Raw genomic sequence first — 131,057 nt, 5'->3', positions numbered from 1 at the left:
GGGAGTGGCATGCATGCAGAAAGGGGAGGGAGGGTGGGATTGGGAGGGGAGGAGGGAGGGGCTTATGGGGGGGGTACAAAATAAATAAAGTGTAATTAATAAAAAATTAAAAAAAAAACTAGTAGTTTTTAAAAATAATTTAAAAGCCAGGCATGGTGGTTCATGCCTATAATCCCAGCACTTAGGGAGGCAGAGGCAGGCAGGTCTCTGTGAGTTTGAAGCCAGCCGGGTCTACAAAGTGAGTCTATGACACCAAGGCTACACAGAGAAACTCTGTCTTGAAAAACATAATAATTTTAAAACTCACCATAGAGCTAAATGACAATTTTAAGTGTGGTATAATTTAACTAAATTTAGTTTACAGTCTCATGTAATATTTAGTAGATAGTCTCAGATAATATTAACCGTCTACTTCTGTACTTACAGAAATTTCTGTTCTTAACATTTTAAATCACTGTAAAACTCAAAGTAAAAAAAAGAACATCTACTGTATAATTTGATTTTTTTTTTTTTTTTTTTTTGAGACAGGGTTTTCTGTGTACGTAGCCCTGGCTGTTTTGGATTTTGTGTATAACCAGGCTGGCCTCGAACTCAGAGATCCGGCTGCCTCTGCCTCCCTGAGTGCTGGGATTAAAGGCTTGTGCCACCACCGATGGCTTGAGTTTTTTATGTTTTTTGTGGTTAAAGTGATCATTAGTTAAGGTGATCCAGTACTAAACTGTATGCTTATATATATCTTCTTAGCTAATATTAAAAATGTGGCAGTTACCAGTGGTTGAGTTTATAGGTGAGCAGAGATGTGTGTTTCAGGCTTCCTGCGCCTAGTGTCTTCTCTAGAACATTCTGGTTGTCTCAGGGCTCCCGAGAGCCAGCACTCTGCACTAGCTGCACCACATCTCATGATCACACAAGGTTTGTACATTCCTACTTGTTGGTTACTTTTCTTGGTGAGACAAAACTTCACTTAGCCCTGTCTGGCTGTCCTCAGTTCACTATGTAGCCCAGGCTGGCCTTGAACTCTTTATTCTTTTGCTTCTACCTCTTGAATACTGAGATCACAGGGTTGCACCAGCACTCTGTGCAGCACATGCAGCACATAGTAACAGGGTTTTTTTTTGTTTTGTTTTTGTTGTTGTTATTGTTTTGAGATCTGGTCTAGCCATGTAGCCCTGGCGATCCTGGAGCTCACCTCTGCATGCTGAGCAGTGGGATGAAAGGCGTGTGTCATCCCCACTTCAGGCCTCACAAATATGATGTCAGTCACTTCTCTTCACTGTCCTGTAAGAGTAGGAAACACATGCTCAGTGTCTTTGATGGCACATTTATTCATCTGTTCCGTTATTAAAAATACTTAAGTTGAATGCCTACTGTGTGCCCTAGAGGGCATAAAGGAGACAAAGACAGCCTCTCTCCAGACCCTGATGGCCACTCTAGCTGCTGGACACATGCGGAACAGAGCAGACCCTCTGGTCAGTGTGCTTTCCTGTACCATGCTGTCTTTATTTTTTATTTAGTGGCCTGAATCAAGAAGGTGGAATTTTTTTACTGCAATTTCTGGAAGGCTCCTACTGAAGGACGGACAGGAGGATGGAAATGAGCTTTGAAGCATCGTTATGTGGTCCCGCTGCAGCAATGTCTGCTGGGCACTGTGCTAGTGGCTGCCTGGGGCAGAAGTGGTGAATGTCACTGTTCACTCTGGTCACCAGTCACCTGCAGGAAGGACAGATAGCAGTTAGCCTTTGCCCTGAGGTGGGGTGAGGGGACCCTGTGGATCCATTTAGCCCAGCACTCCCTCTGCAGTGAGCACACCTGACTGACCTTCCCTCAGCAAGACCAGGTTCTTAGGTGTGTCTTGCTAGAATCTGGGTCTTTCTATTCTCACCAGGAAGAGAGGAGCTTTCCAGACCCTGTGTGCCAGAGAGACTGCAACTCGCTGTCTGTTTTATATGTGTATTCAGAATCAGAATCCTAAGGGCAGCCCGCAGTGATGAGCATTTGGGCAAAGGCAAGAGAAACAGCCCCGAAAGTAAATACAGGGGAGTGTGTGGTGGTGGGAACTGTTTGGCTGTGTTCTATATAATGGCTCCTAGCAGGAGCACACCACTGGGCTGCTCTCGCTGGGTGCTTCCTTCAGGAACAGAAGCACTGACAGATGCAGACAGGTGCCCAGGGGTGCCGAGCTTCAGGTTCCAACCCTGCCTCTGAGCTCTGGCTGTTCACTTCTCATTCTGCTGCTCTGTTCTGCCTTGGGCAGGTACTCTTGGAAAACCCGAAGGCCGCTCTACCTCTCCCACGTGGACAAGTCAGTCGCGTATAAGAGACGAGGTGAGTCTGATGGTTCTGTTGCAGGGCCAGGTGGCAGCACAGTTGGGAGAACCTCGCTTCTCCACATGCCACACTCTCCACTTGATGGGGGTGCTGCCGTGTATGGAACCTTCCAAAGGAGAAATCACACAGAAATCCATATTCTGGGACCTTGCTGTTTTTCATAGCAGAGCTCCAGTTCCCAGCAAACCTGAGACTCTCTGTTCTGTGACTGTGAGAGCTGTCAGGAGACTTGCACTGAGATTGTCCATGCTCTCTCTTTAAATCAATGTTCAGTAACTTCCTGAGGCCTAGTCTCACCTAATGCTACATGTTACAGCAGCTATGAATCTAGGTGGGTGTGAGTGTGCACACAGGAGACTGAGGGAGGAGGCTCCAGAGTTTGAGGCCTGATTGCTCACTTCCACCCCTTAAGGCTAAGAAACCAGCAGCCCATTCCTTTAGACTCCACGTTTTACTTGTGAATTGACATTTGCCTCTTCCCTCCATCTCCAGAAATGGTGGAAAATCTTCAAAAGCAATTTAGTGCCCTTATTGGTTCAACACCCATGGTTGAAAAGAAGGGCCCTTCGAGTTTTCAGTTCAACTGGACCGAAGAAGACACCGATAGCCCTTGTTTCCATGGACATAGCCTCCAGGGACTCCTGATAACAAAAGGCCAGTCCTTGATAACCAAGAACTCACTGTATTGGCTCAGTACCCAGAAGTTCTGCAAAAGGTATGCATGTTTTTAAAACTCCAGAAGCAAGAGGCATGCTGAAATCTATAGCTCAGCCTTTCTCTTCTTTTTTGAGGTTATAATATAATTACACCATTTCCCACCTCCCTTTCTTCCCTCCAAACCTTTCCATATACTCCTTCTTTCACTCTTTCAAATTCACTGTCTTGCCTTTTTCCATTAATTGTTGTTACATACATTGTTACATGTATGTGTATATATACAACAATGTATACACACAGAGATAGATATATGTACTTAAATACACCCTGCTCAGTCTGTATAATATTATTTGTATGTATGTGTTCAGGGCTGACCACTTGCTGGTGGACAACTAATTGGTGTGCTTTTTCCTGAGGAAGACTACTCTACCCCTCAATCTTGGCATTCCTAGTTGCCTTTAGTTCTCTGTGTAAGGCTGAGGTCTCTTCCCCATCTGCTTTGATATGTCTGTTGTCATTCTGTTTGGGTTTAGGCAGCCATATTTGTGAGATGTCATGTGTGTGGCTTCTGATGTTAGGAGACGCAGTCTCACAGCAGAGTCCTATCGCCTGCCTTGTAGTCTCTTCGCCCCTCCTCTGCTGTGTATACTGAGTCTCAGACGCAGAAGTGCTTTGGTGATGTGTCCTTTAGGACTGGACTCCACACCTCTGTGTTTTGATTGGTTGTGATTTTCTGTAAGCCTGCATCTGTTACAAAAAGAAGTTTCCTTGGTGAGGATGAGGACTTACCTGTGGACCCAAGGACAGGCATTTAAAGCATAATTAGGAATTATGCTTGTTTAATGAAGCAGTGACTCAGAATTTCGTTCTTTAAAATACAAACTCAGGGCTAGAGAGCTAGCTGAGAGGTTAAGAGCACCTGTTGTTCTTTCAAAGGACCCAGGCTCTGTTCAGCATCCACATGGTGGCTCACAAACACCTGTATCTCCAGTCCTAGGGGATCCCAGGCCCTCTTCTGATCTCCAAGGGTACTAGGTATACATGCAATACACATACATAAATGAATGCAAAGCGCTTATAAAATAAATCTGAAATAATAAAGTATTTGTATTAGCCCCTCAGGGAGTTAGGGCCACACATATTACATGGATCACGCTGCTCCAAGCAGCGTGTTTAAACCTGACTGTGGGCCAGATCAGCATTTCAGAAGTAGACATGGATACAGTATGAAGAGTTTTCATATAGTTAAGGAGCTTCAGCAGATTTCCCAAGTTTCCCTCTAACTCCTGGTGCTGTGTGGAGGCTAACTATCTACTGGGGAAGGGATTTGGGGGTAGACAATGGATGGGTGCCAGAGCTTCTAAATTACTGCTTAAGGATAACCTACCTTTCTCCTTCCCATTCTAGCTATTGTAAACATGTGACAACCTATGAAGAATCAAATTTTTCTCTGAGTTATCAGTTTATATTAAACAGTTTCTCCTTCTTACTGAGGATAAAGACCTCTACTCTCCATGAAGAAGTGAGCTTACTTGAAAAGAAACTTTTTGAAAAAAAATACAGTGAATCAAAAAAGAGCTCAGGATCCAAGAAAGTAAGAAGACACTAAGAAGGCAAAGAGACTTCCCCTGAAGGTGCTCTATAGCATAACGGCAGGTCTTAGTGCCATGCTCCAGGGAACTGTGTGAAGTACATTATTGTACGTGCATACATATTGACATGTGTCTTCATGTGCATTGTAAAACAGGTGAACTTTGAATTATTTTCATAACTTCTTTCCTCAGAAAATTAAAACTTGTATTTATTGGACTTTAAAGCTAAACTTTATATAACTTTATAAACTTTATGTAACTTTTTTATACTTTCTCTTTCCATTATGAGAACTAGCCATGTAATTCAGACTTAGAACTCAATGTGCAGCTCAGGCTAGCCTGGGACTGGCTATGGTAGCGCAGGCTGGTCTCAATGTATCTCCATCTTGAATCTGGGATTATAAGCATGCACCAGTATAACTGGCTTTGAATTTACTTCTTAGATTAGATTATTCCCCACTCTTTATAAAGTTAATCCGCGCTAGATCAAAGAGTTAAACAATATATGCATTCAAATACACATATGTGTAGGTATTTTGAGGAAACAGTATGGGTGTGTCCGTGACCCTGGGATGGGAAGACCTTCTAAGCACATCTCAAACCCAGAAGCCAGAAGAGAAGGTGAGCAGCACCACCACAATACACAGCAAACTGGCCAACATATCTTAGCATGTTGTGGGCAGAGGAACAGTTTATTATGTAGCAAAGGTGCTTGCAAAGCAATAGGTAAAAGACTAGGGAAATCCAGAGACTTAGCCAAGGAGACATGCAGTGCTGTTGCCACAGATTGGACTGGAAGGTGCTTTAAAGAAGTGTCACACCTAGTGAGGATATTGGAAAGGTGTGTGTTCCTATTCGGAGTTCATTTTCTCAGTGAACATGGAGAACTGCCATGTTCTGGTCACGACCTAGGCACCAGAGGTACACAGCATTGAACAACCTGTCTGCTTTAAGGGTCATATGATCTAGTTGGGAGCTGATAGTAATTCAGTGTGTCTTAAGAGAAATTAAATCAAGCAGGAAAAAGTAGGGTAACAGTGATAAGAAGAGATGCTCTACAAAGCACGACTGAGGAATACCTCCTAGGGAGGTGATATTTGAGCAGAGACCAACTTTCAAGAAGTACAGCAGAGGGAACAAGCTGTGTTACCTCAGGGAATCATTCATGACAGAGAGACCAAGCAGAAAAGCAGATTCAAGAATAGCCAGCTACTGGCAGTGTCTGGAGTGGAGGGTGGGAGGAGAGTACAGTAGATGGGACAGGAGAGGTGGGCACATCACTCAAAGCCATGGTAATGATTGGGCTTTTTATTTCAAATTTGTCACAGGAAGCTTTGGGGAGAGTGCCAGAGCCCACCGTCAGAGTCAAAACAGTTCCCAAGTGGGGAGTGAGGGTTGAAAGAAAATGAAAAATAACACATTACACGCAAGATCAGTTCGAGAGGGCTGCCAGGAGAAACTGTTGCACATGGTTTATTCCACAATTCCTTTTTATAGTCAGGGCAAAGCACCTCCATACAATGAAGGGGTTCATCAAGAAGTCAAACTTGTTTACCTCAACCACTTGTCTGTGTGACCCTCACACAAACAAAAGGAAGAGGATCTGGCAAAACACCCTGCCTATCCCTGTCTTCAGGTGAAGGCCAGGGCGAAAACATGTTTTTTTGCTGAGAGTGCTCCACAGGAAAGTATAAGGAAAAGCCTGAGGAAATGCTTTTTTATGTTTGCTGAGTTTCAGGTTTTGTCTTAGAAATCAGAAATTAATCTTGTCCTTTTTAAAGAAATGCTTTTTTGGCATCTCTGAGGTGATCCCATGGTCTCATATTACTAAGTTTATTTATTTTATTTATTTATTTTTTTGAGACAAGGTTTCTCTGTATAGCCTTGGCTGTCCTGGACTAGCTTTGTAGACCAGGCTGGCCTAGAACTCAGAGAGACCCACCTGCCTCTGCCTCCTGAGTGCAGAGGCACACATAGGGCTTTGTTTTAGTCAGTTAATGTAGTAGTTTACAGTGACTAAATTTCAAGGGTTGAACCAACCTTGCATTCCTAGGATACCCCTTACCTGGCCCTGATCCGCTATCTATTTTGTATATTAAGTTTGATTTTTGGAAAAAAAAATGGTTATTTTTTTAAATTTGTTTGAAACATTTTGATATGTAGCCTAGGACTACCCTAGGCAAGCTGGGATTAGAGACATATCTGATATGCTAAAATTTTGTTAATAAATCTGTTCTCTGTCTTCTGAGGGACATTCTGGAGTTTTCTTTTGTGTGTTCTTGGATTTCTTGAGATCTTATCATGTTTCCCATCACTCATGAGCAAAGAGTTCAGATTCCATTGGTTGGACTGTGGCAGTTCTGTTATGACCTAATCAATAGAAGTTAGATCCAAAATGGCCATGTGGCACAAACAGTGGAAGCACTGGCCCTTGTCACCTGACAGTCAAGTGCACTGACCCTTGGGCATAGGAACTCAGGGTCTGGAGCAGCTCGTGGCTGACCCAAAACCTGAGGAACTCAGCCTCAGAAATGTAAAGGCTTCGGAAGCTGATGCAACCTGCTATGCAGCAAAGACCCCAACTCTCCTGCACTTTAATCTCACCAATGAATTCTGACCTGGTGGCCATTTCAGTACACAAACACAACCGTGCCCACTGGGACAACTCGGATACTTCCTCTGCAGGAGCCACACACTGCCGCTGAAGTCCTCACACAGCCCAGTCTCTCCTAATGCACTCAAGGCACTGTCAGTGGGTGTTCAGTTGTTTGCTGCCCTTGTGGAGTGCCAGGTTGACCTGCAGACACCAATGGCCAAGAAGACTCAGCAAATGAAGCCTGTGTCTGGGCTCATTGGCCTTTTGCTCTTCTGGGGCAAGTGTTTCCTTCCGGAACAATCAGTGCATGCCTTATGAATCTCCGCAGGGAACTGGGTGGCTCTCAGTACTCCCAAGGGACTTTTAAAGCCAAACTACCACTCAGATATAATGACCTTTGTCACCACTGTTGTTCACATTAGTTGCATGAAGTGACTGAATATTACCTAAAGTAGAAAAGATAGCTTCTTAATTTAAAAATTCCCAGGATTGGACTGAGAATATGGCTTGGTGGGGGGCATGCCTGCCGCTCAAACATGAAGATTTGAGTTCAGATCCCGGGGACCCAGGTAAGAGGATGGAAGATGTGCTTAGTTTTTTGCTTGTTTTTTGTCGATATTCACACCAGAAGAAAAATCTTTCTGTAAAGGCCCCCATCTGTTGGAGCACTCTGTCCTCTCCCACCATGCTCAGTGCTTCTTTGGTGGCTTAGTTTTAATGTCCCCTGTTCTTTAGCCCACCTCCTGCAAATGCCTACTGAAGACCAGCAGTCTATGTCTCCTGGTGAAGAAAGGCCTAAGCTCCAGGGCAGCTGTTAGACCGTAAAAATAAAGGCAGCAAGACCTTTTAAAATCTTCAAAGCCTAGGCCTTAGCTGGGCAGACTCTCGAATAGCTCATCTAAGTTAACCTCTCCACCTTGCCTCATCCAGCCATGTGGCCAGCTATCCTCCCAGGCCCATAATCACATCTCTCTCCCTCAGTGTCTCCTGGCAAAATGGCCTTCTTTCCTCTTCCCGGAGTTCCTTTCTCCCTACCAGGAAGTCCCACCTTCCACTTACTGCCCAGCTAATTAGCCAATCAGATTTTTATTGACAGCTGCTACATTTATACAACACACAAGATATTCCTCTATAATTCCCTCTTTTAGTGCAATAAAAGGCTAAATATTATAACATATAATTATATATAATATATATAATAAACCACATACAATAAGAACAATTATGAAACAATCAGGAAAACAATATATAAAAGTTACATTCACAATGTTTAGCATATTTGTATTTGGCAACCTTGTAGAAAACATCATTTATCCTGTCTTAGTGAGTCTAGTTCTGAACCTAAATCAGTATAACTATCTAGTCTTCTATTCCATCAGAGACTTGAAAAGGAATAAAATTATCTGTAGGATGTGCAGGCAAGTAGTTTCCAAAATAAATAAAAATGACAGAGACAGTTTCGCTGCCTGTACAGTCACCCAATATCTCTCTATAATATTGGAGCATAATTTTCAGCCTTTTGGCCAGCATATCTGACAGACTTGTGAAGTAGAAACTATGAAGGACTTGCTTACCCTGTCTTGGCAGAGCTTGGTAGCCAACTTCCCAACATTCAAGTTTTGCCCATATTGGGCAGCATTCTGGCTGCACTTGAGTAGGGGCATTTCTTTGCCCGGTGGCTTTGCCACATTTGAAGCCATCATCTCCCAATGAAGAGTATTCAGTGCCATCATCTTCATTGAGGTAGGCTGGGGGTGCTGCCAGGAGCTGAAATGTCTCATTGTCAAAGAATCCTGAAAATAACAAAAATATCTCTACATGCCATACTCTGTAGGTCTCAGGTTTTTGAAGACCATCTACCTATCTATATTTGCATAGTGTTTAATTATTATTATCCATCTATAGTAAATCTAAATAGGCAAAAATTGTTTCTAGTTATTTACTATCTGTTAAATGTAAGATGTATACTTCTGTGATAATCTAGTAACTGACGAGACTGTAAGTTTGATTGACTATTAACTTACAATATTTAATTATCCTAAACAGTTTGTAATAGCAGTCTTGGGGATTTTCTTTGTTTTGTTTTTGTTATTGTTGTCTGGTTGGTTGGTTTTTTGATTTTCAAGACAGGGTTTCTGTGTTTAGCCTTTGCTGTCCTGGACTCACTTTGTAGACCAGGCTGGCCTTGAACTCATAGAGCTCCCCCTCCTCTTGCTTCCCTAAGTACTGGGATTAAAGTTGTACACCATCACTCCTGGTGTGTATTTTTAAAAGGATTATAAGTAAACCCTTCATGTATGAAATGAGTTACAAAAGGTCCAATACCGTATATAAGAGTAGGAACATCTAAACATATGTGTATCAAAACATCCTAAAATTTGTATCAATATATAATAATTTATACCAATGTGTCAAAATATTTGAGAATAACAAAGTTCAATAATTAAAGAACAGATTCAATAATCTGTCTTTTTCTCCCATTATTCCTATATGATTATATCTATATTCCCCCTTTTTCTTCTCAACCCACTTCTCTTTACCTAAGAAGGATAGAGAAAAGGAAAGACACAAATCCCTGAGTCTAAGTTCTTAATCCTTGTTTTTTTTTTTCCCTGATCAAAACTATTTAATAACCTGTGACTAACTCCCCTAAATGATGGCAAACATCCATAGCCCAACAGAATATCCAAATCCACCCCCCCCCAACCTAAGGGAATGGGCCATTGTTCTTCTTTGAGATTACTTCCTGCACATCTGGAGCATAGAATACATTTTGGGGGGCCAGAGAGAAATTGGGGAAAAAATAGTTAAGTAAGCTGGCAGTAATGTTCATCATCCAGTCTAAATGCTGATAAAATGTTGGCTTAAAGTCCTGTTGGGAACAGTCTGCGATTCTGACCCAGTTGGGATCAGCAGCTTTCTTTGAAGCTGTCCTGAAAGCAAGCTTTAAGGGCACAGTTGAAGCAGTCTGAGGCAGGACAATTTAGGATGCTGGAATATCTTGAGTCAGCATCTCAGCATCGTCCAGGATGCATTCTGTCAGGTCCGATCCAACATTACCAGTGTTTTTTTTTTTTTTTTTTTTTCCTGAAAACATGTAACTTCTCATAGGTAATACACGGTTGTAAAATAATAAATACATGAGATGTGCAAGAGGCACAGATAAATTAAGGATTTTTTTTTGTCTTTGTATGAGCATAAGAAAGACATCTGTCTTTCTTAAGCCAGTCTGGATTGTACACCAAATTGTAATACTAATTAATTTTATCTATGCCATATAAAAGAATGATCTTGAGGATTTTGTAATCAAGAATATTTATTGACTATGCATAGATCTGGCTGGGGACATTTAAATGTCCAGTCAGTCTCAGAGCTGTTCCCATGGGAGGGATCAGCAAATTATGTTACCTCTCCTGTTTGGTCTTCTTGATTCCTTTCTTCTTGTGTGTGGCCAAGATCTTCAGGGGTTCTCTTCTGTCAAATATGATCCTTATTACTTTGGGTAGAATCCAAAGCCCTTTTCTTTTTTTTCTTGTTATCATAAACAAAGCCTCTCTCCCAAAATGACATAGCCTCTGTCCTCCAGCTTGAAGGCATAAATATATACTGATTTAATTCAGCAGTCCCATTCTCATTCAGGTCTGCTTTATTTTGTCCTCTCTCAAAGAGGATGTATAATACCACCATTACCATTGAACATATAACCATTGTCATGTTAATAAATCAAAACAGAACTGTATGGAATCTAAATATCCTCCTTTATAGAGATATATATTTATTAATTTTATTGAGACAGGGTTTCTCTGTGTAGCCTGACTGTCCGGATTGGCTCAGTAGATTAGGCTGGCCTTGAACTCACAAGGAACCTATCTGTCTTTGTCTCCTAAGTATTTGGATCAAAGGCATGTGTTTATTTACATTTTTTCTTTTCCTACTTTCCTTGGAGTTTTAATTTCTATGTGCATATATCTATTTTTATTGAGACAGGGCTTCTCTGCGTGGTCTGGCTGTCTTGAATTTACTCTGTAGTAAACCTTTACTCTGTAGTGGCCTTGAACTCACAGGGAATCTATCTGTCCTTGTCTTTGTCTCAGTATTGGGATCAAAGGCATGTATTTGGTTACTTTTTAAATTGGATATACTTATCCTTCCATATTTCTTTTTTAGTTTTACATTCTTCTCTGTATTCAACTTTATTTAAGCTCCTTTCTATCCTAGTGCTCAAGCAAAGTTTTAAGTATATTGTGCCTATTTGGAGGTTTGGATCTTGGTTTCTACTTTCAATGCTTGGGCTATCTTTACCCTGCCCCTTCTTCCGCACAGAATGGGCAGTTCCGCCTTTAAAGATAGGAACTGTAGCTTTTGTGTTTGGGGACCTATCTTAGGCTGGCATGTATTTTCCCACCTGTGTTGCCTTTGTGCCCCTCCATGCCAGGAAGAACTGCCACCTGTGTCCCACGAGACCCTCACATGTATGGGGGCTGGCCGGCTGCCCAAAGGAGCGTGGCATCCAAAGCTCATGGTTAGCTTCAATAACTCTTGGCTGTGGGAGGCATATAGCTTGCATGTTTGTCTCCCAGCCTAACTCTGGGTCCTTGACTAACAGAATTTTTTTCCTAGGGGAAAAATGCCTTTTGGCACCCAGTTCTCCCATGGGAGCCCTGAACATGCCCCTTACATCCCTGTCATCCCAGGACCTCCCTGGACACCTCCCTGGTGCCTCATCCTATACCCCCCATTCCCGACTGCTCCCTTGCCCTTTCTTGGCACCTGAATGCTCCTGGCTTTCATTTACCCAGCACCTATAGCGCATCCTACTTGGCACATTAAGCATTGTCTGCTTGCATGTGTCTTCTTGTACAGGGTCGTTTCTTGAGGCCCCTTAGAGAACCCTGTAGCTGGTAGATGCTCCAACTAAAAGGGGACATCGCTGACAGCTCCTCACTGCATCAGTCACCGCAGGGCACTTTGCTGTTTAATGGACACTCGTCTGTGTCCTTTCAAGTACTGGTTTTGAATCACTGAGCTCTCTAAGAGAGGGGAGCCTGGGCGTTGCTTTCTTGGCCATCAAATAGCTGTCTCCTGCTTAGCATTCCAGGGCCTTGCTGTGAGAGCTGCTCAGCCTTTTGCCTGCTGTGACGTGGCAGCGCATTATTTCGTGCTCAGCCTCTTAACTACTGTGACGTGGCTCCCCTTTATTTTACAAGCGGGACTATTGAGACACCGAGTTCATTTATTGCTTGGGGTCAAACAGGAAGCCAGAGAATCAAGATCTGATCGCAGGCAGCCTGGCTCCAGAGTCTGTGGGCTCCATCCACTCACGGGGATACCTCTCTCACCTGGGGGGGTGTGAATGAAAACTCTGGCCTCCATCTAAAGAAATCCTCAGAATCTTGCCCACCTTGGCCCCCAACCCGGTCTCTCTCCTCCGAGGGGTCCCCTGCCCCCTTCTCACACCAGCCAGCGCCCTAGCCCTCCCTGCCTGTGGCACCAGTCTCCATCCTGCCCCGACACAGCCCCACAGTCTCACTACCAGCCACACACACTCTCACCACTCATCTAGGGGGATTGCAAAACCTCCCTTCTCTCCAGGTATTTATCATAACTCAGCCAGCAATTTTCCAAGAATAGATTTACTAGCACTCTGGGGCTCCAAAGCCTCTGATGGCTCCTTGCTGTCTAGAGGCCCAATGGCTTGTCACTGGACCAAGGCTCCTGTGCTGCTTTCCCCCTGCTCCCATACGTGCTCACTCAGCTCGGGCAAGCCATGACTTCTCATTCCCCCTGGCTCTTGCTGGGGCTAGAGTTGCTGTCAGGAATACCCTCCCTCAGAACACTTTCCCTCCCTGAAAACCCCGCCTAGAGGTCAGCTCCAGCCAGCCTTCCCCAGGAAGAGATCCTTCTCCCTAGAGCACACACTGTGGTCAGTGAATAAATGCCCTTTGTGCAGTGTACGGTTCTCTAGACAGAGCAACTGCACAGTGGAGCTGGGGGTCAGCTGCACGTACATGGGTCTAGTGCCACACACCAAAAAGGTCAGTTCAGCATGTTGGCCTCATGGCTCTGAGGGGCCAGAAGACTTTGGGACTTTGGGCTAGGAAACTCAAGACCTTGTATGAGAAAGAACTAGACTTCCTAAGAGTGCAGGCAGCATTCAAAAATGGGCATTCAAAAATTCTGCTCTGTGTGTGTGTGTGTGTGTGTGTGTGTGTGTGTGTGTGCATGCTTTTGTGTGTAATGCTAGTAATTCAAGCCAGGATCTCATGAATCTTAGGCAAGAGCTCTCCCACTGAGCTGTAGGTCTAGCTTTCTTTTTATTTTCTGCCTTAAAAAGAGTCTCCAAGGTTGCCTAGACTGGCCTTGAATTCCAGGTTAGCCTTGAACCTCTGATCCTCCCTCAGCTTCCAGGGTAGCTAGGATCACAGTCCTGTGCCAGCAGTTCTGCCCATCTTGTCTGCATCTTCACTTGAGCTGTTTGTAAGTATGTTCAGCTTACTGCAAACTCACTTAGCTGGGGATGCTACACGGTGTCAGAGATCATGTGCAGGACTCTCTGTTCCATACTCAGAAACATACACACACACACACACACACACACACACACACACACACACACACACACCACTCATTGCCTGGCCGTCCATTGGTTCCATGTTGCAGAGACGCCTCCCATCCGCTAACCCCACCATAGCTCAGAGGGGAATAAAGATGGAGCTATATGTGGCTTTGAGGAGGGTTTGGTTTGGTTTTAACGTATATGAGTGCTCTATCTGCATGTTAGAAGAGGGCATCAGATCCCATTATAGATGGTTATGAGCCACCATGTGGTTGCTGGGATTTGAACTCAGGACCTCTTGGAAGAGCAGACAGTGTTCTTAACCCCTGAGCCATTTCTCCAGCCCTCTTGAGGAGTTAAGAGGGTTAAAGGAAGGCTGAGATAGCTCAGTGATTAAGGTCAAGGGCTACTCTTCAGAGGACCTGGGTTCAATTCCTAGCACCCACATGGCAACTCACAACCATATGTAACTCCAGTTCTAGGGGGATCAGACACCCTCCCTCTTCTAGCCTCGATGGCACCAGTGATACACAGACATACATGCAAAAACATCAGCACACATGAAATGATAAAATGATTGGACATTTTCGAGAGGATTAAAGGATCGCTAAGCTCCCTGATCCCAAGCGGTAGGTAGGACTGCATGTGCTCAGACTTTGCCCAAACCAGGCACTGCCTGCTTCCAGAGAGCCACCACAGTTCCCCAAACAGCCGCCCGCTTCTCCTCACTGCTGCTTCTTGCAAAATGCCCTGGATTTTCCCTCTCCCTTCAGCCTGTAGCTCTTTATTCCAGTTAGCACCAACAAAAGTGACTCAGTATTCCAGACACTGGACTTGGCGGTTTCCTGGCTGAGAAAGAACATATAAAATTGAGAGCGAAAAATATGTGATTCTCAAGCAAAGGAAACTGTCAGCACAGGGAAACCTCTGTAAGAGCCGAGTCAGCGAAGCGTGAACTTTGAGCCGTGATCTGACCCTGGCTTGTTCCCCACCTTCAAATCGAGGTCGTCTCCCCTGTGAGCAGAGATGTATATGATGCCCCAACAATTTCAAATGTGTATTTTGGGGTTTTTTATTAATTAAATATGTATTTTGGGTTTGGTTTTTATTAATTTATTCTCTCATATATTATATCCAGACCACAGTTTCCCCTCCCTCCTCTCCTCCCAGTCCCTCCTCCTGTCCCCTCCCCATTCACTCTTCCTCTATTTCCCTTAGAAAGGGGCAGAGGCCTCCCAGGGCTGTCAACCAAACATGGCGTAGATATGTATTTTGTATCACACATCTGACCACTGGTCACCACTGGGACTGCTACTTCAAGAGTAAATGCGGCTGTGTGAGCCAGCAAGCATTGTTTGACCTCTTGGACCCCATCTGGGAGTTTTCTTCAAGTGGCACCTATTCTGCTGGCTACACCCACTCTGTGTTCGTCACAGGTGAGAGACTGCCCTGACATTAGGGCCTGTGCTTCTGAGCCTAGGGCTTTCTGGTAGTTATGTTGCAACCGCCGAGCCCTTGCTGGAATGATCAATCGACAATGAAGCCACAGCAGAAGAATGTGAGGTATCCTGGTTCTTGTAGATGCCAGAAGGCGGGTGACGCCCTATCCCACGGAGGCACCTCTGCCTCCATTCACAAACAGGAGCACAGCTGACTGCTTGTGGACTGGAGTGTGGATCAAGTCCCAGGTACCTGACAAGACTCACGCAAGCCCTGGCAGTGGCAGGCTGGATGGGGGGAGGGGGGAAGACCTTCAGCAAGCATGTTCACGACAGACAACTGCCGCATTTGAAAGCCGAACATAGGGATGACGAAAATGAGTGCAATCCTGAGAGTGACTCTCAAGGTTTGAGTCTCTGCTTGGGCCTCCACAAAATGCCATCCACAGAGCTAGATGCTGTCACTAGAACGCGCAAGCCACAGCTCTGCCACATTGAATGTGTCCACGCTGCTCTACAATGGGTTGATGTTTGGGCCATGGGGGAATCTTGGAATCTCAGGCAGAAATATCAAAACTTGTTAGAAAGTATGGGGCTGGGAGACAAGGTGCTGAAGGGAACATGCCACACTTCGAGACTCTGAAACTAATTATCTCCCTGCAGCAGCTTCTCCTTCTATGAGAGAAGGCTGCCTCAGAGAGCTTTAAGGAGCAGAGGCTCCTGGGTGTATCTGATCATGCCGGACACTCAATACTCCCCAAGGAGGACCAAGGTCATTACCACCCTGAATAACAGTCACCACTGATGCCAACATGCTTGACAGTTTTTTAAAATATGAGGTAGAATTGTTGCTAGGATAAGGAAACTTTGAGGAGGTTGTAATTGTATTCACTAAGCTCCTGTTAAATGCCCAGAACTCTATGGGACATCTGTGTTTTCTTTCTTTTTCTTTGAGAGGGTCTTACCGTACAGCTTGGACTAACATGGACTTCTTAAGCCTCCTGCCTCTTCTGCCTTTGGAAGTGATGGGATCACGGGTGTGTCACACTATGCCCAATTTGTGACATTTTTTTCCCCCAAAACTGGCAGAAGACTTTAATAATAACAGTGATTATGACTTGATTGCCCATGTTGGACTCGAAAGTTAAGCAGCTTCCTACATCCTGGGGCTGGAGGCAGTGGGGAGAATCAGCCTAGGTCGACGCCCACACCCTGTTCTCCAGAGTGGAAAGTCTTTCATCTCAGGCTGGCAAAGGTCTAAGTCGGTGAGCTGGGTGGGGCAGGCGGAGATCTGGCACAGAGGCTCTGCCATTATCATCGAGCCACTGGGGGTGTCCCCTCCTTACCGGCCTTTTGGGCAGGCCTAAAATCACCGAAGGCAGTGAGCCCCGCAAATGGCTGCTGGAGGCAATGAGGTGGCCTGCCTAAGGTCTAAGTGCCCAGTTCCTGCTCTTAGAATATTTATGTTGTTGGGATGCAGGAAGAGTTCTAGGGAAACTGAATGCCAGTCCTGGCCCTTTCTGGGCAAGTGTTCTATTACTGTGCGGCAGATCTTTAGAAAAGGCAGAAGCCATCTTTAAATGCCCATGTGCCACGCAATATAGGATTTTTGTTTGTTTGCTTGCTTTAAGACAGGGTTTCTCTGTGTAGCCTTGGCTATCCTGGACTCGCTGTGTAGATCAGGCTAGCCTTGAACTCACAGAGACCTACCTGCCTCTGCCTCCCCAAGTGCTGGGATTATAGGCCACCACACCCAGCTCGATGTGGGATTTAAGTTTAATTGTGTCGTTATTATTTTTTCAAAGCTGGTGTACACAGTAATCGGTGCCATTATGACATTTTCATATTTGAGCGTTATTCGACTTTCCTTCGGTTCCTGCTCTGCCTCTACTGTCCCCCTCTGGCTGGACCCCCTCCCTCTCCCAAACAGTCTCACTTCTGCTTTCATGTCACACAGTGTCCCACGAGTACACCCCACTGTGGGAAACTCTTGAGATACATCACTGCAATTAACTCCATGACACTCAAAACTGCTTCCCTCACTTTCCACGTGGAAACTGAGGGCTGTGAGGGTGTAGCTTACTCAGGGTTACTCTGCTGACCTACAGTTGGAATCCTGATCTCGCAAAGCCATGTGTGACCAAACTAATGAGAGGGCAGAGCAGCCCTAGTAAGGGACAGTGACCAGAGCCCCTGGGAGTAACTCCAGATGCACGGCAGGTTGGGCCTTTAAAGCCAGGGAAGATGCTAAAACTCAGCACTGTAATAGGGATATAGCGTGTTGGATGCTCTCAACTGGGCTGTCACTTAGGAAACACGTTGGGGAAGAAACTCCAACAGGTAGGGCGCTTCTGATGACAGCCACCGTTCTTGGAGCCATGGGACCACAGGAGCAGGGGGAACACAGTAAAGCCAGAGAGAAGTAACTGTGTGGAAAGCAGCCTCCCTAAGCCGGCAGGAGTACTGGGTGGCCAACCTTGACACATGTCTCCAGAGGCCGCTGCTACCACACTATCTGCACTGGGGTGGGGACGAGGGGCCGCCCCAAGAGTGCCCTACCCTGACACCCATCTCTTAGGACACAACATTCTTTTTAAAGCAGTGCCACTGACTGGTCATGGTGTGACATTTCCATACCCCAACCTACAAGCCTATGACAGGAGGATCATGAGTTTGAGGGGTACACAGTAGACCCTGTCTAAAAAACAAACAACAGCCAGGCAGTGCGACACTCACCTTTAATCAAAGCACTCAGGAGGCAGAGGCAGGCAGGATCTCTGAGTTTGAGGCCAGCCTGATCTATAAAGTGAGTTAAAAAAAAAAAAAAAAAGCAACAAACACATCCCACCCAAATCAAAGTGATAGAAATAAAGAAACAACAACAAAGGGACTGCAGCTCGGTGCTCTGCTACATGCCTGCACTCAGCTACTCAAAAGCCGGAGCGGGGAGATTGTCTGAGACCAGTCAGGACCATATATAATCAGATTCCAGTTCAGAAAAACAGCACAAACCAACAGCGCTGGCCCATTCTTAAGTTTAAGAAGGCCCTCCAAAAAGATAAGCCTCACTCATAACTAAAAAAATGTAGTTCAAAACAGTAAGATACTGTTTTTCATATCTGTCTCTGACAATGCCTGGTGTTGTCCCGGTCATAGCTTCGGCCAGTTTTGAGTGGCTACTTGTCTAAAGGGCACAGCTTTTGGGATTATGTTTATAAAGATCTGAAACATTCCACCCATGGTCTGGTGAGAGCTAGATCAACAGGTGAAGGTCCGTGTCGCACAGGCCTGAGAACCTGAGTTTCATGCCTGGAGCCCACATAAAGACGGAAGGAGAGAACTGACTCCTTAATGCCTTCCTCTGACTGCCATGCGAGTGCCTTGGCATGCACATGTGCCCCCACACATGCACCTCATGTGCACACATCTGCAATAGTGAAAATGTTAAGAGGCCTCTCAAAGGCTCGGCCCTGCAGGCTATCAGAGCAGACGCTGAGACTCATGGCCAACTGATGGGCAGAGTGCAGGGAATCTTATGAAAGAAGTGGGAACGAGTAAGATCTGGAGAAGACAGGAGCTCCACAAGGAGAGCAACAGAACCAAAATATCTAGGCACAGGGGTCTTTCCAGAGACTGATACTCCCACCAAGGATCATGCATGGAGGTAACCTAGAACCTCTGCACAGAGGTAGCCCATGGCAGTTCAGAGCCCAAGTGGGTTCCATAGTAATGGGAACAGGGACTGTCTCTGATATGAACTGATTGGCCTGCTCTTTGATCACCTCCCCCTGAGGGGAAGCAGCATTACCAGGTCACAGAGGAAGACAATGCAGCCACTCCTGAGGAGACCTGATAGACTAGGATCAGAAGGAAGGAGAGGAAGACCTCCCCTATCAGTGGACTTGGGTAGGGGCATGTGTGGAGAAGGGGGAAAGAAGGTGGGATTGGGAGGGGAGGAGGGAGGTAGCTACAGGGGGGATACAAAGTGAATAAAGTATAATTAATAAAAATTAAAAATAAATAAATAATATAAAATAATGATATCATAAAATTAAAAAAAATTAAATTCCAAGTGTGCATATCTTACACACACACACACACACACACTCTCCAACTCCAATTCTCGAAATCTATACTATGACTACATTTGGCCTTGTATGCAAAAATGTACCTGGAAGGATGTTTACTGTGAATGTTTATGATCGTGAAAAGCTAAGGGAAAAGTTACTGCTCACCACTAGCCTCTATCATACACCAGCTCAAAGAAATATAGATTTCAGTGCTCTGACATGGAAAATGTAAGAAGTGATAAGTCGTCCTAGGAAGAATCCTATACACTTGCAATTACATAGAAAAATCTGGGAACACACACAAAACAGTGACAGTTCTCTCGGGGAAGAGGAGCTGACAGATGGAGAAGCCCACTTGAACTCTAGCTCTTCCGTATTGCTTAAATTCATTTCTTCCCTTTCTTACTCATTTCTTGGTTTATTTTTCTTGAACTGTGAGCACATCTTGCCTTTTATAATTAAACTGCTCTCCCATTAAAGTCTAAATGAGGGCCCTTGAGATGGCTCAGCGGGTCTGGGAGCTTATCACCAGCCTGATTACCTGAGTCCCCGGAACCCACCTGCCGAGAGGAGGGAACCAACTCTCACAAGCTGTCCTTTCATATCCACACACACGCAGGGTCACGTACATACACACACAATACATAAGTGTGAAAAAGTGGAGCAAAATTAAAGACCTAATGCTAACAGCTCACAGATGTGAACTTGAATTTCAGAATGCATTAGAAACCATCCTATCTTGAAGTTTCCAAATAAGACCCATTTTTTTTTCAGTTTTTGTTTGTTTGTTTGTTTTGTTACAAGGTCTCATATAGTCCAGGCTGGCTTCAGACTCATTATACAGATGCAGACAACAGTCTCTACCTCCTGAGTGCTGGAACTACAATTTTGTGCCACCACACTTAAGGCCTAATATTTTTTTATTACTATATCTATAATCAAATACCGTGGTCCTTCCTGTGCTGTTTCTGCTTTACGCCTCCACCTGTCCTCATTGTTCCTGGTTATCTGGCACCTGCCACATATCAGACCCTGAACCCAATGGACCAATGCTCCTCAGTGTCTTCTATACCAGAGGGTTAAGCCAGAAGGGACCAGAATGTGGGGCCTCGGGTGCCTACAGAAAACTGTGCCATTCAGGACACCATCTCCAGCACCTTTTCCATGTACATGCCAGCGCTGGTGAGCCAGCCATGACAGAAGGACATACCCTCTCTGGGAAAGCTCGCTTAAGAGTCTCACACCTGGAAAACAGGGTATGGCGAGTCTGTTGGAACCGTGCCGCACGCACCGTGGAGAGCTCACCAGACCAAGGCTCGGGAATGCAGCTAGGGGAACAGAAGGACTCCTGAGTCTGAGTGAAGCTGCCTGCCAGTCTCCAGGGCGGCAGCTGGCCTAGAAAGGGTGTGTGCTATTGGAGTGACAAGGGATTGTGCTTTATGAAGGGCCACTCTGCCTGTCTGTGTGTGTGTGCATTTGTGCATGTGTGCACATATATGTGTGTGTATGTATATATATGGCCCCAGTGTTGCACCAGGGCTGAGCACAGAGGCTGGAAGCGGCTATGAGCATCATGTCTCTGGTTACTGTGCGGTGCGAGGGCCTTAGAGAACTGGGAAAACAGGGTGGAGAGACGGGCATTGGCCAACACAGGACAAAGGCACATTCCTCCTGGGTTCACTCACCTTCACGGCCCGTGCTTTCATTTTCCTCCTAGCGCAGCCTCCTTCTGCCCTGTCTCCGCTACTGGCTCTTCTCCCTCAGCGCCTTTGATGTCTGAGGCTCCAGGACCCAGGGAACATTGCATCCTATTTCTTCCTCCCTGCTTGCCTTCGGCCAGTTCAAGGCTTTGAATTCCAGCCTTAGGATGATCATGCCCAGAGATCACTTTTTGGTCCAGATTTCCCCCCTCGACTGCAGTGTACTGTCAGGTGGAAATAGACTTTAAAGTTAACACATCCTGAACAGGACCCTAGCCCATCCCTAAACCTCTATGTCTGCGCCTCACCACCATCTCAGGGGACAAGTCATATCCAGCTGCTCAGCTGAAAACACCTGGTTATTCTTAACAAGCATGACTTTTTTTTTTTTTTGCTTGTCAAGGTTTCTCTTTGGGGCTATTTCAACTTCTCCAGTCCTGGGCCTGTAAGCACAGCATCTGTCTGTGACACTCTTTAACATGCTCTTCGGTTCTCAGGAAACCCTGTTAGTTCTAACACAAACGCCTTGAGGATCCAAATGCGTCTCACTGCTCCATCACCCCAGGCCATGCTTCCGGCTGCTATTTTTCTTTTGCTTGTATTTTTGAAATCACCTCTTGCTGATTCAGTGGCCAGATTATTTTAAAACACGAGTGAGGTCTGTCTATGTCCTACCCCAAGCCCTCCAAAGCTTCCTCATTAAAGACCTTACAGAAACCTTCGGGGCTCTACAGTTTGCGCCAGTGCCCACTTACTCTCTGGCCACACTGCTCTCCCAGCTCTTCAGCGGACACGCTGATGCCCCCCTGTATCCCAGTCCATTGCTGTGCCTTTGCCCCTATGAAATACCTTGAATCCCATCCCCACCCCCACCATCTTTGCCTTTAAGCTGAGACTTCCACCCCACTTTCCCCATCCACCTGCAGACTTGCCCCCTCTCGGGACACGAAATGAGTCACGTGACTCCCAAACTAGGCTGCGCTGAGGAACCAGAACTTGGCCTGCCCCCTCCCTCCCTTCTCTCCCTTGTCCTCTGGGTCTAGGACCCTGTTTGCATTGTAGTAGACCTGGGGCTGAGGCTAACGAAGCAGACCCTTAGAAAAAAAGCCCCTTCAGGGGAAGGGTAGTATGGGAGGAAGTGGGGTGAAGCCAACCTGGAGCTGGCCGAAACGAGAGAGCACACAGGCAGCTAGGAGGTGAGAACGCTGAAGCCCGAATGGAGTCTGAGCTGTTGAAGAGCCAAGCAAGCCGAGAATCCGGTGGGGGCCTCTGGAGCTTGGGAAGGAGGCTCAGAGTGACCCAGTGCTCCTGACATTTGGCAGGCGCTCAATAAACAGGGACCTCTGGCTGGGGGAAAATGGGTTGTTAAGGGGCTGTGCAGATTTGCGACTGTCACACACGGCGGACACCGAGAGATGGACCAGCAGGAAAACTCCAAACCCGCACAGCGGCCAAGACAGAACGGAACCTTCCTTAGGTATCTCCCAGGCAAAGGCCATGGGGCCGGGGAAGTGACCGCGAGCGAGAACTGGAAGGTGAGACGCGCCCACGCGGGTGCGCGCCGAAGCCTCGCGGCGCCGGCGCCACTAGGGGCCGGCGCCGCCAGGGCCAACCGCGCGCAAACTCCCCAGCGCCGCCGAGCACCGCGTGGCCCCCACCCTCCCGCCCGGCCCTCAGGCTCCGCCCCATCCCTCAAGTCCACCAATCAGAAGGAGCTCCCCGCCTCCCAGCTCCCGAAGCCCCGCCTCGGGCCGGCGCGCCGCCAGCCAATGGGAGGCCGAGCCCAGCGCCCAGTGCGCGCAGCCCGCGCCGAGCCGGCTCAGAGCGAGAAAAGCGAACCCAACCCGTCGGGGCCGCCGCTCCGGACCCACCGCCTGCCGCCGCTCGCCGCCGCCTCCTCCCCCCCGGATCGGGTGTACTGTCCCAACCCGAAAGTCCAGTTCTGCGGCCCGGCAGCGGCGAGCGAGCGCGATGACACAGGAGTACGACAAGTGAGTGAGGCGCGGGCGCGAGTCCGGCCAGGGCCCGGGGGCCACCGCACCTGCCGCCGCGACGGCGCGGGCTCCGGGGGCCGCGAGGCCCGGCCGGGCGGGGCGGGGCGCGGGGGACGCTCGGCCCTCGGTCCGCTGTCCGAGCCCTCCGGGGCCCCGCGCCCGTGGATCGGTGGGGACGGCTGGACCCCGGGCCGCCTGCTGTCACCTGCCGAGCTGCCGGAGCAGGAGATCTAGGGGAAGGTTGAAGCGGCCGCTGCCCGCGCGCTTTCCTCGCCTCGGCGGCCGGGTGAGAAAGCTGCTGTGGGTGTTCTTGGGCCCTTGCATCACCGACGGTAATTACCGAAGACTTTTTTTTTTTTTTTTTTTCTTCGCTGTTCGGGAATATCAAGAGGAAGAAACTGCAAGCCCGGTGCTAAAGCTAAGGGAGTACTCTCGAATCGGGATTGCTTTTTGGAATTTTGGGGATTTCGGAAAGTGGCGAGGAAGGTTCAGTTGATGGTGTGAGATGGGATCGGACGGTGGCAGGACTTGGGGGCGGGGGCGGATAGTTCTCGATTTTACTGGCAACTTTTGTGTACATTATAAAGATGTCCTGGAAGAGCCCGTCTATCTCGGCTCAGTAAATCTGGAGCAGAGAACTAGCTTCGGAGTTAGTTGCTGAGGGTGATTTTCTCATGCCTTGTTATCTGAAGGAGCTGTGTGTGAAATCAGCAAGAGATTCATCCTGTCTTGTAGAAAGTGCAGTTCAGTTAGTGTTCGGCTCTCGTTTTGGAACGCTGACCCGTAACTCTTGAAGGTCTAAGGCTCATTTGAAAACACCCGTGAACCTCCCCGGGCTGGAACAACGCTTGCTGGTCTTGAAGAAGTGGGCTGCAATTGTTCTTGTGTTTATTTCTCTACTTACTGACGAGGCGAAAACGCCAGCGCTAACCTCTTGGCTTTAGGCATACTTTGAAAATATACAATGCCTTCAGGGTAATTGCGGACCTAAACCCACTTGGATAATATTTATTTTCTGACGCTTGTGCCAGTGTAGGATGTGAGAAGACGGGAAGCTTGAAAAACTAGCATCACAACTGTTGAATGAGCCAAGTGCTGTCAGAATCCTCTGGAAGTAGCTATTAGGCTATTAATAATAGCTCAGCAATGCGCTAGGGAATCTCACCAGAGTACCACCATTTCCCTATTGGCCTCAGGACCCAAAGGCTTGGAGGAATGGCATTTTGGGTATTTTCTCTCATTTGGTTAAAACTTGAGATTTGTAAAGATAAGTCTTCTTGGTTTTTAAATTTCAAAATGATAAGCTGCCTCCAGATGTTAACCCTTAGAATGGTCTTCATAGGCTCAAATTAAAAGATACGCACTCCGAAACAGCTCTGACTTCTCAGGGCAAATGAAATTGCTGGATTTTTTTTTTTTTTTTTCTTCTCGTTTTTTAAAATTTTTTTTTTTTTTTTTTTTTTTTTTTTTTCTTCTTTTTCTTTTTCTTTCTTCTTCTTCTTCTTCTAAATCCATATCTGTTTTTGAAGGATTTGGGTGACTGCCAAGCCCTAACCTTTGCTGATTACTTGAAAAGATAATCAGACTTTCTACACTCGCTCTTAGAAAAGGTAGGTCACCTCTAGGCCATCTGCATATTTCATTCGTGTGTTGCAATGAGAACTGAGCCTGGACGGCCATAATTCAGAGAAGTTCCAGACACCACCTCCTCCATTCTTTTTCTCCTCACACACAAAAAGTTACTGCTTCGTCTTGCTAAAGTCAACGTTCCATTTTCTCCTTCTATTGACTTATTAAATAATACCAGCTGAACAGTTGTTGAGACTGTTGACATTTCCAGTTTTTGGAATCGGTAGTGTTTGCTTTGAATCATTTAAATTAAATCTCCTATGAAGCGCCACTAAAATCACCATTGATTTTCTGGCTTTCCCCCGCAAACTGCGCTGTTAATGTGAAATAGTCTTTGCCTGGTGTGAAAAGCTAATGAAGATTTTATTTATTTGGGGGGAGGGAGCGTCGGGGATTCAGCCCAAGAAGCCCCTGGCCTCAGGCAGAGAAATCACATGCTCAGCACTGAGTTGTGCCACCAAATCCTGAAGCCTAAGTAAAGTTTTTTTAATATTTTGTTTTATGAGTTTGTGTTTGCACTCCGCTCCCCTCCTTGTGTACTCTCTCTCTCTCTCTCTCTCTCTCTGTCTTTCTCACACACACACATACACTCTCTGAGGTCCAAGGACAACTTGTGGCAAGGCCTTCCTTTCTCTCTTTTGACTATGGGGGTTTTGGAGATTTAACTCAGGTCCCTTTACTAGCTGAACCATCTCACCAGCCAAAGAAGAGTTTGCCCAGTGTGTGTGTGTGTGTGTGTGTGTGTGTGTGTGTGTATGTATAAAAGTCAGGACAACTTGCAGGAATCCATTCTCTCCTTCCTCTCTGTTGGTGGAAGGGAAGAAACCTACATCATCAGACTCATGAGCAAGTGCCTTTAGCCCTGAGCCATCTTCCCGGGGCCCATGGAAAGATTTTTTTTTTTAATCACATTTGTTCACTTTTTTTTTTTTTTTAAGGCTGGTTTTCATTCTGCGGCTTCGTTTGTTGTACGTTAAGTGTCTATCTCTAGGATGAGCAGTTCACTCCCATGCGAGATTATGCTTCTTTATTGATTTATAGTCCCCTTTGGCTACATTCCAGGCTCCTTCTGCTGGTAACAGTAGAGTCTTCTAACTTTCTCATTTACCCTGAAGGATTAGCGAAATGTCCCTTTCGCTCCCCCTCCCTCCTTCCTGCCCCTGTTTCTCGGAAGGAGCTGTTTTAAGTCATGGCATCGGTGGGGGGAGGAGGGAAGTCACATGTAGTAGCATGGTGAACCCTGTGTGTGCTTAGGAAGAGGGCACAGGCCTCTCAGGCCTCTGAAAAGTCTCTGTGCCTCGATGAATCCCCGTGTGTGCTGTTGTAAAAATACTTGAATAGCCCTGTGTCCTCTTGGGGTAGGTTTTGGACTTTGACAATCAGCATCACCTCAGTGTGTCTGACGAGGCTCCTTAGGTCTGCTCTGCCTTCTGAGCGTGTCTTTATTTTACTAAGGTCATTGACATAGCTAATGCCACGAGGTGACTCAGAATCTGCCATGAAAAAGCGTTTTGTAAACCAAATCTGAATTTTCTGGGCCTTTTTATTTATTTCAAAAATACCCGTAAGAGGAGTGTGGACATCATTTTATTTACTGAGTTCTCTTCAGGAATGCTATCAAAAGCTGTCGGTATTCAGTTCATTGTAGTGCAGCTCCAACCCAGTGCCTTGCCCATGCTAGGCAGTTGCTCTGCCACTGGGCTGCCTACCCCTGTAATTATATCCTGGCACAGGGCCATGTGTCCTATTTTATAGGAATGTCAAAGAACTGTTTGTTCAGTTTTATTTTGTTTTGGTTTTTTTGAACAGCTCATAGGCTGTCTTGCTGTAGGAAGTATGGGTTTAACTTTGAATTTCTTCCTCTGAAGCAAAAGGCCAGTGCTGGTTCTCCAGAATGAAGCTCTTTATCCGCAGCGGCGCTCCTACACGAGCGAGGACGAAGCCTGGAAGTCATTCCTGGAAAACCCTCTCACTGCGGCGACCAAAGCCATGATGAGCATCAACGGCGACGAAGACAGCGCAGCTGCCCTGGGCCTGCTCTACGACTACTACAAGGTAGGCCTCGGGCTCCTCACAGCCTCTCAGACCACACCTGATTCAGCAGCCTATAAAATAGTCATCTGCTGGTTGCCACTGAGGGACTATAAATACTCTAATAGGTACCTGGTTTTTCAAAGGTGGTTCAAAGCTGAGCATCTACAATCACAGAATCAAAGGCTGGTTTTTAAACAGCTGCTCTGGCCCTCGCCAAAGGAGACGCTGCTATAAAAAAAAAAAGGCAGTAGCCGTGTCTCCCCAAGTTGGAATGTTTTACCAAACTTGGTTCCTGGTGCCATGAAAAGGGGTTGTTGCTGCCTGAGCTGTGCTCTCGCCTTCTGGGTGGTCAGAGCGACTGCCTTTTCTGTAACCACTGATACAAAGCCTTGGGAGTCCATCGGGGGGCGGGGGGAGAAATGCACACTTTTCCAACTCTGGGACCTGGTTCTAAGATCAGAATACATTTTCTTGCCTGTTTCTAGACAGTTTGAATTAGCCTTAACTATTGTGTGTACTCTGTACGGGTTTTTACAGCATTCTGCCTCGTGGTCCCCAATGGAGCGCCAGTGATTGAGCTGCCACTCACTCACTCACTCACTGTCCACTGGACAGTGCCATTCACACAGGTCATATGGCCAGCCTGTGTGTCATCTTTGATTCCTAGTCCCAGCAGCTCAGATGCATTCAGTCAGGGCTTCAGCCCCAGTCCAGTTCCCTGCCACAGACTGCCCTCTTTGGTGCTGGGGAGTGGCTTGTGTTTGCTTTCTCCTTGGCGTTGACCAACAGCTGGCACTCAGGGATGGCTCCTTGTGTTCATTGGTTGTAGGTGTCAGTTGTTCTTAATAGCTAGCCATGCTTAAACATGGAGCCCTAATAAATCGGATGATACTTTCATCTTTTTAAAGAACGCCCTGTTTATTTTTAGTTCTGTGTTTGTATTCGGGGATTTACTGGCAAGTCTTTGCACGTGAGTGCAGGTGCCTGTAGAGACCAGAAGAGGGAGTTGGGTCCCCTGGAGCTGGAGTCACAGGTGGTTGTGAACTGCCTGATGTGAATGCTAGGCTCCAAACCCCAGTGCCAGGGCAGTGTGCAGGCTTAACCACTGAGCCATCCCTCAGGCCGCTTTATTTTGTTGCTAATGGCAAAGTATGAAAGAATCCTTTCACTGCAGAGCAGCCTGGTGTACACGTCTCAACAAGGTTTGTGTGCCTGTTTGGACCATGTCTCAGGTGGGTTAATGCCATAGTGTTCCCAGTGTCATTTGCCTGCTTTTCAGTTTGGGGGCAAAGAAAAGAGGAGTTAGGGGAAAAAAAATAGAATGGGGCTGGAGAGATGGTTCAGAGGGTAAGAGTACCAGCTGCTCTCCCAGAGAGCCTGAGTTCAGTTCCCAGCGATCACGTGGTACCTTATAGCCATCTGTAACTCCAGTTCCCGGCATCGGATGCCCTCTTCTGGCCCTGGGCACCATTCACGTGGTATAGAGACATAGGTACAGGCAAAGCATTCATACACGTAAAATACATACCTTAAAATTTTAAAGAAGAAAGAAATCCTTCCTCTCACAATGAAGTAAGTTTGTGATGCCCAAGTCTGTCTGGCAGCTGCCCTTGCCCACGGCAGTGGTGAGCAGGCTGTTAGCTCCTTTGGGGCAGATGGTGCCCAGCAGACAATCAGGAGAGCTGGCTCCTCCGGGGGGGGAAGCCCTCTCCCCTGGAGAAAGACTGAGCGCCTTTCATTGCTATTAACCCTCCAGGTTCCCAGGGAGCGCCGCTCATCAGTCGCAAAGCCAGAGGGGGAGCACCCGGAACCAGAGCACAGCAAAAGGTACGTCACGGCAGCTCCTGTAGAGGCAGGCACGCATGTACCCATGAAGAGGCAGGCTCTGCCAAGCAAAGCCAGGAAGGGCCTGGTGGCAGGGACGGTAGAGTGACCGTCACCTCAGATCCTGATTCACCTCTGGTACTCTAAGAAGTTATGTGTTTTTTGAGCTGCATTCCCTTTCCTAGAAAACAGGAACACCAACCTCTACCACTCCAGAGGGATGTTTGAGTAAAACCTCGTGTTTGCGCATCTTCATTGAGACCCTCTAGAGGGGGATGAGACAGGAGGAAGGGTCGGAAAAAACAAAACAAACAAACAAAAAAAAACCATGGTGTGTGGTGGCACAACAGCATCTGGGAGGCAGAAGCAGGACGCTCAGGAGCTCTAGCTAGCCTGGACTCTCCGTGAGAGCCGGTTTAGGCAGAGCAAGCCCTGACATACATCTTGGTGATGGAGCAGTTGCTAGGCAGGTTACTGGGGTGACTCCCAGATCTGCAAAAGTAAAAGTTAAGTACCAGTGACTCTTGAATTGTTGCCTGCGTAAAATTCAGCGAACTAATGTCGGAACTCCTCTTGAAGGCATCTTTAAAATATTTTAGGTTAAAACTTTTATAGATTAATTAAGACTCAACCTTAAGGCCGTGAAAGGTCTTTAAATGATTTGTTTTTACGCTTATTTATTTTATTTGTGTGCATGAACGTGTTTGTGGGTACCAAGTGAACATGCGGAGGTCAGAGGACAGCTTGCGGGAAGCTCCCTCTTGCCACTGTGTGGCTTCTGAGCATCAAACTCAACGTGTCAATCTTGGCAGCAAGCACCTTTACACACTGAACCATCTGCTAGCCCTAAGAACAGCTTTCAAATTGCCCCGTGTTTTATTAATAATAGAGAATAAAACAGCTGGGCATGGTAGCATAGACCTGTAATCCTAGGGAGTCTGAAGCAGGGGTTCAAAGCCAGCCCGGGCTGTGGAGCCAGATACTGTCTTGCAGTTGGGGGATAACAGAAATTGACTTAAGGAGTGAGTCACAATTCATAGTCTACACTCCTGACAACTATTTCATAAGGCAAATTAATTCATGTCTTATTTTATGTGCTTTTGATGGAGTGTCTTGAAGCAAACTCGCAATGTGCTTAGTTTTGCAGCCATGCCTAGTCTTTTGCTGACAAAGCCACGGGGAAAACCTTTGATTCTTCATCTCAAGTTGTCCTGGTTGTTGTCCTGGAGCTTCCATTTTTCTGCCTCAGCTTCCTGACATTTTCCTTAGGGCCAATCCTCAAGAGTGAATTTATAGTTCAGGGTTTGAATAGTTTCGCTGATCTTGAGTACAAAATTGCCTTTGTTCTGTGACATTTTCAATTTGTAAGATTTCAGGGGTCTTTAAAAACACATTTATGAGCTGGCCAGTGGTGGCACATGTCTTCATTTCCAGCACTTGGGAAGCAGAGGCAGGTGGATCTCTGTGACTTTGAGGCCAGCCTGGTGTACAGAGCAAATCCAGGACAGCCACGGCTGCATAGAGAAACCCAGTCTCAAAAAACCAAACCGAGCCAAACCAAAACAAAAAACAACCTCAGAACAAAACAACAACAAAGAACACATTCCTCTACATATATCCATGTGTATACACACGCACATCCACACATGTGTACACAGGCATACACAAAAATATTATTACGTATTTTTAAACTACACATTCTTATTACCCAAATATTAAACAGTTAATCTTGTATGACCTTTCTCTGAGAGAGTATGATGATGAGCTTTCCTTGGGGAAGCCGGAAGGCATAAGTGGTAGAAAGTGATGCTTGGTACTGCTTACCTGTGAGCACCTGTGTGCTGGACGCTGTTCCCTGAACTCCATCCTCGGTACCCACAAATCTCCCCGGGCAGAGGGAATCTCAGCTGAGGAACGATCCAGCAGATTGGCCTGTGGGCATGTCTCGGGCATCTTGTCAATTGCTGATTGGTGCAGGAGGCCCGGCCCAGTGGTGGGGCTGTCCAAAGGCAGGCAGACTTGGGCTATAAAAGAAAGGTAGCTGAGCCGTGCTCCTCCGCTCTCCTTGGGCTCCTGCCATGGCTTCCCTTGAGGCTGGATTGTGACCTGCAAGCCTTTCCTCCCCCAAGTTGCTTTTGGTCATAGTGTTTTATCACAGCAGCAGAGATGTAAGCCAGGACAAAGTGTTTTTACTTTTCACAGAGAGCAATGGAGTCCTGAGAGACAAAATAGCTTGCTCAAGCCGACACAAAATTTGAACCCAGGTGATCTCACTCCAGAATCTGTGGCTTTAATCCAACTGATCAGACTGTGCTTACAGCTTCAGGCTGACAGTGAAATATGAGGGTCTGCATTAGGGTTATTGGGAATAGCACGTGCTGGAGAGCTTTGGGTCCCAGCATTTCAGAGCAATTGTGCTTATGCATTTGGGTTTTGCTTGACTGGTGTCTTCACCAGGAATGGGCCCTTCCTCCATTTTCTGTTTAGTTGGCTTCTGTCAAGTCTTTTGCTACTGTGGGGAGCCTAGACCATCAGGGTGTGGGGTTGTCTGTGCTAGGTATGTATAAAGCTCTGGGTTCGAGCCCCAATACCTGCTCCTTCCAAATGTGTCAGCATCAAGGTTGGAACTACAGTGTCCTTTCCCCTTTCCTGAAGGAACAGCATTCCCAGTGTGACAGAGCAGCCCCTCATCTCTGCTGGAGAAAACAGGGTGCAAGTGTTGAAAAACGTGCCCTTCAACATCGTCCTCCCCCATGGCAACCAACTGGGCATTGACAAGAGAGGCCACCTGACAGCTCCCGATACCACAGTCACCGTCTCCATAGCCACCATGCCGACCCACTCCATCAAGACAGAAATCCAGCCGCACGGCTTTGCTGTGGGCATCCCTCCTGCAGTGTACCACTCTGAGCCCTCTGAACGCGTGGTGGTTTTTGACCGGAGCCTCAGCGCCGACCAGTTCAGCTCTGGCACTCAGCCTCCCAACGCTCAGCGGAGGACTCCAGACTCCACCTTCTCTGAGACCTTCAAGGAGGGCGTTCAGGAGGTACAAAAGACAAAAACATCTTCCTAAGACAGCGGCGTGTTTGTCTAAGTATTGGGTTCCACCTTTTCCTGGTTATGTAAGCTTGAAACTTAGCCCAGAATGAGTGGATCAGGAATAAAAGTTTTTTTCTTTTCTTTTCTTTTTTTTTTTTTTTTTTTTTTTTTAAGAGAAAGGCCTGTAGGTATAATTTGTAAGCTAAACCTACAAATCCAAAAATTATCATCAAGGGCTCATGGGTAATCTTACAAACAGCTGAGGTAACAATTATGGTTTCTGCTAAGAGATTTGCTGGGGGAGAGAGAGAGAAACGGAGCCCAGGCGTGATCTTCCACCGGCTGCAGCGCATTCTCATAGCATCTCTTCAGCTTTCACTCTGGACCCACGCAAGCTCCCGAGGCCAGCGTGGCAGCTCTGCCATTCTCGAGATCATTACGAACGTTTCTGCAGAGTTCTAGGGGTCTGATCATGCAAACCGCCATCGGGGAGAAGCCAGACACGCAGGGTGTTGGAGGCTGCTCCCTCCCCGGCCCCCGCAGCGTCTGTCAGGTGTAGAAACTGGCGCTCCCCATGTCCCCAGGAAAAGGGTGGCAGGCTTGCCCAGCCCTGGTGCAAATTTGACTCTTGGCCCTTGTATTTTGGCTGCAGATTCTCGACTCTGAACATGTGATGTTGGGAAAGATAAGGAAGGGAAAGAGAGGATCTCAGGACCAAGTGGAGTGTGTGTGCGGTTATTCACCTGACTGCTATGTAAAATTAGACCTTTACTTTTTATTTTATTCATTTCTTTATTTACTGGCTTCTGGAGACAGGGTTTCTCTGTGTAGTCCTGGCTGTTCTAGAACTCACTCTGTAGACCAGGCTGGCCTCCAACTCACAGAGATCACCTGCCTCTGCCTCCCGAGCACTGGGATTGAAGGCACCACCACCACCACCTGGCTGATATTTACCTTTTCTTTTTAACTTTTCTTAATTCATTTTTTAATAGATTTAGGATTCTTCCTTTGAAATGAGCCTCAAACGGGTTGTGGGTTGCCAGACACCACACCCTGTATCCATAGCAGACCTTGGTCATTAGTGACTAAGATGGTAGTTAAATGGCCGTGGCTCTCTATGTTGATATTTCAGGTTTTCTTCCCCTCGGACCTCAGTCTTCGGATGCCGGGCATGAACTCAGAGGACTATGTGTTTGACAGTGTTTCTGGGTAATAGTTGTCTTTTTTATTAAATGACTTTTGGGTTTTTGGCATCTGTGGTTGTTTCTCTTTTTGGTGTGTTTGTCCTGACAAACTGCGGTGGCTTTGGTGTGTGCTTTTGCCTTCCTCTGACTCTGCCAGCTGTGGCCTCATCTTGGGTAGGGGACTTTTGCTTCGGTGATTTGGGTTCCTCAGCTCCTGGTGTTGGTACTTTTTTCCTTCTCCGGCTTCCTTCTGTGGTGTTGTGGGATGGAATCTGAAAGGAGAAGTGGGGACTAAGGTAGATCACCAGTGTGTAGAGTTACAGTCTAGGGGTGAATCAAGTGGACAAAGGACTTTGTTATTCCTGTTAACCATAAAATAAATGTAGCTTTTTTTCTGACCTGAGAACTTGCTTTTAGCTTAGCAAAATTGTACCATTTTCTGGGAATAGGAACATTTTCTAAGTTTGTGAGAAGTATATAAACACCTCAAGATTTTTTTTTTTTAAGTCTAGGGTTTCAAAATTTTTTTTCACTTTATGTATTTAACTGCATCGTATTTTGCAGTCAAAAAACAAAAACAAAAAGCAAGGCCAGTGAAATGGCTCAGTGGATAATGACGCTTGTCACCAAGCGTGGTGACCCTAGTTCAGTCCCAGGAACCCACAATGTGGAAGTGGGAGCCCCTGGCCTCCACACACATTAAGTAAGTGAGTAAGCGTGAGGCCCTGGTTCTCTGGATGTGGGGGGGTTTAGACTTCCTTTACAAGCATGCCCCCACGGTTCAAGGAACACAAACTCATGTTAAGGAGCGGGATAAAGCTGGCAAGCTTTCTCAGTGACGTGTTAGATAGCAAATGTTTTAGGCCCCAGGGACTGGATAACCGCTCTGTGGCTTTGTGACTGCCTAGCTTCGCCATCATAACGAAAAGGGCATGCAGAGCAGGCTTAAACAAGTAATGTGACTATGTTCTAATAAACTTTATTTGAAACATAGGTGTAATTGGACAGCTTCCAGCCTGGGAAGGCTCTGAGTGGTTGTGTAGAGTAACAGGAAACACAGGCAGTCGTGGAGTACCTGTGTAGAGGCAGGTTGCAGGCAGAAGCGCCAGGAGAGTACCACCAGCTATGGCTGAATGCTGGCCTCTCGGCCCCTATTTGCAACCTTTGCTCCATAAATACCAGCTTGGCAGCCAGCCCCGGGAGGTTTCTTCCAGCACCTGCCCAGTTCCTGATATCGTTTGTAGCCCAGATGTCCAAATGTCTAACTGTTAACACGGCATCAAAGAGCTCCTGATGGGTATTTTGTATCTGAGAGTTTCTGGTCACCGAGCACTTGAGTTTAGGATACTCTTTCTCAAGTAAAGGGCGCCAAGTGCTGATTCTCACAGGACCTAGCCAACTGGATGTTTGTTGGTGGGCCACTGTCTCAACAGCCTCCCAACCTCCGCCCCCAAAATTACTTCAGGACTGAACGGAAGTGTACTGGAAGCTTCTGGAAGCCTGGCCCAGACCTGTTGTTTCTTTGTCCTGTAGGAACAACTTTGAGTATACCCTAGAAGCCTCCAAGTCGCTTCGGCAGAAGCAAGGGGACAGCACGATGACATACCTGAACAAAGGCCAGTTCTACCCCGTCACCTTAAAGGAAGTGAGCAGCAACGAAGGCATCCACCACCCCATCAGCAAAGTTCGAGTGAGTTCTGTACCTGGTTCTGCTCCCTGGGAAAGCCACTGTCAGGTGACCCTGGCTCCTAACACTTTCAGGTCTTTGTAACTCTGAGTAAAGGCCTAAAAGTGCCTAATCCTTTTTCAGGATTATTTTTACTTTTATTCCTGTGTCTCCGAGTGTTTGCACATATGTGCAGATGCCCCTGGAGGCCATTGGATCCCCTGGAACTGACGTTCTAAGCTGTTGTAAGAGGCCGGTTGTGGGTGCTGGGATTAGAACACAGGTCCTTTGGGGGAGCCGCAAGTGGGCCAGTATTGCTTTAAGCCTTGGCTGTATGATCTAATAATAAATGGCTTTCCCAGAGGCTGCTCACTGTTTGGGGTCCTTATGCTGCATTCTCATTCCCAGAGTGTGATCATGGTGGTGTTTGCCGAGGACAAAAGCAGGGAAGACCAGCTGCGACACTGGAAGTACTGGCACTCCCGGCAGCACACGGCCAAGCAGAGGTGCATTGACATTGGTGAGTGGCCCCGAGCCCACCTGCAGTTCTCAGAGGCTCCAGCCCCACCCCCCCCACCCCCCCACCCCCGCTTGCCAAATCCAGTTATTTCTGGCAATAATGAACTTCCTGCCGAAAGCATTTGAATTTTGATGCCAGCCACAGACGTGTTCCAGGCTGTGTCCTGTGGCTCCTGGAATCAGGGCTCTGTCCTCACTTCCTTCACCGGGCCTGTGGCCAGACAGAGATTTGCCATGTGCCTCTGAGGCCAGCACCGAAGTGTCCCACTTTCACCTACATTTCTTTTTATCCCCTTCTCTGCTGTTCTGGGAATGGAACCCAGACAGACACTCAACCACCGAGCCACACTACCCCCTCCACTCGGTCTGTACATTTTGGGAAGGGTAATGGCTTATTTAGGACATTACCTGGCTTTTTTTTTTTTTTTTTTTTTGAGATAATAATAAGGAGATTTCCAAATGTGCAAAAGGAAATCACTTCTAGCTGAGCTAGGTTGCTAATCTCCTTAGCCTGTGACAACCTAGTGATGGATGCCCAGGATACATCTCTTCAGTGCCTCTGTTCCCCTCCGGTCTCCAGTCCCACATAACACCATCATCCACACCACAGGCGGCAGTCCCTCTCAGGGCTCCTGGTTCTTTACCTTCTGAAATTCCAGGCACTCCTTTTTGTAAGAATAAGAAGAGCTGAATTTGTTGGGACAAGGTCTTTACATCTAGCTCAAGCTGGTCTCAGACTCATTATATAGCCCAGGCTGCCCTTGAATTCACAGCAGAATCTTCCTGCTTCAGCCTCCCAGTTTCTGAGATTGTAGGCATGTGCCTCCACACCCAGCTTAGAAGAACTGAGTTCTAGTTTTCCTTCCACAGATGGGACCTTAGGATCATTGCTTAAGCTTTTTAGACTTAAACTTCCTAATTTTGACCAATGATATGGAATTAACTATATCTAAGCTTGCCTGAATTAAAACAAATTTTTTTTCTGCAATTATCTTTTTCCTTCTTTATTGTGGAATTTCTTTCACCCCCCAAAAAGTGCTTCATTCAGTTGTCTAGAAGATAATGCAGAAAACTGAGTAGTCCATGGCCTGCTGCGATCTTACACTGTAACTCAGTCAGGACTTTCTTTTTCTCATCCGTCACCTCATGTAGCTGACTACAAGGAAAGCTTCAATACCATCAGCAACATTGAAGAGATTGCTTACAATGCCATTTCCTTCACCTGGGACATCAATGATGAAGCAAAGGTATGACATAACGTCCAGGGTGCGGCCCTTCCAGCTGTTTGAAAAGTGGGAGGAGCTTCATGGTTTCATAGCTGATCTGTCTGGCAGATCCGTCTTCCTTGTTTCCACCCTCCTCTAAAGCCGAATTCTTGCCACCCCTCAGCACAGAGCCCAGTGTGTGAAACCCCCAAGCTGAGCCGTCATACAGCAGTGCCTCCTGTCTGACCCCCAGTCCCACCCAGGCCCTCTCACTTGGCTTCACTTCCTCATCCGCAGAGTGACATTCACAGCTTCCCCTCCCTTCATTCACGGTGATGTAAGGATTAGTGCAACAGATGGTGCAACAGCCTCCCATCAGCCAGGTGGGGTTCCTGCAGGAAGGCTGAGTCCGAGTTATTGGTAATGCCTGTTTCCCGTCGATGACAGACAATAGTGTAAGATTCTTCTGCCTCATGCAGCGAGAAGGGCCTCATATTGAGTGGGTCACTTGGATGATTCTCTAGGACTTCTCAACCCCTTTAGGGACAAGTATGCATGTTCTTAAGTTATGTCTCCCTTCCCATAGTAGTCTCTCTGTCCTCTTCATTAACATTATTAGAGTTTTGCCAGGCATGGTGGCACACACCTTTGATTCCAGCACTTGGGAGGCAGAGACAGGTGGATCTCTGAGTTTGACCCCAGCCTGGTCTACAGAGCAAGTTCAGGACAGCTGGGAGTACACAGAGAAACCTTCTCTCATTTAAAACACACACATGCACACATATATGTATATATATTTGTGTGTATGGATTAGAATTCTGGCATCTAGTTACCTTAAAACTCAGAGAGAGCCCCAGAAAGTCTTGGATGGGTGTTGGGGTAAGATCCATCCTGAGATTTTGTTGCAAGATTAGTAACGCTTTTCTTCCAGGCTCCCCGTGCACATTCTGATCACCTTTCTGTCACCTTTCAGCCTCTTCTCTTTATTATTCTGTTTATTCAGCAAGAATTTTAGTCATTATTGAGAGTATAGCCCCTATAAAGCATGCCTGCTTCCCCTCAAAAAAAAGAACTTTTAGTAATTCATGGAACAAGATACTACATTAGGAGCTTAGAGTTATCAGGGCTTCAATTTCTAACGCTTAAAGTTTTTTAAAAAATCAAATAATGTGGTGGGCATAGCGGTGCATGCCTTTACTCCCAGCACTCAGTCTGCCTACCACGTGTTTTGTAAGGAGTATCGGGTAATCATTGAGGCTGACCATCCAGTATAGATTTGGAGAAACTTAGTAAAAATTGCCTGAAGTATGGAAGCAGTTGCCAGAAAAAGACAAAGTGATCTGGAAGCAAAAGGCTCATGCAAATAGCACAAACAGAAAAGAGCGGAAGCCACGACTATGAAAAGAAAAGCATCCGATGCGGAAGGGTCCATGAAAGTCAGAGCTCCTTCTGTGGGAATACTGTCACCCCAAAAGAAGTCCTACCCACCACAATGCTTTTGCTAGCCTCACCAGCCAGTGCAGGAGGCAGGCACAGGGGGGTCTCTATGAAGTCCAAGCCAGCCTCATCTACAAAGTGAGTTCTAGGCCAGCCAGAACTACATAGTGGGAACCTTTCTCAAAAAAGGAAGAAAGGAGGGAAGCAAGGAAGGAAGGAAAAAGAAATTAAATACTAAAGTTCTTGGGAGTCCTGTGAAGTTTCTTCTCCTGTCCGCTGTGCCATGGTGGTTGTATCTAAGGCAAATCACACACCCTTCCCCTAGAGGATCAGTCTGCAGGAAGCTCTCCTGCCAGCCTGCACCACTCCATGGAGATGTCAGCTGGCTGCTCCATTTAGGGCCGGGTACTGGGTTGTTTTAGAGGGGTTGCTGGGGAAAGCAAGCACGCTACCTCCTGTATGTTTGTCTCAGTTATCTGGAAATTTAAAACTGCAGTAGAAGTTAGTGTGTGGCTTCTAAGAAGCCTGTAAGAGGAGATAGCTGTACCCCCTGGGTCCTTCTGGGCTCAGGCTCCTGAGGTGCGTTTCCTGCTTCACACTGGGAAACTGTGGAGCAGCTGTGAAGTACTGAGTTCACTATTTTTATTTTTATTTTTCGAGACAGCATTTCTTTGTGTAGCCTTGGCTGTACTGGACTCACTTTGTAGACCAGGCTGGCCTCGAACTCACAGAGATCCGCCTGTGCCTGCCTCTGCCTCCCCAATGCTGGGATTCCAGGCATGCGCCATTGTGCACTGCTTGAGTTCTCTGTTTCAACTTCATGAGACACGTGCCAGTCCTTGGCTCAGTTTTTCTCTTTGTGTTTTTTTTTTTTTTTTTGTCTTTGTTTGTTTGTTTGTTTTCCACCTTTCCTACCACTGAAAAAGCAAAAGGCTGGTTGGGCCGGCTCTGCCGTCTGTTGGGTGTGGCCAGGATTAATAAGCACTTGTCAGAGCCTGGGAGATCTTGGCTGGAAAGGCCTGTGTATGGGCAGGGTGCTTTGTTTGCTTGATGTGTCACACTCGGGGGTGGGAGTAAGGAAGGCTGAGAAAACAGGGACAGCGGGCTGTGTGCTGAAGGCTGACAGGTACTTATGCCAGGGAGAAGCCTCCTGGAGGAGGCGAGTCTTCAGCCTGGGAGGCAGAGCTGGCTCCCTCCTCCAACCAGTTCGGAGTCTGCGCCAAAGCCCTCTCCTGCTCATAGGGCATGGTGTCCGTTTCTTAGGGAAGCTGCTCCCTTCTGAAGCTGATACCAGATGTCGGTTTCAAGCATGTGCTGGAATCCAGCAAGTAGATTCCTTGCTTCTCCCAGCCAAGTCCATGCTTCTGTTTTCATACTTAAAGTAATTAATGCCTCAAGGTAATTAGGGCAAGGAGAGCGTGCAGAGTCCTGTGGAGTGGGGGTGTTTTTGTTTATGTACTTATTTTATGAAAGTATCTCCTTCTTACGTGGCTCCCTTTCTTCTTCTCACTTAGGTATGTTCATTTTTAATTAATTAATTAATTGTTTTCTTGGTAGTGCTGAGGAGTAAACCTGGGGTTTTGTGCTTGCTAGGCAAGCGCTCTATGGGCGAGCTATACTGTAGCCGAGTGTATGTTGATTCCTGATTCTCTCCCACAAACATCCAGAAATCAGTTACTCTGATTTCTAATGGTAACACAAACTCTCTGGCATGCCAGCATGAGTGAAGCCAGAATTCTAGCCCAGTATCTTCCTGTGAGTCCTACCTGTACGTAGGCTCCTGCCTCTCGCTTTGATGTCACTGTTTTGAGAACATACAAAGGTAAATGATGAATGTCTTGTCTGGTGTGCCAACTTAGGAAAACACTGCTCCAGCCTGGACTCAGCTCATAGTGCACCTCTGCAGATGATGATCACAGGTTTGAGGAGGAACCTGCTGGAGCCATGGAAGCAATGAGGGGAAAGCCGGTTAAAGCAGTGGTCAGGTAGAAAGAGAAGTTACTTTGAAACTAGGGATGTCTGGGCGTGGTGGTGCGTGCCTTTTATTCCAGCACCTGGGAGGCTGAGACAGGCGAACCTCTGAGTTTGAAGCTGGTTTACATATCAAGTCCCAGGCCAGCTGCATCATGAAGAACACTTACTGGCGGCTGGGCATCCTTTAAAGACCAGAAGTCTATGGACGGTTTACAGTTCGGCCCTTGGCCTTCCATTAGGCATCGGCTCTGGTTCTTCCCAGACACTGCATAGCCAGGCTGGGCTATGGGTGTCAACTCAGCGGGAAGCAGCAGCACCTGCATCTGGACCTTCAGTGGTTGGCAAGGTGTTAAAGTGTAGGATTTGAAGGGCAGGATGTGAAGGCCCTCTCACCCGGAGAAGTGAGGGCAGGCGGTGAGGAGCAGGCATGCAACAAGATGGGTGCGTGCTCGGCTGCATGAACATCCCCTTGTGTAAGCAGGCTCCTTCCACCCTGCAGGAGCCAGGTGTCCTCCAGCTAGTGGCCGATGCTTCTAGCAGGGCTACTTGCAGACTCCTAACTCCAGGTCTGGGTTCCAGGCTGTACCGCCAGGACTGCAGCTCGTATGGATTGTGTGTTAGATGGCCTCTTGTGGAGTAGCCTAAGATGCTAAGATAGCATCACCGTGTGGAGGGAAAATATATGCCATATATGTGTCATTTTACACATGAAATGTAAATCAAAGAGGTCTCTCTTCTGCAATAGTCTAATAGGAAGGAAGAATTGTGGCTCTGCTGGAGCTCCTGGCCCAGAATCTGCTTTGGGTCATAAATCTTAAGGGTTTATAGCAGCAGTGAAATTTGGCTAATGAAAGGAAGGGGGAAAGCCTAAAGATCTAAAAATAAATAATGGGAAAGAAAAGTCACAGGGATAAGTAAGTTCTTTGGGTGACTGTCACCCAGGCTGTGCGGGGCTGGGGTGCCCTGCCTGTTCACACTCCACCCATCACTGTACACCACACAGCAGCACTTAGCAGTCTCGGGATCCTGTTTGCAGCTTGGTGACACCAAGCACCTCAGGCCACTAGACCTGAGCTGGGTAGCAAGTGCTCTGGGCTGGTTACTATTGTCCACCGCCCTTGTTACTGGTAGCACAGCATTGCAGACTCACTAACAGGAAGACTCACTGCTCTAGAAGAACACTACGGAATTTCAAACCAAAAAGCTGTTGCCCTGAAGTTCGGTGGTTCTAGACAGCACACCAAGGAAGGTCAGCTAGCAGCAGCTGGGGAGTGGCTCTGATTACAGCCAACTAGACAGAATGGCAAAGGAGGAAGATGGTGACAGTTCAAAGCACAGCTCAAGATCTCTTTGTTGTTTACTAGATATGATCTTTGTGAATATTAAACTATTTAAGGCTGTGATGAACTCCAGGGATACGAAATCCCCAACCATTATGTTTGTCTAGTGCTGATCTAAATTGTCGTCCTTAAAGGTAGATTGTTTTGTGGCTACATTCACATGTTGCACTCAGAAACTACCAGTGCCGAAGAGCTCCCTGTCAGGTGTGGGCCAAGCCCCTGGAGTGGATGGTACCAGGGCAATGCTTGCAGAGGGCCCGGTGTGCTTTGTGTGTTGTGCCTCCCTGGGCTTAAGCCTGCAAGGCCTCTGCTGTTCTCTGTGAGTTGCCCTCAGACCTCTAGAAGGAGGCTGTTCAGTCTCCGTGTGGGGCCAGGCTGCTCGCTGAACCATGGAAATGCATCTTTTTCTATGCCTTGATCCTGTCTGGGTGTGACAGCTCAGTTGCAACATACTTCATCTCTTTCTAGGTAGCTTCCTCCCGTTTCTTGCCTTCCATGCAGGGCCTTAGGCTGAGGGGATAGGGCAGGGCCAAGGACGGTCAGAGGCTCCTGTCCCTGGAAGAGCTGGAGGGCCAGCCAGACCAGCCTCTCTGGGAAGGTTGTTCTGGAACACAAGTGTTCTATCATGGAAAGGTTTGTGTGACAAAACAAAGAGGATTAAAACCATTTGACGCCTACCTTGAGGTCCTGTAAGCTTTACTGTGAAGGTTCTCGTGTTTAGGCAGAGTGGCATCTTCCCTTTTGTTTCCCTGTCTCAGCAAGAGCCAGTGGAGTTCCTGGGGCGGGTCCACTAAGGCTGGAGGCTGTAAAAGGGGTGTGGCCACCCTGGTAACTTGAACTTGGGATGTTTTGTGTATGCTTGTGCTTGTGGGATGCAGGGCTTTTGAACGTAATGGCAGTTTGTTGTTTTGTCTAAGCATAGTGTTTGGGATTCATTGTGAGAGGTTTTTTTTTTAATGTGTTTGGACTGAACACATTGCTTGCATTTAAAGGGATTCCATTCTAGTGAGGCATCCATGGGGGGGGGGTGCCACTAAAATAAGGCGGTGCCACGTTTGGTTGTATTAAGCTGGGACAGGTTTGGTTTGTTTCACAACTTATTTCCAGTGTGAATGAGAGGGTGGGAGGGAAGAAAGAAATGAGTCAAATATTGTGCTTGTAATTGCAATGAAAGGATGGGCCAGGAACTTAAAACTAAAGTGTATACTCACTGGGCTGCTTAAGTGGAGTCTGGAAACACTGTTACTTTTAAAACAAAGGCCATGAGCCAGCAAGATGGCTCATTGGGCAAATTGCTGCAGAACCTAACAGTTCAGCTCAGTCACCTGGATCGGCATGGTGGAAGGAGAGAATAGAGCCCCACAGCCTCCTCCTCCAGTGTCCACACATGTACTAAATAGCAAATATTCCTAAAATTGTATCAAAGACCTTATTTTCAAAGTCTAGGCAGACCATGAGGCTAACTAGATTGTACTGGATATCTACACACCGACACCTAGCCTTCCTCCCCTCCCCAGCAACACCCAAGGTAGCCACCTGCCTGATGTTTATTTGACTACAAGGGTTTTCTCTTGCAACGTCTAACAGTACCTATTTAGGGTTGAGGAGAGGGCTTGGTGGGGAAAGTGTATGAGGGCCTGAATTCACATCCCATGTACCCACAGCAAAAGCCTTGTGTGGCTGTGCATTCCTTTAACAAAGTATGGAGGACAGCAGAGATGGGAGGACTACCAGGGCTTGCTACTTGCTGGGCTAGCTCCAGGTTTGGGAGAGACCCTGTCTCAAAGGAATAAGACAGAGTGTTAGCAGGCGGAACACAATTCATCCTCCTGTGGCCTCCCTGGCTCACAGCAACACCCTCCCCCACACTGAGTAAATAAATAATAAAACACTGCAGTGGGGGAGTGGTGGCACACCCCTTTAATCCCAGCCAGGGCCTCTGAGTTTGAGGCCAGCCTGGTCTACGGAATGAGTTCCAGGACAGCCAGGGCTACACAGAGAAACCCTGTCTCAAAATCCAAAATAAATAAATAATAAAACGTTCATTAAAGGAAAACATTTAAAGTGTCCACCAAAGAGAGAGCCACGGGTCTTCATAGAGCGAGGGGTCTGAGAGCCAACCGGGGTTAGAAATACCTAGAGTGCTTCCTTGAGGCTGCTGCTCCCGCAAGGAAGACTCCTCTTTGAGGCGTCTCCAGAAGCCAGGGCTTTGGGGCTTTGCTGCAACGTTAGTCAAGGTGTGAGTCCTCTGCAGTGGACTCCGCTCTGCCCAGCTGTGAACTGAAACACACATGGCCGACTGTAGAACCCACAGGTAACAATAGTGAGCATTTATCCAGCACATGCCGAGGGCGAGGGCCGGCCCAAGGTGTCTCTGGCTGCCTCAGAGACACTTGGCATCTGAAAAAAGCCTGGCTTTGGGAGTGAAACCTGTATCCTGTGGAAGGAGTTTCAGGCACCCGTGTCTGTTTAGCCACCACTTGTGCTGTTGCTTGAATTAGGTGTTTTCTTTTGTTGGGGGTGGAGCGAATTTTTGCCCTCCCTTTGCCCTGCCAATCTCGGGAAACAATAAGCTCCTGTGTGGGGACTTCTCATTTGACAGCTCATCACCCTAACCCTCTTTCTCGGGTTCCTTCCTGGAAATCCCATCTGTGGCTTTCTCTGTCCTTTCAGTTAGCTTTACCACTCCTGTTCTGGTGTTTTTTTTGTTTGTTTGTTTGTTTGTTTTTTTTTAGGTTTGCTACTTTTAAACCAAAGAACAGCTGTGACTGATGGGATTGGGATAGAAATTTGGAGGCAGTGTGGGGCCTTGGAGTCAGGGGTTCTTATGAACCTTTCCCATGGGTCTTCCCGGCCGTCTATTAAAACAAACAAACAACAACAACAAAACAAAACTGAGGACTTGGCCCCTCTGTTAATCCACAGACTTTGTGTTTAACCCTCTAGCGCTTCTAGAGTTTTTGGTTGGCAGTCAGTCTCCTTCCTGACCCATGTGCTGGCTCACCTGCCGGCCGTGGGGATGGAATGTGGTCTGCGTTTGCCCTGAGTCACACCCCCATCCAGCTCTGCATACTTCCGAGCACACCTTCTGCTTTGGGACAGCAAGTGCCAAATGACTGCCGCTGCCAAGTGTTCTTAGGTTCAGCAGGTCTGGCCTGGGGAACATGGCAGAGGGAAGGGGAGCCTTTAGGAGGTCCGTCTAAATGTCTTCTCCTCCGTGCCTCCCTTGTCTCGGTGACTTTTCCCCTGGCTCTCTGCATGGCACAGAAACCGAGACGCTGTGTGGGCGGTGTGGGAAGCGGGCTGTGGCAACAGCCGGTGCTGACTAGGAGCTTGTTTCCCCTTCGGGGAACGCCCCTCCTGGCCGTGGGAAGACTGCGAGTCAGTACTTTTTCTCCTCCCACGACCCCGCCTGCCCCACCCCTTCCTGCCCAGTTCGGCTCTTTTCTTTTGATGGTCATTTGATAGTCTGAGAAGTAAGAGAAGTGCTCAGCTGCTCCTTGAAGCCCTGGGAGCAGTCGGCAGCTCTGTTCCGTCGCTTGATTTTGTGGTGACAGTGGCCTTGTAGTTGTAATGTAGTTCAGACCACGCAGTCGCCTCCCATCAGAGCAGGGAGCAGGTGTGACGCAACCCAGATTATCTGGCAGCATCAGTAGTGGAACTGGATGCTGCTGCGTGGCTGACTCAGTCTCGATACTGCCTCAGCCCCACACACTCATTAACTGCACGTGGAGTGGGCAGCTGGGGAGCTGAGAGAGAGGCGGTTCGCTTGGTTTTTTCTGCTCAGGGTTGGGGGGGAGGGGGGCTGTGTAAAGCCAAATAAATGTTCCCTGCTAATTAGACCTCTGCCAAGAACTGTATCTTGATTTCTAGTTTAAAATCGTACCCTATCATCTCTGATCCAGGTTCTTAACCTCACTGAAATGCACCAGAAAAAAAAAAAAATGGTGATTTTATTCTCTCTAATTAGTGCTATCGGGAATGAGGGGAAGTGTTGCCGATGTTTTGATTTCATCGTCGACCGTTTCTCCCTGGAAGGGCTGCTTAGAAAGATCTTACACTGATTTGGATGATTACATTTGAACTTATCCTACAGTTTCTGCTTTGCTTCTAGAAGATCGATTACATGCTAGGAAAAAGCTTATAGATATTATTGGTTATTTGACTAAGTTGAATTTTGATTAAAAAAAAAAAAAAGAGATTCCCAGACACCACTGGGACTATATCCAAGATGGTGGTCTCCATGCCTCCTAGAGCCACGGGCCATGAGCTAAGTCCTGTAACTTTGAGGACTTTGGCACAGACTAGCTGCTTGTTTTTGAAACTCAGAGACCTTTACCTTCGAGGCGGCTACCTTCCGCTAGTTGTCTGTTTTCTTCTGTCTAGATGTCCCTTTCCTCTCACTTTCCCACGTCTCCAATTTTCCATACATGCCTCTCCATGAGTGGCCAGAAATGGGGCACTTTGCCACAAGCTTTCTCTGTCTTTCTCCGTCAGCATCCTCTAACCCTGAGCCTCACAGCTGGGTCCTGTCTGTCTGTAGTGAAAAGATTAGGAGAGCCAGGGACCATGAGCAGTGTGCTGTCTGTGGAAAGGGCTGATGGCGAGAATCAGCGCTTACAGAGAACATCAAGCTGTTTTCAGTTACCATGGTGATCTTACCAAAGCACCTTCCCCACCTACTTTTCTTTCCTTTCCCCTCCATTGGAGCTTCTCTTGTGATGTGTATCAGGCAGTCAGAACTTTTTAACTGCATCCTAATGCATGGGTAATAAGTAAGCAAGGGAATCTCGGCTCTGAAACCAAGCCTTTCCCACAAGTCAGTCCACAGTGTAAGGGCAAAACACCATTGGTTCACCCCTGAACTTTTCTAGACAAGTATGACTCATTTCTGACATCCTTCTAGGAAATTCTACACACAGAATCAATACTATGCTACTAGTGCAAAAGAACTGTCTTGAGAGGCCACGTGGCCAAAAGCTGACTTCCCTAACTGTATGATCTGTAGCCAGCCATTTACCTGCAAAGTCCTGGAAGGGGACAGACGTGATTGGAGCAGGCAGCCTGGCTTGAAGCGATGGCATTCTCCAGACTACGATACTCATCGTTAGTAAAGCCAAAACTGTGCTCTTGGCTCCGTCATCGGCAAAGCTAAACAGCCGTGTTCTTAGGAGTTCCAGGGAAGATGAATTTTTCTGCCAGCGATTCATCACCTGCAGAATATTTTGGCAAAATGTGTTTGAGTTGGACTGCTCTCTTTACACTTCTTTGTACCCGTTGTGAATTTAGGTGGGAAAGAGGCAACTGAGTCAGGGAGCTGACATATGGGGCCCAGCATGCCCTAGCGGAGGGAGTAACGATGCTGGACTTGTGTTCTGCAACTCTAAGATCACACCGGAGACAAGGAGAGCTGCAGTCCTTACCCCATCTAACTGCACTGTGAAGCTACAGGCGATGGGGTAACGTGTCCTTACTTACCGCCCTACTTGGAGTTTCTATTGCTGTGATGAAACACCATGACCAAAAGCAAGTTGGGGAGGAAAGGGTTTATTTCACTTACAATTCCAAATTGTCCTTCCATCACTGAAGGAAGTCAGGACGGGACGGGATCCTGGAGGCAGGAGCTGATGCAGAGGCCGTGGAGGAGTGCTGCTTGCTGACTTGGTCCTCATGCCTTGCTCAGCCCGCTTTCTTATAGAACGCAGGACCATCAGCCCTGGGGTGGCCCCACCCACGATGGGCTGAGCCCTCCCGATCAATCACTAATTAAGAAAATGCCCAGGTGGCTCAGCAATTAAGAGCATTGGCTGCTCTTTTAGAGGACCCTGGTTCAGTTCCTAGCACCCACATGGCAGCTCACAAATGTCTGGTCTGTAACTCAAATTCCAGTGGTTCCGACTCTCTCACATAGACATATATGTATGCCAGTCACCAAATTACACAAAAATAAATACATTTAAAAAAACAAAAGAAGGGAAAATGCCCTACAGCCAGATCTTATGAAGAAATTGTCTCAATGGAGGTTCCCTTCTTTCAGATAACTTTAGCTTGTATCAAGTTGACATAAACCAGCCATCACAATTATGACGTAAGATCTAGGATTGAAAAGATGGTGCACTGGGTGACCTAATTCAAGTCTATTGCTGTTGATAAACACTCTGACCAAAAGCAGTGTGTGGAGGAAAGGGTATATTCACCTATAGGTTACAATCTATCATTGAGAGAAACCACAGCAGGAACCTGGAGGTAGGAACTGAGGCAGAGGCCACAGAGGAACTGTGGTTCCTGGCTTATTCCTTATTCCTCTGGCTTGTTCAGCTACCTTTCTTACCCCAGGCTCACCTGCCTAGGGATGGTGCCCCCCACAGTGGGCAGGGCCCTCCAACATCAGTCAGCAGTTAAGAAAATGGCCTCCCAGACATGTTCCCAGGCTTTCTAAAGGAGGCAATTCCTCAGCTGAGGTTCACTCTTCTGAGGTGTGTGTACGTTGGTATCAAACTGACAAAAACTGAGCAGCACAGCAGGTAAAGCATTGCTATGCAAGTGTGAGGAGCTGTATTCCATCCTCAGAGCCCCTGGAAAAGGTATATGCCATCAGGCTGGCAAGAGACGAGCTCTTCAAAGGCTGAGGTTCAAGCGGTCTGGGCAGAGAGCGCTATCCCTGTTCTGCCTGTGGCCCCACATCACTGCCTGCCCTGGGTCACTTCCATATGGCGCACATGGTGTCTCCAGGCACACCACGGTCTGGACCCTAAGCTTGCTCTCACAGTCTCCCTGTCCCCCTCAGGCATCACTGAGGAACCTGGTGTGACAGGGAGTGTGTTTGACTGTCTCTTTCTCCTTGAGAATTGGACCTCTTGGACCTCCCCCACCACCACCAAAAAAGAAAAGCAATCCAAATTGTCAAAGTATGATTTCACTCTGTACTGACATCCTGACTCCATCATTTGAGCACACTGCATCGTGAAAGCCCTAAGAAATTGGCTTTCACCTTCACAGCAAGCAGCCCTCTACCAAAAGCTCTCAGTGGGAAGAAAACCAACAGTCTCCTCTCTTTTGCTCCTGGGAGGTGGGTTGTTCCTGAGTGTTCTGCCTCCCTGTCCCTTTTGCTCTGCTTCCTTTGAGGATGGGCATGGAAGGAGCAGCCAGTTGTGTGAACAGTATCACGAGGCTGCCATGATGCTTCTGGGAGAATCCTTGCAGAGCGGTTCAGGATATGGGCGAATGCATGGGTGAACCCCCCTGAAAGGTCACTCCTCAGCTAGCATACATCCCTCACTTTCAAACTGCATTTTACAAGCCAGTTGAAGTATTCTGAGTGCGTGAATTCTCAGCCAGGAATGAGGAACTGTCCCAGAAAAATGGGCTGGATGTTTAAAAAGAATCTTGCAGAACATCTTTGGCCTGTTCGTTGTTGATTTTTGTGGTTAGGGTTTGCTTTTCTTTTTCCCCCCTTATAACCATTTTGGGTGGGAACTTTAGTTGCAATCTTTTAAGATTAATGTTTTGATTAGTTAAGTAACATCATACTTTTCCTCAAGATAAGTAGTAAGGAAGTGTAGAAACAGAAAACTCAGCATTGAAGGTTCCTCCCACGGTACAGGCCTGCCCAGCAAGGGGGCGTGTGTCAGTCAGCCTGTCTGCAGGCTTTCGGAGCAGTAGAATTGGAAGTGGTGCAGGCATGCACTCAAATGTGCGTGTACGCCTGTGTGCACTTCTGTGCAGCCACACCTGCCTGATGGGGGAGAGGCTGGGTGTGTAACCACCCATCTCACTCTTGCCCTTCTGAAAGCTTCTGTAGGAAACTTTGCAGTTTGTCCCATGATCCTATCGCAGAGGGAATTTGTCTGCTGGGGAGGAATGGTTGGAATGTTTGTTTTATACCGATTTGATTGCCTTGGCCCATTCTTATTCATTCGGGATGTAGCATCAATCGCTTTTTAGATTACTTTATGTCTGTGGGCGTCTTGCTACTTCCCTGAGTGCAGAGACAGCTGGGAGTTGGCCTTCTCCATGAGCACTCCTCCTGAGTGTAGCTGAGGACAGGCAGTGTGGCTCCAAGACCTAGTGATGACCTAGTCATCAAGGCCAGGCTGGACAGCCTGTGGAACTATGGAAGTGTTGAACTATGAAAACATACGCAAGGGCTGGGACTGTAGCCCAATGGTAGAACCCTTGCCTCTTGTACAGAAGGCTCTGGGTTCAAGTCCCATAAGAAGTAGCAACAACAACAACAAAAAGCCTTTGGGCAGTGATGGCCCACGCTTTTAATTCCAGCAGGAATTAAGGAGGCAGTAGGATGTCTAAGTTCTAGGACAGCCAGGGCTACACAGAGAAACCCCGTCTCAAAAACAACAAAACATGTGCATGTCCTGGGTGTCAGGAGCAGAGGTAACTGATATGTGATCTCAGAAGGTCGGATGTAGTGCAGTTCCGAGTCACAACTGGAGTCTTGGCCTGAGCACACGGGTTCTACAGAGAAAACGTCTTACCGATGTTGAGTACCTGAGGGTTGGTGTGACCTCGTTGACCAGCAAGATCTGCAGATAGTGAATATCCCTACTTGATAGGTCTGAGTCTGCAAAATACTTGTCAATTAAAAATGCACCTAGGAGGATCTGAAGCCTTCAAGGGTAAAGCATAATCTCATAGTTCTGGAGCTAAGGGAGACCTTTGGTGCACTGAAGCACGCCAGTGTGTAGGCCAGTCTCTTCACAGGTGTCATCCTGGTCCATCAGGTGAGTGCCAGGGAGCATCAGAAGGCACTTTTGATGTGGGGCTCACCCAAGCTCAGGTGTTCCGAATCCCAGCCACATGGCCTGCCCCAGAGGGTTTGGGGACATGAAGGATTCCAGCGTGGCCGCGGCCTGAGCAGTGTTGGAGAGATGAGCTCCCAGGGCTTTTGTGTGCAGTGGTTCCCCTGAAGTGCCTGTGAGGAGAAGGGAGGAAGCAAGAGATCTACATGTCTACCAAATTCCCAGGCCGCGTTGATTGAGGTTAAATCTTTTAAAGTGACAGCATTTATGGAAAGTAGACTGAAAATATATTTTTGTTTATTTATGTGTTTGTATGTGTGTGTGTGTGTATGCATGTGCAAATGTGTGTTCATTTGTGTGGAAGCCAGAGGTTGAGACTGGGTGTCTCCCTTAACCACTCTCTACCTTGTATTTTGAAACAGTCTCTCACTGACTCTGGACCCACCAAGTCTCCTGACTGGCTGAGGGTGGGCAGATCCTAAGGGCCCTCTTGTCTCTGTATTGTCAGCGCTGGGATTATCGTTCAGGTTGCCATGCCCAGGTTTTAGGTGTGTGCTGGGGATCAAACTCGGGTCTTCATGAGTGTCCCCAGGCTGCTATCTGCCTTACGCAGTCATTGTATCTGCGGTAACCACAGTAAGGTTTGGGGCTCATCTTCCTCACCCACTGTGGACAGGACATCACAGGGGTCTGGAGTTGGAAATGACCTGGAGAGCTTCTGCTTTGGCTGGTCATGTGACAGCAGGGTTACAGTGCTAGTTAAGGGTAGAGCTGAGGCCGAACTTGGTTGCTTTGATTTTCAGATGAAATCCAGCTCTGTTGAGTACCTTAACCCTGGCCAGCAAAAACCATGGGGGGTGGGGGAAGATGTTGCTGTTCTTGCTGGCCTTTGGTGAATGCCTAAACTAGCATGAGTACCACTTGGCTTAGCCCAGGATGCCCAGCATGGCCCAACATATTCCTCCATGATGCTGCTGCATGAGGCGTAGGAAGAGCTGTGCTGTCTTCTTTGGTGTCTTCAGGCCACTGTCCTTCATACCGTGTGTGTCTGTCTTCCACTTTGTCCTACTCACCGGTATGGCTGTGTGTCTATCTGATTGAGGAGGCAGTTTTTAAGTACTTAGTTAGGATGAGTCAGCCTTTTCCGATGACTTTGGAAGTCTGAGTTGTAAAGCATTTTCACAAATAGGAAACTGAGGCATTGAGTAAGATCGTGGAAGCGAGGCTGTGAGCAGGGCTCCCCCAAGGCTCTGCATTGAGGCTCAGCTCATCCTGGGCTCTGGCTCCTGCTTTCAACAGAGACTTGAGGCTGGGACTCAACTATGAAATCCTCTTGCCAGGGGAATGACACTTTGGGTCAGAGACTTCCTGGAACTGGTGAGCTAGAGTGTAACTTTCCCAGGCAGCCATTTGTGAGTAAGAATTGTGTCACATGGCCCAGGGTGACAGAAGTTTAGTTTTTTTCACCTGACTGGAAGGTGAAATGTACAGTGGTTTAGTAAATAACTTTTAATTGTTTACAAAGACTGTGTTTCTTTTAAACTTCTTTTTTCTTATTAGTTTTATTTTTCCTCTTCAGATTTACCACTTTTTTTTTTACATTTATTTTTATATGTTTGTGTGTGTGCATGTGCATGCACGAACATGAACATGCACATATGTCACGACATGCATGTGGAGGTCAGAGGTCAGGGAGTCAGTTCTTTCACCACGTGGATTCTGAGCCTTGACCCCAGGTCAACAGGCCTCATAGTGGGTCCCTTTCTTTACCTCCTAAACAGTCTCCTGTTCTATAGACTGTCTCCTATCTCTCATTCGAATGTTTATGGGTTAATATAAAATGTTCTTTTAAATATGTACAAGATGGCATCAAGTCAAAGCACAGATCTTTCTGTAAAGCAGTTCAGAAATCCCTTGAGCCATTTCCTGCTTGCCTATGTAGACTTAAGTCTTAGAAAAAGAAAGAAAGCGAGAGAGAGAAGGAAGAAAGCAGCAGGCAGGGCTGGGAAAGTGACTCAGTCAGTAAAGTGCTGACCTGAGTCTGGCTCCTGCACCCTTGGAAAAAGCTGGGCGTGATTATGTGCCTTGGTCATCCCAGCGCTGGGGAAGCAGAAACGAGGACAGGATGTCTGGGCTTCCCTGGCCATCCAGTCTAGCCTAATAGCTGAGCTCCAGGCCTGTAGGAGACTGGTCTTTAAGGTACTAGATGGTGTTTCAAAGGACAACACTGGAGGTTGTTCTCTGGCATGTGCAAACACACGTACACACGCGCAAAGTTTTTTGAAGTCAAGTAATTTTGTTTATTTACTGGAAATTATTAGAAAAATATTTAGAAGCAAGATACCACAGTGCCAGGGTATGAACAGTCTAGAGAGAGGGACACATCCGAGCACCCTCAGAAGGGTCCCCGACCAAAAGCTGTACCCTGTGGAAGTAAGCGTCACCAAGGTTGGAAAGCACTGAAATGGGCGCCTTCACTTCCCAGCTGGGACAGCCCTCCAGTGCACGGAGCTTTGAATGTGGAGGGACAGTGCCCTCTTCTGGGCACAGGGATAGGGATATAGAGTCTAAAGAGCCCAGTGTGGTCCCAAGCACAGAACAGGGCTGCCCAAGCCTGTGTGAAGAGACAGGTTTGTTTCTTTGTTTTTTGTTTGTGTTTTGTGGAGGACAGGATCCCAGAGGACCCTTGCAGACCTGGACAGGCAGAGGAGAGCTGTGGGGAGGACCTGACCAGATCAGTGTGGAAGCTGCCAGGGTCAGCAGTGAGGTGGGACTGACAGTGTCCAGGGACAGCGAGAAAGATCTGGGGAAGGCTGGTGATGGAACAAGACACGGGGTGATCTTCAAATGTTGGGCATGTCCCAGTCTTTCCTGGATGTCCGGTCTTTCCCCCCTTAGACAAAGTGGGTAACTCTCTAGCCTAGAACTTGCTCTTGGTTCCTGTGGTTGTAATTCTCTGGCTTTTCTTTCTTGTCCTCTTCTCTTCCATTCAGTGCCCTTGTAGCGCACACTCCCTATCCCATACCCATTTACAGCCCAACACCGAGCCTGCCTGTGTCTTAGTTCAGCCCAGCAGTGCTCCTCGGGGAACCTGCTCTTGACTCTTGGGCACTGGAGGGAATCCCAGTTGTCCAGCGTTAGCATCTTGCATCTCTGAAATTGCCCATTTTAGAAAAACTGATTCTAATACCATCCACCGTGTGGCACCCATAAAATAAATTCCAAAGCCAGCAGCCTGGGAAATCAAAAGCACCTGACCATGTTAGACAGATTAAAAGTCCAGAACCATAAAAGCAGGGGGTAAAGCATGCTCACGAACTGCACAGAACCCTACCAGCTTCGCTCAGTAAGTTTCTTGCACCACAATGATTGTGTGTTTCCAATTGCTTAAGCTTTTGAGAAAACTTGCTAGAAGATAAAGCCTCTGACTTCCTCTTTGAAAGGGAGAATCTGGGCTTCTCTGCCAGTTGACATGCCAGCTGTTCTGTGGTACCGACCCTGTTGGACCTAGTGACATAAAAATGTCCATGTGGGACACTGGCACTTCAGATGCTGGCGGCAGGTGTGACCTCAGTGCCTGTCCCTGCTCTCTGGAGTGTTCTGTGACTGTCTGGAGAATGCATGTCCACTGAGGCCTACTCAGTTGCTCTTTCCTCCCTTGTACGAAGGCTCCCCCAACCCAGCAAAATGTCTTCATGACTTCAGGTATGGTTCAGCTACATCTCTGTGGAGCCTCCTTCAGTGAGGAATGTGGCAGTGTTTTGTGACTGTTCGGTAGGCCAGCATAATAATTAAAGCCTGTGGAAAACTTCACCAAGTACAGTGGCTACCAAAGCATGTGCTAAATCCAAATTATATTTGAAGTATGAAAGGCCACCCAGAGAGTCTTGGACATCCCTGGAATTTTAAATTATTCCCCGAGGACTTGGCCCAATGTGATTCTGTGTCCAGACACCCACAGGAAATGGAAAGGAAGGTGTTTTCATATGAGGGGGCTGGATTGCAAGAAAACTCTGATGACATTTTATAGCCAAACTTTAGAAGAACTCAGCTTTTGTTTAAAGGGACCCAGACTACTACAGACGATCCTAAAAGGTGACAGCAAAGGTACAGGTGGTTCTAGATAGTGTGCAGAGCTGTCCCAGCAGCCAAGAGACATGTTATGCTGTCCCTGGCAGATGACATCAGCCATGACGACCACACTGCCCACTTGTCCTAGCCGATAGCCCAGAGCAACCCAGGGAATAAACAGAGCTTCTGTGAGCTCCCTCTTCCTGTCCACACCTATGTGCAGAACTGCTCTCTAGATGAGTCCTCTGCTACCTCTAAATGGCTTCTTTCATGAGAGTCTCCGGTGTCCACATGTCAGCATTTGCAAAGGCTGGGCTGGGCTGGCTGCTGGAGTTGGCGCTCATAGGTCCTTCTCTTCCTTCACAGGTCTTCATCTCCGTGAACTGCTTGAGCACAGATTTCTCCTCTCAGAAGGGTGTGAAGGGCTTGCCGCTCAACATTCAGATCGACACCTACAGCTACAACAACCGCAGCAACAAGCCAGTGCACCGGGCCTACTGCCAGATCAAGGTCTTCTGCGACAAGGTAAGAGCAGTGGGCTTAGGGCAGAACACCTGAGGTGGGCTGTCCTTCCAGAAGAACGCCCAGGCTTCCTGACACACAGGGATGCTGGCCTCTAATGGGCACTTAAAATTTTACGCTTGCTTGAAAAGAAGCATCATAGAAGGAACGGAAAATAGTAGAACTAAAAAGATGAGAAGATCTGGCACCGAGTTTTGTTGGTTGTGTGTGGTTCAGGATGGGGACCAGGTCCTGGGCTCAGATCAGTAACTGCTGCACTGACCACCCTCCACCTGACTCACCTCCCTTCAGCAGGCCAGCCCCAACATTTCACCAGTTTCTCTGCAGCAGCTGCTTCCTCCTGGGAAACATGGCCACTTTGGCCAGGTGCAGCGCCAAGCCTTCTCTGTCAAGTCACAGGCTCTGGTAGGGCTGTTGGACCACTGGAGGGCGCCTGGGACCTTCCAGTTCAGAGAGCTTTCTCAGCAGCCAGCCTGGGCGCATCTGTAGGCCAGGGTGGCCACCTGTAACAAATGATCTCAAACCCGGTGGTTGAACGCACCAGCCTTTTACTATCTGCCGGTAGCTCAGTCTTCCCGAGCTGACGCTGAAAGTGTGAGCAGGTCTGCGTTCCTCTCTAGACTGCCTCCTCTGCATCTTTAGAAGGCCTCCGGTTCTCCTGCCTCCTGCTCCCTCGTGATGACCACCTCCGGCTTCCACAGCTGACCCAGGATCATTTCCCCAGCTTCCAGCCAGTCAGTTAGCAGCCTTCCCTCCCCTTTCCGTGTAACCCGCTCCCTCCCGGGCCCCAGGGTCAGGTGCGGAGCTTACGGGTACACAGGTGCTTCCCGTGGGCTGTGCTTGGAAACAGTGAGTCACAGCTGCTGGGCACCAGTTCCTCTGACCTATGCCAGGCTTCCCTCATTCCTCTGTAGCCGGGACAAACCCTGATGATCCAGGTGTGTGGCTCCAGCACCTGAGAGGCCAAGAGATCGGGAGTGCTTGCACGCGCTCACACACATCTCAAACAAGGACAAAGCAAAAAAAAAAAAAAAAAAAAGCCCTAGGAGGAGCTACCAGCATGTTTGTGTTCTTTTAATAAGACTAGCAAAATCACAGTTTTTTTCAAACCTTTTTTCCCCACACCTGATGTTTCTGTTAAATCCTTCCTGGCTAATAATTTCCCTGGGCACTCTCAAGAGTGTATGCGTTCGTTGTCTGAGTGCCACACAACACAGGCTTATTTTTCACAAGGCCTCTGCAAGCTGGAGCTGCCTCAGCTCTTTGCCGCCCACCGGCACCCTGTCTCTGTGCTCTTTGAGGCTGACACACTCGTTATTTGGTGCATTTCGCTTGCCTTCTCCTGGCTCTCAGAACTCTCACTTTATGAGCCTGGTCTCCACTTGGGGTCAGAAACTAGAAGTGAGACACTTCAGAGTGCCCTTCGCCCCATCGACAGCGTGTTTCTTTCCTAAGGAGGTTGGGCTTTGTTGTCTCTTTGTTAGGAGCTGCTTAGCTCATAACGTCGTCTGACAAATGATAGTTTCTTTGGCCTTCTGGAGCAGTAACCACTGAGCACACTTTTAGAGAAAATGCAGCAAAGTTTGGATTTCTAACCCATGGAACTTGGGTGGCTGCTTTTTTTTATAAGCTCCCTGGCTCATCCTTTCAGTCTCTGAGACACTGTCATAGGCAGTTTGTACCCATTAGAGAGATGAGAATGACCTTGAACTCCTGATCCTCCTGTCTGTTTCTCCGAGGTCTCTGTGACACTCCATTGACACTCCCACAGAAGTCAGTCTCTTCATCAGATCGTAGTCATCCTAGCCACAACAGGCAGCAGGTTCTTCAGGATAATGTTTTGGGACAAGCCTTGGTGTGCCCAAGCACATTCTCAGCAAGTGATAATGAGAGAGAATCCGGAGAGCTTATAGCCAGAAGCCCCCACACCGTCCCAGGACTTCCTTTAACATCTGTGGTGTGTGTGAACTGGGGGTGAGTCCCTCAGCTGTTCAGCACGAGAAGAGCGCATTGCACCTTCAGCTCTCGTGCTGGTGCAAGATCCCGCTGCCAGCCCACAGCTGCTGCACGTCCGTGCTGGCACTGTGGACAAGACTGCAACCACCCCCGTGTGTCCCGAGCTTGAGAGCTCCCTGTCTCTGTCTTTTACCAAGAGGTGGGAGCAGTTAAGTCTGACGAGGCTCCATGTTCTTGAGTTCGCTGAGCGTCTGTGTGCTGTGGCTTTCACTGGGTTTGGAACACGTCTGGCTGTTGTTTCTTCGGACATGCCTGCTTCTTCCCCTCAGGTTCTCCAGTTGCACCTGTGAGGTGCTTTAAGTTTCGCCAATTGTCTGTGGTTACCATTGTTTGATTTTTTTTCTTACTTCATTTCAGATAGTTTCCATCACCCTAGGTCCACTGATCCATGGTCAGGTCTGATCCGCTGATCTGAACTCCATCCATTGGCGTTTTCAGCTCAGACATGGCAGTTTCCATGCCTGAAAGTCAAGGCTGGACCCCTTTTACGCCTTCCGTGCCTCTACCTAGCAAGCGATGGATTTGCTGCTGGTGGTGGTGCTGTTGTTGGTTGGTTTGGGTGCTTCCTCTTGTGGTCCTGGGCCCAAACATGGGGTCTCGTTCCTATTAGGCCATTGTGTCCCTCTGAGCCACACTCCAAGCCCAGCCAGGTGTAGTTTTTCCACGGTCTTTGGCATATGGTATAAAGTTACTGTGTCCGGGTTTCCCTCAGTGGTTTGATTTCCTTCCTGTTTGGGGACTGTCTGGCTACCTTGCTGGGAACGGGACCTTGGGTATTTTGCCTTGCTGGGGACTAGGCAATTTTTTATTTGGGACTCTTCTTCTTATTTGTCCTGAGACTTCATTAAGTTTCTTGGAAACAGTTTGCTTCGTTCAGATGTCAGCTAAGGATTTGATAGGTGACAGTCAAGCCACGCTCTGTCAGACTAATTACTCTGCACCACTGAGCAGGAGTTTCCTGGGTGTCAGCCCAGTGCCCCATGAGAGGAAAGTTTTTCCAGTTCAGTTGGTGGGAACAGACAGTATGTTTACCCTGGTTGCATTTGGGGGTGTTTCTCTGTCAGGGCTGTGTTCTCCCTGGTTTGGAATAACCTCTATGCGCCTGCGTACCTGAAAGCTGCCGAGCTCCTAGGTTGAGTGTTGGCTTGGTGCTTTGTTGTCGTCCTTCAGCTGGGATCCTGGAGGCACCGGGCCTGCAGCTAAGGGCCTGCCTGCCCTCTCCTGTTCTGCAGGGCCCTCAGAATCCTTGCTTCCTGAGATTAGCAAGGGTCTATCATTTCTGGGTAGAGCATAAGCCTTTATCTTGGCAGGAGCCGGAGTTCCTTGTTTTTCTTTCTGGATATGGCTGATAATACCGTTTGGTGAAGCTGCTTTTGGGGCAGAGGTGAGGTTAGGTTGTTGGAAGGCATGGGAGCACAGCTGTTTTGGATTGGGGGGGGATGTGTGGGGAGGCCAGGCTTTGATGTTGGAGACCTCCCTTTACTCACCTTCCCCCGTATATTTCGAGGCAGGGTCTCCTTTGAACTCAGATCGCCAATTTGGCAGCTCCAGCTAGCCAACTTTCTCCAGGATGCACTGTCCCTGTCTTCTGCTCTCCGGGGTCATAGGCAGGGCGGCAGTGCCCACCCAGAGCTGACATGGGTGTTGGGGACCTGAACTCTAGTCCTACCCTTGGGCTGCAAGCACTTGATCTTCCAAGCCATCTCTCCAGCCCGTACGTGGCGATTATAAGCAGGCTGCCCATCTACAGTGCAGTGTGTTAGCGCCTTCTAGCGTAGGCAGGAGGGTGTGCGTTCTCTTTTCAAACCCTTATCGTGTAAGGATGCCAAAGGTCAGGGAGAGCCTGCCACTTCCTCCCTCCTGACGGGAGTATAGTTAACAGAAACGTAAGCCAGCAGTTCCTGCCTCGCTGGGCAGCCGTAACGTCATCCACACCCCCAGAGACATTATCACTACACGAAGCAAAATGATTCAGTATTACATTCTAGTGTGTTGGAGGCTATCTCATTTCAGGTCATGGTTTTCTGAGTAAAGTTTTTGTGAATACTTTTGTGGGTTCAGTTGCATGACATTGCCGCCCTGCACTTGATACACATGGCACAAATAAGTCCTTTTACAGGATACAGAGCACAAAGAGCTCTCGTGACATCCTTGTTTTTGTGAGTGACATCTGATTGTGTCTGTCACCTATGGGCACTGTGGCTTTGGACAGATCCACTCCTCTGTGTGATAACATTGACCATACAGGGAAGAGCCATAGGGCCAGATTTTATCTTTTCTTTCATGGTCCTTCCCGATGAAATAGGGGGAAGGCACCCACAGCTTGGCGGGCAGTGTGGTGCGCTAGCAGGTGCCCTCAGCTTCACCTTTAACCTGGCCACATCTGTTAGGAAGAGATGGTTTCACTTTATTTGTGCTTAAAATAAATGTTGCCAGTGCTTGACTTCCTGTAGTTGGGATGCTGTTAGATCTGTTAATGGTAGAAGGGGGTTTCCGTGTCATTTCCAAACATGCTTACGATGTACCTGGGTGAGGGGAGGGGGCTTCTAAGAGGAAACCGATGTGGCAAGCCAGTTGCTGGTGCTCACTTCAGAGAGGAGAGAGCTGAGTAATTCCCGGCGGATCTGATCCACAGAGTCTTGTCTGCTTTGCCTTCAGGGAGCTGAACGGAAAATCAGGGACGAAGAACGAAAGCAAAGCAAGAGAAAAGGCAAGTGCACTGACCACAGTTCCCGGGGAATGCCTGGTGGTGGCCGTGTCCTGCCCGCCGCAGCCTGGACCCTGCAGAATACAGGCTGGACAGGGCGAGACTGACATGGCAAGTGCCTTGTGGCTCTGCGGCTGGACAGGGCCAGCGCCGAGGCCTTCACCTGCGGGTGAGGGCAGAGGCCTGCTCGCAGAGCTGCCGGCCAGTGTCATGGGCTAGTCCCTGCTCAGGCTGATTTGGATGCTGGTTCTAGCTCACTGTGTAGACCAGGCTGGCCTCCAAGTCATAGAGCTCGCCAGCCTCTGCCTCCCAAGTGCTGGGATTAAAGATGTGCATCACCACGTCTGACCAGCCCATAGCTATAATCTCTTGGTGGCTTCTGTTTTTTTTTTTTCTCCCCAGTTTCTGATGTTAAAGTGCAGCTGCTGCCCTCACACAAACGGACGGACATCACAGTGTTCAAGCCCTTCCTGGATCTTGACACTCAGCCTGTCCTCTTCATTCCTGACGTGCATTTTACCAACTTGCAGCGGGGTAGCCATGTAGGTAACCAGCCTGTGGGGGAAGCTGCAAGGCCTGGGGGAGGGGGGAACTTGGCATTTTCAGAGAGTCACACTGTAGTGGCCCTTGACCAATTAGTAAGCTCTCCGGAAGGTTCAGTCATGGTGATGTGATACCCATTCCAAAGACACAATGCAGAACCTTGTCACCTCAGTTCCACTTATATTCTTTCCTGTTGTAGCTCATTTAAAGGTATTGAGAATAGCACCACACTTGGAGTCCGAGTCTGTTGTCTTGTAAATTCAGTGTGGGTACCATCTGTGTCCAAAGGCTCCCTTGTAGTTCCCATTGCTGGATGTCATCAACATGTGCCCTACAGCCATGTCTTAGCAATTCGAGCTACATATTTTTTATTATCTATTTATTTATTTGTGTGTTTTTTCAAGACAGGGTTTCTCTGTGTAGACCTGGCTGGCTTGGAACTTACTGTGTAGACCAGGCTGGCCTCGAACTCAGAGATCTGCCCGTGTCTGCCGGTCTGCCTTCTGGGTGCCGGGATTAAAGGCGTGCTCTAGCACCACCTCCCGGCTAACTCATGCTAAATTTGAAAACTAGCGCTGCTTGCTTTGTGCTACAGGAGTTTAAAGAGAATGTGGCTTTTCTTTTTATACTGAGGTCAGGTAAATATCACAAAAGAAACCCAGCCATGCACTCACGGGACAGACTTGTGAGGACTAGTGCATTTTCAGAGGCGTTGCCAGCACTCTGATTCTAGTGAGCAGCCTCAGGGGGTGCTGGAGTCAGCAAGCTTTTTCTGTGGAGGGGCGAGTACCAGTGACTATTTCAGACTTGTCCGTCTGTGTCATCTCCCGTGGGCTCTTTCGCTTTGCTGTTCTGTTGCAGAAGTAGCCACACAGAGCGGGGGAATGAGTGGGGCACCATTTCACTAAATGCTTGTATCAGCCAACCTCCCACAGGTTTGGGCTCTGAGTCAGTAAAGCCAAAGAAAGCTATAAAAATCTAGGCATCAGAAGCTGTGGATTCAGGCTTATATCTCTCAGAAGAAGGGTCAGATTCAAGATTGTCTCCATTTTAGGACTGATTTGCTTATCGTCTGAGATATTTGAACATGTTTGGAAAGGAATCTGAATGTGCGTTTTGTGTGTTTGTTCTCAGGTGCTTTCCCTCCCCTCTGAAGAACTGGAAGGTGAAGGGTAAGGGTCCCGTCTTGTTTTTACTGTAATAAACTCATTTCATTTTGAAATCATCTCAGACTTACCAAAAACGTAGAGATACAGTACAAAGAACTTGTTTACCTCCGAGCTGTTTGAGCATACCAGGTGTGGGGGCACCTGCCATCTAGCACTTCCGAAACTGAGGCAGGAGGATGTGAATTTGAGGCCATCCTGGGCTAAACACAGTGACTTCTTAGCCACAGCGTCATGGCAAGACCCCTGTTTCCAATAAACGAATAAAGAGCCGACCCAGAGCCCACCACTGCTGAAATACCAGGTGCCTGTCTCCAATAAACGAGGAGACAGTACCCCACAGTGTGGAAGGGAGGAGCGCTCTGACTTGCTGCCTGTGCAGTCACCAAAAAATGCTGGTTCCCCGTAGGGGAGGCAGTGTGTAGAATCTGGGTTGGGGACCTTAGCTATCCCTCGGATATTAGCACTCCTCTCTGTAAATCGGCTGCCTACCCCTCGGGCTGTGTGGCCAGCAGTCCCCAGCTGTTAGGATATCCACAGCAGACCCAGCCTGGCTTGTCCTTCATGGTGGCTTTGGGGCTGAACGTGGAGCCTGCCTTGGTAACTACGTTTTCTCCTCACACACAAGTGTATGAGGTGGAGCGCCCAGCTGTCAGCACCACCCTTAGCCCTCTCTTCCTTCATCTCACTTTTGGTTTTGGCTTTCACGACAGGCCTGGACTCTGGCCCAGGCTAGCCTAGGACTCGCTGTTAGCTGAGCCTGGACTCTGGTTCATGAGCTCTTCCTGCCTTGGGCTTCTGAGTACTGGGACTGCAGGCACAGGCCGCATGCCTGGCCTTCTTGGTACTGTTTTTGCTTCGCCTCCTCTCTGACCCACTCCCAGCATGCATTTGTTGCCAGCTGTACCTTGTCGACAACTGGACCTGAGCCACTGGTTCCTTTTTTGGTGTTTCAGACAGGGCTTCTGCAGACACCTTCACCAAGTGCCTGTTGAGAGTGAGGAGCTAAGACGCAATGGTGCTTTCGAGCTTGTTCTGAAAAGTGCTTGCTGTCCTCCCTTCTGCTCATCTGTCCCTCCGCTCTCGCCTCACAGACCCTCCCCAGAATGCATGCTTTGCCAGCAGTGGCTCAGACCCGTGCACTTCCCTGTCATGCTCCTTGGCCACTCTCCCCTGCTATTTCCGTGGACACCACAGTATGTTAAGCCTTTAGAAGTTACACAGTGGCTGTCACTCAACCCCTCTAACGGGCCGTCCTACCTGTGGACCTGGAATTCCCGGCAGCATAGACCATGTGTGTTGGCCATAGCTGTCCACCTGACAAAGCTTGCAGAGATTCCCTCTGGCCTGTGACATAAAACCCACGATTCCTTAAAGCCGAACGGAGGAAGGAGGCAGCCTCCCTGCCTAGGCATGTCTTCTGTCGCAGGCTTTGTGTTAGTGGAAAGATGTTGGGCAATGGAGGCCGTCCAACATGCCATGTGGGTGGCCCGGGGCCTCCCATTAATGAGCCCTGCCCTGGTCCTCATCTGACTTGGACTACACAGAGAAGGAAAGGGATCTGAGTCTGAAGTGCAGCAACTGCTCTAAAAACACTCCTTCTGCTGATGCAGTTCATCGAGTCAAAGCGGCTGACTTGACTGTGCTTCGGCCCCCTCACAGGTCTGTCTTGAAAAGGGGGCCATTCGGCGCCGACGATGACTTCGTAGTTCCTCCACCTGCTAAGCTGGCTCGGACTGAGGAGCCCAAGAGAGGTGTGTTGGCTCCCGGTGATGAATGAGAATTCTAAGGCAGCAGTGAGCTCATGAACATGGCTTATCTGGCTTCACCCCTGTATGGTCACCCTTCAGGCCACCACGTCCCTGAGTATGGGGGGAGGCGGCATTCAGGGGAAGCTGCCCCTAGGTCCTGGGGCTCTCTCTGTGGTGGTGTGTCTTGCTGTGCCTCGTGGGACTGTGTGTGGCCGGCTTACCTGCAATCTGTTTTCATGTTTCGCTCATGTGGATTAACTTCTTCTCTCCCTGCAATCCACCCACAGTGCTGCTCTATGTCCGAAAGGAGTCAGAGGAAGTCTTCGATGCCCTGATGCTCAAGACCCCATCCTTGAAGGGCTTGATGGAAGCAGTAAGTAGGACCCCCCCCACACACACCCCAGTCTCTGTAAAAATGAAGGGAGCCTCACAGCATCCCCCTGAAGCATCTTACTAGACACCCGATTCCTCTGTCACACCAGAACCTTGACCTCTCTTCCCAGCCATGTTTGTGCATGCTCGTAGCACTGCCTGCATTTGACCTGCCTTGGCTATCCTCTCTTGACTGAGGGTCTGCCTTGTCCCTTGTGACCGGCCTGGAGTTGGTAGGTGGATGGCTCTGTCATATCTATTCAGCAGTATGCAGTGAATTTGTGATGGCCTAGGGGAGAGTTTAACTTTTATATTCTTGATTAAAAAAGAAAATTCTTGTAGCAAACCACTTACAAGCCAACAACAGTAAAGCTTTAAAAATGTAGCCCGTAAAATAATGGCTCAGTTGGACTTGGTAGCAACATGTGTAATCTCCAAAGTGCTGGGAGCTAGGGCAGAAACTGAAAGCTTGAGACAAGCCTGCCTCAGAACGAAACTTCCAGCTCCCAGGCTGCCTCTGCGCCCTGCTTGTCACTGCCAACCATGCCAGACCTTACCCAGAGCACATCTGAGAGGTGTGACCTGTGGCGACCACCAATCCCAGGAGCCGCTAGAGGGCTGCGCTCAGCCCAGCTCGTGTCCCCTTGGCATGTCAGTAGGAGAAGCATGGGAGGAAGGGTGCATGCAGACCCCCTCTCTGATTTGTCTCAGCTAGAATTCTAGCATCCGGGACATTTTCCAACTATAGGCCCTAAAAACGATGGATGTTTTAATCTCAAAGTGACACATAATTGAAATTGGACTAGAAATGTCCCCCAGTTCCCTTTGACAACTGTGGTGTGGTAAAAACCCACTTGACGATTCTTTTAAACGCCAAGAAAAACCAGGTTCTCACTGTGTAGTCCAGGCTAGTCTAGAACTCATCAGATAGCCAGTCTGGCCTCAGGCTCCCCAGTGCTGGGAGTTCACACTACCACACTCAGCGCTGTCCAGGGGCCATTGTAGGCACCGGAATAATGGTCCAATGCAAATGGAGTGGATTGCCCAGGCAGGAAGACAGGAGGAAATAAAACAAGCAGGAAACTCACAGGAAATCTTCAGATGCAGAAAGTGCGATGAAGGAGCATAAATCAAATGAGGTAATGGGTGCCAGTCCCTCCGGGCCTCCCTTCCTGCTTAGATCGGCCTCAGCTCAGTGCTGTTCCAGCATTAGCGTCCTGTGTGCTGGGCTTACAGGCGTGCCCAGCATTTTGGCGTCTGCGTTCCTAAAAGACAACACAGACTTTCAGTTTGTGCCTGTGTGACACGCCTGTACCTCTCAAGGATGAATGCATGCAGATTCTCAGAACAGTGCCATGAACTATGCAGAGTAGGCCTGGTGGGCACTGAGGCCCAAGTGGGCAAGGCTGGAGCAGGGCTGGCCCCCTGGGTGGAGCGGATGGGGAGAGCAAATGAAGGAGTCATCCTGGGGAACTAGAGCCACCCTGAACACAGGCCTCTCGATCGCCCTAGCTACGGATGTTTCCTTCAGTCAGATGGTTTGTTGACATCTGAATTAATTAGGGGAATCCCAGCTCCCAATCCCAGGACATAGTTTGGGTCTTGACATTCTCTTTGTGTAAGTGTCTTGTTAAAAACAGGAGCCTGAAAGGTGTGGCGGCACACACCTTTACTCCCGGGACTCAGGGAGGCAGAGGCGGGCAGATCTCTGTAAATTTGAGGCCAGCCTGCTCTACAGAGTGAGTTCTAGGCTAGCCAGGACTGTTACATAGAAGGAAGAGGGGGAGACTGAGACAGGAGAAACTTCAAGTTTGAGGCCAGTCTGTGCTTTTGTAAGACCTTGTGAGTTCCAGGCCAGTCAGGGCTGTGAGTTCCAGGAGAGCCAGGGCTGTTACACAGAGAAACCCTCCATCAAAGAACCAAGACCAAAAATCCAAAATACACACCCACACACACCCACACACACACCCACACACACACCCACACATACACACACACACACCCACACATACACACACACACACACACACACACACACACACACACACACACACACAAACCCCACTGGCTGCTCTTGAGGAGGACCTGGCTTTAGTTCATAGCACCCACATGATGGCACACAGCTGTCTGTAATTCCACTCCCAGGGAGCCAGTGCCCTCTTCTGACTTCCACAAGTATGTACCATGTACGCAAGTATGCAGAGAAAACGCTCATAAATTTAAAATTAATAAACACATACGTGCAGGTATACACATAAATAAAAATAATCTTCTTTTCAAAACAAGGTAAAGTGAAAAGATGAATATAATCATGTTTGTTTTATTCTCTCTTCTTTTAGATCTCAGACAAGTATGATGTCCCCCATGACAAGATTGGGAAAATATTTAAGAAGTGCAAAAAAGGGTGAGTAGTGACAGGTGATCTGTGTACCCCTGAAGGCTGCTACTTGTAGCACTGGTGTAGCGTGCTTTGCCGCTCATAGCACTGGCAGCACGCCAGAAGCAGCCATGAAAACTCGAGTGTTAGAGCTGGGGTCCTGCTTTCATTTATTGTGTGGAAGAAAGTGGAAGAGTGAGTCAGGGTCACCCTCTGTGGCCCAGGCTAACTCTGAACTCACGGCAGTGCCCCTGCCTCAGCCTCCCCAGGGCAGGGAGTGTAAGTGTGAAGCACCGTGCCTCATTTTCTTTCCCTTAGGAAATTATTTACTTAAACTTGATCTTCCTGACAGCCGAGGTGGCCCCCCTCTCCCGGGAGTGTGAGGGACCTGGCCGAGGATGTCAGGACCCTCCCGGCCCATCACCAGCCAGGCTACACGTCTCAGGCCTTTTTCTTCACATCTGTGAGATGGGTGTAGTGTTTTTAAGTGAGGCGTCTGAGGCTTGAGGAAGGAAGGGCCTCATCTGTGATCACATGGTTTTGGTGGTGTGGAGCTGTGACTCAAACCAGTTTTGACTGACCCCAGAGCCTTTTCCCTTTCTTCTTGAGCACCCTCCCCTGGGCTGTATTTTCAAGCTCTAGAAAATTGCTTGTTGACTAGAAATTAATTTTTAGTGTCTTATGTTTATTTACTTGTGTCTATGTGTATCGTTGTGTACCAATGCCATAGTGCACTTGTAGAGGTCAAAGGACGACTTTCAAGAGTCAGTTCTCTCCTACCACGTGGGTACCAAGGATGGGACACGGTCACCATGCTTGGCCGCAAGCACCTTTACCTACTGAGCCATATTTTGGGCCCTAGAAATTACTATTTTTAGTTCTGTTTTAGTTGAAGTGTTTGGATAAACAGTCCATAGTATGAGACTTTTTGTCTTATTTCTACACCAAACACTAGTTGAAATTTTCTAGATGACTCTAAAGGGAAGGGTTAAGCTTAGCTACTTCATTTAAACTTTGAGGGTAGCTTACCAGGAAAGGTAATGGTTAGGTGGCTGTGACTCCATGGAGATGGGTTCTTCTGATTCTGTCTAAGGTAGAATAACAGATAAGCTATGGGTACATACATACATACACTGGGTACCATTCAGTGAACATTCTAGGCCGGAAGTGATAAAACAGGCAGCGTTTCCTGTCTGCCACCTGCTTCCTTTACTCGGTTCCCCCTACCCAGTCCTCACTAGTCTTGCCAGAGGCACCCTGGGACATGCAGCATGGGAGGGTGTGAAAGGTGTCCCCACAAGTCACAGCCAGTCAGCGCCCAAGCAGACCAAGCCTAGCTCCACAGCCATCCCTGTAGGACGGCGGCGACCCGTGACCTGTCTTTGTCCAGGATCCTGGTGAACATGGACGACAACATTGTGAAGCACTACTCCAACGAAGACACCTTCCAGCTGCAGATCGAAGACGCCGGCGGGTCATACAAGCTCACCCTGACAGAGATCTAGGGTGGGGGCCGCTCAGCCCCCAGGCGTGGGAGTTCAGTGACAGTGCCCCGTAGGTCTTAGAGTTTGGCCCGCTGAGGAGCCCGGGCACCCACCCTGCAGACACCTTAAATATCAGGGAAGGAGAAGATGCCGCCTGTAACGGGCTGGGTTGGTGTTTTCCGTGTGATAGCAATCCATATGTTGTCGTTGTTTGAATATCTGATGTGCTTAGAAAGCGAGGCGTGAGGACTTTGTACCGGACGTAACAGACCGTGGAACCTTTGGGTTCTCTGCTGTATTACTTCTCAAAATCTGCCTGTGTCCGTGATGGCGGCAGGCTGCTGGCTGGAGAGAGATGGGAAGGCAGTAGCTTGTCTTTGAGAATTTTGTGTTCTTGCCGGACCTCAGTCTAAGCCAACTGCCTTGGGGAGTGGGCCCAGCCCTGAGCAATAAAGGGCTGAGCCCTCTCCCTCCAGCTCTCCTCCTCCAATGTTTACTAAACAGGGTGCATTACTGGAACCTTCCCTTGCGACTTCCTTGGACGTATGGACTGCCTTTCTTATGAAGAACTTAAGTGGGGACAGTGTGAAGTTAGTTCAGTGAAAGCTCCGTTGTATATAAGTGCAATATCTCTTTGAAGGTCTGCCTGTAAATGTGTACATATATGTCTGATAGAAATACATAATATATAAATATGGTATCTGTGTACAGAGAGAAGGCGGCCAGGAAGATCTACCTTGAAACCCCTCCCTGGAGAAGAGGTTAAGTTATTTTTGATAATGTGGGCCGAGCAGGTAGAATGTTGCTTTCCCCAACACAAGCGTTTCCTAGCATAGCAAAAAGCCATCGCATGTGGCGGAGCCATCCACTCCCGAGAACGCAGTCACCGTGTGGTGCCCGCACCACCGGTGGAGCTAACGGAAGACTGGCCTGCAGCTCCTGTGCAAGGTGTCAGCCAGCTGTGTCCACACAGAGTCACAGCTCCCCAGGAGCAGGCCAGCTGCGCCATGTTCCGTGTTTTGAGTCCCGTTGTCTCGGAGCCTCCAAGTGTCAGCGACTGTGTGTTTTAACTAGAAAGCCTTTGTGGATTTACATTACTGTGGCAGGGGAATGTTTTGTACACACTTAAATATTTAAAAAAAAAAAAAAAAAAAACCAAAACTCTACAATGTAATTTTATAATGAAGCCTGTAACAAATACAATTGCGGGTCTCTTTAGGTTCAGGGAGCTAGAATAGATCACTTGTATGAGCAGGACTGTTAGCGGTGTACTTAGGTAAAAATAGTCTAATGAAGTATGTGAACAAAATAGCTGGTTTTCTAAGATACGGGATACGGGTCGTATAACAATATTTTATATTTTGTTTTATGAAATCAATTTTACTTGTTTTAATTTTACCACCAAACATGTGTTTTCAGAGAAAGGTATTGAATTTTATATGTCTGTTTCACAAGCTGTTGGCTCCTGTTATTCAGTGTGACTCCTTTGCTCCCTCCTTTTAGCTTTGCCCTGACTAACCTGGAACTTGCTGTGGAGACCAGACTGGCTTCAAGCTCAGAGTTGTCTTCCCCAAGTGCAGGGATTAAAGGCCTGCACAACCATGCCCAGCACGCTTTTTAAGCTCAGGCTGACTTTGAACTCACCAACCACATGCCTTAGCATGGGGATTACATGCACACACCACCATGTGTAAAGGCCGCTCTTAGTGAACACGGTGCAGTCAATGAAGCCATCGTTCCCACCTTCATCCTTAGGTCAGAAGTCCAGCCTATGCCCACAGCCTGGGCTACTTGTGGCTCAGTGGCTCAGGTCCAGCTTGGCGAGCCAGACTTGATGGCACCTGCCCTGAGGGAGCCCTTCCTCCCAGCCCCCATTGCTGCCATCAGAACCGAGTGGCCTCCCTACCCAACACCAGTTACCTGGCAAACATTCAAGAAGCTTACAGTGGTAACTCTTCATACCTTTAGGCAACCCGGTCACTTTAGAGAGTAAAGCAGGAGGTTTTGCAGAATTTCTAAGCTCAGAAATGAGCCTCAGTAGGACTTGGACTCCGTGGCACAGGAGGCAAAAGCTGTCCAGTGAACAGATGGCTAGAGCAGTAGTACCTGAGAACATGGCTCAGGGAAAGGCAGTTCAAGGGAGCCCACAGATCCCAGGGGGCGGGCATCGCGGAGGAAGGCTGGGTGGGTCTCTGCGTGCGGAGAACTAGCTGTGCCTTGGGAGTGTTGAAAGGCTGTACCTTGCTCTTCCTTTCTGTGGCTCCATGTGCTCCGGGAAAGGAGGGTGTGACTGTCATCTCATGTTGGTGGCATTTGCATCCCACCTGGGGTCACCAACAGGGCAGGCAAGCTTTGATCCCTGACCTCTTCCTTCTGGGCGTCAAACCTGGTGCTCAGAGGGGTGCTCAGACTATGCTCGGGTCTCCTCTATCCTGATCCTGAACGCTAAACATGTGAGTCCCTGCGCCCAAACTCCTGTAGCTACTATCCCCTTCAAATCTCTGAACCGAATACCAAATAAATAAATCAATAAATCCAGTCAGCTACCAGATGAACATTACAGCTCTAGGAGAAGGTGACTAGAGATTTAAACACCCACCCCCAAGTCCTCCTCCAAGATAACCCCTGAGAAGGCTCTATGGGAGGAAGTTTCTGGAGTGGGCTATCCAGTGGGGCGAGGGCTAAAGATCCCAGTGACTCGGCCACCATGCCAGTAGCAATGAACACTGACGGAGGCTTGAAGCGTGACTAGGAATGTGTGCAGTCTCAGCACTGGACCTCAGGGAAGTGCTTCGAAACAGCTGTGGGCGACTGACCCCCACGGGAATATCGTGATAGTGGATAGTGCATCGCCACAAGCCAACAAGTAGAGCGATGTTCGTCTTAAGAGACAAAATGATGAGAGAAGCTGTGTTCTGGGATCCAGGGACCTGGTTCAGCTGCCACACGGACCCAGAGCTCTTAGGTTTGGGCTGGCAGGAGCTGTGTATCCCACAGCGGCAGAGCCACTGGCTGGACGTCAGACGCAGAGCCTCGTCCCGTGATTGACTTGCAGCCAAGCTGGATGTCTGTTACCAATGTAAGGAGCTTGCTTGGAGGACACGGGATGTGAGAATGTTACCTAAGCTAGAGAGGGGTGGCTTCCCCAAGCCCATGGCCTCCCCACCCACGGTGGTATCCCTCTGCCCTGAACAAAGCATTCAGTGGTGGGAATGGAGTTTGTAAATCAGCTCAGAGGCAGCCTTTTACTCCCCAGTGCTGCTGTAGCTACAGCTACTGTTGAGTGCTAAACGCTAAACAATGCTACAGAGCCATCTTCCATCACGGAAGGGACAGGTTTGACTCTTACTGGAATAAACACCGGATTTCCTTTACCTTCTCTGTATGGTTGATGCTCCTGCTTGGAGAGTGCCCTGCCCACCAGCACAGTAATCCACACGGCATTGCCTCTGACCAAAACACTCACCTCACAGCCAAAGATACCTTCCAGTGATCCCGTGCTCATAGAATTCTCAGGTCTCGACATGTTCCTTCCTGTCCCAAGGGTTATCTTAATAGGACTGTGGGCTGTCCCTTTGGTGACCCCATTACAAGGCCACCTAGTCCTTACTGGGCTAAGACAAAGTTCTCTAGAAAGCTGCATTCACTCCAGATCAGCATGGGGACAAGTGGTGAGGTTTCTGCTATATCCAGACTCCTCCCATCCAGGAGTCAAAGAATGAGGTGGCAATGGCAATAGCATCACTGTGACTGCTCCCCTTCCCCCCCCCCCCGAAAGCTGCTTTCTATCCAGTCGTGGTGGCACATGCCTGTGATCACAGGACTTGGGAGGTGGGAGGGTCAGGAGTTGGGCAGACTCAGTTATATGGCTAGACAAACCTGTGCTACAAGATCCTGTCTCAAAAAAGAACAAGGAGCTGGAGAGGTGGCTCAGCAGTCAGGAGTGTGTACGTCTCTTCCCAAGGACCCAAATTTGTAGCTTACAACCACTTGTAATTTCAGCTCCAAGGAATCCCTGGGCCCCTTCTGGCCTCTGCAGGTAATTGCACTCATATGCACAGACAGACAGGTACATAGAATTTTTTTTAATAAAATATTTTAAAAGAAAATGAAACAAATTTTTGTTTCTGTTTTTTTTTTTTTTTTTTTTTTTTTTTTTTGTTATTCTGTATCCTGTTGACCTGGGGGTCTCAGAGGCAAAACCAAGAGTGCTTCTACCAAGACACACAGGAGTCCATTGGGCTGGACAGGACAGCTGTCGCCCATCATCTGGGCCTCTCATGCCTGAGAGGAAAGATATGAAGTGGCCTGGGTTGATTGATCCAAATAACCGTGTGTCTTCGGGTTCCTATTACTGTGACGAAACACCGTAACCAAAACCAAGTTAGGGAGGAAAGGGTTTATTTGGCTCACACTTCCACAGCACTGTTCATTACTGAAGGAAGTCAGGACAGGAACTCCAGCAGGGCAGGGACCTGGAGGCAGGAGCTGAGGCAGGAGCTGATGCAGAAGCCGTGGAGGGGTGCTGCTTACTGGCTTGCTCTACATGACCTGCTCAGCCTTAAATGAGCGTGGCCTCGCTCACAATGGGCTGGGCTCCTCCCCATCAATCAGAAATTAAGAAGATGCCCTACAGCCTGATCTTACAGAGGCATTTTCTCCATTAAGGTTTCCTCCTTTCAGATACCTCTAGCTTGTGTGTCAAGTTGACCTAAGACTAGCCAGTGCACATGGAGAAACTGGACTGCTGTGCAGCAGACGGGAGAAGGGAGTGTGGGACACAGTGGGGTCCCTTAGGGAGCAGCTTAGTGGCATGTCCTGCGATTTTCAGTCAGTGAGTAACGGCAGCAGCTTGAGGTAGGCTGGACTGTGGACTAATGAGCCAGCTAGTTTTTCATCACTGTGATGAAAACACTTAGTTGCACAACTCCAGAATGAAGATTTGTTGTGAGTCACCTTTGAGGGTATGTAGTCTGCCGTGGTGCGGAGGGCGTGGCTGCAGGAGCTCGGTCCTTCTGGGAGGTTGTAGAAGCTGAGGAGGGAATGCTGCTGCTTGGCCGGCCTGTGGACGCAGCCACCCAGGGTCAGGGCAGCTCTTCCCCTCTCGGTTGATGCCCTTTGAAAATGTCCTCACAGACACATCGAGATTTGATTCACCTCACTAATGCCTTAGGTGTTCCTTCATCCAATCCAGGGGACAATCAAAACTAACCATTATAAAGGCCCAGACTCTTCAGGAGGGAAGGGGGACGCTAAAGTGTTGAGGGACGTGGCTCAGTCGGAGCAAATACAGAACACATAGAAGGTAGACTATAAATGCCAGCCACCACCTATAACCATCACAAAGTGAGGACCATGATAGTCACGATTCCTCAGTGTTATAAATACATCCGTCTATAGAGCTGTGTCTGATGCAAATCTCTTTGTTTTCTCTCCTTGCTTATTCCCTTACTATGTAATGTAAGATGTAGCGACTTTTGGCTGGGCTTACTGCCCATTGACCTTTCCTCACAGAGGCGTGGGGAGGTTGTGGGACCCTTCACCTGAGTGTCCAGCTGCTCTGCATCACATGGCCTCAGGAAGGAGATAGAGTACATAGTGTGCGGGGGGGGGGGGGGGGGGCCTAAGGGAGGCCTCACCTATGCAGCTATGGAAAAGCCGTTATCCCTGCTGAATGGAGGCTTTCAACTGTGCGAGGAACACCCTCGCTCCTGTAGATAACCCCTCACCAGCGCCCTGTGAGGAAGCCCAGTGAACTCAGAGGGAACTGCAGAGGACACATGTCTTCCTTTGTGATTGGTGGCCTTAGGAAGAGGAGTGGACATCTCCCCTGTGGAAGGACATTTTAGTGACGAGAAATTGTGGACGCACGCAGAGCTTGTCCACCTATCACTGATATCATCTATCTATCAAGTCTATCGTGGATTAGACCATCGGTTAAACACTGCTGCTTGTTCTGTTTCTCTGGAGCACTGGAAGTCACAGAGACCTCATTTCCAGATGAACGAGTCCACCTTCCTACTTCCTAGCCTAGGCAGTGCCTAGGGGTGACGCTACGCCTGAGGTGAGTGCTGGGCGTGCTCAGTCTACCTGGGGCTTGGCTCGGCTGTGAGGGTGGAAGCCCTGCTCCCCACCACCACCGCCCTCATCTGGCCTCCTGGAGCCTGGGGACCCCTCTTTTCTGGAGTGCCCCCCGCCAGCAGGCTAGAGTCTGGCCCGGCCTCACCCACCATGTCTGTGTTATTCCAGGGCATAGCAAGAGAGTATACTTTTTGCTCTCCTGGTGCAGCTGGAGAACATGGTGTGCCCGGCAGCCTGCACTGATGCTGTCACCGGGGCCCCGCACGGCTGCTCACGATAAGGCTAAGCAAACATCGTGCAGGCCACGGGAGCTGCAGCAGCAGCGGCAGAGCAGTGAGGAGAGGCAGAGGGCTGCCTCCCAGGAATTTTTGGGCTGGGCATAGGCTTCTTGGAGGGTGGGTTCTGGATGGTGAAGAGATGACAGCTATGTCTGTGGCAAGAATGACCCGTGGGGGTAGAGATGATAACCCTGCCCAGCCATGCTCTGTTTCTGGACTCTAAGGAAGGACTGATAATGGGCACAGGCTTCCTCCTCTGCCCTGGAGACTTCCTAGATAGAGGCTGCTGGTCCCAGGAACACCGATGTCCTCTGGAGTCACACAGGGTCCAGCCTGCACGGCCTGCAGGAGGTTTGCTCTATCAGATAGCCATGACATCAGGCCACTTCGAAACACTTTTTTAACAAAAGTCCCCCTGGGGAATACCAGGAGATCTTCAGGTTGGGTCAGGGAAAAGCAGCCTTGCATATGGGGTTTCTGGATAACCAACAAGTCAAGTAATAACTCTTCTCCCAAACTGAGGCTCTCTTGGACTTCTAGCCCATCCTTCCCGCTCTGGGAGCTAGCTGAGCCCTCGGGAGCTGAGGAAGACAGTGGACTGCTATACAGCCATAAAGGAAGGGACAATTTGCTGACAACACAAAGATTCAGACGGACTTCAAGTGTGCTGAGTTCAGTCAGGCCCAAAAGGAAGCATATTGAATAGTCCCGTTCACATAAAATTCTGGGAAATGCAAAACAATCCACTCTTACAGAAAGAGCTGTAGCTGCCTGGGACAGTTCATCCTGAATGGAAGCATAGTTTCAGGGTAAGACAAAACTCATTAAAATTGGCCAAATTGCACACCTTAATGAGAGCAGTTTTAGCACATAATCATGTAACTTCAGTTGCTCTACCTTTGTTAATTTTGGGGGTTGTTTTATTTTGCTTGAGACAGAGTCTCATTGTATAGCCCTGGCCCTCCTGGAAATCAGTGCAGAGCAGGCTGGCGTCCAACTCTCAGAGGTCCACCTGCCTCTGCCCCGCTGTGCTCGGTTTAACGGTGTGTGCCGCTATGCCTGCCAAGTCACACTGTTGAAAGTTGGATCTACTGCCTACTAACAACTGACTCCCCACCCTGCTCCACCACAGTACCCACATCCAGAGTCTACAAGATCCTAAGATTAGGGCCCCTCCCAGGTCCCAACCTCTATCTGCCTCCGGGCCTTCTTCCTGAAAAGTTGTCCTAGCCAGTGTTTTCCATCATAAATGCCTCTTTTTTTTCTCCTTGTATGACATTACCTACTCCCTCTCCACTCATCTGACACCTCAGAACGGGGGTCCAGGCCCAACCCTGTGCTCTCCTAAGATTTCATTCAGCATCCCTCTTGTACTAGAATATTCTATGTCACAGCAACATAGGAGGGCTGGGCTTTCTCTCCATAAAGCACTTTGGGAGATCCTGGCTTAAGCATCTGCCAACCCCAGAAAACTCAGCAAATGTGAAGACTACCAGTTACTGAGGACCTGGCATCTAGTGGTGTATCCTTGTGAGGGCACCTTGGCTTGGTGGGGGGCATTGGTGGTGTGAGGGGGCAGGAGGCCTCACGTTTTACTCTCTTTTCTGTTGCTGTGATTAAAAACAAAAACAAACAAATAAAAAACCCCACCCTGATTAAAAGCTACTTGGGAGTGGAAAGGTTTTATTTTGTCTTCAGATCACAGTCCCTCCCGGAGGGAAATTAAGGTAGAAACTCAAGCAGGAGGTTGACAGGATTAATACTGTTGCTGTCTCGCCCACAGGAACTTGCTTAGCTGGCTTCCTTGTACAGCCCAGGACCACTTGCAAAGGATGGTGCCACCCACAGTGGGCTGGGCCCTCCTCCATCGATTAATAAGCTATCACAGAACAACCTGATAAGAGTTATTAGGTTAAGATTCTCTTCTCAAATGACTCTAGGCTATGCTAAATTGACAACTGAAGCCAACTAGGATACCTTATAATTAGGTCACTAGCTGATCTCCCTGTGACCTGTTTCCTAGTTAGCATGGGGACACACCACTAGCGGCCCCTGGCCACAGCCTGTCTGGACAGACCCAGCTGGGCCCAAGGGATGGAGGAATGCTTTGTATCTTCCACCTGCATCTCTGAGAGCCTCTGCCTCCAGGTAGGGAGGACTGGAGCCTACCTGAAGTTCTGGGAGGCTGGACACCAGGCAGAACCCTGTCCATCTAGCCAGAGCCTCTTCTCCACCTCTCAGAACACAGCAGCAACCCCGAAATGTTCCCCACTAGCACAGTCAGGCCTGCAGCCTGGAGGAGCCCCATCCAGACAGGAAGAAAAAGGGGCCCTCCACATATGGGAGAGCCTGCCTGTCCAGTCCAGAGACTAGCTGGCCTGCTGAGCCTGGCTACAGCTTTCCCAGTGGCTGACGGCCAGACCAGGAGCAGGCCAGTGAGTGTCTGGCCCAACTGGCCAGTGCCTGCCTTACTCATCCTGGCCTTGGTGCACAGCTGGCAGACACATGACCTTCCTCCTACTCCCAGCTCCGGCCTCCAGATGATTCCAGGCCTCTGAAGTTTGGCAGACATCGCATGTTCCCGGCACAGAGGCCTACCACCCATTCCTGCCCCTGGCTCTGGGCTGGCAGGATGTACTGGAGAGCGGAGCAGAGCACAGTACAGCAAGCAGGGCCCACTTGCAGGACAAAAGAGACTTGTGGGGCTGGGCAGTGTCGGAGCCAGGCACAAGTCCTACCCCAAGTTCAACCCTAACATGCCTAGGCACCCTTGAAATGAGGAAAAAGCTTTGTCTGGTGTTATTGGCCAGGTCTCGGGCTAATGACACTATATCTGTGACTATATCTGTTGTCACTGCAAGACCTACCTGAGACTCTAGTCTTTGCTTTGGCACCAAAGCCACTGTCAACCCTGCCTCCATCAGCAAGGGCCTCTGGTGGGGACAGGAATGTGCCATTTCTCCCCTTAAAGAAGGTCATGGGTAGAAACCACTTTATACACAGCTGGGGGTGACTCTCTTGGTGACATATTTGCTCCACAAGCACAAGGGCCTCGATTGGGAGTCCTAAACCCCACAAAAAAGATGAATGCAGCTGTGCACACCTGTAGTCCCAATATTAGGAGGATGGAGACAGGAAGATTCCTAACACATGCTGAGCAGACAATCTAGTCAAATAGGTGAACCCCAGGTTCAGTGAGAGATCCCATCTCAAAAACAACAGCAGCAACACTGGGGAAATGGCTCAGCAGGTAAAGGCCCTGCTGTGCAAGCTTGGATACCTGAGCTCAAGCACAGAATCACGAAAAGGTGGAAGGAGAGAACCAACTCTTAAAATATTCCTCTGACCTACATACACACCGTTCCATGCACGCACACACGCATGCATAAACACGCGCACACACACACACACACACACACATACAATGTGAATCCTAATAAACTTTGCAAACATTTCAGAAATGAAATAGAGAGGGATTAAGGAAGATGCCTAGTTTCAGCCTCTGGCCTCTACACATGTGTACATATGAACATACTCCCACACTGAGAGAGGGAGATAGAAAACTAACTCTACCTCAATTGGAGCTGGCAGAAGCTTGTGGGATAGCATGGTGATACCATGGACATGGCATAACAGGACAATGGCATGGTGGTGGCACAGTGATACGATGAGGACAAGCTGGTGACAGGGCAAAAGAAGCCAGGAGTCACATCGTCACCGCCTCCCACCACCCCATTGCTCACAGGCATTTTTCCTGCTTCAGTTGAGGCAGATCTCAGCAAGCCACCCAGGAAGTGCTGTCCCAGGGGCTCCCCTCAGGCCTTCCTTACCTCCAGCTCCTGGCACCTGGGCTTTCCCAGGCTGGGGCCACCTGCCTGTCCCTCCTGAGAGGAGTTCCTTCCACCTTCCGGCCTACAAGGAGGGTTTGGGCTTGAGAAGTTACCATAGAAGGCTTCGGATCTAATACCTCGTTATACCCCTGGAGGAGGCGTCAAAGCTCAAGGGCTCGGGACAGTTCAAAGGACTTGCATTGCTAGAGGTACCCCATACATCCAAAGACACACGGGAGCAGGCTGCCTGGAATCTGCCCCTCCTGCTGGCCACGTGAGTCGTCACCCTACCTGTGAGCTACCTTTCTGCAGTTTGACTGCGGCACAGAGATCCAGCCTCAGGGGTTTGTGAGAAGATTGACTCAGTGTCTATTCCTAGCACCCGGAAGGTGGTCATGGGAAGGAGCAGTAGTTCAAGGTTGGCTTTACTAGGTAGTCAGGTCAAGGCCAGGCTGGGCTATATAGACCCTGTGTCAAAAGCCAAACATTGGGGCTCAGTTGGTAGAGTGATAGTCTAGCGTGCATGAGGCCCTGAGTTCCACCCCCAGACCTGCATAAACAGGGTGTGCCTGTTTTGTTAGCAGTAGGGAGGCAAAGGCAAGATTAGTCAGAAGTTCAAAGTCAGTCTGCATAGCTGGTTTGAGGACAGCATGGGATATATGAGACCCTGTCTCAAAACAAAACAAAACCCAAAATGTTAAATAAATCAATCTAATTCCAATAAATAAATGATTCTACTACATAGAATAAATAACACATCACAGCTTCATCCTGAGTTAATACACAAGTTAAATTTTGATGAGGAATTTATGCAATTTCAAAGTACCTTCCCAGTAAGTACTTACAATTTTATTTACATTATTTTAAAAAAGAAAAGAAAAGCGCTTTGCAGCAGAGGAAAACTGCCTAGCATAGCAGACGTGCCTGACACCAGGGACCAAAATAAGCATTGAGTCAAAAGAAAACCAAACTAAGAACCAGCAATGTCTGTGACACAGTCAGACCGAATTTCCCAGTCAGCGAAGCAATAAACTTTGTTAAAGGCAAAGAGTATATCCGAGACAGCTGAGCCTGAAGGTGATCCACCCTTGCCTTTCCTCTCATGGTGTAACTAACATTTATGGGATAAGGAAGCAGTGTGGTCTGAGGCTTAGGGAAAGGTGAAAGGGTGTTATCAGTGCTCTGTGCATGTGTGTCCTGACTAATTTTATGTCAACTTGACACAACCTAGAGTCATTGGAGAGGAGGAAGCCTCAACTGAGAAAAGGCCTCCGTAAGATCCAGGTGTAGGGCATTTTCTCAATTAGTGATTGGTCGGGGAGGGCCCAGCCCATGGTGGGTGGTGCCATCCCTGGGCTGGTGGTCCTGGGTTCTATAAGAAAGCAGGCTGAGCAAGCCATGAGGAGCAAGCCAGTAAGCAGCAGCCCTCCATGGCTTCTGCATCAGCTCCTGCCTCCAGGTTCCTGCTCTGTTTGAGCCCCTGCCCTGACTTCCTTCAGTGATGGACTATGATGTGGAAGTGTAAGCAAAATCTACTTTCCAATACCTGATAAGCTACTGTCAGATGGAAGGGGAGGACCTCCCCTAGCAGTGGACTTGGAAAGGGGCAGGGAGTGGATGATGGAGGGAGGGTGGGATTGGGAGGGAATGAGGGAGAGGGCTATGGCTGGGATACAAAGTAAATAACCTGTGATTAATATAAAAAAATAAAAATAAAATAAAAGAAAGAAAAAAATCTACTTTCCAGCTCTTGGAAAGTAACCTGGGCAACCATTGTCATCAACTATGTCACCCAGAGCAGAACTACTAGTGAGAGACCAATAATATATAAATAACTAGATGACCCCCCCCACCGCAATTAGTGATTGTTACAGCCAACTGAGGGGGGTTGGGGACTCAGAGAAGTAGAAAGCACAAAAGATCAGCTGACAGTGAGCGCTTAGATGCCTATCCTCTGTGGAGTCCTGAAGTCTGAGGTCCTCCTCCTGTGGTGGTTTACCTCATAACAATGGCTCTCATTCTGGCTGAGTCTGGCTGGTTTGTCAGTGGCCAGCCACTAACTTTGGGAAAGGACCACGAGGGACAGTGGATCTGAAGCACATTAGGGAATCCTGCCAGAAGAGCACAGGCAGAAAATGCCCAGAAACTACTGGCTGGGGGAACCTGCCCCCAGTTAGCGTTGTGGGGAGCCGCTCTTGCTGGCCCCTTCTGCAGCCTGCTCAAGGTACAGACAAGGTGCTGGTGTCTATCTGTTCAGCTGTGACGTGTGCACACACAATAGCTGTACCTGCAAGGAGCAAGGGTCTGGCCCCCAAAAGCCGTGGTATGGAAGACAGCTTCCAAGAGCTTCCTGGAACCAAGAGGAGAGGCTGAAGGAGGTTACAGATGACAGCAGATCCTTTGCTGCCCCCGGACTTTAACATGTGGTGAGGTTGGGTGGCAAGAGTATCCGAAAGGGTGAGAACTGAATGAGGAGGGGCCAGGTGGCCGTGGCCAGGGAGCTCTTTGACGGAGGAAGTGGGCACAGATCTGGGAGGAGAATATGGGAGAGGGTGATCCAGATGGGTCAGGAGGCCAAGAAGGTCACTCTGAAAGAGCCATTGACCACAGAGGCTGGTCCTGGCCACACAGGGCCACGGAGAAGAGGCAGGAGGCAGGGCACAAGAATTGAGACAAGACCAATTGAGGGTTAGAAAATGCAGTGATTGACCCAGTTTGGTGGCTGGTGGGATCCAGAGGAAGAAGGGGTCTGGGAAGAGCATTCAAGAATAACCCCTCATATTACAAAGAAAGGGAATTTGGTAATCAAGCAACCCCCTTGATCAGCAGCCCCTGATGACCATGGCGTCTCCCTCCTTCCTAGGCTCTGTCATTGGACACTGCCTTCCCTCTGCAGGGGCCTTTCATAAAGACTCAAAGGCTAGAGCTTCTGACTCCCAGGAAGATGCAAGAGCAAACATTTAGAGTCTCTCGGTTTGGCCAACTGTACCAAGGCCTTTGCTTTGGAGATAACACCATGCACACAGCAGTCATGTGAGGAGGCTCTCCTCTTACCCCTGCGGCTGGTGGGAGCTGAAAGAGGACCTGGACGGTTCAGGAGGGCCCCTACACACACAGGGTGGCATCTGAAGGGGGCAAGCCTGCAGAGGCCAGGAAGATCTGGGAAGCACCTGGGAAATCTGGGAACATGCAGTCTGGTCTGCAGAATGCACAAATGGTGTATGGGTGTGTGTCTGGTGTGGTAGGTTGCACCTCTTCTCTGTTTGGCACATGTTCGTGGAAGTGTTCCAGACAGAAGGGATTGCATGGGACAGGAGGAGGGGCCTGCCCCACCTCCTAGCCGAGGAGTCACACAAACAAGTTGGTTGTCATAAGGTTGCCCAGAGAAGTGATTCCACAGAGCGCAGAGCTGATCTGGGCTCAGCCTGAGTGCCAGAGAAGACTTCCAAGGAGTCCAAAACAGGCTGCAGGGTGCAAAGGAGTGTGTGTTGGAGGTGTCAGTATTCCAGAATTCATAATGAGCATACACAAAGTCCGGAAAGCAGGCTTCTGGGTATGGTCCTTGTGGGGCTGAGTCTGCAGCCTGATCATTGGCATATGTGATGTCCCAGTTAGGAAGCCACATAAAAGCCCAACTGAAGAGCTCTATGGGGACCCCTGGGTTCAGCCAGAAGAGGAAACAGGCTCATGTTCAGAAGCCTGGCCGGGTTATGGGACATTGCAAACGTCACAGATCTGTGACCTCTGAGAAGGAAGGTCTGTTGCACGTCAGCCTTCTGCCTGGAAGCAGACTGCACACGCTCTGAGACACACACAAGGGGGGAACACGGAGAAGCTGTAAGAAAACAGGATAAGGTTCAGGGCCACAGAAGGGGCTAGAATATGTGCGGAATTTTAAGAAGAGAGTGTTGAATAGATATGGTACCTCAGGAAGTTACACAGCATTTCTGAGTTTTGAGTAAATACCAGCCTGCACCTGTGGAGGGGGCAAATCCCCACAGCATGGCAGTGAGCTGTGGAACCTGGGAGCGGAGGGAGGGCCCAGCCCAGATTTGGAGAGTGTATTAGTTATTTTTCTCATGGCTATGACAAAATACTTGACAAAAACAACCTAACGCAAGAAGGGTTTATTTTAGCTCACAGCTTGGGGATCCAGTTATGCTGGTTAGTCTAACATTGACTTGACACGGACTGAAGTTAACTGAAAGGAGGAAAACTCAACTGAGACGCTGTCGCCAGAAAATCCAGCTGGACGGCATTTTCCTAATCAGTACTTGATGCGGGAGGGCCCAGCTAGATGATGGGAAGGTGTTCAAGACACATCTTTATTATAGGACACACCTGGGAATGGGGTCACACAATTCTGCAGGCCACCTGGAGAGAGCTGGTTCTACACACCCTAATACCCCACAAAATTGAGATCTGCCTTGTAGAGGAAGTCTTGGTTTCTTTAACAACTCCCTCAGGGAGGGATGGGACACTTGAAGGAAGGAGGCGGCTGCTGGTTCGTCCTGCTGCTGCATTTGCTGTTTGCTGGCTTGCTGGTTTGCTGGGCTGCTGGATATCCCGACTATGGAGATTGGGCTTGCCCCTAGGAACTAAGTCTAAAGAGGTCTACATGCCCTTTCTCCTTTGACCTTTTTCTCTCCTACCTAGTGTTGCAGGGAGGGGAGTGTTAGAAGGCAGATAGAGGTAAAAGGGTAGATAAAAATATACAAATAGGGTAGATAAAAAAATACACCTACACTGCTTTCTTTTTCCTTCCACAATAAATTGCTACACAGATAGCCTCTCATGACCACCCCTATGATCTCTCTCTCTCTCTCTTTCACACACACACACACCACCCTGGATGTATTTGAATGGAGTCCCTGTGTATTTATTTATTTAAGCGCTAGGAATTGAGCTCAGGGCTGGTGTGTAATGGGCAGGTGTTCTACCCCAAGCTCTGTCTCTAGCTCTCTTTATACTTTTTGCTTTGACACGGGATCTCAAAAAGTTGCCCAGACTGACCTCAAACATGGTGCTGTCTTGCTTCCACCTCCCTCACACTAGGATTTTCAGGGTTGAGGGGACAGAGACGCTGTCACTCTCAGCCTAAAGAAATACCTTGGACTTCTAGGGACCGTGACTCTGGTGTTTGTGGGTTATTGGGGTTTTTTTTTAACCTCTTAATTTTTTTTAATTTTTATTGTACATGTATGGGTAAGTGTCTTGCCTGCATGTCTGTGTACCACGTGTGTGCCTAATGCCTACAGAGGCCAGAAGGCGGCACCAGATTCCCTGGAACTGGAGTCACAGCTGGTTGTGAGCCACCAAGGGTACAAGGAATAAATAAAACCTGGGTCATATGGAAGCACAGCCAGTGCTCTTAAGCACTAAGCCATCTCTCCAGCCCTGGAGTTGTGGCTTTGACACTGGAAAGAATTTCCGGACTGGCCAGTTTATGTACAGCAGAGCTGGTGATTATGTTGAAGATAGGTTGAGGGCTAAGAGGAGGAGGAGCACTCATAAAGAAAGACACACCTAAGTGGAGCTTTGTGCTTCCTAGAGGACAACAGGGGAAAGCGAGGCATGGGAATAGGCTCCTTTAAGACGGAGTAGGAGAGGCTGCAACACACCCAAGTGTGGGTGCCGGCTTCTCGATGGAGAGGTACAACAACCGTCTCAGCATTAGCCATATGGACCTTTTCGGTTGCCCTCGGGTTACATCTCAAAGGTTGCTAGGACAGACACCCTTTCCCCCTCCCTTTGGATCAGAGAGATCTGTGAGGCTTCGTCTGCAGAGGGCTTGGATGGCATTATAATCTGATAAAAACAAAGCCAGGAGCCCCTAGGGTTGTGCAAGCCTGCAGGTCCTTTCCCTGAAAGGGAGGCTTTCTGTCGAGATTCCTAGAAGATGGCAGGTTTGCGGCTGGGAAGGGAGAAGGAGCTGAAGCAGCTGCCAGTTGTGCAGGAATTCTAGCGCAAGTGTCAAAAGCTTCAACTGTGTTCCAGAAGCCCTCTCCCTCTAACTGTCCCCAGTATCCTGCCTCAGGGTTCCAGCTGCAGGCAGGGCGCCCTGCCTGGCTCTTTCTTCACGCTGGTGGTTCTGTTGTTTGTTTCTGTGTGTGGTGGCTCTCATCTGAGTCTGCCATTGGGCTGTGGAGGTAAAGGAATGGCCTTGGAGTCAGAACAGGACAAGCCTGGGTTGGGGCTTCTCATAAGACACTTGTTCCCTTGGTGACAGCCTCACAGTAGTTAGGTTGAAGGGGACGATGCAGCGACAGCACCTTAAATGCCGCACACAGGCTCTTGTGAGTAGCTGAATGGAACCGAGATGCATGTCGGTGTCCAAATTCTCTTTGTAGATCTCATGGTTCAGAAGGGTGTTTTTTGTGTGTGTGACACATACACACAACACATGTGTCAGCCTTCTTAGCATGAGTGAACTACTGTGACACTAGACATTAAAATCTTGTTTCAAACATCCCCACATTTAAATTATTTTTTTTTTTACAAAACTGTCCCATCAATCACATCAACAATTTTTTGATGAGATCTAAGTCAGCACAATTAGTCATTAGGGAAATGCAAACTGATGTCCCAGTGAGAAGCATCTGCTCCAAGCACACCAGGACAGTCAAAAGGGAGCCACAGTGAAAGGCAGAGCCATTTAGAGTCCATTGCTACTGAGAAGCAAAATGATGGAACCTTTGAAAAACCAGCTTGCTGAATACAACCCAGCTCGACACAGGAAAGCGTTTAGATTGTGTGACTGCGTCCCTGGGAACATCTGTTGTGGCAAAGGGCAGATGGGTATCCAAGCCAAGAATGGAAAGAGCAGGGGACTGACTGCAAAGTGACCCAGGAAACATGACAAATGGGCCTTTACCCCATCCTCACTTGCTGGGACCTCCATTAAGGCTTCATGCGGTCCTCACCCTCACTTTCTCTCTTTTTAAAATGGAGTTTCATGTAACTCAGGTTTGCCTCAAACTCCCCGAACTCCTACTTCCCTAACCCCGTGGGTCCCAACCTTCCCAGTGCAGCGGCACTTTAACACACTTCCTCATGTTGTGGTGGTCCCCCGACCATAAAGTTACTTTGCTGCTGTTCCGTCACTGTAATTTTGCTGCTGTTGGGAGCTGTAATGTAAATACCGACCCACAGGTTGAAAGCCAGTACTCTAGCCTCTGCCTCCCACTCACCGGGATCACAGGTGTGTCACCCAGGACGCCCCAAGCCCTCTCTGTCTGCTCTTTCGTACTCCCCCAAGCCTCCTCACCCTACACATGGAAACACACCCCCTCTGCCTTCTTTTTCTGCTGTAATACTCAGCTCAAACAAGGCCAGAACATGGGGTTCTGACCCTAGGGCTTGGTAGTGGGGAGTGGTCTCCTGTCTGCCTCAGCACCTACACCTATCCTTATAGTTCCTCTGGTCAGGTCGCTGTGGACTGTCTCCAACCTAGACAATGCACTCTGGGAAGGCAGCCAACCAGAGTGTCCACAGATCCTAGGCCCAGCTTAGGCCTTCAGGAGGGCTACTGAAATGAATTGCTGATAACCTGGCCACTTCCCGCAGAGGTGGGGTCATTTAACTCTTCCGTGTTCTCTAGATGGAGAATGGGAATGACACACAAACAGGAGAATCTTAGGGATAAATGCCATGCCTAGTCAGGTCCACTAGGCCAGCTGGAGCCCCCCTGGAACCTTCTAGAGAGGCTGCCTGAAGCCACAGGAGCTGTTCTAGCCCTGTTTTTGCCACCCTAGAAAAGGAGCCTGAGAGAGGACAGGAGCCTGCCTCCCCAGGCCACCTCCTGGTTGCTAAGGTAACCAGGCTGGGTGTGTCCTCCCCAGGGGAAGTGGTGGCCACGGCCCACCCAGTAGGCCAGGAGGGGTTTTCCCAAGTAGAAGCAAGCTCCTCAGAGACATGTCCTGTGTAACCAACTGTCTCTCACCTGTCTCCACCCAGGAGAAAGCACCAGCCAAGGCACCCTGGTCCCTCCCTTCCTTCCCGAGACAGCTCTTTGTAAACCAGAGGCAGGGAGCCAGGCAGCTGGGAACCTGAACGGCCTCCAACCCCTGCTCTGAGACAGCTGAGTGGGGAAGTGCAGTAGAGTCTAGAAGGAACGCCAGGGTCTCCTCGGAGGACAGCATGCTCTGGGAGGTACCCTGAGACCACCCTAGCTGAGGTGGCCCGCCCTCCCAGAGTGTGAACTGAGTGGTGTCATTTCATACAGTGGGGTTCCTGACTGACTCTATCTCCCACCCCCGCCAAGGTCTCCATAGGTCCCCATGTGCCCAAATGCCTGACACATCCTCCCACATGTGTGCGACATCCAGCTGGCTCCTTCTCATTCCTAAAGCCTAAGCCACCCCTTCACTCCCCCACCCCACCCCAAACTGGTTTCAGCATAAGGGCAAGAATGGGTACAGCTAAGCAAAAAGTTAAAATAATAAAATAGTCCGTGGGTATTTCAGCAGCCTGTAAGTGCAGTGTTTATGAGGATATCATTTCAATTCTGAAGATAATTCAGCGAGGGGAGTCCCTGGGCAAACAGGATTCACAATGTCTATAAAAAGTAGGGGAGTCTATAAAGCAGGGTGGGGAGGGAGCAGTGGGTTTGGGCCCGGATAGGAGCCCTGGGACACAAAGAGTGGCCTGCAGCTGAATTCATATATTTTTAAGTATATTATATGTATGATTTAGAAAATTCTGAACCAAACCACATAAAATAGATCTGTGTGTGTCCTTATTCTAGGAATCACCCCTGGTGCCTTTTTAGATGCAATGGGGACATATCCTTCTAGTCTGCTACTCCCACATTTCCACCCCAAAGGCCTGGGGTGCTGACAGTGGTGAAGACAGATGCAGATGGTCAAGTCTTGTAGGGCTCCAAAGCTCCCCCCACAACCCCACGAGTTCACGGAGGGTGCCCTCAGAACTCTGGTGCCTCCCAATGCCAGAGCACACCCAGGGCCTGTGCTGCTGCTGCTGAAAAAGAGCCAAGCTAAGACATTGTCCTGGAGAAGAGGAATGTGGAGGGGACTCCCTCTCCTGGGCCCGTGGCCAGCCTTGGGCTGCCAACTCAGAAAGCCCAAGCACAATGTACTCGCCTTGTTTGCTGAGCTGGGGAACACGCTGGATGAGTCACAGTTTAAGACTTCAGAGGCACAGCTAGTGGCAGATCTGTGGGCCAGCTTTGCCGTCAGCACGGAGGGCCTTCCTTCCCAAGCCTGCTGGAATGGGCTGCTGGTAAAATACTTACCTCTTGTAATCCATGGGGCGTGTCTCTAGGACCCTCTGTAGACCCGAGTCCATGGATACTCAGATTTCTCTGTCAGAATGATAGAGCGTTGGCATAGAACCATACACAGTCTTTCATGTTCTTCAGATTGTCTCTAGATGGCTTATACTCCTAGTGGATTATGAATTCTGCGCTGGCTGGCTTTATGTCAACTTGACACAAATGAGTCATCTGAGAGTAGAGAACCTCAACTGAGAAAATGCCTCCATGAGATCCAGCTGTGGCATTTTCTTAATTATCGATTGATGGGGGAGGGTCCAGCCATGGAGGTGGTGCCATCCCTGGGCTGGTGGTCCTCAGCAGCACCCCTCCATGGCCTCTGCACCTGCCTTCAGACTCCTGCCCTGTTTGAGTTCCTGTTCCAACCTCCTTCAGTGATGAACTATGATGTGGAAGTGTAAGCCAAATAAACCCTTTCCTCCCCAACTTGCTTTTAGTCATGGTGTCTCATCATAGCAATAGTAACCCTAACTAGGACAAGGTTTGTGTGAATGATCGCCAACCATATTGTTTAGGGAACAAACGACTAGAGAAAAAAAAGCTCTGTGAGTGTTCATCATAGGCATCCTTTTTTTTTTTTTTTTTAGCTAAATGTTTTTTATCTGTGTTTGGTTCACTCTACACAGCATCTAGACCCCACAGATATAAAGGCCTGCCTGTAACATGCTTTGTGACTCGGCAAGTAAAGCAGGCAGGCAGTTCCCCTAACAGCCGGGGCGTCTGCTTTAGCCGATGTACCCGTTGGTATTCTGGGAATCTAAACTTCCCAACGGTCTTCCCGAGGCTGCCATGCAGGGCCCTGTGTGCCTGTGCAGCCTGCAGTTTCCTTTAAGCACCCGGTGCAGCCACATCCGTGAGTCCTTCAGCTCGCCATGCCTGTTCATTGGGACGAACTTGCCATGGAGCTTCTGTTCTTGCACTTTCACCTGCTCGTCCACGCATGCGCATGTTCCACACAGGTGTGCACTCATACACACATGGGCGCGCACACACAGCTATCTGGAGAACTTGTTCTGATTCACCTCTTGGCCGTGACCACTCTCCCACTCAACTCCATTCCCAGACCACTATCTTAAAAGCACCAACGCCTTTTAATGTAGCGGCAATTGCAGGCTTACTACAGAGCTGCAAGGACAGCGCGGAGTCTGCATTCCTCCACACAGCCCTGCCCCGATGCTGACACCTTATGAAGCCACACACGCTCAGCACCACAGAATCAAGCCGGCCCCAGATGTTGCCAGTTCTCCACTTTTGCTATTTCCAATTCCAGAGCCAGTGCAGGACCTGTCTCTTAGCAGGTCACCTTCCAGCTGAGAGGCTTTTCCAGTCCTTGTCCAGTTTCCTAGCCACGGCCCTTTGGGAGAGTCCTGATGATGCCTCTTGGAGCATCCCTCCTCTCGTTTTTGTGTGATAGTTCTCACGAGTGAGATTCTGCACATCACTTTGCTATGTTGACGCAGGTTGTCTCTGTGAGCGTAGCCCCCACCGCTTGAGAAAAACATCATCTGCTAGGGTTCTGCCTCTCCTGCCCATGCACTATGGGTCTGAAATATACTTCTGAGAAAGAAGACACAAGTCCTCTCCCTGACAAGGTCATCACTAAGAGTCGTATAGTGGCCTTCTCTCCCATTTCCTTATTTGTGTGCACTGACTCTCTTCCCTCCAAGGGGCAAAATTAACTCATTCCAGAGGACTGGTTCTGATAATCTGAGGAAAACAAAATTGTAGAGGTCATGTTCTTGATGTAAAACTGACATAATATTTGCTCCTCCCATCTCCTGCCAACACACACCCAGTGCTGTATTTGCACAGAAGCTGTGCGCTGCCTGTTGACTTAAAATCACTGTCTAGGGGCTGGAGAGATGGCTCAGCGGTCAAGAGCACTAACCGCTCTTCCAGAGGACCCAGGTTCAATTCCCAGCACCCACATGGCAGTTCACAACTGTGTAACTCCAAGATCTGATACCCATAAACATACATACAGGCAAAACACCAATGCATAAAAAATAAAAATAAATAACTTTTTAAAAAAAATCACTGTCTAGATGATTCACTATCCCTAATGGAATATAAGCGTTGTGTCAGTAACTGCCATACTGTTCTTCTTAGGGAATAATGACAAGAAAAGATTTGTACATGCTCCTTATCAACTCCATTTTTAAATATATATATTATATAATTTAATTTAATAGTATATATTTTTTGTGTTTTGACTACATGTATGCAGTGTCCAAAGAGGCCAGAATATGGTGTCAGACCCCCAGGAACTGGAGTTACAGATGGTTGTGAGCTACCCTGTGCATGCTGGGAATTGAACCTAGGTACCCTGGAAGAGCAGCCAGTGCTCTTAACAGCTGGGCCATCTTTCCACCCCCAAACTCATTTTTTGTGTGTGTATTTTGTCATCTGAGGTTGACTGAGTCCACAATGCAGGACACAGGTAACAGAACGGGACTCTCCCTGCCATTTCATCACACACGTCAAGTAAGATTACAGCAGTCTCTCTTCCTTGTCACGAGGAAGCAACTTTCTGGCTGCCTATCTGTCAGTACGTGGCAGACACCTCTGCCAAGTCTTTATTTATAAGCTTGGTTTCATTTAATCCCATGACATTCCCGTAAGTAGATTTGTTTACCATCTCCACTTAATAGGTGAGGAAACAGCCATGGGGAGGTCAAGCAACAAGGTCATGAGGGAACTGAGCCCTCTCTGACTCGCTCCTGATTCCAGCCCAGAAGCTGGCTGAACATCTGGGCTTCCATGGAACTAGCTAGATGTAAAGAAGCAGGCAGCAACCCACACATTGCTGCTCCTCAGGGTACCAGAGAGTTACACACGTGGTCCTGTGCCTCTCACCTTCCTGTCTAAGGTCTCCGCCGTCCTGCCATCTGGGAAGGAGGCTCATTCTGGCAATGACTCGAGGGCTCCCACCTCTTGAGTTCCTGCAGGGCAAAAGCCGAACAAAAGGGGTGTGTGTGTGTGTGTGTGTGTGTGTGTGTGTGTGTGTGTGTGTGTCATGATGAATGCTCCCAACCGTGAGTGCTGAGCCATCAAGGACAAGAAAACTCAGCCTCTCAGCAATCCATGCTGCCTAGACACGGGGTGACCCAGGATGACCCAGTGCAGATCTGTTAAGGACACAGAGCCTTGAAGGTATAGTGAAAGTACTCTAGCCAGTCTGTCCTCCTTGAGGAGTGATCCAAGTCCATAGCAGGCCCTCTCTGAGGTCTAGTCTCTTCATGAATTTGGAGGTGACAATCTTAGTGTAGGGTGGAGAGAGAGAGGTGGGACACGGTCATCAGAATAAATTAACCTCCACCTAGGGGAGAGGAGCAGAGTGGGCCTGTGCTGTATGGGGTAAGGAGCCTCATGAGGAAGGAAGAGAGGCTTCCTCAGGAGGCGTGATTGTCACTGTATGACAGGGAGTCTCCTGGTTCCAGGGAACCTGGCAGCAGAGCCTGCCTGCCTTCAGTGAGCTCTGAATTGGGGGTGGGGGATCCTTTGCCTTGGGCTGAGAACTGGCTGAATTTATTGAAGTGATTAAAATCATTTTATGCTGAGCCAGGAGGATGGCCAGCTTGTGGCCATCGCTTCTGAAGGCTGTGTGGCATAGGGGGACCAGAGCGACTGAACAGCACTCTCCAGGATATGGGACCAGAGACAGTCATCCTGACATATTTCCACTCAGGTCCCCACAGGGACGCACACAAAGGCAGCCTGTGCAACGCTTCTGTGCTGCCAAGGCCTGCAGTGCCCTTCCCGGCCTGCCCTGCTGCCCTGTTTGGGCCGGTGCCAGCACTGCACTGGGTCATTAGGGAAGCCTGTTTGGCAGCACACCTAATTGCAGCCTGTTGCCTGGGCAGGCAGGCCAGGCGGCCACAAGACACTTGGGTGGTGTCCCTTGCAGGTCAGGAGGTGGCTTATGCAGCTGCCCAAGGCCGAACAGCTTTTCAAGCCTTTTAACTGTTTGGGGGACAACAGCCTTGGGGATTATGTCCAAGAGGTGGCAGGGTGGTATGGGCGGAGAGGTGTGTAGCCGATGGGCTTACACTCATGACAACAGGGACCAGCTGTTTCTGCACCCTAGGTCTCCCTTTCTCCCTCTGCCCCCAGCCTGGGTTCTACCACATCACTGAATAGAGTCATGGGTTTCTTCCTAGGTTCACATTGATACATTGAGCTCACACTGTATTAGAAAGTCTCTTGCTGAGACTTGGAGAATGCCACAGACAAGTTGGCATGCCAGTAGTAGCAAAAATTAACGGCCATCCCCTGGGTGGCCCCGCCTGTCCCTTGACACCAGTTCAAATGAGCACCGTAGACAAACCTCCGAGCAGTTTCTCTCTGCTGCCCATTACCCTCATGGATGTATAGCTTGCTTATGGGTCAGTCTCTCCTGCCTGATGGTGAGGAACTCAGGGACGAAGTTTTACTTTCCACTGTCCCCAGATCCCTCTCCCTGCCATATGCCTGGTCCCTCAGAGAAGTCTCCAGAAGGCTGTATTTTTGGCTTTGGTTAACAAATGATGCAAGCTGAGACCATGTGGACCTATCACACAGACATAACCTGCTTCTCTCTGTGTGTGTTTCTGTGTCTGTCTGTCTCTCTCTTACTCTCTCTTCTTGGACTGAAGACAAATCTCCCAGGGAGGGCCCCCAGCCTGGAGACTCACAGACAACCTCTGCCAGAATGCAGCCACCTGCAGGCCAAGCTGTACAGCGGGTCCTCTGGCTGGCAGGAGCTACCCACCCCTCTGACCCTGGCTTCCATGCAGGTCAGGTGTTAGCAGCCCGAAGGTTGGGGAACAGAGTTGACTTTAGCGAGGAGGTGGTTCCCGGGGCCATCACGCATCAGCCTGTGATGGTGGTAGTGTTGCTTTAGTCCTCCGTTCCTCCGTGTCTTCACGTGTAACTTGTGGCTGAAATGCAGGGCAGCACATCGGTGTCTGCACAGTACTGACCTACTTCTGCTCTTTGAGGCGCATCGGTGACCTGAACCTCCTTTGCATTGGATACACCAGACAAGGCATCACTGTGATTTCTCTCTGGAGTCCACTAGACCTCAATTTCCCCATTTGCAAATAAGTGGGCAGACCTGGATAGTAAATGGGCCCTCTGTCTTCTCTCCCTCCAGGGAAGGAGCCAAGAGCCTGGGGTTCTTAGCAGGAAACAGTCACTCACCCCCAGGCAGTCACTGACTGGTAGCTGTGAACCACTGACAAGGTGTCCAGCCAACCAGAAAGCCAGCCATGAAATCAGCTCCCTTTGTGTCCTGGTCTTCCTTCTGCTTCTGGCCTGAGTTGCTCCACCCAAAGAGAAAGAGAATGGCAGGAAGTATGGGTGGGCCCAGGCCTGTCCCAATGGCCTCTCCTCTCTAGCTCTTGCCGGCTTCTACCTTATCTGGTAAGCAGGCGAGGGCAGGGAGAGCAATTGCTAATAACTGCTTTCTCCCATGTTGGTGTCATGGCTGGACTCTGGCCAAAGGCTAGACTATTTAATAACTATGGAGGCCCAGGCTGGGTGGGGTCAGACCTGGAGAGGGGTCACTGGGCAACTCAAGGGTGATCCCCTGGGGGTTCTTACCTCTCAGCAGCTGCCAGACCAAGGTCCCCCACGTTTGTAGTAGATGAGAGATAAGTCCTGGTAGATCCTCGGATCACTTGGATCACCACATCTGGAATGGGTCTCAGAGCGCACCTAAATCAAAGATTCCCAGGTTTGGCTTCTCTAACCACAAGATTTCAGAACAGAATTAGGAGCTGTCAGAACGGCTAATCTTTTCTTTCACAGGTCTGGATGTCGTGTGCCATTTGTGACTTTTAGATATCATATGCCATCTATCTGTGACTCCCATCTTGCCTCAGAAGATAGGGCATGTTAGTTAGAAAAAAAAAAAAGAAAAAATATACACTCAGAATAAATGATAATTTCTAATATATTTTATGTTTTGGTGCACTTTGTGCCACTGTAACACAATACCACAAGTGAGACAGTTTATAACGAGCCTGTAGTATTTGTTGACTTGTGGTCTTGAGTCTGGGTATATGAGATGGAGGGGTCACTGTCTGGTAATGTCCTTTTTGCCATGCCACCCATGACAAAAGGGCACAGAGAGAGCAGCAAAGAGAGCAAGATGGGATCAAATATGTCATGGTATAAGGAACTTACAGCTTTACCCCACTCTTGCAGGGTAGACCTCTTGTTGCTGAACCACTTTGTAAAGGTCCCGACTCCTAATCCCACAAAAGTTCAAACATATAAGCTTTGAGGGGCCTCTTCAAACCAAGAATATATATATATTTTTTTAATGAAAGTTCCATAGTATGGAAGGAAAAACTCAAACTCCGGCCTTGGTTTTATTTGTTCACAACAAAATCATGAACACTAACAATTTGACCATAGTTCAAGGCTAATTAGAAACCCAAGGCTAACGCCAGGTGGAGTTGCACACACTTTTAATCCCAGCACTTGGGAGGGAGGGGCAGGTGGGTCTCTATGAGTTCAAGGCCAGCCTGGTCTATATAGTGAGTTCTAGGACAGCCAGGACTACACAGTGAGACTCTGTTCTGAGGAAAAAAAAAGAAAGATACTCAAGGCTAATCCAACTCCAGTTCTCAGGCCAGCATGTGCTCAAAGACGAGAATGGCCAGGTGGTCCCAGCACTGTGACAGCAGGACAGGGAGACCAAGCTTATGGTGGCCCATTGAGTCCAGTTTGATTGTTTGAGCATCCTCCCTGGGTTCCCGGTGGAAGGGACAGCCAATCTGGCTAACTTTCCCTCTCCCTCTGTGGTTGGCTTCCAACCTTTTTCATCTCACCAAGTCTTTGCAGAAGATTAGGATGGTGGAGCACAGAAGAACGCCCTGATCTCTCGGTCACTAGCTCTTCTGTTCCTCCAGTCTTTGCTTACGGTATTCTTTGTCCCACAGCACTTGCCATGAAGCAGGCCCTTCCTCCTGCCCAGGACCACTCCCCCCACAGGCTGGTCATGTCCACATAATTTCCTTTGCTCTCTAGACCTCTTCCCTACACGTACACATGCTCAGTTTCTGTTCTATCAGTTCAAACTCCCTCCAACAATCACTGAAAATCAAGGTGGCTTTTCAATAATAGGGAAAACAGTTTGGGGTGGGAGAAACACCAAAGAAATACCATGGGCTTTCTAGGTTCTGTTTTTTTGTTTTTATTCCCCCCCATTAGCTTAATAAAAGTATGTGGGAAGAAATCCATTAAATAGCTGGGTGTGGATAACATATCTGTAATCCCAGTTCTCTGGAGGCAGAGGCAGGAGGATCTGCAAGCTTGAGGCCAACTTGGGCTGTAAGGGTACAAGGGAAAGAAAAGAAAAAAAAGGAGAGGAGAGAAGAGAGGACAATTTCAAGAAGGCATAGCATTGCTGAAATTACTAAGGATATGGGAAGCTAGATCCTAGGGTGATTACTCAGTCAGCAAATCCGCTATGCATAGGAGAACCTCAGTCCAGATCCCTAGAACCCAAGGCCCCTCAAACCCAAACAAATAAAAACTAAACATCAACAAAAAATCCAGGCCTGGCTGCTCATGCTTGTGATTCCAGTACTAACAAGGCAGAGATAGGGAATTCCTACTGTTCAATGGCCAGCAATTGGTGAGCTCCAAAGTTCAGTGAGACATTCTGTCTCAAAAAATAAGGTGTGGCATGGTGGCTGTAATCCCAGCTCTTGGGGAGACAGAGGCAGGTGGATCTCTGTGAGTTCTAGGTCAGCCTGGTCTATAAAGTGAGTCCAGGACAGCCAGGGCTACACAGAGAAACCCTGTGTCAATAAAACAACAGCAGCAACAACAAAAAGTGCAGAAAGACATCCCAGCACCAACTTTTACTGGCCTCCATACATTCAGACACCTATGTGTACACACATACACAGTGGGGAACTGGCTTTGCAGTGACCAGTAAAAGCACATGGTCATAACAGCATAATGTAGGGTGACTTGACAATATCCTTCTGGGTTAAATGCATGTAGACAGTCACGTGTGGTCAGGCACACTTGTAATTTCAATACAGCTACAGTCTGTCTCAGAAGAGTCAGGGAATCTTGGCTAAGTTTGAGGGTAGGGCAGGGGGATTGCCATGAGTTCAAAAATCAGCTTGGAGTATATAGCAAGTCCCTGTCTCCAAAAGAAAAGAAAAATGCATGCACATATAACAGGATTTTAATGGCAGTTTTATTTATAATAGCGCCAGACTGGAAACAATCCTAATGTGTACACTCCGGCAATAAGGATTTTTAGAGGAAAATAAACATGGGAACTGGGAAGATAGCTCAATCAGTAAAATTTTGCTGACCAGAACCCATATAAAAGTCCAGCACACACTTGTAGCCCCAGAACTAAGGAAGAGGCAGTTTCTTGGGGCTGGCTGGCCAGCCAACCTAATCTACTTGTCCAGCCTCAGGTCCCATTGAGAGAACTTGTCTCAAAAGACAGAGCAGATGGCACCTGAGGAACAGCATCCAAGGTGGACCTCAGGCTTCGAATGCCCTTAGAGGTCATAATAAGGATTGCTTGGTCAGAGGGTCAGGGGGTCAGGGAGGATGAAATGGTGACTTGAGGAAGCTCAGGGGGCTTCCAGGTTCTGGAAATAGTGTTTCTTGTTCTGGGTGTTGGTGGCACAGTGAGTTCATCCTGTGAAAACTCACTGAGCTTTGCATGATGTGTGCTTTCCTGTGATCATGCTATCACAGGAGAGTAAAATCCTTCAGTAAAATCCACAGAGAGGGGCAGGGAGAGAAAGGGAGGAGGGAGGACAGAAACCCTCAAAGCGGTTAGCCCAGCAGTTCTCATGCTGGTAACTGATCCTGTAGTTCTCTTTGCATGTGGGCAAACACTGAACCGGCAGGATGTACTGGGAAGTGTCCTGATTATTCAACCGTAAGTGTTAAACGATTCATACCACACCCTTAATGGAGTGTTATTTGGCCATTACCCATAACGGGGTTGATTTTTATGGACTGGTGTGCAATAACCTCTAAGACATAATGTGAAGTCAACAGGCAGATTCAGAAGATTCACAGTGTGCAATCCTGTATGCAGGGCAGCATGTGCTCATAGGCGGACTGCAGGCACATACAGGAGTCGGGCATTCTGGCCTGAGGGATTTTGCTCTCTCTAAAGCTGTTATCTATAGCTATATCCAGTCCTACCTGCTGGACCACACCATCTCTCAGCATTGGCTGACAAGGGTCTTATGATGTCATTCAGCTTATAAACATATCAGTAGTCTCTTGAGTATGAGTAAGATCAGTTTGGCAGCAAGGGAAGCCTGGTTGGCTATCTGGAAGATGGATACATGTGGGTAGATGTGGGGCTTAGGCCTGAAGAACCATGTCCCCAGGCACCTCTGCCATCCATGGGATGCAGTCTGAGAAAAGTTCCAAGTCCCAGGAGAGCCATTGCCTTCTATCCTGGAAGAATGAAGCAGGCAGACAGCAGGACTGGGTCAAGGTCACACTGCCAGAGAAGTGATTTGGATCCAGAGCCCCACGAACATGGGTTTGTACTGAGCAGTTGCCAGGGAGCCATAGAGCAGACTCAACCAAAGCAGAAAGAACTGCTTCTGTCAGGCAGGAGTAACATCTGGAAAGCATGGCCAATGACTTGACCTAACACCAGGGCCTAGGGTTCTAGGTGGAGACACAGGGGAGCAGGAAGGCAAAAGGGTGAGAGCAATGTGGGAAGCAATGGAGAAAGATGGGGGAGAGGGAGAGAGGGAGGGCTGGAGTCTGGTCCAGAAGAGTCAAGGATTCCTGGGTAAGTTTAAGCATCCAATTTTTTTATTTTATTTATTTTATTTTTTTTAGTATGGGCCTGGTACACTGTCCAGGTTTTGGACAATCCTTCCTGTAGAGAGAGAGAGATGACAGAGTGTCAGCCTGGAAGTAGAGAGATTTGCTGGAAAGTGTTGACAGTCATTCCAGAATGTCTGTGTAGTAATCTGGGCAAGGGGATGAACGACTGATGAGAACAGCTGGAGCGGTATTTTGGAAGACCCAGTGATGTCACTGGTGAAGAACAAGCAGAGAAAAGGAAGGAGCTGAAGGTGAGCCATTCGACTAGGTCAAGAGGCAGGATATCCAGGGGCAGGATATCCCTGCTTGCGTTGAGGACATCAAATTTGGGTAAACACAAGCTCACTCCCAAGGATGCTGGATGAGAGAGGGGTACCTGTGGGGTGCTCCGGCACATGAGCCAGCAGGATTGACAGGGCTGGTTTAATGTTGACTCATTACATCAACAGTTACCACATGCTGACATGGATAAATCGGCCAAGCTCCCGGTACCAGGAGAAGAGATGGACAGTACACAAGGAAACAGCGATGCTGCAGACCATGCAAAGACCATGGGAAGCTAAGGTGGAGTCAGCAGCGAGAGGGTGAGGTCAGTTTGAGTCCACAGGTGTGCTGGAAGAGGCTTCCCATGGGAGACTTGCCAGTAATGTCACAGGCTGCACCAAGGAAATAGCAAATGCTAAGCCCTGGAGACGGCAGTTGATGTGACAAGTGACCCAGGAAGTTTATATACAGAGGTGTGTGTGTGTGTGTGTGTGTGTGTGTGTGTGTGTGTGTGTCCGTGTGGAGACCACAGGTTAACCTCTGCTGTCATTCCTTAGGAGCCACCGCCCTCTTTGCTGCACTTGTTTTCGGCTGAGTATCTCATTGGATGTGGGGCTTGCTGACTGGCGGGTGAAGTCCAGTGTTCTGCCTGTCTGTTCGGCCCTGGCGCTGGGATTCCCAGTGTGCACCACCACGCCTTTTTATGCGGATTCGGGTCTTCATGTCTGCATGGAAAGCTCTTTACCAATAGAGCCACCTCCCCACTTCCTGTATAATGTTTCATTTGACTCACAGTTCTGTAGCCCAGGAGAACCTGTTCAGCTCACTATCTGATGGGGTGAGGGGTGGGGGATATTCTTCCTGCTGGATTATAACTCCATGGAGAGTGACAGTCAGAAAGAATGAGATTTTTTTTTTTTTTTTTGAGACAGGGTTTCTCTGTGTAGCTTCCGCTGTCCTGGACTAACTTTGTAGACCAGGCTGGCCTTGAACTCACAGTGATCCGCCTACCTCTGCCTCCCCCAGCGCTGGGACCACAGGCGTGCCTCACCGGACCTTAGTCCCTTTTTATTTTAAACCTGATAACCTTCCTTAATCCCAACCACCCTCCAAAGGCTCCCCTTCCAAATACTTTCAACATACAACTGGAGATTATTCCCCAACACATGAACTCTAGCAAGCATATGTGAGAACAAGCAAGAGCTGAGGAGCAGAGTCCCTGCAGGACTTCAGAAGTGGGGGTGGGGTGGGGTGCTCACTGCAAGGTTTAAAGATGCCTGGGACGCTGGATAGGGCGGGCGAGGCGGAGTCAGAAGGCCAACCGCCTGCACAAAGCGAAACAATTTCAACAAGTCGTGAGTGGAAGCCGAACTGTGTTAAACTCCCAAGTAGATAAACAAGTGAGTTCATCTTCCAACACTCTTACTGCTACTTTCAACAACCCCCCTCTAAAGAGAGGTCTCCTTAATCGCACTGTCAAGCCAGTGTGAGACTGTGAGGAACCGGGGCTGGTGTAAACCTTAGCAAAGGACACCTGCTCACCTGTCTGTCGAGCAGGCGGCAAAATGCCCGGCTCCTGTCCAGTCCTACCAGCTATGACCTTTCCCACACCTCCACCGGTATCTAGGCTCTGCAGCGAGGCCTCAGGGGACGAGTAGAGGGTTGTGCTTTCGCTGCACTGGGGAGGAGGGGGGAGACGCATGCGTGACTCCTGCTCTCCAGAGACCTGGAGTTGTGTAAGTGGGTAACCACACCGAGAGACCCAGGAAGAAAAAAGGCTACGCCGGCTTTGGGTCAGCTGTCACGTAGGCCTGAGGACTCCCCAGTGGGTGGCCTTTGTATGGCCACTGGCAAGGACGCGCTGGCCTCGTTTAGGTACAGGTCAGGTGGCTGGCTGCACGGCTGGTGCTGCTTTTGCAGCAAACTGCAGGCTGGAGTGGTAGAAGGGCAGCCCCAAGCTTCAGATCTGGCGCCACGCAGGAAAGGGCGGATGCAGGAACGGCCCTAAAGCAAGGCAGCCGCTTCCTGGGCAGAGGTGCGGTCCTAAGAGCCAGGGACGGCTTAAAAGAACCCAGAGCCGGCGTTAAGCCGTCCCTATGGGTCCCGGCCATCGGAGCGGCCCACCGCGTGCGGCCAGCGCCGGGCCGGCGAGCAGCCCTCGCGCGCGGAGAAGACCTCGCCGCAGCAGCCGGCCGCCGCGCCGCCGCCGGGACCTTTCCCCTACTTTCCAGGCCTCAGGCCCCGCCTCCAGCCCCGACCAAAACACGTGCCGCCTCCCGCCCCGCGGGATCACGCCGCAGCCAGGCTCCGATCACGCGGCCCCCAGCGGCGCCCATTGGCCCGCTTCTCGCCGGCAGGGCGCCGATTGGCTGGAGGCGGAGGGCACGCCCCCGGCAGGGAGCGGTGTATTTTGGTTTGCCCGCGCGCCCCGCCCCCGAGCCGCTCCCTCCGCGGCGCCCCGCCCCTCCCGCGCCTCGCGGGCCGCGCGGAGGCAGAGCCGCGCGGCAAGGAGGGCGGAGGTGCGCGCCGGCTGCAGCCGCTCGGGACGCCGCCGCCCGCCGCACACGTGCAGCCTCCGCCGCCCGCGGAGCTCCCGCCCTGCAGCTTTGTTGCCCGCAGGCCGCCCGGCGCCATGCACTCGCCGGGCTCCACCGGCCCGGGCGACGCGCGCGCGGTAAGTGACGGGACTGAGCGCCGGGCGAGGCGGGGGACACGGGAGGGACGGCGCCTCCTCGCTGCCGTGGATGCTGGGACTGGGCTGAGATCGGGCTCAGGCGCTGCGCGCCCCGGCCGGGTCTGGGTGGGGAGGGGGCGTGTTAGCGCGGCAGCCAGCCTTCAGCTTTGTCTCCGGTCCGCTTCGGCCCCGCCCGGCGAGGCTATTTCCAGCCATGACGTCACCCGAATCCAGAGGAGGACCGCTGTTGGGTGTGGACGCCGCTGGCGGGAACGCGGGGGGCGGGGCGGGGGCGGGGCCAAAGCAGGGGCGCGGCGCGAGGGGCGTGGTGAGAGCGGCTGTGGGTGGGGGGGCGGGGCCAAAGCTAGGGCGTGGGGACCTAGATGGGACCAAGGAGCACGGTGAAGGCACCCCGTGGTAGGGTGAGAGGGGGCAAGGGCGGAGCCAAAGCTAGAGGGCTGGGTGAGAGCCGCAGGTGGAAGTGTGGGGCGGGACCAGGGAGAAGGCTCGGCGAGAACTCAGAGTGGGGTCCGCGGAGGGGCGGGGCAGGGGCTGAGCCGAAGGGAGGGGGTGTGTTGAGAGCGTCTGGTGGGAGTGTAGGGGAGGGGCCGTGGGTGGAACCAAACCAAAGGTGTCTCGGGACGGGGAGCCTAGAGTACCTGGAGCCAGGTATGATGGAATGAGCAAGACCAAGGCAGGAGTTCATCTTGATGGGCGGGTGTGCACGAATGTGGTTCGAGGGGGTGTGGCGGCTAAGCTTGTGAGAGGTGGGGTCAAAGCACGAAGGGGCGTGGCAATGGGACCTGGCTGGAGTGTAGGGCTTGGGCTGGAGTCCAGGATTGGAGTCCAGGCGTCGAAAGGTGTAGGGCGCGGGGCAGCCGAACCTGACAGGCATGTCAGGAGCGAGGGAAGTGGCTCGTAGGTTTCTGGTGAGAACAGAGCAGTACATGGACTCTAGGGACCCTGTGCATCGTTTCTTAGTTTTGGGGACTGGACATTGCACTTGATGGATCAAATTACCCTGGCAGGCGGTCGTCCGGCTCCCTGTGGTGCCAGGTAAGGCCCCTTGCAAAGGTAACCCCTTCCCTGAAGGGGAATCTAGACAGGAAGTTTCTAAGCTCAGCAGATACGTGTGGAAACGTGTCTGTAGGGTTAAAGGTTCCCTTTTGGAAGGGATGGGTTGCAGCCCCTTCCTTCCTCTCTACTCCTGGTTGTAAAGGTGGTGTGGTGTGCAGGGCGAGATGCCTTTCCTCGCCCCATCTCCTACAAGTTTTCAGTAGTAACCGTGACTTCGTGTTCCTGAGTCTGCTGAGCAAACGGCAGCACTGTGGACTGTGCTTGCATGGAACCCAGGTTCAGCTTCTGGGAAATTACGCTTGGGGAAATGCTTCCTTCCTTAGGGACACTGCTGTACTTGCTTCCAATCTAGAAAATCTCGCCCGCCAACTGGCTGCTTAGCTTCATTGGCTGCTTTGTCTGTTTATCTTTCCTGTGACCTTTTCCTACTAGCTACTTTGGTGTAGACAGACAGAGTTGGTCTTAATCATTTACCCAAGAGAAGCTTCCACCTAGTAACCTGTTTTGTTTATTTTATAGGGGTGGGGCTTGAACTCAGGGTCATGCGTGAGCTAGTCAATCATTACATTGTTGATCGGTAGCCCAGCTTTGAAACCTTAAGGTTACGTTTTGTTTTGTTTTGTTTTGTTTTGTTTTGTTTTGTTTTGTTTTGTTTTGTTTGTGGAAACTGTTTTTCAACCAAGCCTTGTCTTCATGCTTGAAAGTAAAGTTGTGGTGAGAGTTCCATTCAGGTCGCTTTATTCCAAGACGGAATCTGCTGCTGTGTTAGGAGTGCTGCACAGGGCTGGAGAGATGGCCCAGAGGTTAAGAGCACTGGCTGTTCAATTCCCAGCAATCACATGGTGCCTTACAGCCATCTCTAGTGCCCTCTTCTGGCATGCAGGCATATATGCAGACAGAACACTGTATAAGTATAACAAATCTTACAAAAAATGATGCACACGTCTGTGTGGATCTGCATGCCTGCCAGGGAAGCATCCCTTTATTCTCCTGAGCGTTGTGTTGTGCTGCCCTTAGGCTGACATCATGGACATCTGTGAGTCGATCCTGGAGAGGAAACGGCACGACAGTGAAAGGTCCACATGCAGCATCCTGGAGCAGACAGACATTGAAGCTGTGGAGGCTCTTGTTTGTATGAGTTCTTGGGGCCAGAGATCCCAGATGAGACCCCTCACCCCCGTCTCTGATTCTGGTGATGTCACCACCTCTGTGCTTACGGACACAGCTGCGCCCGATCTACCAAAGGACTTCCATTCTTTTTCAACCCTGGTAAGAGGAGGTAGGGGAGAGAAGCATTTTGGGGACCTGCCTGGAATAGCTTAGGTTAAGATATGCCGAAGAACTCGGAAGGAGACTAATGGTGCTGGCCAGGAAGTTGCCTGCACTCCCTTTATGGATACTGAAGTGTAGACACTCATCTCTTCAGAGTGTTTTCTTTTCAGTGGTGGCAGATGGTCAGTGTCCATCGGCCAAAGCCTATAGGCAGTTGCAGAAAGGTGTGGTATGCCAGCCTTTCCTGGGGTCTCGAGGTAGTGGGGTCTCGAGTTGTCCCAGTGCAGGATGGAGATATGTGCAAAGCAGGGTAGCATCTGTTCCAATGTCAGGCAGCCGTAGCTTAGTGGAGACGTGTCGCCTCTGCCTTCCTGTGACAGCCAGCTGGTGTGATTTGGAGTTGATATATCAGTATTTTATTGTTAGACTTTAATTTAGAACACCAATGAAATTGCTTCTTGGGTTGGATAAGTCAGATTGTAGATTGTTAACAGTAGTAAAACTGAGATGTTACTGGCCTGGGCTAGGAACTTGCACTGAAGAAGGAAGGGTGTGGAAGGTAAAATAGGAGTGGCGTGGGTGGGAGTGAGGACTCGGGGGAAGATGGGCTGCCTCGTAGGAGCATCTCAGATCTTCAGGCTTGGACTTTTTGAGGTGGCTGAGGAAGTGTTGGGACCAGTACAGAGAGGCTTGGTTCAGGGGAACCACTGTTTTCTTAGTTTAAGAACCTGAAATTTCATGAAAAGCTTCCATTTTGAAGTATGAATTTGTTTTGTTTTTACAGTCCTACTAGTTAAATTGCAGTGCAATCAGATAATTTCTTTGAAGCTCCTTTGACCAAAATGACCTTTGACATGATGCTAATCTCTTTTTCCTTGAAGTGTATAACTCCTCCTCAGAGCCCAGAGCTCATGGAGCCATCAACAGGGACCCCTGTTCCTTCCCAAGTAACCAGTTCCAAAGGATGTGTGGTCGCCGCCCTCCCCCCATCTCCTACTGGGCCCCCTAGAGCACTGAGCAACAGGGAGCTACTGGAGCCAGCCTCAGGGTCATCCTGCAGGGCCGTGGTGACGAGTGTGATCCGGCACACTGGGGAGAGTCCTGGTACTTGCTTTCCAACAGCTTCAACCCAAGAACAGCAGCCATCAGGCGACAGAGAAGGGCAAGTGCCGTTGCTGGGCCACCGTGAAGAAGCTTTGCAGGACACACACTTGGCAGATGGTTTGCTCGTTACTAACCCGGTTTCCTGTCAGCCTTGCTTGCACAAGTCTGGAGGCCCGCTCCCCACCGACAAAGGCCAGCAAACAGAATGGCCCACAGCCATTCAGACCTGCTTACCAAAGAATTCTGAAAGTGACTGGACAAGGAAAACCACACCTCTGGTTTCAGTCCCTGTCTCCAGTCCCCCTGTCCTTTGCCAAATGATCCCTGTGGCTGGACAAAATGGCATGTTCTCGGCTTTTTTAAAGCCTCCTCCCCAGGTGCCTGCAGGGACTGTCAAGCCCATCCTACCCCAAGCTGCTTCAGTGCCCCAGCCTGTGTTCATGGGCCCATCTGTGCCTCAGGGAACTGTAATGCTGGTCTTGCCACAGAGCACCTTCCCGCAGCCTGCCACCTGCCCACCCAGTGTCATGGCCATCGGAAATACCAAGCTGTTGCCCCTTGCCCCTGCCCCAGTGTTCATTGCCTCCAGCCAGAACTGTGCCCCTCAGGTAGACTTTTCCCGAAGGAGGAACTATGTTTGCAATTTCCCAGGCTGCCGGAAGACCTACTTCAAAAGCTCCCACCTAAAGGCTCATCTTCGCACCCACACAGGTAAGTGGTAGGATGCCTGGTGGGAACACACCTTAGGGGAGGCAAGCCCCTGAGCTCCCTGTGGGCCTGCTGGAGGAGAGAATGGCGGCTTGTGATGGTTTCAGGTGCTCTGCTCGCTGCACTCAGCATTGTGTTCCCATTCAGTAAAAACATCAGTGTGGCTGGGAAGTCTGCTCACACCATCAAGGTGCACATTGTAACATGTTTTAAGAGAGTATAGGGTTTTTGTTTTTGAGGGGATCTAGTTCTTAGTTTAAGAAGTTACAGAAACCTTAATTTTTTAAACATTCTCTGGCGAGGGTATCTAACATGCACTTGAAATGGTCTGGTTTGACTGTGAGCTGAATTGCACCTTCTCAGTGGTTGTAGTTTTACACTCAGATAGCTTCATGAGCTGGTGGCTGCCATTCTGTCCAGCAGGGTCTGAGTGCCACCCAGCAGGGATCCCTTTGTTAGATCAGAGGAGCATTTCTCAGGTGCTCTGTGAGTGGGATGTGCTGTTTGGCATTTTATTTTAATGGTCCTGTGGTTTCGTAGTCTGCTTTGACTTTAGAGAATCACATATGTACATGTGTGGAGAGGTCTAGAGTAAAGTATGCTTCAGTAACTTTTTAAAAATGATTGATTGATTGATTGATTGATTGATTATACAATATTTTGTCTGCATGTACACCTTCATACCAGAAGAGGGCATCATATGTCGTTATAGATGGTTGTGAGCCACCATGTGGTTGCTGGGAATTGAACTCAGGACCCCTGGGAGAGCAGCCAGTGCTCTTAACTCAGAGCCATCTCACCAGCCTGCTTTGTAAACTCGTAGCCATGGAAGATGTTCCATGGTCCCATTACAATGTCTGAATTGTGGACTATGATGCAGGAAAGGGCTGGAGAGAGTCACTTCTGTGTTTTTTATTTCAAGATGGTGTTGATATAGGTTGACTTCTAATTAGCACGCTCTGGCCGTGGCAGACTCCACTTGCAGAGTGGCATGCATCCGGTATTCAGGCATTCCAGAAAGAATCATTTCTTCATACGCTGCAGCCGTGGTTGGCCTTAGGATGTGGACCTTACATCCGTCCTGTGAAGCACTTGTCTCCTTGTCAGAGTGAACACAGCCTCTTTTGTTCTCATCTGTTTCCACATCGACCTCAGCCCTTTCCCAACCTTTGCTATTGAGATCCTTTCAGGGCCTGCCCCAAATCCTCTTTGAAGCCCTGGGTCATTGTGCCTCTCCACCATTCCCTTTGTTTCTTCATTTCTGCTTTGTTTTTACATTTTTAGGATTTATTATTGTTGTTATTGTTTATTTATTTATTTATTATTTGTACAGTATTCTGCCTGCATGTGTGTCTCTAGGCCAGAAGAGGGCACCAGATCCCATTAGAGATGATTGTGAGCCACCATGTGGTTGCTGGGAATTGAACTCAGCACCTTTGGAAGAAGAGATTGTGCTCTTAATCTCTGAGCCGTCTTTCCAGGCCCTTGTTTTTGTTTTTTAAGACAGGGTTTTTTCGTGTAATCCTGGCCATCCTGGAACCTGATCTGTAGACCATGCTAGCCTCAAACTCAGAAATCACCCGCCTCTGCCTCCTGAGTGCTGGGATTAAAGGCTTGTGCCACCACACCCTGCTTATTTTTATTATTTTTAGAATTCTGTTTCTGTGTGTGGGTTTGTGCATGGAAGTGCAGGGCCTGTAGATTTGGCGCCCTGGAGTGGAGTTAGGGTGGTTGAAAGCCGCCACTGTGAGCACGGGGGTGCATGTAGGCTCGGATGTTCTTGAGATTGCTGAGCCTGTCCCCCCCCCCCCCGCTTTCCATACTTAGATGTGATCGAAACTGGATATAATTCCTGGTGTCACCCTTGCAAATGATGGTCAGCCACCTTTAGCTGTTGTTCTGGCGGCTGTGCTGGTTGAGAGGGGCACTGTGTTCTGTTCACGTGTTCTCAGGCTCTTTGGCATAGTAAATGCCCAATTTTTTGCTTGGTCTATCCAGGTGAACTTTAACCCAGAGCACAAATTGCAGATTTGGAGAGGTGACCGGGTCTCCATGTTTACTCAGTCTCACCTGGTAGAAAGGCTGACAGAACTACAAAACCTTCTCAGAGAAGTTAAGCTTACGCACGTGTTCTGAGGAGGCCACTGCTTTTGCCACTCACCAGCCTTCCACTGGAGTTCTCATAAGCACTGAAATCCAGGTGGGCTTACTTCAGATAAAGATTGTGTTTCAACTTCGTCTCCAACCTGAACAATACTTAAATGTGAAGAAGGCGAGGTGAACGGGTACTCCATTTTGGCTGAAAACAAGGAGTTTGTAAATTGTGTGCCAAGCGGCTGGCAGTTTCTGTGCAACTCCCGGGTGCAGCGATTGCTGCTGAGCTTAAGGGAGCAGGGGAAGGAAGGACAGCTGCGTGCGTCTGCTTTCGGTGTTCTGACGGTGTAAGATGGTGATAGAGTAGTTCCTCAGGCTCCAGGCTTTGGCGCTTCGAGTCTAAAAGCATGTGTTGCTCAGCGTCTGTAAGGGCCAGCCTGCTGAGTGCCCAGTGTGGGAGAGCATCATCCGGTGCAGTGGGGTTACTGTGCTTGAGAGCTTGTTTTTTAACAGAGCTGCTCCTGGGACCCTGCTGATCTCTGTTTCCAATGCTCAGGACCCACTCAGTGACCAAAGATCCTGCGACCTCTTAGAGTCAGTGCTCTATGACTTCAGGATTACATTTCCAAGGTGTGAAGTTGGGGCCCATAGTCAAACCACATTAGCCATCTTGTGCTAACTCTGACCTATGTGATGGTCAATATTGATTTTCAATTTGACAGGATCTAGAATCACCTAGAATTTATCCTCTGGGCCTTGAGGGAGAAAGCCTGTGAGGGATTATCTAAATCAGGTTAGTTAGAGTGGGAAGACCCACATTACCTGGGGGGTCTGGGCTGGGAGAAAAGCAAGCCAAGCACCAGCATTCATTTCCCTCTGCTCCTAGATGTGGCCAGCTGCCTCAGGCTCCTCCCACCACACTTTCCCTGCCATGGTGGACTTGTGCCCTCACACTGAGCCAGAATAAACTCTTCCTTAATTGCTTTTTGTCAGCACCATGGGAAGTAATTAATACAGCCTATTTGTCAGTGTCATAAGAAATATGGACATGAAATAATGATTCTAAGAAATCTTAAAACCCCTTTTTGGTGTGTGTGTAGTTTGGCCTGAGAGAGAAAGAATTATTTCTTTAAAGAATTTTTCTCCCACATCTGTGGATGGTGGTCAGTTGGTAGAGTACCTGCCTACCATGCATGAAGCTCAGGTTTGATCCCCAGAACCTCGTAAACTTAGGGAAGGTGATGCACATTTGTAATTACAGCATTTAAGAAGGAAAGTTAGGAAAATCAGAACTTCGGTGTCTTCCTTCCTGCTGCGTAGGGTCTTCATAAGACCATGTCTTAAAAATACTTCCTCCATTCCTAAAAACAAAACCCTATATTTCCAGACCTAAAAGGGATCTCTCAGTTTGCCAGCCAGTCCTGGCTACTAAGCAAGACCCTGTCAAGGAAACAAATATCCGGGGATGGTGGTGTATACCTTAAATCTTAGCACTTGGGAGGCAAAGGCAGGCAAATCTCTATGCATTTGAGGTCTGGTCTACATAGGGAGTTCCAGGCCTCCAGGGCTACATAGTGAGACCAAAGTCTTCTCTAAGTATAATAATAGATTTATCTTTATTTATTTTAAAATGCATCTTAAAAATCAGGGATAGCTGGATGCTATCCTATTAGAGGTAGTGCACACCTCTAATCCCAGCACTCTGGGAGGCAGAGGCAGGTGGATCTCTATGAGTTTGAGGCCAGTCTGGTCTACAAAGCAAGTCTAGGGCAGCCAGAGAAACCCTGTCTCAAAAAAACCAAAACCAAACAAAGAAAAAAAGCCAGAGATGGTGGCACATGCCTATAACTCCAGCACTTCAGTAGATTCCAAGTCCCAGACCAGCCTGGGCTGCATGATGAGTCCCCATCAGAAAAGCAACGTGAAGCACCATGCATGTGTGCAAGTTTAAAGTTCTGAGTGTGGGTGTTTTCTTTAATATGTTCTCCTAGGGGAGAAACCTTTTACCTGCAGCTGGGATGGCTGTGACAAAAAGTTCGCAAGGTCAGATGAACTGTCTCGCCACCGCAGAACACACACTGGAGAGAAGAAGTTTGCGTGTCCCGTGTGTGACCGGCGCTTCATGCGGAGTGACCACCTGACAAAGCATGCTCGTCGCCACATGACAGCCAAGAAGATCCCAGGCTGGCAGGCAGAGGTGGGCAAGCTGAGCAGCAGCGCCTTGGAGAGCCCTGGGAGCGCCCTGGAGCCCTTGCCAGCCTCGGGCTGACATCCTTCTGTGCTTCTTCAAAAGCCTCTTCAGGAATGAAACCCATGTGTTCCCCTCCAAAAAAACCACAAAAACAAACAAACATACACGGTCCCTGGGCTGTTGACACGGGGAGCTGGTTCTGATGGAAATGCGTTGATTTTACTTTTCTAGTTGGGACCCTGTTCGGTATCTCTTTGTAGTTTCGATCTCCTCTCAGTCTCTCTGTGTCTGTCTCTCCCTTTTCTAAGGAAATGGAAGAAAATTTGATCTAAATCACCAGCATTCAAACAAATATTTCTGCAATAAAGTTTACAAAGTCTGGATTTTTTTTTTATAGCCTTTCTATTCATGTTTTGTAGAAATGTGACAGGGTACTAATTTTTATACTTTTTTATGAAAATATTTATATTGTGCTCAAATTACCAATTTGTGGATAGACAATTTTACAGCCTTCTTTTTCATGTTTTTTAACAAAGTTTTGTAATGACCCTGCTTAAGAATAAGCCTGGCGGTTAGTCAGAAAAAATAAAATCACAAATTTGTTACCAGCCTTTTATAATGAATGTTTTAGATCAGAACTGGTTGAATAAAGAGCTCTTAAAGGGGAAAGGTAAACTTTGTAGCTAGCTTCTTTGTATCAGTTTGGGGAAAATTCTAGCCGTCAGTCCTCTAGCCCACAGAACTGAAGCTGTGGTTGGGTAGAACTGGTCACGCGAGTCTGATGTCTCTGCCTGGGCTGCTGGCCAGCCGAGCAGGCGCATAGGTGCCGTGCCCACAGTGTTGACTTCCGGGACGTCTGTCTGCCGAGAGCAGATGGCCCCGTGTCCTGTCTGTACTTAAGCACCAGTGCACGAAGGGTTGGAGGACCACATGGAGAAAAGAAAATCTCTGTATCTGGGTAAACTTCCCGCCAGGGCGCACTCAGGCGAAGCAAAGCGCGTGTGCACAGTTGGCTCTGGATGCCTTTCTTAATTACGGACAGAACACTGAGAAAGTCATGTTTCACGGAATGGCAGTGGATGCCACCGGAATGCCCTTCCATTCATTGTGTGTGAAGGAAACTATGTTGCTCAAACCAGAAGACTTGGGATGGGGATTTTAGACCCCAGGCACTGCTTTTACACCCTGTGAGCATGTGCCCTGCATATGTGGCCGCCTGTGTCCAGGTGACCACAAAAACTGGTTTTTAGTTAATTGTTGGGGAGTTCAGGCAACTCAGTAAGTGTGAGCACAAGGTATGTTGGGCAGCCTGAGACTATTTTTGTGTGGTATGTATTAGATTTTGTATTTGCCTTTTAACGATTGGCATTTAACTTTATTTAAATGATGGCAAGGTTGAGATATTAAATAGGTAAAATGAAGTTTCTGTGTTCAAGTCTTTGGAGCCTTATGTAACGTTTATGTGGTCCCACATTGTATGTTACCTAATAGCTGTTAAGCTGCCCTTGGTAGCTCCAGGTTCTGTGCGCATGTGTGTTTAGGAGTTGTCCGGACAGCTCTCCGGGCAGTTGCTGTTGTCCGTCGACACAGTGCAGCGCAGGGGAACTAACTGGACATAGCTCACGCGCAGCCCAGCAGCCCGGTCCTGCCCTCTACCTGTCCTCAGTCAGCATCCACACTGGCTACTGCAAGTGGTAAATGGCCTCTGGTTCTGTGTCTGTCTGCACTGTGACATGCAGAGTGATGTTCGTGTCCTGGTGTTCCTGTGGGTAACGGAAGGCCCTGGAGTGCTTGGCTGCTCATCACACAGAACTTCATCTCTGACCAGTGTCTTTCCAAATAACTGACGTGTTGAAATGCCGTTAGGCTTTCATTTCCTGATTAGATTTAGAAACCCCTTCTCTGAAAGAGCCCCCACCATCTGTTTACTGAAAGACTAAGTTGGAAAACAGTTCCTAGCTGAAGAGGACCCCTGAGCCCCAGAACCCCGCAACTGGCTGCTCCCTGGAGGGCCCTCTCCTCCCCCCGCGGTGTGGCCCTGCCCCCCCAGTGCACTTTATTGCTTGAGCAGTTCAGCTTGATTTGATTTTTTTTTTTTTTTACTTTGTTGAGCCCTTCAGTAGTTTTAGTAATGAAAATATAAATGTTTCCTACATATGTTTTCTGTAACAGACTTCGGCTTATTTAAATGAGTATGTGTAATGTAACTTTTCTCTGAATCATATAAAGCTCTTGGTTTGCAGACTGCACCTGTGTGCTGTATTGTGTAACTGTGTCCAGTGACTTGCTACACACAATCTTCTTGTGAGTCTGGAAGATTCATCATGTACTGGCCTAACTTGAACTCTTATTTTGAGCGGTCTAGTCGGTTTTAGGGGAAGCAGTATGGTGGCAAAGAAGTGAGCCCATAAGGATTGCCAAGTTGTAGCAGTTTCAACATTAAAATAGCAGCAGTCAGCTCCTCCGCTTTTGCCTGACGGACTGGTAGAGACTCGCATCTATCACCAGGGGTACCAACCGTCCACAGAGGGTCAGGACGAGATTCCCTGTGTGTCCTCCCTCCCCACTTCTTGGCTGGACTGTGCAATGCAGAACATTCGTCGTTCAGGGCTCCACAGTAACCTTGGGAGGCAGGAGACATGGGTGCCAAGGCCCTGGAGACTATGTGCTAGGGAGCAGGCTGAGGCCTCTCCTGTTGCTCCTGGGCTCTTGTAGACACAGACTGACCTTAGGTCATCTGGGTGTGAGTCCAGCAGCCACCCTTCCTAGTGAGCAGTCAAGACTTGCTCCATGCCTCTTGGACACATAACCCACCTCACCTCTCTTGTTTTACTCATCCAGGACCTGGCTGCACAGAGCCTGCATCTGTGTGGTATTAACTGAAAGAATCAACAGGGTTTTACTCTCCACACCCACCCAGATGCTCTCCTGGCAGCTGATGGAAAAGGGGCTGCCCTCCCTCCTTCCCTTGTTCCAAGTCTCCTTCACGAAGAGTTAGCATAACCTCTGGTGGGGGCGGTGCACTGAAAGGGTGGGATGCTCTGCTACCCCAGCTGGACTGCAGACTCTCCCAGGGCCAGAGCTGATGTCCAGGCTGCCACTGCTTCTCATGACCACACAGTGTCACTGTGGAGAGTTGAAACTGGCCTTGGGAAGTCAACCCAGTGCCCGTAGGACCACAAGCAACCACACACAGTTGCTTCTGGTTCTCGATGTGCAGTTTTAGGGCCCACCCTTCCAGTCTGCTGTGGAGCCTCATCCTGAGGTTCCACAAGCCATGGACCAACTACCTCTGGGGGCTCCAGTGCTTGTCTTTCCTAGGGCTCCACGCCCTCGAAAAGACAGTTCTTCCTTGCCAGCACTGCAAAGGGTTCCTCTGTGTAGCCCTGGCTGCCCTGGAATGCACTCTGTAGACCAGGCTAGGTTGAACTCAGAGATCTGCCTGCCTCTGCCTCCTCAGTGCTGGGATTCAGTCTGTTTGCTCTAAGGTCCAGGCCAAACCCCAAAAAAGGCCTAATTATGGAGCTTCCTTCCTATCAGAGTCTAATGTGTGATTTATAGGCCAGCAGGACGGCTCACTAGGTAAAGGCGCCCATCACCAAGCCTGGGGGACCAGTTTGCTTGCTAGAATCCACATGGTGGAAAGAGAACCAGCTCCTGCAAATTGTCCTCTGACTTCCGCATATGCACCACAGCATGAGCACCCATGTACTGCCCACGCAGATACACAATCACATGCGTGTGTGTGCACACAAAGTAAATTAAAATGTAATAAAATACTTCAAAATAAGATGTGGTTTATGCTCTTGATGCTCAGAATCACCCAAGAACACCTTCCTGACTGTGTCCAGTGACTAACTACACACAGTCTTCATACGACTCTGGAAGATTAGATTTAGGAACCCCTTCTGTGAAAGAGCCCCCACCATTCGTCTTCTGAAAGACAGAAGTCGGAAAACCGTTCCTATCTGAGCCCCAGGGAAAGAGAGGCAGGAGAGAGAGTGTATGTGGTGTGGGTGCATGCATGCCATGACGTCCATGCATGTGGGAGTCAGATGACAGCCTTCAGGAGTTGGTTCTTTCCCTCCTACCATTGGGCCCTAGGCATGGAACTCAAGTTGTCAGGCTTGGCGGCCGAGCCATCTCCTTGGCCCTGAAAGAAAAAATCATTACATTTTATTTCTCCCCAACTCTTTGTTTTTGGAACAGGGTTTCTCTGTGTAGCTCTGGCTATCCTGGAGCTTGCTCTGTAAATCAGAGATCCACCTGCCTCTGCCTCTAGAGTGCTGGGATTTAAAGGTGTGCACAACTACACAAAGCTCTGCCCAACTCTTGACAGGAGGAAAAATACTCAACAGCTGGCCTGGCTACTGCTGATAGACTCCTGGTCGCCAGATTACAACCCAGGGAGGAGGGAAACTCTGCCAGGAGGACAGTGACCTCTATTTATGAATCTCAGAACCTATCAGGGAGGGACTCCTAGACAAGGTCCTGGGCATCATTCCAGGAAATGAAGTAGCTCTGGGGTTTTGGAACATGAAAAAAGAGGATGCTAAGAACTTGTCCCAGGCAGTTTTGCCATCCATGCTGGTAGGAGTAGTCCATGCCAAGCTGGCCCAAAACCCCATGAGCAGAGGTCTGGGAGCTTCTCAAAGCTCCACTCCTGGGTCCACACAGCCTACCTGTGATTTCTGACCACAAGGGCTCAGGTTTCCTCAACCACAGCATTCACACATCTGGGGGAGATCTGCTGCAGAGCCAGTGGCCATCGGTACTTACTTAGACTTTCCCTCATGGGAACCAGGGTCAGCTCATGCTGTGGCTGGGCTTCGATCCCACACTGCTTAGAGCTGGGCACATGGCTGGGAAAACAACATGGATAGCCAACCACGAAGCGGCTGTGCAGTATGGGACATGGGTGGGAACCTTGCACCTGGGCGGTGCAGGAAGGGCTCCCATGGGCGGCAGTGGTACCCAGCCCCATCTCTTACAGGACCAGCCTCTCCAGAGCCTGACTTTCCCAGGACCACAGCTCACCAGTTGGCACACACTTGGTCTGTCGAGCCACTGCTCAGTAGGTTCTTTTCTGGAATTCAGGCCTTTTTTTTTTTAGATCTGAGAACAATGGCAGTGGCTTGCACTCATCTTCAAATTGATGAGCATTAACTACTGTGCAATTTTCTTTGTTTGTTTGTCTGTCTTAGCACCTTGATCTTATTAAGGGATTCCCAGGAAATGCACAGCTCCTGGCTTTCTTTTTATCCCCTATCTTTCTCTTAATCAGATGAATGTGCCTCTTCGAACACAACACATAAAGCTGTAAACATTTACACCATCAAATTCAAAGCCTCATCCATCCTTGGGTAAAAACATAATATTTTTAACCTCTTTTAAAATAAGCATTTGCAATATTTGTGTTATTAAAATAGAAACAGCTTTCATTTTCCTATATTAAAAGCAGTGCTTTGAGCTTCGGTGAGACAGTCGCCAGCTCGGGAGGTTTTGGCCCAGCGCTCAGCTGATTGGTAGACACCCCGTGGCTGTGGGCTCTGAAAGTAACACAAGTCTCCCAGCTGCGAACGCACAGGCACGTTTGTCGAGTCATACGAGTTCATGGAATCATTCGCAGGTGACAGCGAATGGATGTGGATGTGGGGATGGTCCCAGGGACCCTTCCTCCTTGGTTCCTGAGATTCTCCTGGTTGTGCTGTGAGGACTCGTGGGCTGTTCTCAGGTGAGGGAGGGTGCTGAGGGAGGCCTCTGTCTTGGTCGGGTGGCAGGGATGCAGCATAAGCTGAGACCTCTGACCTCAGCAAAAGCTGCCACCGTTTCCTCATTCCCTTTTCAGACACAGACTCTCACTACACAGGCCAGGCCTTAAGCTCTCGATAACCCTGCAGCATTGGCCTGAGGTTTGCTGAGGTGTAGGCTTGTGCCACTCAGAGATCCGTGAGCCCTTTCTGCCAGCTGTTCGGGTGCTTCCTGAGCAAGACCCAGGCCGTACAGGACCCTCACAGGCCTTCCCTCCTCCCCACAGGCTCTCTATATTTCCCAATTGGTTGACTGGGAACGTTTGAAATTTGGCATCATTATTGTGACTGCCTTTCACCCAAGCAGGGAGGAGGAAAAGAGGGTCATGGCGTCAGCCAGCCTGACTGCCTTCCACCTAAGCAGGGAGGAGGAAAAAAGGGTCATGGCGTCAAGCAGCCTGCCAGCCAAAAGGGAAACGAAAGCAGTTGCCATGAAACCCTGTCCAGATGTGGGCTCGCTCTCTCTGCTCCAGTGCAGGATGGGTAAAGCACAATGGCAGCTGGGAGATGGCAGGACTAGAAGATAGCGCTGCCAGACTGATAGGGCTTGAAAGGGAACCTCTGGGATTCTCCCCCAGAGAGAAACAGGCCCAAAGAGGAAAGTGAGAACAAGCTAATGTGACCTTGGGATACCACCGCAGTCTGTGGCCCTCTCTCTTCCTCCCACATCCAAGCAGGGGAGGCTGCTGTGCTGTGGTGCGGAGGAGCCTTCAGCACGAGGAAGAGAGAAGCCAAGGGAAAGTCCAAGACTCAGGCCCTGAGTCCTGGCAGCTGCAGCTCCTTGCTGTTAGAAATGCAGTCTCGGGACTCGCCTAGTCCTGCACGCTCAGGATCTGCCTGCCCTTTGTGTGCACGTGGAAACTGACATATATGGAGTTAACTGCGTCCCTCTGGAGAAGTCTTAGTGTGGAGACTAAGAACATAACTTGGTGGAGCCTTCTAGAAGCCCGTGGCACAGGTGCCAAGAGGGGTTGACCCTTCCCCACCTGAAATATGAGTAAGTAGAAAGGACAGGAGGTTCAGAATCCGGTGGAACCGCCCAGCCAGGCTCCCCCTCAGAGTGAGAGGAAGTGCCCACACTCCTGCGGCCTGCCTGGTACCTGCTTGCCCTTAGTCTTGGTCTGCCGGGCCAGCGGCAGGACTCTGACTATGAATCTTAAAAAGATCAGTTTGGAAAGATAGCTGTATTCTAGAAGCGATTCCCCTCTGGCTGGGTCACAGGTCGGGAAAGGTACCCTTTGACTCTAGCCCAGCTCACAGGCCTGCAAGGACTGGTCAGTGGTGGCCAGGGCTGATCAACTCAGCGGCAGTACTCCTGCTCGATGCTCGCCATCAGCTCCTCTTCGGAGTAATCATAGGAGATGGCCTCGGGTCTCTTGTGGCTGCTGTCTGAGCCTCTGTGGGTGAGAAACACAGACAAAAGTGGATAGCACCTTCAAAGCCCCATCTCCTCTGCAATCACAGTGGTCTTTAAGTGGTCCATCCTAACATCCAAAGCAAAAACCTCTGCTCTGGAGACATCCCAGTCTTCCCTACCCAACACAAAGACAAGATCATCTCCACTCATATCTACCCTCATGCTCTGACTTTATCCACCAAGACCTGCAATGGGGGTGAGGCAGGACAAGGCCCACCGAGGTTCCTGGCTGACCCTCCAAGAAGAGCATCCAGGATGGGGGTATATCTGCTTGCAGATCTGCCTGCTGCCAAAGCATTTGCCTTTCCTACAGTGTCTACGGGGCAAAGGGGAGCATCCAAATGCCTTGGAGGAGGGCAGATCTCAGCCAGCTTTGATGCACAGTAGCCGTGGGTCCCTAGACCAGTTGTGTCCCTTGCCCCAGTCTCTGTAAGAAGGAAGGACTGCATCCCAAGACAGACCTGTGTCTAGTACAGAGATGAACACTTAGGAGGGGCTGCCCAGGAACAGCTGCTTGTGAGCGGTTTGCAGCCTTGCAGGCCTGGAACAATGGAAGTGGCTTCCCTTCCTGCTCATCCCTCGGGAGCCTCTACTGACCAGTGTTCGTGTGGGTATGTGCATATGTGTGTATGCGCTGGTACCATGGCGTGCACAGAGGACAGCGGCCAGAGGTTAGGTTCTTCCCTTCCATCGTGTGGGCTCTGGAGACTGAACTTAGGTTGTCAGACTTGGTGGCAAGTGTGTTTACCTATCGAGGTGGCTGGCTGCCTCCCCCATTTTATCTCTGTAGCATTGCACATGCAAGGCAAGCACTCTGTTGCTGGACTGCATTCCCAGCCCCCTGAGGAGTTTTAAAGGAAGAGTCCAGGGCCCCCAGACATCACTTGCAGAGTTTGGGGTAAGGTTTGTTAATGTTATGGTTTGTTTGCTTGTTTCAAACGGTGTCTCATTGTGTAGCCCTGGCTAGCCTGGAACCTGCTATATAGACCAGGCTGGCTTGAAACTGTCTCTGCCTCTGCCCCTCTGCCCCCCTGCCCCCCTGCCTCTGCCTCCCCACTGCTGAGAGACCAACCTGACATCAGGAGTTTTAAGTGCATTTTCCTGATGACTGTTTTGGAGCAACAGGTGGTAATGTCACCATCTAGGCTGTGAAGCAAGTCCTTACAGCAAAGGACAGCCTTACAGATAAAAAACACTGGATATAGCAGGGCACCTGAGTATATCTGAACAGTCTAGAATGGCCCTGAAGAGTCTAGAATGGCCACGGAGAAACCAGGTCATTTAGGAGGAAAGAAAGGGGGAAGGGAGGGAGCAAGCAAGCAAGCCAGGAAGGCAGGTCAGAGCTACCATGACTAGGCTCTGCAGCGCCCCTGGCTCCGCTTGAGGGCGCAGCTCTCCACGCTGAGGGCCTCTCTGTCTTGTGAGAAGGTGGGGATTGGAGGACTCTAAGCAGCTGGAGCTGAAGCACTTCAGGCTTCCAGAGGACATGGATCTCCTCCCTATACTTACTCAGAGGCACAGTGGTCTTCAGGGTTGTCCTTAATCTTGTTTTCAGGGGACACCTTGAGGAGGAAGACAGGAAAAAGCATCAAAAGAATTGTTAACAGTGTAATGGATTAACACCCCAGCTTTATGGGAGAGACAACAGCCACCATGTTTAACACAGGGTCTATAAACATGAGAATGGGGAAGCCTCCCTCCAGCTCTGGAGCCCCAGTTACCCATTTTGCAGTCAAGAAAACTGAGGCTGTGGGAGAGACTTATAAAACGCATAGATAGAGAAACAAACAAATAATAAAGGAAACAGCGGTGCTGAGGTCATATCTCATTGCTTCCCACCTACTACCTGTTATGGGTGCATTCTGTCTCTCACCTCCAGACATCAGTGTCCCAATGTTCCTAGCCTGAGACCATCGAGTTCCCACCTCCAGGATAATCTCACCCACCCTCAAGAGCCTTGTGCCCTCCCTTCAGCAAGTATTCATTAAGGATTCACGTTTAACCTGGGCACACACCTGTAATCCCAGCATTTGGAGGCTGAGGCAGGAGGAATGCTTTAATTTTCAAGCCAGCCTTGGCTTAAGAAGAAGAACTTGGGGGCTGGGGAGATGGCTCAGGGGTTACGGGCACCTGGCTACTGTTCCTAGAGGTCCTGAGTTCAGTTCCCAGCAACTACATAGTGGCTCACAGATCTATGATGAGATCTAGTGCCCTCTTCTGGCATGCAGGTGTACATACAGACAAAACATTGTATACATAATAGATAAAATCTTTTTTTAAAAAAAGAGAGAGAGAACCTGTCTCAGTATATATTTGTATGTTTATTTAAACAACTAAAACAATATCTTTAGAAAAGCAACTGTGAGCAATACTTACGTTGCTTAATAACCTAGCCTAAAGCATTTTGTTGTAACAGCTTGAAGGAACAGTGATACAAAGATAAGGGGGGGGGACCCTAAAAAATGTCTAGGGCCAAAGGCTCAGGTAAAGACTGGTCCCCTGGAGTTAAGAATGAGGTGGGTAAGAGAGCAGTAGGCTGCTCAGTGGTGGCCTGGAGACAGTCAGAAAGCGCCAAGGACGTGAGAGCTGTTGTGAATTCATAACTCTATTTCTAGAATCCATCAGAATAAACTAAAAAAACCATTCAGATATTCAGTGTATCAACCCTTACCTTTTCTGGGGGAAATGTGTGTGTGTGTACATGTGTACGTGTGTGGATAGGGGTGCAGTGTGTATGCGGCATGTGTGTGCCTCCAGGGACAGGACAGGCTGAAGTCAAGGGTCTCTCCCTAAACCCAGAGCTCAAAGAGCCGATAACTAGCAGGCCACTGAGCTCCAGGACCCCCGTCTCAGTCACTAGAGAATTAAGTTCTAGGTGCGTGTCACCATACCCGGATTTTACATGGACGCTGGGGATCCGAACTCAGGTCCCCTGTTCGCACAGCAGGCACTCTGCTCACTGACCTTCTCAAAGCCTCCAGGAAGGATATTTTAAATCATTTGGGTTTTCTTTTTTACATCTAGCTAGGGGTTGGTGGCTCAGTGGTTGTGATGGCTACTTTTGGTTGTCAACCTGACTACATCTAGAAAGAACTACAGTCCAGAAATGGAGGGCACACCCGTGAGAGACTTTTTTGCTTGGTTTGAAGTGGGCCAATCCACTTTCCGTCTGGACCTTTGATCTGGATCTTGTGCTGCCTTTGATCTGGATCTTGAGTCGAGAAGACACACCTTTTTTGTTGTTTTAGTTTTTCAATGACAACAGGTTTCTTCGTGTAGGCTTGGCTGTCCTAGAACTAGCTCTGTAGACCGGGGAAGAAACACCTTTAATCTGGGCCTCACCTTCTGCTGAAAGTCCATCCTTCCGGGTGTTCAGGAGGTTTCTTTCTCACATTCACACCAGTCTGCCTCCCTAGAGCTTTCAGTAAGTTTTACTTAACCATCCTGCAGCCATTTTTGTTTTTGTTTTTTCCCTCCAATGAAGTCCTCTTGCGTGGACACCTATTTCTTCAGTTCTGTTTCTGTTGGAGTCAGCTTTTGCTGTCATCTGCTCTAAGTCTTCTCCTCGCATTAGGAATTTAAGGTTTGTTATGGTTTCTATGAGGAGGCAGGTGACAAGCTCCAAGATGGATTCCAGCATCAACATCCACCCCTGGACCTGGCCTCTCAGAGAAATATGTGCTTGATGATAATGGGGTCACAACCTTCCCCGGAGGCAGCTGGAACAAAACCCTATCGCCAGGAGAACTGTGCCCTTAGAAGTGGGAGCAGAAGAAGCACGCTCTGGCTGTTTCCCTCATGGCTTCCACTTGTCCCATCTGTACAGTGTCCACCTCTGTCTCTCTGTGCCTGTGCTTTCATACATGGCACTTTCTCCTGCCAGTTTGTTTAAACCTTGAACTTGGCCTTCACAGATGGGAAGTGCATTAGCTCCCTCCTGGAACACGCAGCCTGACAAAGCCAGGAGCTTGGAGCCTCCTGCTCCAGCCCACTGGATGCCGGCTACCAGCTGCTCACACTCACATCTGGACCAACCAGAGCCCGCGCTGGGGCCTTGGGGACTGTGCTAAGGTCAAGGTGTGTGTGTGTTTGTCAGTGTCCACCCTGGGGTAGGAGAAGGCATACCTCCCCTCATCATCCCAGGAAGTCGTTAGAAAAGCGGCACAGCCATGCAAGAAACAGAAAACCTGAGGAGCTGAAAAGGACTCCTCTCTCTGACTCTAAGACTCTAAGAGTCTCCTTTGACTCTTACAAGTGTGTATGTTTATTTGTAAGGGTGCATTATATATATATATATATATATACGTATATATGTGTACACCTGTGTGTAAGGTTTCAAAGGCTACTATTTACTGCCTACTTCACTTTTCCAAATGCATCCTGCTATTGAGCAGCTTTGTGTGTATAATGTGTACCTGTGCACAAATCTAGTATATATACAATTGATATCCGACACTGCAGATGGTTGAAGAACACGACTTCATTCATTCTGAATGGACACGGGTAGATATGCATTCACACCCGGGGGCATAAGCAATGTCGCAGCGACTCCCTCATACACAGGCATGTCCTCACCCCTGCTCCTGCTTCCGCCCTCCTTCCATGCCCCTCCCCCAGCACTCAGCGTGTGCTCCTTGCCACCTGGCACCTTCCCCTGGGCGCAGGGATGGTGAGGTCCACCCATGCTGTCAGATGCATTCATGTTCACTCCCGAGTGCTCACGTGTTGCCTTCTTTACGAATTATCTTCCTCTGAATCCTAGCTTGGTTGGCTTGGTTGGTTTTTAATATTTATTTGTTTGTTTGTTTGCTTGTTTGCTTGTTTACTGTGGAAACTTGAACACATTACAGACAGAAACGCGTCAAGGGACCTCCAGTACCTAACCCACCAGGGGGAAGTTTTCAGGATTTTGCCAGTCAGGCTCTGCTCTTCACCGCCAGAGGGCACTGGTCCTCCAGCCTGGCGGTCAGGGTTGGGGTAGCCTCTTGGGAGATGTCCCTTGTGGCTTCCCAGAGAGCTCCAACCCTTCATAACCACCACTAGATGCCAATAGCAAGTGAGGCACATGAGCTTTCATTCCGGACCCTAACAGAGCTGGGACCCCATGGAGGGAGCAAGGCCATCTGGGCCTCCCCACTCCTAGCACATCTGGCTTCTTAAAATCTTATTCCTAGTATCTTACGGTTGATCTTTCAGGATCCTGCCTCCAAGATCGCAGAGGAGGATTTGCCCTTCGGTTTTCTTTCCATTTAAAATTGTTTCTGGGGGCTGGAGAGATGGCTCAGTGGTTAAGAGCACTGTTTGCTCTTCCGTAGGTCCTGAGTTCAATTCCCAGTAACCACATGGTGGCTCACAACCTTCTATAAAATGATCTGGTGCCCTTGTCTGTCACTCATATACATAAAATAAATAAATAAATCTTAAAAAAAATAAAAATAAAATTGTTTCTGGTGGGCACAGTGGTGCACGCCTTTAATCCCAGCACTCAAAGAGGCAGAGACAGGCAAATCTCTGAGTTCGAGGCCAGCCTAGTTTACAAAGCGAGTCCAGGACAGCCAAGGCTATACAGAGTAACCCTCTTTGTTTCATTTTTGCTGAGCCCAGCATCTTCAAGTCCTTCTGGTGAGTCTACTGTGCAGCTGTGAGCTCCTTTCTACGGCTTCCTCCTCTAAGATTTTACAACAGTGAAAGCCATGATCATCACCCTCAAGTCTTGGCTGGTGGCAGCCAACAAGACTCCCCCCATCCCCTCCCCCTTGGCTACGGCAAATCCAGAACTTTTCGAAAGCAGGCAGGCAGGATGTCATTCAGGCCCAGGAGAAGGTATCCCTCTTCATCACAGGCTTGTGAGTATTTAAACCACTCTCTCTCTCTCTCTCTCTCTCTCTCTCTCTCTCTTTCCCTCTCTCGCAGTGGCAGCAGTCCTCTCCGTGGCTTCCCTAGGTCACCACTGACCTGGGTTTACAAGGCAGAGGAGGAAGGTAACGTTGCTACCCAGCCCTGAAAGCACTGACTGAATGGTTTGGGTTCTGAACCGACTGCTTCTCTAAAAGTGCTCTCCAATGTCAGCAGTGCAGCCTACTCTGAGACTGCGATGGTCCAGTGACCCTTCCCCAGCATGGCACCGTGACAAACATCTGAAAAGGTGAGGGGACACTTCAGTTCCCTGACCCTACCCTCCATAGATGAATCGGTAATACGTGGCTCATTTTACCCAGGAAGAGACCACCGACTGTCCTTCAGAATTACTAAAGGGGAGGTGGTGTACGCCCATAATCCCTGCACTCAGGGACGAGAGGTAGATGAGTTTGAGGCCAGCCTGGTCTACAAAGTGAGTCCAGGACAGCCAAGGTCATACAGAGAAACCCTGTTTTGAAAAAAACAAAACAAACAAACAAAAACACTAATTCAAACCTGTAGGTTTACTCAGTTTTTGCACTGTGCAGAGTTTGAAGTTTTTAAGATCCCACATAATACCACTGATATTCAAGTTCTTGTGACTCTGGGAAAGGATTTTGGCCTTGGGCACTTCATGTGGTCATGAGATTAAAAATTAATCCAAAACAGTACCCGGAGAGGGGGTTGAGTCCATGACGTAAAGGCCAGGAATCTGATGGACTATCTCACATCCCTGAAAATATGTAAGAATGCCATATGGGGAAATCATGTTTATGAGATGGTTAAGTAGAACAAATCAAAATGGAATCACACATACACACAGGTACACATAAATAAGATAAGAGTTCATAAGATTAGCCTTACCTTCAATTTTTCTTATAACTCTCAATTTGGCAAAGCCAAAACATAACAAATAAATCCAGCCTCAAAAACTGTTTGAATTGCTAGGCACGGTGGAACACACCTGTAATCTAAGCCCTTTTTTGATCTTGTACTCCATAAATAAATACAATTATTATGCCTTTAAAAATTAAATAAAGTAAAAATACGGGTGAACATGGAAAGAATTAATATGACTGATACTTAAGTACTCATTAAAATATTAGTTAAAACTGTATGTTATTTTTTAAATTATTTGTGCCTGTCTCTGGATCTGAGCAGAATACAGTACCCTCTGAGGCCAGAAGGTGGCATCAGAGCCCTGGGAGCCGTGGTCCTCAACCTGTGGTCACGCCCTCTCTGGGGGTCAAATGACCCTTTCACAGGCGTCATATCAACATCCTGCGTATCAAATATTTACATTACAATTCATAAGAGTAGCAAAATTACAGTTATGAAATAATTTTATGGTTGGGATTTACCACAGCATGAGGAACTATATTAAAGAGTTGAAGCATTAGGAGGGTTGAAAACCACGGCCTTGGAGGGAGTTCCGGGAAATGTGAGTGGCCTGTTGTGGGTGATGGGAACTCAACTCAGGTCTTCTGAAAGCCAGGAATAACTCAGAACCACCAAGCCATCCCTTTGGCCCTCTAGAACTGGTTTTTTTGTTTGTTTGTTTGTCTTTAAATAACCTCCAGTATAGGGTCTGGGAGACCTGGTGAGCTGACCAACTCAGCTACCACCCAGGCCCAGATCCAGGGCTTTGAACTGGTCGCCCTAACATCTACCCCATGTGTGGACTGCTGGAGCATGTGAAGGGGCAGGTGCAGAGCCAAAGCTGCAGGATCTCATGACACAGGGCAGCAGCAGCATATCAGAGGAGTCTGGCGAGGATCCAGCATGGATGGTGTAGCAGAAGCCAGAGGCCTCGAACCAGACCCAGGACTCATTGCAGTGAACATTTGCAAGTAAAGATGTTCAGAAAAAGGGGTATATTATACGGCACGTTGTGACATGCTCCAGCTTCAACGACAAGATGTTTGTTTTGGGGGAGGGTTCCAAGGGTGGAGGATGGACATCGTCAGGGAGATGAGTGGGACTGGGGTGCAGGATGTGAAATTCACAAAGAATCAATAAAAAGTAAAATAATAATAATAATAACAACAATATCCCATGTAACATCATGTTCAGGATGATGGTTCCGGGATATTCATGATCAGTACCCAATCAACGGTGGCTGTTTTTTGTGTTTTGTTTTCTTGTGGAGTGAAGGTTCAGAGGCAAGGCCTTGAACATGCTAGGCAAGCCCCTCACTGCTGAGCAGGACCTGCTTAGCCTAGTGTTTAAAGAGTGTTTAAATGAAGGCCCTCGAAGGGGTTTTCACTTAATCTTGACGTTCTCCTATCTAAAACAAGAGAAAGAGAGAGAGAAGCTAGGCTCGGTGGTGCACACCTGTAATCCCAGCACTCTGGGAAGCAGAGGCAGGTGGATCTCTGTGAGTTTGAGCTCGAGGACAGCCTGGTCTACAAAGCGAATCCAGGACAGCCAAGGCTACACAGAGAAACCCTGTCTCAAAAAAAACAAAACAAAAGTTTAAAAAAAGAGAGGGCTGGAGAGATGGTTCAGTGGTTTAGAGCACTGTCTGCTCATTCAGAGGTCCTGGGTTCAGTTCCCAGCACCCACATGGCAGCTCACAATGGTCTGTAACTCCAGTTCCAGGGGAGCCAACACCCTCACACAGATAGACATACATACAAGTAAAGACACTGATGCACAGAAAACAAATAACTATTTTTCAAATGAAAAATAAAAAACTTTTCCTAAGGGTTAGAGGGTTATAAATATAAAGAATTTTTTTCTTCTTTCCTTCCTAAGAAAGAAATAGGAATAGTGTATTCATGCCCAGTCAATGGGTCCTTTTTGCTTGAGGAGACACCCTCTGAAACATTTTGAAGGAAGGCCTCCTTCCATGGATGATTCTTGACCGTGGGATTCTTTTCTGTCTCGGCGGTGAGTCCCGTGAGATGAGGAGCCCCCAGGGAATCGGTTACAGATTCGGGGAAGCTACATAGCACATCCGCTTGAACGCCGAGTTCCAGCATGTCCAGCGTTTTTAAAAGCAGGGTCTCACTTTCTGACTGTCTGTCTGGACCTGAACACTCCGTTAGGACTCTGGGATGCCTTCCTTAGTCTGACAAACATTCATGTTACAGAGAACACACCTGAGCCCCCCCTCCAAGAGTAACCACTGCTCTGCCTTCACACTTCTTTTTTTCTCAAGACAGTTTTTGTTTTGTTTTGTTTTGTTTTGTTTTGTTTGTGGAGCCTTGGCTGTCCTAGAACTCATTCTGTAGTCCAGGCTGGCCTCAAACTCACAGAGATCCACCTGCCTCTGCCTCCCCAGAGATGGGATTAAAGGCGAGCACCACCACTGCCTGACCACCATTTATTTCTTAAACCCACCTCTTCACACCTGTCTCTGCTACCGATTGGGTCTAGGACTTGGTCAGCTGGACAGGAGGAGTAGCCCTGGTGGATCACAGTGCCCCAGGCTTGCTTCTGTCCGAGTCCCCCTTCCTCCCGCTGTTGAGTAAACTCTCCAACAACACAAAATTCTCGCTCTCTTCCACCTTCAAATGCCCACTCATTCTCAATAGAGTCTACACCCCCTGACACAGCAAGACAGAGATGCTGAAGACCTTTTCCGCCTACACTCCGGCTAACCTAACCCTACCCACCAGCATCGCTGGGCACAGAGCCCCTCTTCTTCAACTCTTCAGCTCTGCCCAGGTCCCTTGCAGCTTGCCTGTCTCTCGCTCCTGTAGACCCGCAGACTGACTTCTCAGCAGTGCCTTCTACACTTGAACTTTGGGCTTGTCTTCCCCCTGTCTGGGACTTCCTGTGTCTATGATGTTCTTCCAGGCTGAGACTCAGCAAGATAGAGGGGGAAAATCCATTCATTTCCGAATCTTTGAAGTTTCCCAAGAGCTTGAAAATGACAGTGAAAAATTGTTTCCTTGCTCTGTCAAACTCTCCCCCAAATCCCTAGACTGTTTTGTTCAGTGTTGGCGTTACATAACTGCAGGCTGATGTAGTCTTAGAGGAATCCCATTATATAATTCAGTCCTCACTAAAGCTCATTTGTCCTGTTATAAACTCCAACAGGGCAGTGGGGAGGAGGGATGGGACAGAGAGAGCGCCGCACGGGGCTTTCCCACCGTCCCAGTGGCCTTTCCATGATGCTGGCCTGATATCCAGGCCCAGGAAGACTTTCCCTCCACCGCTGCTGGCAGGCAAGGAAGCCTCCTGCCTTTTGGCCTCCTCTCTAGCCAGGAGCCGCTAAGACCCGTTCTCAGCAGCAAAGACGTGCCAAACCAGAGCTTTGGTTTTTCATTATTTTTCTAGAACAGCGGGGTTGTTATTACAAGTGTTCAGCAAGAGAGAATAAGGAAGCTAAAAGAATCAGAGCATCTTTAAAAATAGCTTGCAATATGGGAATTGCCTGGCCAGCCAAAGATCCGGAAGTGTCCGACTCGGCAGGGCGTTTTCCAACCACTGTTTTGCAGGTGATGCATCTACTTATCGCCTCCTTCCACCGCGTCCCCTTGGCCAAGGCGGAGGCCCCGCTGGTCAATTCCCACCTGGGTTGCAGAGATGCTGCAGCTGGATTGCATGCAGCCCCGCTGGGAAGGGAAGGCGAGCCCTGGGCCAGAAGAAAAGTTCTAGATGCTTCTGCCAAGTGCTTGTACTTGCTCCTTTAAGACTGTCTCTGTAAGTCACCCCGAAAGAGAGACAGTAGCGGGCACCCACCCAGGAGGCAGAGTGAGAGTATGCAGGGGTGGGGGTACGGAACGGACACAACGCCCCAGGACGGACCGGGGCAGGCACTCAGGGTGAGTTGGGGACAGAGGCGCCGAGGAGGGAGGGAGGCCTGGGTGGGGAGACACTGGGGGTGCGGATGGATGAGCGGAGGGACAGGCGCTCACACTCACCGCGGGCGCGAGCCGGGCGGGGCTCCGCGGGGTCGGCTCCTGGGCCCCCCAGGCCTCCGACTCAGCCAGCAACTGGTCCAGCAGGCGCAGGGTCTCCTCTCGGCCGCCGGGGGGCGTCGCGGGGCGGGGGTCATGGCGGGTCTCCTCCGGCGCCGCGGCCGCCCCGGCCTGCTCAGCCGTGCCGCCCTCCGAGACCGTCTCTCCCGGGCCCGCCTGGCGCCGGTCGGGGCTGCGCCGCCGCCTCGGGACCCGGCCGCTCCGGCTGCTGCCGCTGCCCATGGCGCGCACCCGGGCCGGAGCGCGCAGCCGGGAGCCAGGCCGGACCAGGGCGGGAGCGCGGCGGGCCGGACGGGGCGGGGGAGCAGCGAGGGGGGATCCGGGAGGACTGAAGGGGGGGGGGGGGGGGGCACGAGGGCCGCGGGGCTGGGAGAAACCGGGAGGCAAGGGTGAGCTGGGAGACGGGATGTGATGGGGGAGATGGGATTCTCAGGGGGAAAGTGAGGGGGTAGGGGGTAGCTTCGCGGGGTGGGGTGGTGGAGATGAAGGACGCGGTGGGGCGGGGGGAGCGCCTGAGACGGAAAGAAAATGAGGAAGGTGATCCCAGAGGGAGGAGGCGAGGGTGGGGGTGCCTGGCCCACAGACCCTCAGGAGGTGGGAGGTCGGGATGGAGTGGTGCCGGAGGGAGGCAGAACCGGGAGAGCGTTGGACCGGAGCCTTAAAGGGCGCGGGGTAGGTGGATCGATGGGAGGGAAATCAGGGTGTGAGGGTCAGCTTGGGAAAGTTTGGGGGAGCCTCACGGAGCATGGGTGGGAGTAATGTTGGGGGCGAGGGGAGCAGGGGACCAGATGAAGAGGGCTGGGGTGAAAGACTGGAACGCTTGCCGCAGAGACGAAGGCCGGGGGCAGGGGAACATCGGGGGTCAGGACTGGAGGGCAGTGTGGGGGGAGAGGGGGTCGCTGGGTAGAGGTCTGGAGCGGAGGCAAAGAGGGCGGGGGTGGGGGCAGGAAAGGAGAACCAGGGATGGGTGAGAGCGAGAGAATGTCCAGGGGAGGCAGCGCTTCGGGGTGGCCAGCCGGAGCGCGGGGTGAGAGGCGTGTACCCGGGTCCTGGGCGGGGCCGGCGGAGAGGCGTGTCCCTGGGCAGAGACTCCGGGCTGGGAGCTAAATCTCCAGGGTGGGCGCATGAACCTGGGAGGGAAGGCTGCGCCGGAACCTGGGGCGGTTGGGTGGTGGAAGGAGCGACCGCGGGGCGGGACAGGGTGAATTTCGAGGTCGAGACACGATCTTCCTTCTCACCCTTGCCTGGCCTCCGATGGGGGCCCCTCTAGCCGGTTCGCCGCAGGCTCTGGCTTCCTTTTCTTCCGGTATAGGTCTGGTTACTAAAGCTGTCACCGCTAAGGCTCCTACAGGCCTGGGGCGACACTGCTCGGCTGATTGGTGCTTCTGTGGGGCGCTTACCTGGAGGCTGTTACTGTACTGGAGAAAGCCTACGGATGACTTAGCCTGGCTCCTGTAGAGTCTAGAGGAGCAGACGGGTTTTTTCATCTCTCAGAGCCTCGGAAAGGAAGCAGAAATATTTTAGTGGAACTAGTAACCAGCCTGCCACTCAGTGGCCTCCTCACGTTTACATTGCCTCAGACAAGGCAGTCACCTCAGACAGAACAGGAGGGAATGGGACCCTGCTAGAATCAAGGCACACACCCACCAGCAGGCGCTCGCGCTCTCCCCCCCCCCCTCTCACACACACACACACACACACACACACACACACACACACACCCCAGACTAATCTCTGGAACTTCTGGCCCCCAACAGTGATCGTTTTAGGGAAACAAAAGATATTTAAATGAAGAAAAATGAAAACAATGCCTCCTCCTAAGTGTGTCTGTAGAGAGGGGCGGGCAAGAGGGCTACTTACTGATCATAATTCTAGCCTTTGGTCACTGGCTACTTAAAATGAACAAGGCTCTTATTTTTAAGTAAACTAATGTCATCTAACAGTAGGAGAGGTCCCAACTCTGGAGTCTGAGTCCTCACCACAGGCGGGTTCTTTCCCTGCTTCCCTTCCAGCACCTTCCAAGGCAGGCTGAATTAACTAACCTGAGTTTAGCTTTCTCTGGGTTTGACTTGCCAATAACCCTGATCCATACTGGCAGACCCATTGTGAAGGTGGAATTTTGGGCTAACCTCTCCCAACTGTGGGATGAAATTTTACTGTTTTCATCACCGCAGGGGTAAACGTTGAAGACCTATGCCCACGGCAGTGGGATGAGCATGAGACCAAATCTATGTCGGTGTGCTTGTATCACCAAGAGAACTAGAGAGGAGCAAGTGTTTACAGCAGCCTTCCTTTTCACTTTTTTAATGGGATTTCTTGGTCATCCAGATGTCACGGATGGGCCAAATGCATGACTTGATGACATGGGGGCATTCAAAGTGCATACACCTGTCTAGGTTAAAGATTACTGACCTAAGTTTTCCTGTTATGAAAACAAATCTCATCTTGAAACTCTTCGAGCCTGGGGGAAAAAAACTCAGAGGGAAAGAAACTTTTCTTGAACGAAGTTCAACTCAGTTTAATCATTTAAAAGAAAACATGTTTTACTCCTGCCCAAGTCATGTGACTCAGAGTTTAAATATAGCCGGAGCTCCTGTGTTCTCCAGAGCAGCCAAATTTTTTCTGGCCACTCTTGACTTCAACTGTTTCCCCAGACTTGTCTCCTTAGCTATGCTTGCACAGGAGCCACGCCAAAGCCTGCGTTCCTTCTGAGATCACGTATAATGTCAGCCACATTTGGAGTCCTGGCTTCTGGGATAGAGGCTGGAAGACCCAGACTGAGTGGAGAATCAATGCATGCTTGTTACCCCAGCATTCCAGAAGTAGAGGCAGGGGAATTAGGAGTTCAGGGTCATCTCTAGCTATGCATAGCACGTTTTAGAGGCTAGTCTGAACTAGGTGAGACCGTCTCAAAACCAAACACAACAGAACCCACACTGATACTGGGCTAGCAGACAGCCTCCAAGATCCCCCGGAGAGTTAGACCCAAGAATCTTGAAGAATAAAATATAGGAGCTAAAGTTGCAGACAGGAACCTCACAGCCACCTGAAGACTTTTGTTCTGTTCTGTCTGAGACAGGGTCTCACTTTGTAACTCTGTAACTTTGGAACTCATTATGTAAAGGAGGGTAACCTCAAACTCACAGAAATCCTCCTGCCTCTGCCTCTTGAGTGCTGGGGTTAAATCAAAATGATAAATTATACAAAAGGTAAGAGAGTCCTCATGTGGACCAGTACTTTCACATTCATATCTTGTTAATATCGACACCAGCCCCACAGTGGGGTATTTTGTTACAGTGAACAGTAAACAGATAATCATTGTCACCTAAAGCCTATCTCTTACACGAAAGTTTACTCTTGTTGTTGAATGTTCTTTAGTTATAAATCCTACCAGGCTGGGCCTCATACCTAGACATCTTTCTATAGTAATTATGGGCAGTTGCTGGTGACGGTGGGTGCAGGGTGAAGTCCAGCTTGAGGGCTTTCTGATTAATACTCAGAAGTCAAGAACCTGTGCTGGTTTTTTGTCAACCCAGCATGAACTGGTTTATCTGGGAGGAAGAAACCACACTTATGAAAATGCCTCCATCAGATTGGCCTGTAGGCAAGTCTGTGGGGCACTTTATTAATTAATGATTGATGTGGGCCTGGGGGGTAGAGGAAAATACACTGAGCAAGCTATGAGGAGGACGCCAGTTACCAGTGTTCCTCCGTGGCCTCTGCTTCAGTTCCAGCCTCCTGGTTCCTGGCCTGACTTTTTTTTCAGTGATGAACTATGACCTGGGATGTGTAAGCGAAATAAACCCTTCTTTCTCCCAAGTTGCTCTTGGTCATGGCTTTAATCACTGCAAGAGAGAAACCTAACTGGGACAATACCTAATTTCCAGCCTAGAAGAGCCTCTCAGTAAACTGATTCACTGGGTGTGATGGTGTGTCTCAGCGCTTGGGAGGCTGAGGCAGGAGAGCCACCAGGCTTGGGGTGCAGTAATTTATGTGCAGCTCCTTGCTTAGCATGCTCAAGGCTGGGGTGTGGTTCACAGCACACACACACACACACACACACACACACACACACACACACGCCAATAGCTTTAGGAAAGAGCTACCACTGATGTGCTATCTTCTGGAGGGACCAGTGGGTGGGTGAATGGTCTGTCTGGCATCTGATGATGAAGTCAGTCCCTTCTCTGCCAAAGCGTGTAGACCAGTCCATTGCAGTGGACAGACAAACCTGCCCACCTCTCAAAGTCCTGCTCAAGTTCCCTCTCTACAAGGACCTCAGATATACTCTGCCTGCCCAGAACTTCCCCTACTGTTGACACACCACAAGCTGGGAATGACAAGCACAGTGGATGTGAAGCCAAATAGTACATATGGCCTTGGTTCAATCCCTAGCACCATAAGTAGATAGTATTCGTATTCAGCTGACAGTGAGACAGTCGTGTATGTGTATGTATATGTATTTATGTAAGGTGAGACTGTATATATACACACACATATATGTATATATACATATATGGTCTTGTGTAGTCCAGACTGGCCTTGAACTCACTGTGTATCCTAAGATGACCTTGAACTTCTGTTTCTCTGCCTCCCAAGTGCTGGGACTACAGGCATGCACTACCATGCTGCATTCATGTGGTGTCCAGGATCAAACCCAAGGTTTCGAGCATAGGCAAGCACTCTACCAAACTGAGCTGTATCCCCATCTTCCATCCCTGTTTCCTCTTTTGATGTCTACTGAATTACTTGAGAGGCCATTCATTGATGTTATTAACTAGTGTTGATATATTTGAACAGCTGTATCCTGTGCGGTTGCTATTGTCTCTTTCAGAGTGTCCACGTATTCCTATTTGGTTTCATGGTTGCATCCCTGAGACGGGGACTGAGAAATGGAAGGGAAAGTCAGCACTCTTTATTAAGAAAACCCATGCAAACCCAAGAAGACATGCATGGGGCTCCTTTGCAGTACTTAGAAATAAGACATCCCTAAGTCCTCAGTGTTGGCAGGTCTACATCATGGTTAGTTGAGCCCGTTGAAGACAAAACAAAACAAAAACCACAAACCAACAAACACATAAGCAAAACCTCTGCCAATATGCAGTCACACAAGAATGCCCTGTAGCCTGCTTGAACATGTGAGTGAGACTGGAAATCTGTGCTTCTGTACTGGCTGCTCTCCATGGCTCCTTGCTTAGACCCTGCAGAGCTTCTGGCTTAAGCCACAGATGATGGCAGGGTGTCCGGTGAAGCATCCGCTCGGCGTGTTACCCGAGACCCCATTGAAATGAAGACAAAGGAGTTGTGAGGGACAAGAAGGGACACTCTCAAATGACCTGTCTCACCCCCTTCTCTAGGGTGGAAAGCTGATATCTGAGGACAGCCAGATGACAGGAACAGAGGCATTGACTCCTGCCATGTATGGGGAGCTGGAGACATGGGGCCAGAGCTACCAGCAGATGGCCTTTACATAGGGCACGGGTGTCACCCACGCCTCGTGAAAGTACGCGTGCTTATGTACTTTCATTATGCTGGTATACGTGTGAGGTTCTCTTCCTGGAATCTCCCAGGAGTATAGTATCCCTTGGGAGCTCAGGGTAGGGTAGGATGGGGTTGGTGGAATGGGATGGGGTAGGCAGGAATTGCTAAGGGGTGGTATTTGAGTGGTGAAGCAGGCAAGAAGCTGGGCTCCTGGGCTCCTGGGCTCCTGGGCTCCTGGGCTCCTGGGCTCCTGGGCTCCTGGGCTCCTGGGCTCCTGGGCTC

The 131,057-nt window shown here is 49.2% G+C and overlaps 4 protein-coding genes across 5 annotated transcripts in view; 3 read left to right on the top strand and 1 right to left on the bottom strand.

Annotated features, from left to right (window-relative positions):
- Taf1b (TATA-box binding protein associated factor, RNA polymerase I subunit B) overlaps positions 1-6,817 on the top strand; it is a 64,588-nt gene extending 57,771 nt beyond the window's left edge. The window contains exons 13-15 of the mRNA XM_055626021.1: positions 2,255-2,325; positions 2,821-3,043; positions 4,393-6,817. Of these exons, the coding sequence (XP_055481996.1) occupies positions 2,255-2,325; positions 2,821-3,043; positions 4,393-4,594 (496 nt within the window). The 3' untranslated portion in view covers positions 4,595-6,817. The remainder of the gene's footprint in view (positions 1-2,254; positions 2,326-2,820; positions 3,044-4,392) is intronic.
- Positions 6,818-22,865: 16,048 nt separating this feature from the next.
- On the top strand, positions 22,866-67,884 carry Grhl1 (grainyhead like transcription factor 1). Its single transcript, XM_055619251.1, has 16 exons — positions 22,866-22,929; positions 26,430-26,616; positions 28,352-28,422; positions 31,075-31,465; positions 32,591-32,667; positions 34,176-34,332; positions 34,717-34,828; positions 35,980-36,074; positions 53,977-54,135; positions 58,807-58,858; positions 59,258-59,397; positions 60,533-60,570; positions 62,227-62,318; positions 62,603-62,688; positions 65,027-65,091; positions 66,455-67,884. The coding sequence occupies exons 1-16, from the start codon at positions 22,910-22,912 to the stop codon at positions 66,567-66,569; spliced, it is 1,857 nt and encodes a 618-aa protein (XP_055475226.1). The 5' UTR covers positions 22,866-22,909; the 3' UTR covers positions 66,570-67,884.
- Positions 67,885-98,612: 30,728 nt separating this feature from the next.
- Klf11 (KLF transcription factor 11) lies at positions 98,613-109,485 on the top strand. 2 transcript variants are annotated; one of them, XM_055625207.1, is made up of 4 exons: positions 98,613-98,792; positions 100,887-101,138; positions 102,023-102,956; positions 107,039-109,485. In XM_055625207.1, the coding sequence occupies exons 1-4, from the start codon at positions 98,751-98,753 to the stop codon at positions 107,314-107,316; spliced, it is 1,506 nt and encodes a 501-aa protein (XP_055481182.1). In that variant the 5' UTR covers positions 98,613-98,750; the 3' UTR covers positions 107,317-109,485. The 2 variants fall into 2 exon arrangements, with proteins under 2 accessions (XP_055481182.1, XP_055481187.1); XM_055625212.1 differs by lacking the exon at positions 98,613-98,792 and adding an exon at positions 99,420-99,848.
- A 4,728-nt stretch (positions 109,486-114,213) lies between these two features.
- Cys1 (cystin 1) lies at positions 114,214-125,584 on the bottom strand. The gene is made up of 3 exons (XM_055625205.1): positions 125,238-125,584; positions 115,975-116,027; positions 114,214-114,445 (listed from the first exon to the last, which is right to left on the bottom strand). Exons 1-3 carry the CDS (start codon positions 125,514-125,516, stop codon positions 114,349-114,351), a joined length of 429 nt encoding a protein of 142 aa, XP_055481180.1. The 5' UTR covers positions 125,517-125,584; the 3' UTR covers positions 114,214-114,348.
- Between the last annotated feature and the right edge of the window lie 5,473 nt (positions 125,585-131,057).

The sequence above is a fragment of the Psammomys obesus genome, unplaced genomic scaffold (genome assembly GCF_907164565.1).
Source record: "Psammomys obesus unplaced genomic scaffold, mPsaObe1.curated_primary_1811, whole genome shotgun sequence".
In the NCBI taxonomy this organism is placed as follows: Eukaryota; Metazoa; Chordata; class Mammalia; order Rodentia; family Muridae; genus Psammomys; species Psammomys obesus.
The sequence above is the reverse complement of the archived record's forward strand: the minus strand, read 5'-3'. Positions and strand labels throughout refer to the sequence as shown.

Bases quoted from the DNA above. Each gene is read 5' to 3' on its own strand.
- Grhl1 (XM_055619251.1), top strand. From the start codon at position 22,910: ATGACACAGGAGTACGACAA. The intron at 28,423-31,074 runs GTACGTCACGGC...CCTTTCCTGAAG, and splicing joins GAACCAGAGCACAGCAAAAG to GAACAGCATTCCCAGTGTGA. The intron at 62,319-62,602 runs GTGTGTTGGCTC...ATCCACCCACAG, and splicing joins GACTGAGGAGCCCAAGAGAG to TGCTGCTCTATGTCCGAAAG.
- Cys1 (XM_055625205.1), bottom strand. From the start codon at position 125,516: ATGGGCAGCGGCAGCAGCCGGAGCGGCCGGGTCCCGAGGCGGCGGCGC. The intron at 116,028-125,237 runs GTGAGTGTGAGC...TTCCTCCTCAAG, and splicing joins CCGCCCGGCTCGCGCCCGCG to GTGTCCCCTGAAAACAAGAT. The intron at 114,446-115,974 runs GTAAGTATAGGG...TCTCACCCACAG, and splicing joins GAAGACCACTGTGCCTCTGA to AGGCTCAGACAGCAGCCACA.
- Klf11 (XM_055625207.1), top strand. From the start codon at position 98,751: ATGCACTCGCCGGGCTCCACCGGCCCGGGCGACGCGCGCGCG. The intron at 98,793-100,886 runs GTAAGTGACGGG...TGCTGCCCTTAG, and splicing joins GCCCGGGCGACGCGCGCGCG to GCTGACATCATGGACATCTG. The intron at 101,139-102,022 runs GTAAGAGGAGGT...TTTTCCTTGAAG, and splicing joins TCCATTCTTTTTCAACCCTG to TGTATAACTCCTCCTCAGAG.